Source organism: Sus scrofa, chromosome 14, assembly GCF_000003025.6.
Source record: "Sus scrofa isolate TJ Tabasco breed Duroc chromosome 14, Sscrofa11.1, whole genome shotgun sequence".
Lineage (NCBI taxonomy): Eukaryota > Metazoa > Chordata > Mammalia > Artiodactyla > Suidae > Sus > Sus scrofa.
Window position 1 is genome coordinate 110824225 of NC_010456.5, and position 111274 is coordinate 110935498.

Below are 111274 nucleotides of genomic sequence, written 5' to 3' on the forward strand. Positions count from 1 at the left end.
AGAGGCTTAGAGGAAAGAAAAGGCAAAATTCAGAGAACTATAAATATGTCAGAGTTGTGTATGAGAATCTTGTTAAGGAGCTTGGATGATGTGGGGACTAGATCATATCAGGCGTTGTGAACCACATGAATCAGGTAGGAGACCACAGCTAACAGAATCCCCTGATTCAACTACTTAAAAATAAGAACAATAATGAATTTTTAGTATCTCAAATAAGTCCATAGTAGAGCTGCTCCTATATTGGTTAACTTCACAGCTTAATGATGTTTCCAACAACCCAGGTTTTTCTATTTCTATTTGTTATTCCCAAGCTTGTCTGTCCCCTGCCCCCATGGTTGCTTGATGGCTACAGCAGCTCCAGGTATACTTAGGATTACTTCTGGAGGTAGAAAAGGGGCCTTTTCTTCTCTCTCATCATGTCACCTTTTTATTGACATTCTCCTTGTAAGATGTAGAAAATCTTTCCCAGAAATGTTTTCCCTCCTCCTCCCATGCCTCCCAACAGCTGACTTCCCTTCAGTGTCATGGGCTAGAATTGCATCATATGAATGGGCTCAATATTTAGAAAGGGAATAGGCCACCATGATTGACTTAGACCAGTCACAGTGTACTCCCTAGGGTTGAGGTGGGAGCCTAGCACTCTTTAAGCACATGGCCAAGCATAGCTGTGTGGTTATTAGAATAAAATTGGGGTTCGGTTAACAAGGTGGAAGAGAGATTGTTGGCTTTGGAGGCAGGCAGTCAGGAGAATCTGCCACACCATGCCAAGCAAATTGGCTTACACATCCCACTGGGTTGGGAAACCACAGAAGGATTTTAAAACAAGAAATAGCACGATGATGAGGAGGATGATTGTCTTTTTAGGGCCACACCCACGGTCTATGGAAATTACCAGGCAAGGGGTCCAATCAGGTGCTGTAGCTGCCAGTCTATGTTACCGTCATAGCAATGCCAGATCCGAGCCTTGTCTGCAACATACCCCAGCTCACGGCAACATTGGATCTTTAACCCCCTGAGCAAGGCCAGGGATTGAACCCGAGTCCTCATGGATACTAGTTGGATTTGTTACCACTGAGACACAACAGGAACTCCAGAAATAGCATGATTATATTTCACTATGTCAGAATGGAGAAGTACTCAAGAGGGGCATAAGTCTAGCGGCAGGGCGACCAGTTAGAAAATTTTGTCACAAGATAGGATTTTAGGCATTTGAATTAAGAATACCTAGTGATTAATTGGGTGGAATGGGAAAAGGAAGTAGAAGGAAGAGATTCAAGAATGACTTGCAGATTTCTGCTTGGGTGAATCACAGGGTATTTCGTCAAAATTGAGGACATGAATGGAGGAGGTTTGAGTGGATAAAGTGAGAATGGAGAGACAGTGAGTTTGGTCTTGGACAGTGAGGTACTTACAGGACACATGAAGAAAGATCAGTAAACTTGGAAGAGAGAGTAAAGACCACACTGAACTCCATTAGAGGTTAGAGCAGGATGGTGTGTGGAATAAAGGAGAATTGATGAGAAACAAAGAAGTGCAGACAACTGACACCTACTGCGGGACAGTTTGATTTTGCTCAGGGCTGGGTAAATTCAAGGACTTCTTGAGAAAATTGCAAGTGTAATTGTAGACAAGCCTTTAAAAAGCAGTTAAAAATCTGTTTTGAAATAATGGATTTCTGTCATTTGTTTCAACATGTTGAATTACAGCAAATGAGATGGAGAAATGATCTCAACTCATTTTTTTGGCCTTTCGACTGGAAACCACAGAAACTCAGTCCTGTAAGCTGTTAATCAGATAAACCCTCCAGGTTTTTGTAAAGAATCATGCTTTACAAATGCCTGAGGGCATACGGACTTATTGAAGGAAGTACTGTCCAAACCAGATGGACAAAGAAAGTATAATGAGAAAGTGTTGGGATTAAAATACAGGTTTCTTTTCAGTTTTATAACAATCATTATGAATTGTAAATTAGATGTTTCAATGCACTTTCATGTTCTAAGTTAATATAGTTTATAACCTGTATGAATTAAGTAGTATTTAAACTATAAATAGCAATTTTATTTCCCCTCAAAACCACTCTTTTAGTAGAACACTGAAGTTTGAAATATACATAGATTAGACTTAGAATTGCACAGTTGGCAGGTGATTTCAAGAATTAAAAAAAAAAAAATTCTAGGAAGTTCCTGTTGTAGCTCAGCGGGCTATAAACCCAATTAGTATCCATGAGGATGCCACTTCAATCCCTGGCCTCACTCAGTGGATTAAGCATCCAGTGTCGCCCTGAGCTGTGGTGTAGGTCACAGATGCGGTTTGGATCCTGCATGGCTGTGACTGTGGTATAGGCCAGCAGTTGCAGCTCCCATTTGATCTCTAGCCTGTGAACTTCCATATGCTGCAGGTGTGGGCTTAAAAGCAAAAGGCAAAAAAAAAAAAAAGAAATTTAAAGGATATGTTGAATTTTTTCCATGTTTACCTTGTCCCAGGCACTGAACTGAGCTCTAGAATAATAAAAAAATACCTGATATTTATATATTTTTGTGGTTAATCCTAAGTTTATGCAACTGTTCTACTTAATGTGGTTTCTGGGGGCCTGGATAAAATATAACGAAGTAGAGTAGGGACTGAGGGACAAAGAAGAAAATTGAGAATTGAAGGAGAAAAGCAAGTTAGGAAAACCAATCCTTAGGTTGAGTGGTAAGGGGTGGGGTCAAGTTGGCCTGGTAGAGGCAGTGAAGGATATTCAGGGCAGGTGGGGTGGAGGGATGGAGGAGGCAGAAGGAGCAAAGCCCAGGAGGGCAGAAACCATAGAGCTGCGTTTCTGGAACTAAATAAGGGAGGTGAGGAGCAGCAGAAGATGCTGGCTGCATGGGAAGGTCATGGACGGTCACGTGTGCCACGTTTGTGAGGACTTGGACTTTATCCTGCCCAAATGGCTCCTTCCTGGAGACGAGAGAGGCAGCGAGGCAGAAAAACGATTCAGCATGCATTACCTTTGTGTGTACTACAAGGTCCGGGAGGGCAGGAACACAGCCACTCATAATGTCTGGCTTACAGTAGACATTCAATGAATGTTGAATGAGAGGATTATAAGCGCTTCAGTGTAGTCGTCATTGTCCTCAGTTTATGGGTTTTTGTTTTTGGTTTTTTTTTTTTTCCTCACGGGACAAGACAAAGAATCCGGGGCATCGGTTTGAAAGACTGTAGGGGTTTGAGGTGGGAAAACTACCATTCTGGCACGTATGGTTTGTGGACACAAAACAAATTGTGTAGGCATGGATGCACTTCTGTTGCGGACACCCCGAGACCCACCCACCCGAGCCACTCTGTCCTGGAAACGGCCGCGGAGAAAGCATCCAGCAAGATAACTCGCGCCGCAGAGAAGGCAGCGACCACTGGGCACTCTGGCCACATAAAACAGCTCACCTGTGAGCCTACCGCCAGCCCCCTCTAGGCGGAGCCAGGCACGGCGCCCTTCCGGATTGGACGTGCTCGAAATCCGGGGGCGGGCATTAAGGCCGAGCGCTCTAGGGGATTGGTCACTCTGGCGGACGGACGTGCGACCGACGGAGCTGGTTCGCCCATGGCTCCGGCTGGGTGGAGGGCGGGCACCTCTCGGCGGGTCCCATGTCAGTCATTGGCTCACTGCGGTTTCCTTGGGGACGTGGCGCCGCAGGCGTCTAAGGCCTCCTTCCGGCTGAGTTAGAGGCCCGGGGAAAACCTCTGGACCCTGCAGTGCAGGGTTGAGGGAGACGGCGGGCCATTCGACCCGTGAGTGTGAGCGCGAGAAGACTGCGGGGCCGGGAGGGGAAGCGGGGACCTCCATCCCCGCCACCTGGGGTCTGTGGGTTCCTCGAGGATGCCGCTGACCCTCTAGAACGCCCTGCCCCCAGGAAACCCGGGTAGGGTCCCTTCGGCCCCAGGAACGAGAGCCGACGGATGTGGAGTGGGAGCCGGGAGAGTGCGTGGGCATCGTGGGTTTCTTGTGGTGGGGGGTGGGGTCTAGTGTCATGGGCACTGCTTGAGGTGAGCCTGAAACCCAGTCAACTCTTCACAGCCTTCAGACTTAGGAAATGCCTGGGACGAGGAGACCACCTTCTCAAGGCAAAAAGAAAAGGAGGTGACAGGCGTTGAGACCACTGAAGGGAGCCCATGGCTAGGTAAGGTTGCACACTTTATCCTCAGGTGGGAGCCATGTGGGGGGTGGCAGGCAAGTAGAGGGGTATTGGCAGATTGTTACAAGTGAGATTTGCTCTAGGGTTGTATCTGGACTTTGCAGTCTGGTGATGGATGCAGAGAAAATCTAAGTTGCATTCTTTTGAAGACAGATACTGCAGTAGTTTACAGCCCTAGCCCTAGGGTGACAGGGTGAGTGCTCGCTCCGCTCTGAAAAGTGCATGATTGTAAATTTCTTTCAAATTTCCGCTTGAGTGAGGCTAGGTGCCCCTTAGGGAGATTAAACAGACAAACAAAGTATTTCTAATGAACTTTGAAAACAGACTGAGGTCTTCTTGAATCAGTATGGAAAATGAGAGTTCCTGTGTGGTGCGGTGGAAACGTGTACGACTAGGAACCCATGAGGTTGTGGGTTTGATCCCTGGCCTCACTCAGCGGGTTAAGGATCGGTTGTTGCCATGAGCTATGGTGTAGGTCTCAGACGCCGCTCTGGCATTGTTGTGGCTGTGGTGTAGGCCAGCAGCTGTAGCTCCGATTTGAACTCTAGCCTGGGAACACCAGGTGCGACCCTAAAAAGCAAAAAAAAAAAAAAAAAAAAAAAAGGGAAAGTGAACGTTACAGTTGACTGAAGCTTCTGTGAATCAACATGTATCAAATTATCAAATGAGCAGTTGTCAAATAGAGTTAAGTGAAGAAAGATACAGAACCGTCCTATGGTGTAAAACCAGAGGAATGGAGGTAACACACACGCAGTGTTTTACCATGTATGATATGTATTTATGCTGTGTATACATAAAATATCCCTGGGTAACAGTTGCCTCTGAGAGGGAAATTGTGGCGCTAGGGCACAAGACTCACTTTCTGCTATCAATCTTTTAAACTGTTAGTTTTTTTTTTTTTTTTTTTTTTTTTTACCATGTATGTATGTCACCTATTGAAATTTTTTTTAATCAATTAAATAAATTTCCTGACTATCCAGGTTTTTTGACAGACTTGGTGGGAATGTTGCAATTTGCTCTGATTCTTCATTCTTATGAGGTTGCACAGGGAGATGGAAGATATTTTCATCAACATAAAGTTAGTTCTTTGAAATGCACTTTTAAGTGAGACTGAAAAAACAGCAGAGAAACCTTTTAAAATTTATATAGTAGAAGCACTATGAACCATATAGGTCCTTTTCTAAAATTTGAAACTAAACAAACATGAAGACTTAGGATGGCATAAATTTTTTGCCTTTATTAGGAAAGGCTTTATTTTTTAATTTATTATTTATTTATTTTGTCATGGCCACACCTGCGGCATGTGGAAGTTCCCATGCCAGAGATTGAATATGAGCCACAGCTGCGATTGGCTTGGCCCAAACCCCAGATCCTTTAACCCACTGGGCTGGAAATTGAACCTGTGTCTCTGCAGGGACCCGAGCCACTGCAGTCAGATTCTTAACCCACTGTGCCACAGTGGGAACTCCAGGAAGGGCTTTAATCTGGCTTAAGCCGTTTTTTAGTACTCAGTTGTAGAGATTTTTCTTACTAATATTTGTCTCATTTCAGGATCAGTTTTTCCTACCTCTGCCCAGCCTCCTGGTACTTCACTGTGCCCACAGTGAGCCCATTTCCTCGTCAGCGGGTGGCATTCCTAGGACTCTTCTTCATATCCTGTCTCCTTTTACTTATGTTATTCATGGACTTTCGACATTGGGGTACTTCCCTACCACGAGATAGGCAATACGAAAGGTGAGTCAGCTTTCCGTCGCCTTTATCATCCTTGGCTGATAAAGTCATCCTGAAGTCGTAAATATTTTGATAAGCTGTTTAACACTCCTACCTTTGACTCTTGGGGAATACTGCACCTTTCTTAGTAAAACTGCATGCCACTTATTATAAAGACGATCTTAAGCCCCATTTTGGCAGTGTTAAGTTTTGACTGAGGAGTGCTGTTGCTGCATTTTAACCATGAAAGGCATCTTTCTATTTTCCCATTTTAGTGGGCTGACATGCTGAGTACCTCAATATTTAGGGTTGTTATGTATTCTTGATGAATTGACCCTTTTATCATTATTTTAAAGTTATTTATTTATTTATTTATTTATTTATTGGCTGTACCTGCAACATGCAGAAGTTCCTGGGCCAGGGGTCAAACCCCAGCCACTGTATTGACAGTGTGGAATTCTTAACCGCTAGGCCACCAGAAAACTCCGCTTTAATCATTATTAAATGACTTTATTTTTTATTACATTCTTTGCTCTGAAATCTACTAGTCTGATATGAATTAGCAGCTTTTTTCTTGTGATTAGTGTTAGCATGATCGATATTTTTCTATTCTTTTGGTTTTGGTGGATTTGTGTCTTTATATTTAAAGTGAGTTTCTTATAGGCAGAGTTTAGTTGAGTCTTTCTTTTTACCCAATCTGACAATGTCTGCCTTTTACTTGACCTATTCAGGCTATTTACATTTATCAGTTATGTTTAGGTTCCAGTCTCTCTTGCTATTTGTTTTCTGTTTGTCACATCTGTTCTTTGTTTGTCTTTCCTCTTTTTTTCCTCCTTCTTTTGAACTGAGTACATTTTTTATGATTACATTTATCTTATCTGTTGGCTTTTTATATATCACTCTGTTTTTGTTTTTTCAGTGGTTGCTTTTGGGTTTAGAGTGTAAAGTATTCATCTTTACCTTACACAGTCTACCTTCAGGTAATATTATACCTCTTCACACACAGAGTGTGAGAATCCAACAATGATATACCTTCATTCCTCCCTTTCTTCTTGGCCTTGGTGCTTTTGTTGTTATAACTTTTACTTCTGTATGTTATTTTTGCTTTAAACATTGAATTTTTTTAAAAATATTTTTTAAAATAAGAGAAAAAGGCTATATATATTACCATTTCTGGGATGGCATAGTTTTCCTTTTGTCTAATGGACTCCCTTTAACGTTTCTAGTAGTGTGAGTCTGTGGTTGGTAAATTATTTCAACTTTTTTTTTTTGTCTTTTAGGGCCACACCTGCAGCATATGCAAGTTCCCAGGCTAAAGGTCGAATTGGAGCTGCAGCTGCTGGCCTACACCACAGTCATAGCAATGCCAGATCTGAGGCTCATCTATGACCTACACCACAGCTCCCAGCAGTGCTGGATCCTTAACCCATTGAACTAGGCCAGGGATTGAACCCACATCCTCATGGATACTAGTCAGGTTGTAACCCACTGAGCCACAAAGGGAGTGCCTTCTTTCAACTTTTATATTACTGGAAAAAGTCTTTATTTTACTTTCTATTTAAAAGAAATGTTCACTGAGTATAGAACTCTAGGTTGATTTTTTTTCTTTCTTCCCTTTCATTCCTTATAGACGAAACTTCACTGTCTTCTAGCTTGTCTTAGAAGTCTGCTATCATTTTTATCTTTGTTCTCTCTGTGTGTGATGTGTCTTCCTCTGGCTGCTTTTAAGATTTTCTCTTTAACACTGGTTTTAAGCAATTTGATTATGATGTGCCTAGGTATAGTTTTCTTCATGATTCTTATGTTTGTGATTTGTTGATTCTTGGATCTATGGATTTATACTTTTTAACCAAATTTGGAAAAAAATTAACCATTATTTTCTTCAAATATTTTCCTGTCCTCTCCTACTTTTCCTTTGGTGTCTCTAGTGACACATACTGAGCTATGTGACATTTTTTTCACAGTTCACTAATGCTCTATTAATTTTTTTCAGTCTTTTTCTTTTTTTTTTCTAGAGATTTTATGTGGCTGTGCCTTCCAGTTCATTAGTGTTTTCTTCTGTAGAGTCTAACCTACTGTTAGTTCAATGAGAGCTGAATGCCTTTTTTTCCACAGAAAATGCATTTGAATCATTTGATCCAGTTCTAATGCCTTACCATTAGAACTATATCAACTAATAGTTTTAATGCATAAAAGACCTATATTCCTTTATAATAGTGATTCATTTTGCTATTTTTTAAAGATTGGTTTCTGACTATGCTACAAAATGAAATGATGATGTATTGTGTTCATCATCTTCAACATGATTTTCCCTTTACTGCTACCAGAAAGTATCAGGAGGTTTTGGGCTGCAAGTAACAGTCAAACTGACTTGAATAATAAGAAAGTCCAGGGGTAGAGAGATCACATGTTCAACATCAGCTGTCAGGATAGGAGCCTCTGTCTCAGTTGTCCACATCGTCAGCTCACTAAATGCTTGCATAATAGCAGCTAGTAGCAGCCAGGGCTACATGTATCCTCATTCATGTCCTGAAGGAGAGAAGCAGGTATCCCATGCTCTCTTATAAGAAAGAAGACCTTTCCTGGAAACCTCCAGCAACCCTATTCTTGAATCTTTTTTGGTCAGAATTGGGACACATGCCTTCTCCCTTTAATATTTCCAGGTTGTTCTGTCCCCAGAATTTCTCATTTCCTATTTGCTTTGGTCATTCATTCGTTGATTCATTTGACATTTACTGAGCAGTCATTATGTGCTGGGTGATAATAGGAACCAATTCATGAAGACTTTGGTACTTTTTTTTCAAGAAGTTTATATTTTAAAGCTTTCCTCCTCCAGTAGTACAGTTCCTTTGTATTTTTCTCTCTTCTTTTCCAAAGAGGAAACACTTGTTTGGATGACTTGTTTAGATGAGCGTTATCAACAATTGGTCTTAAGAAGTCTGTTAGTGTTGGCTCAATCCATAACTTGAGTTTTTAAAATGCTAATTGAGATTTTCTTGACATACTTGAGCACAGTTTCCCAGTGGAACATAGCGTGGTCTAATTATGGAATTCTACGTAGGATAATATGGCTAGAGGATAGACACTAGGCAGTGAGCGGTGAGCTTTATGGCTAGAGAGGTAGATCGGGCTGGACCTGTTAAGCCATTTTAGGGGGTTAGGGCAGGGGGAAGGCTTTGAAAGGGCTTTGAAGAGTGATATGATCGGAACTGCTTTTTATTAAAGGAAGGTCACTTTGGTGGCATTGTGGAGAATGAATTGGAATACTCCAAGAGAAAGATGCTGGTGGCCTAAACTTGAGTGGCAGCAATGATGATGGAGAGAAGTAAGTGCATTTGAGGGATGCACTGGAGGTGGAGTGGTCTGATAGTTCTTACTACCACTAAACTCAAGTGGCCAGACCCATAAATACTTATGTTGAATTAATTGAAACAAGTTAACCACCGAGCTAAGGAACACACAGACTGTGCCTGTGTAGTGACCTTAACAAAGCCCTCACACTCTGTAATGTGCCGGCTGAGCGGCCAGCACTCATATAGCCTAGAGCTCCTTGTTCTTTAATGGAATAGGTTATGTGCATATGGCCACAAATAACTTTGTGTCATTAAAATTCACTCACTGCTTCCATGAGTCATTTAGGAAGCAAACATTTGTTGGGCATTTGCTGTGTGCATGACACCATGCTAGGCACCAGGGTACAAAGTTGAATAAAACGTGGCCCCTGAACTCACAGAGTTTGTAATCTAGGTAGGGAGGCAGACGTAAAGGAATAACTGTTTCCCTATGAGATAATAGTTTAACTATGTAGATTCAGGAACAAAGAAGCAGAAACTGTACAAGGTGGAGGATCAGGAACAAAGTGACTAATCAGAAACTGATCAGAGTAGGCTCCTACGTAACCACATTTGATGTCATTCATTCATGTACTAAAGGTTTATGTTCTGTACTGATAGGTAGGCTCTCACAAGGAGCTTGTTTGCATTTATTTTACGCACAGTTTCAATTAGCTTGGTTCTTTCTTGTCTCAGAACAGCAGATAAGAGCAAGTTCAAATGGTGGTTGTGGGAAGGGTGTGGTGGTCATTAGATGTGGGCACACTGATGACAGTAATTAATAACGTGCTGGCATCTTGACAGTGAGGCAGGAGGGAGGAAAATTATTAAAAGTGGACTCATTAGGAATTCCCTTGTGGTATAGCAGGTTAAGGATCCAACGTTGTCACTGCACCAGATTGGATTGCTGCTGTGGCACAGGCTCAATCCTGGCCTCAGGAACTTCATTATGCTCCAGGCACAACCGGAAAAGAGAAGGGGTGGGGGAGAGAAAAACACCTAGGACTGCCTTATCTCCATTTAAAATTTTTCCTCCAGTGATTCCTTTTTTTTGTGGCAGCTGTTACTGTTTAGGCACAAGTAAGCACTAGCTAATGGTAAAATGGTTAAGCACATAATTAGAATTGATGAAAACACCTGTCTCTCAAGTTCAACAGCTTATATAACTTCAGATACGTGCTTCTGGTTGTGATTTTTTATTATTTATTTATTTGCTTTTCAGGGCCACACCCATGGCATATGGAGGTTCCCAGGCTAGGGGTCTAATCAGAGCTACAGCTGCCGGCCTATGCCACAGCCACAGCAATGCAGGATCCGAGCCGTCTGCAACCTATGCCACAGCTTACGGCAACACTGGATTCTTAACTCACAGAGCGAGGCCAGGGATCAAACTACAACCTCATCGTTCCTAGTCTGATTCGGTTTCACTGTGCCATGATGGGAGCTCCTGGTTGTGATTTTTTATTGCATACGTTTAATTTAGTATTTTTTCCAACTTACATTGTTCCTAATTCACATGATGAAATTGTATCAGTATTTTGTATTGAAAAAACATTTTAATTTGAATTTTTTTTCAGCCATTGGCGAAAAAAAATTAGCGTATCACTTCTGAGGTGATATGATATGGCCCAGGATTTTAGAAGCCTTCATGAGGATGTTCTCTCATTTCAAAACTGAAGAGTTGTTGTATTTCAAACACATGCCTACATTGTTTGTGGAAGGAGAAAGCAGGAAGTTTACATCAGAACTAGAATTTAGGAAAAGGTAAATTTAGAGATTGAGGGGTATCAGTAAGGATAGAATCCAGAACTTTTCTTTTTTTTTTTTTTTTGGCCATGCCTATGGCATGCAAAAGTTCCTGGGCCAAGGACTGAACCAATGCCACAGTAGTAACCAGAGCCACAGCGGTGATAACACTGGATCCTTAACCTGCAGAGCTGCCAGGAAACTCCCAGAACTGTTTTTTTGATTTATATTTCTAAAATAAATTTTATTTTTCTTTTTTTGGCCAAGGCATACAGCAGTTTGATATGGGATCTCAGTTCGCAGACCAGGAGTTGAACCGGGGTCAAAGCAGTGAAAACACCAAATCCTAACTACTAGACCACCAGGGAACTCTCTAAAATTAACTCTTTTTTAAAGAACAGTTTTAGGTTCACAGTTAAATTGTAGGCAAAAAGCACAGAGAGGTTTCCCATATGCCCCTTGCCAACCTACCCCCACAACCTGCACAGCAAAGCTTTTTTTTTTTTTTTTTTTTTTGTCTTTTTACCATTTCTTGGGCTGCTCCCACGGCATATAGGAGGTTCCCAGGCTAGGGGTTGAATCGGAGCTGTAACCACCAGTCTATGCCAGGGCCACAGCAACACGGGATCCGAGCCGCGTCTGTGACCTACACCACAGCTCACAGCAACGCTGGATCATTAACCCACTGAGCAAGGCCAGGGATCAAACCTGCAACCTCATGGTTCCTAGTTGGATTCGTTAATCACTGCGCCACAACCGGAAGTCCCCAGCAAAGCTTTTTTTAAGAATAATGTTGTTAGGAGTTCCCGTCGTGGCGCAGTGGTTAACGAATCCGACTAGGAACCATGAGGTTGTGGGTTCGATCCCTGGCCTTGCTCAGTGGGTTAAGGATCCGGCGTTGCCGTGAGCTGTGGTGTAGGTTGCAGATGTGGCTCGGATCCCCGTTGCTGTGGCTCTGGCGTAGGCCGGTAGTTATAGCTCCGATTCGACCCCTAGCCTGGGAACCTCCATATGCCGCCGGAGCGGCCCAAGAAATAGCAAAAAGACAAAAAAAAAAAAAAAAAAAAAAAGAATAATGTTGTTAGACGTGTTTTAGTCAACTATCTAGCATGTGCCATATAAAATGTGCTTCAGGAACATTGTCAGACTTAATTCATATTTTGCATCCATTTATTCATCTATTCACTTATTCAACAAATATTGTCTACACTGTGGTATCTAATAGGGTAGCCACTACCCACAGTGGCTATTTAAATGGAAATTCATTGAAATTAAATAAACTAAAAATTCATTTCCTTATCTGCCCTAGTCCCATTTCAGGTGTTCATTGGCTGCATAGGGCCAGTAGCTATCCTATTGAACAATGCAGATAGGGAATATTTCCATATGTCAGAAAGTTCTTCTGGAAAGTGCTAGCCCTGGATGCTGGGTAAAGTGTTAAAATTTATTAATTTTTAGCATGGGGTACTTTTAGCACATATGTATTGTGTAAGACAAACAGCAAATTGTTCTTACTTAAATGTTCTGCATATTCAGTACATTTCTTTTTCACCTTAATGTTTAATAATATTCACTTTTTGGTAGTCCTGCTACTGTCTTCGTTAGTGGGGAAATTTTTGTCTGAATGACTTACCGTTCTAAAGAATGTCTTTGGTAGCTGTTAAAAAGTGGTGCCTTCACGTTCCTTTGCCATCTGGAAATAACTGTGAATGCGAGCATCTGTGTGAGCAATCACCTTGATACTGGCCTGCCTTAGGAGTTTTAATTCTGCTTAAAGCAAGGCAAAAACAGGCATTGCTTATGTATGGTTAGAATAAAAATGATAAACTAGGATATTTAGGTGAAGTTAAGGTTCTTATGTATAGTGGAACAATTCAGAGATTTTGCTGTTTAAATCGAAGGCATTTATTTGTATTTATTAATTTATTTATCTACTTGCCCTTACTGGTGTTTATAAGCAGAGCTTTAAATTATAAATGTTCCTGACTGCTCTGCTTAATCTTGTTAGGGGATAAGCAGTAACCATACAAGATGCTTTTCTGGGCATGTATAACTGTCATCAGTCATGCACAGCCACTCTGCCTATAATGTCATTATATTTGGTTTTGAGCCTTGAACGAAGTTGGAACATGATGACATTCAGCAAAGAGCTGGTAGCTCCATGTTGATGGGGGCCACTTTAATGGACTTTTGTGTATTACTGAGTTCTGCTTGAACTCTAGAAGTGATATAATTAGTGTTGATTTTGAAAGCTAGGTAATGGTTTGGTCAGTTATTGCTCTAATTCTGTTATGATTTGAGGATAATGGCAGTGAAAAGCCAATGTCCTCCACTTCTGCCTTGGGTGATGTATATGTGGGTGCCTTTCTTTTCACTGACTAAGCAGTGACCAGAAGGAAATTGTGTCTCAAATAGAGAGGGTATGTGTGTGTGAGGTGAGGGTAAGTGCGTGTGATGGTGAATCACATCTCTCATGGGATGGTGGGTGGGAGGGATTCCAAAGCTTTGGGACTTTTCTCTTGGGCTTTGGGTCCTCTTTAGGGATTGACTCAATTCAATATCTGCAAAACAGGAGTGTCCAGCCGTGCAAGTAATTGACCATGATGGCTACGGCAAATAACAGGTGAAAACATCCAGGGAAGGACCAGTGATCCAACCTAGACAAAGGAAGGCCTTCGAGTGGTTGAAAATTGTTAGAAGCCTGCTGAGATGATGAGATGTCAAAATTCCACAAAGAAGTGACACGATCACTTCCCAAAGGAAAATTTGTTCTTCAGATATTCATTTGTATGCAAGATGAGAAATAAGGAGACAGCAACTGACCTAAGATTCACATGGAAGTATAATATAAATGCCATTTGGTCCTTTCTCCTTGCATACCAGTGTCAGCTGGCTTTTTGGCCAGTGTACCACACGGAGACTTCTTTTTTTTTTTTTTTTCCCACACGGAGACTTCTAAGAGAAAGCAAAGTTGAGTTGTGTCCAGATAGAGCTATAAAGTTGCTTATCTTGACAGAAACCAAAGAGGATGACAGAATGCTTTGGAAATCCATTGAAAGTTGCTAAGAAGGAGAGCAGTTCATTTTGAGTATAGCTATGCAAAGACACACAGGAGTTATTAACAAACTGATAGCTGCATATTGTGAGCTGTAGGACCAAACCAATCAGTATTGAATTGATACATAGAGAAATGTGAGGCACCTTGTGACAATATCGAGGTGTGCAGATAAGGTACTTACTCTTGAGGACCTGATAGTCTAAATGGAGAGGTGGAGCAAATGAATAGGAAAGAAGTCTTAGGGCTCATACTGAAATATAAACAAACTGCTTAAAGAGATAATGACACTCCACGTTTTAGAACAGAAGGAGTCCTCCTCTTCAGATCATTGTGGATATTACAAAAGTCAGCACTGGTTTGTTTGTTTTGTTTTGTTTTTGCTTTTTAGGACCACACCTGTGGCATGTGGAAGCTCAGGCTTTCACCTAGGGCTGAATCTGAGCTACAGCTGCCAGCCTGAGGCACAGCCACAGCAACGCCGGATCCAAGCCACATCTTCGACCTACACCACAGCTCACGGCAACACCAGATCCTTAACCCACTGAGTGAGGCCAGGGATCGAACCCACATCCTCATGAATCCTAGTCGGGTTTGCTAACCGCTGAGCCATGAAGGGAACTCCCAAGAGTCAGTCAGCATTGTTGCGTGGAGGCTTCTTAAGAACTGGGAAGCAATGTCAAAGAAGGGAAAGGGGAAGAAATAGAGAAGCAGATGGATGTTAGACAGAAGGTCACGTTAGAGTAATGGTTCTCAATGTGTTCACTGACCCTTTCAGGGGGTCTGTGAGGCTAAAACTATTTTCATAATAATACAAAAATGTTGCTTGCCCTTTTTAAAACTTGAGTTAAAAATATATAACACAAGTTATCACCTACCTTTACCATTTTTAAGTGTATAGTTCAGTAGTGTTAAGTAAATTCACATTGTTACACAACCAATCTCCAGAACTTTTTCATTCAGCAAATCGAAAATTTGTACCCATTAGACGACCCCTAATTTTTTCCCTCCCCCAGCCCCTGACAATCACTATTCCATTTTCTTTTTCTATGAATTTGCTTACTTTACATACCTTATGTAAGTGGAATTATATAGTATGTGTCTTTTGTGACTGGCTTATCTCTTTTAGCATAATGTCTTCAAAGTTCATTCATGTTGTAAAGGCTGAATCATAGTCCATTGTATGTATATACCACATTTTGTTAATCCATTCATCTGAATTGGCCATTCAAGTCGTTTCTACCTCTAAGCCGTATTATTTGCTCTTTTCACTGAATTGGCATTTACAGTAATGCAAAACCAATGGTGGTGAAAACTGCTGGTTCCTTAGCACAAATCAAGATGGAGCATCACACTGTCCTAGCAGTTATGGTAGTCTTTATTGTCGCCCAATTCAATAGGAAGATATTCTTAGTTCCATTTAAGAATATCTTTTTAATATTCTGTGTGGCAAAATGGGAAATACGCATCAGGCATTTCTGTTGCATACTGAAGTTGTCTCAAGGAAAAGCACTTAGGCAGTGATTTGAACTGTGAGCTGAACCCAGTTGCTTTTATCATGGAATACTATTTTCACTTGAAAGAATAACTGTCAGAAAAACTACGGATTTCAGACCTGGGTATTTCTTTTTTTCTTGTCTTTTTAGGGCCACACCTGCCACATGTGGAAGTTCCCAGGCTAGGGGTCGAACTGGAGCTGTAGCTGCCAGCCTACACCACAGCCACAGCAACATGGGATCCTTAATCTACTGAGCAAGACCAATGATTAAACCCCACATCCTCATGGATCCTAGTAGGGTTTGTTACCACTGAGCCACGATGGGAGCTCCAAACCTGGGTATTTCATAGACATTTTCTTGAAAATGAATGAAGTATAAACCTGCCACTTTAAGGAAAATAGCTGTCAATACTTATTGCCAGAGATAAAATTTGAGCTTTTAGGTGAAAATTAAAAGTTCAGAAAATTTGTAACTGCCACGTGAGTTTGATAGCATCCCAGTACTTAAAAGACATCTATCTATCTATTTATTTATTTATTTTTATTGAAGTATAGTTGATTTAAAGTGTTGCATTAGTTTCTGATGTACAGCCGAGTGATTCAGATACATATGTGTATGTGCATTTTTATAGATATATAGATATGTATCAGTGATCAGATATATATATATTTTTTTCCATTATGGTTTATTACAGGATATTGAATATAGTTCCCTGTGCTATACAGCAGGACCTTGTTGTTTATTTTATATGTAGTAATTTGAATCTGCTAATCCTAGTCTCCTAATTTGTCCCTCCCTGACACACTTTCCCTTTGGTAACTGTAAGTTTGTTTTCTGTGTCTGTGAGTCTGCTTCTTTTTCGTAAATGAGTTTGCTTGTGTTATATTTTAGATTCCACACATAAGTGATGTCATATGGTATTTGTCTCTGACTTACTTCACTTAGTATGATAATCTCTATGTCTATCCATGTTATTGCAAATGGCATGATTTCATTCTTTTTTAATTGCTGATTGTAAAAGACTTCTTGATTACTAAGATTAGTAATGATGTTAATAAATGGGTGGTTTTTGGTAGAATGAAATGTGTCAAAATTGAAGATTTGCATAGCCAAATGAACCAATATTTTCCAATTTATGATGTAACAACATCATGCACGGAAAAGTAATTCAAAGTGAAAGACGGACCAGAGACTTTTTTTTCTTTTTACAGCCACAACTGTGGCTAGGGGTTGAATCAGAGCTGCACCTGCAGGCCTACACCACAGCCATGGCCAGATCTGAGCTACATCTGCCACCTACACTGCAGCTGTTGCAATGCTGGATCCTTTACCCACTGAGTGAGACCAGGCATTGAACCCATATCCTCATGGACACCAGGTCAAGTTCTTAACCTGCTGAGCCACAACAGAAACAGAGATTTAAATGTTAGACTATGAAAAGTTCCTACATAGGGTTTAGATACCACATTGCAACTAATCTTTAAGAAATGCCGCTTGTTGGTTTTTAGTGTAGGAATATCAAAGAGGAATATCTATAATGATCTAAAAATGCTATTAAAGTATTCTTCCCTTTTCCAACATGTTTAGTGAAGCTGGGTTTTCTTCACATACTTCAATCAAAACAACATATCCTAGCAGATTGAGTACAGAAGCAAATATAGGCGTTCCCGTCATGGTGCAGCGCAAATAATCTGACTGGGAACCATGAGGTTGCAGGTTTGATCTCTGGCCTTGTCTTGGGTTAAGGATCCGTCGTTGCCGTGAACTGTGGTGTAGATTGAAGACACAGCTTGGATCTCGCGTTGCTGTGGCTGTGGTGTAGGCCGGTGGCAACAGCTCCAATTAGACCCCTAGCCTGGGAACCTCCATATGCCGCAGATGCGGTCCTGAAAAGACAAAAAGACAAAAATACAAGACAAAACAAACAGAAGCAAATATAAGAATCTAGCTGTTTTCTATTAATCCAGACACCATAAAGAGATTTGCTAAACTATAAAATACCAGTCTTGGAGTTCCCGTTGTGGCTTAGCAGTAATGAACCTGACTAGTGTCCATGAGAATGCGGATTCAATCCCTGCCTCTGCTCAGTGTTAAGGATCCAGTGTTGCCATGAGCTGTGGTGTAGGTCACAGATGCAACTTGGATCCCTCGTTGCTGTTGCTGTGGTGTAGGCCGGCAGCTACAGCTCCGATTCAACCCCTAGCCATGTGTTGTGGGTACGGCCCTAAAAAGAAAAAAATTTTTAAAATAGATAAATAAAACACCAGTCTTATAACTTTTTTTGTTTTAGAAGCGTAGAGATTTTTCATAAACTATGTTAATATCTAATCAGTTTGTCATTGTATCTAAATTAATACATATTAATTTTTTTCTGTTTTATTTTCTAAAATGGTAAATATTAGATGTAACACATGTACACAAAAGCTTTTTGGGGTATAGTAAATTTTAAGATTATAAAGGGGTTGTAAGCCCCAAAAGTTTGAGAACCAGTGTAGTGGGAAAAGTTTTTCATTAAGCAGGAGAGAATGGGATCCAGAATCTTTTCGAAGAGAAGTAGAAGGGGTGGTTCTCAGTGAAGGAAACCAGATAAAGATCTGTGATTGCTGATGAGAAATGAAAAGCCACTTTGGGCTGGAGATACATTAACTTGCCTATTTCTTTTTAATCTGTTTGCACTTAGGCATCTGCTTAGCTTTCATGTGATAGAAGTGAGCTGTTATATAAGTTGATTGGTGGATTATGAGCCCATGTTTGCGAGTAATTTGATTAGAATGGGAAGAAGGTTCGTGGTGAAATGGAATCTTTAGGGCTGTAAACTTTTCAGCATGTAACAGATTTTTACCACCTGCTTCATTTCCCACAGCTCACTCTCATATCAGATCCAGAAAAAGGCTCCACCTGACCCTATCCTAGGCAATAATTTACAGCATTCTTTTGAAGCTTAGATGTAAATCCTTTCTTTTTAAAGTAATACATTTTGCATTATAGAATAGGAAAGGTACTCAGCTCCACTTTTTGGTTTCAGAACTAGTTCTACATGTTCTTCTTTTCACCAGGTTTGCTTTTCTGTCCAAAAGGAGGACCTTTGTTTGTGGTCTGTGTAGCAATATGAAATCACCAGTAAACACAGGCTAGATGGTTCTGAGGGGTATGACACATGGCTGGCTGTTCTGACCAGAGGTGGATTTACTTTGAAGTTAACATTACCTACAATTCAAGCCCCCTCACTTGCAGGCCCCTCTTTTGTATTGGAAATGCTGACTCTTTTGTTTAAAAGACTGCTTTCCCTGTTATACTAGTTTCAGGCTTCACAAAACCTAGTTCTGAAGGGTTCTAACGTCAGGGCCTTGGGGATCTGGGAGTTCGCTCTAAAGCCAATGTTGGATGAGTAGGGCAGAGATCATATAAGGAGAAGGGAGTATTATAGCCATAATACTTGAGAAGATTGAGTCATTGCTTTCAGGGCATTTATTTCAATTGTTAGCTCAACCTATAGTAATACTTATTCAAATGTAAAAGAATTTAGAAGACCAAATTTTAGCTTGTCTATCATACATTGCATATTAGCACCAAGAAAAAGCTCTCCTTTTTGTGTGTGTAATAAGCTGAAAGCTATTTTCACTGGGCTCCTCTTCAAGAGAAGCCTTTGAAGAGGAGTCATCAGAGATGTTTGTGCTTTTCGGACCCTCAGACTCTGAGGGAACTTTAATATTTATTAAAGCCTCACCACTCAGAAGCATTTTACCAACTTTTAGCTTTCTTTTTTTCCTGGACATTTCAGCCCTTTTCTCCAGAGAGTCTTCTACTAACTGCTCTGGCAGTAGTTATAGGGTAACAATAAGAGCAGAGGTAGCAGCACAGCACTGTGCTAACTGCTCAACACACACTGCCTCTGAAAGTAGAGACTCCTAACCATCCTTATTTCAGAGATGAGGAAACAGCCTGAGAGAATTAAGTAATTTTCTGAAGGTCACATAGCATAGAAAGTGCCAGGGCTAGGACTCATACCTTGGGGTTTTGATGCTAACATCTTTGATGTTCCATCTTCTTGCTGTCAGCCAGGTATCTTGGAATGAGACTCTGAGAAAATCTCAACACAAACTACTAATGTCCTAGAGCCTAGAAGCTTTTTCAAAAAGTGTAATGTTTTATTTTTTAAAATTTGTGTGGGGTAAACTGGCATTGTTTTATTGTTATTCTTTATATTCCATACCTTATTTTCTAAATATTCTCTCTCTCTCTCTCTCTCTTTTTTTTTTTTTTTTGGTCTTTTTAGGGGCACACCCGTGGTATATGGAGGTTGTCAGGTTAGGGGTCAAACTGGAGCTGCAGCTGCTGGCCTACGCCACAGCCACAGCAACGTGAGATCCCAGCTGTGTCTGCAATCTACACCACAGCTCACAGCAACGCCAGATCCTTAACCCATTAGAGGCCAGGGATCAAACCCGTGTCCTCACGGATGCCAGTCAGATTTGTTAACTGCCATGACAGGAACTCTGTAATTAAGAAAAAATTTTTACGGCTGTACCTGTGGCATGTGGAAGTTCCTAGGCCAGGGATTGAATCCAAGCTGCACCTGGGGCCTTCCCCATAGCTGCAGCAATGCTGGATCCTTTAACCCACTGTACTGGGTCAAGGGTCTAACCTGTGCTTCTGCAGCAACCCAAGCTGCTGCAGTTGATTCTTAACCCCTATGCCACAGCGGGAACTCCTAAACATTCTTTTTTTATAATTGCAAAATAAAGAATTGTTGTATTTATGGAATATATATATATATTTTTTTTTTTTTTCTGTCTTTTTGCTTTTGCTAGGGTCGCTCCCGCGGCATATGGAGGTTCCCAGGCTAGGGGTCGAATGGGAGCTGTAGCCACCTGCCTACACCAGAGCCGCAGCAACTTGGGATCCGAGCCGCGTCTGCGACCTACACCACAGCTCACGGCAACACCAGATCCTTAACCCACTGAGCAAGGCCAGGGATCGAACCTGCAACCTCATGGTTCCTAGTCGGATTCGTTAACCACTGCGCCACGACGGGAACTCCTGGAATATATTTTTTTATTAATGCAATTCTAGCCATATAAAGTGTGAAATGAAAAGACCATAAATACCACCACCCAGAAACACATTAAATGATAATCATTCCTCAGTATTCTTTGTTTATATACAGAAAGGATAGATAATAGCAAAGAAATTATTAGGATTGTTTTGGTTATCTAGTGTGCAGTAGCAAATGCCCCCTCAATTCATTTATTTACTTTTAAATTTAATTTTATTAGTGTATAGTTTTTGTTTGTTTGTTTTTGCTTTTTGGGGCTGCACCTGTGACATATGGAGGTTCCCAGGCTTGGGGTAGAAGCAGAGCTATAGCTGCCAGCCTACTCCCCTGCCACAACAATGCCAGATCCAAGCAGCGTCTGCTGCCTACACCACAGCTCACGGCAACACCAGATCCTTAACTCAATGAGCGAGGCCAGGGATCAAACCCACAACCTCATGGTTCCTAGTTGGATTCGTTTCTGCTGTGCCATGACAGGAACTCCCTTGTTGGCATGTAGTTGACTTACAATGTTGTATTAGTTTCAGGTGTACAGCAGAGTGTACATGTAAATATACCCATTCTTTTTTTTCCCATATAGGTTATTACAAACTATTGAGTAGATTTTCCTGTGTTCTACATAGGTTCTTGTAATCATCTATTTTATACAGTAGAGTGCATGTGTTATTCCCACCCTCCCATTTCTTCCCTCTCCCCAGCAGTTTCACCTATAGTAACCGAAAGATTGGCTTTGAAATCTATGAGTTTCTGTTATATAACTAAGTTCTTTTGTATCATTTTTATTAGATTCCACATATAAGTCATATCATGATATTTGTCTTTGTCTGACCACTCAGGATGATAAGCTCTAGGTCCATCCATGTTACTGCAAGTGGCATTTCATTCTTTTTTATGGCTGAGTAATATTCCATTGCATATATGTACCACATCTTCTTTATCCATTCCTCTGTCAGTGGACATTTAGGTTGCTTCCATGTCTTGCAAACAGTCCCCCAATTTAGTGGCTCATTGTTTACTCAGGCCTATAAGCCCTTTAATGCTTGATAAAAGATTTGCTACCCTAACCAGTTTGAGTACTGTCTCCAAACTCGGAGGAGTCTTTTAGTTACCTAATTTCAGTGCAAACCAGCTGTTGCCTCATATACATCCATAAATATGGTCATCATTGTTTCATTCCTTTGTGGGGATGTGTCGTCCCATGTACCTGGCACATGTAGGTACTTAATGAAAACTTATGAACAAATGGATTAAGTGGTGATGCTGTTCATGGACGAGGCTGCTTAATACTAGTTTCTCTTTTTGCCTGATGTAGATATTTGGCTCGAGTAGGGGATCTTGAAGCTACTGACACTGAAGATCCAAATCTAAATTATGGACTTGTTGTGGACTGTGGCAGCAGTGGCTCCCGGATTTTTGTTTATTTCTGGCCAAGACATAATGGGAACCCCCATGACTTGTTGGACATCAAACAGATGAGAGACCGCAACAGCCAACCAGTGGTTAAAAAAATCAAGCCAGGTACTAACTGGAACTTATTTCATGGTCCATCTCTATTATCTGCTACAGAAATGAAAGAAGAGGGAAAAAGAAAGCTACCTTTTTCTTCTTGAGATTCTTGGTAATGGGCGGGATATCTCATTTATTGGAGCCCTGCTCCTATAAAGAAATAAATGTTTAGAACCTTAAACAGAACCTTATGAGATAGCAGTCTTTGGAGTTTAGGCGATCTGCTTTTTAAAGAAAGTATTTTATCTTACTTAAGGAATCTCTGCAATGGCAGACACCCCAGAACATTCCAGCGATTACCTTCGTCCTCTTCTGAGCTTCGCTGCTGCCCATGTGCCTGTGAGGAAGCACAAGGAGACCCCACTGTACATTCTCTGCACAGCAGGCATGAGGCTCCTCCCCGAGAGGTGAGATGCAGGAGAATGGGTGACACAGGAGTTGAAAGTCCAGTTCCACGCATGCTTCTCTGTGGTTCTCTGGTCTGAAGGTGGGATGTGGGTACATCACACAGAATCAATAGGTGGCACTAAAAGACTCCTTGCTCAAAAAAGAGCAGAGAAACTCCTACACCCTGTTATTTCACAATCTCTTGTTCACACCTTCATGTCATTTGCTTAATTGGGATCACTGTCTATTTTAAATGGCCGTAAAGATCCTTAGTTTTGATTGCGGCTTGGGAGCAGTGATGATGGTGATAAATTTGGATCATGAGGCATCTAGAGGGGGAGTATGATTTCTGAAGGGTAGTAGGAGGGTCACCTGAGGGACTGGGTACCTGGGGGCTAGTAGGCTGGCTCTGGTAGGAATGGGGCTTTCTTTGTAACTTGCCTGGCCCCCTGGTGATAGTTGGTGCTATTTGCAAAGCTCCTTCTCCATTGCTTTAGACTGATTTTTTCACCTCCCACCAGTCAAGTCTTTTTAACTTGACCTTGTCAGTTTCTTTTTTCTTTTTTTCTTTTCATTTTATTTATTTATTTATTTATTTATTTATTTCCTTTTCTAGGGCTGCTTCCCTGGCATATGGAGGTTCCCAGGCTAGGGGTCTAATCGGAGCTGTTGCTGCCGGCCTACGCCACAGCCACAGCAACGCAGGATCCGAGCTGTGTCTGCAACCTATACCATAGGTCACGGCAACACCGTATCCTCAACCCTCTGAGCAAGACCAGGGATCAAACCCGCAATCTCATGGTTCCTAGTCGGATTCGTTAACCACTGTGCCACAGCGGGAGCTCTGATCTTGTCAATTTAGCCTGGCTTCTTGCCATCTCATCTTCCTTCACTGAAAGAGGAGGGGGAGGAAGAGGCAGCAGCTATGCTTAGGTCAGACCCCTCCTTGTTTGTGATTTCTTCCCTTTGACACCTCCTGGACCCCACCGGACTTATTATGGTCATGGAATGGGAATGCACTCCCTTAACTTTAGCATCCATCTTCCTGGAATGTTCACAATCTCATAGTTATTAGGTATTTTTTTATTAGCTTCAATATTTTTTCTTGGTAAATAGCAATTCCCTTTCCCACAAAGTTTCCTTTTATATACTTGGCCAACAGCAACAAAAATCTCTGTGGTATGTGTAGGACTTCATTTTGCTTGTGCCAAACATTCCAGCAATATAATGTATGTCAACATTTCTTTCAGAAGATTTCTTTCCTTCTATTCAGACATGGAGTTACTGGTTTACTCCCTGGTTTTCTGTTGAGAAGCGGATTATTTTATGTAGCTGTTTGTCAACCTGAGAGGCCTTCTAGCTCCTTATTTTTCCACATATCTTGCTCTTTAAAAATTTTTTTTGGTTTGGAGTTCCCATTGTGGCACAGTGGAAATGAATCCGACTTCAGGTTGCAGGTTCAATCCCTGGCCTGGCTCAGTGGGTTAAGTATACGGCGTTGCCATGAGCTGTGGTATATAAAGGTCGCAGATGCAGCTGGGATCCCGCGTTGCTGTGGCTCTGGCATAGGCCAGTGACTACAGCTCCGTTTAGACCCCTAGTGTGGGAACCTCCCTATGCTGTGGGTGTGATGATAAAAAGCAAAAAATATACATAAATATTTTCTTTGTTTGTTTTTACTTACTTTTAAAACTAAAATGTTATTGCTAGAACCTTACATCATTAAAGGAAATATTAAAAGTAAAGCAAACAGGGAGTTCCCGGTTGGCCTAGCAGTTAAGGATCTGACATTGTCATGCTGTGGCTCAGGCCACTTCTGTGGTACAAGTTCAGTCCCTGGCCTGGGAACTTCTGCATGCTGAGGGTGCACCTCCACCCACCTCCACCTCCCCAAAAACGTAAAGGAAAGAAAAAAGTTATAATTCTACCATCCTATCAAAACTACTTCATTTTGTCACATTCCCTTCTCTCTGTACATCTATGTGTAATTTCTCCAAAATTGTAATCATACCACACATACAATTTCAAATTTTTGTTTTTGGCATAAGTAATACATCATTCAAAATTTTAGAAACCCTGAGAAGAGTGTATGGATGACACAGGTGGTGCCACATCACAGGGTTGTGAGTGGACTGAGGCCTCAAAGACAAGGAGCAGGGGGTGGAGGACCAGAGAAAAAGCTGACTCGGAGGTCAAAAAGGGCAAAGCCAACCAGCAGGCTCTCGTGTGTCTGGAGCAAAGGAGAGGATTGCCTCATCTCCTAGCACTGCCCAGCCTTGCCTCTGTATTCAAAGAAGTTTCTATTTAACAAAACCAACTCTGCAGCTCCATCCCATTTGTCTAAGATGTTTGCTGTCAGTGTGGAAGCTCTGAATATTAGTATTTATTTCATCTTAATTTTTAAAGAACTTGGCCTTTTCTTTTAACTTATTTTCTGATCACCGCTTTTAATAAAGGCTAGATCTATCTTGGGCTTATGAAATCACTGGTACCTGTAAGGCAACTGTAATTGTTGAAATAAGTGTAACTATCACTGCAAGAACCTGTTCTGTATAATTAATGCTTTGTTCATTTATTAGCACTTATGAGCAATATTCAAAATGGGTTTGAATCACCTGGACTGAATTTTGAATTTATGAGTACTAGGTTTTATTTCTTTGCCAAAGGTGTGGACTACCAGAATTTGTTCCACTTCCTTTTTATTTTGTAGTGGAAATACCTTTAGAGAATTATACTGAGGTGTCTCCATTTTGAATCTGACTGCAGAGGCTCAGGTTGCCGTGCAGGTGCAGGTTTGATCCCAGCCCAGAACAGTGGGTTAAAGGATCTGACAATTCAGATTCGATCTCTGGCCTGGCCATTAAAAAAAAAAAAAAAAAAAGGAATTGCAAGGTGATATTTAAGAAAAGAAACTTTACTATGAGAAATTTGAAATGTATGTAAAAGTAAAAAGAATAATATAATGAACCCCATCTACTTACCACCCAGCTTCAACAGTTGTCATTGTTTTGCCGTGAAGTTTTTTTACTAAACAATAATGAATTTTTTTTTCTGTCTTTTTAGGGCCACACCTATGGCATATGGAGGTTCCCAGGCTATGGGTCGAATCAGAGCTGTAGCTGCTGATCTATGCCACAGCAACGCTGGATCCTTAACCCACTGAGCAAGGCCAGGGATTGAACCTGTGTCCTCATGGATGCTAGTCAGATTCGTTTCTGCTGAACCATGGCAGGAACTCCAACAATAATGAATTTTAAAAAGACAAAAGTTCTGTCCTATCCTGTGCAATATATGAAGTGTTTTGTTTTTTAACATAAATCGAGATCATATTATATGTACTATTTTGTAACCTATTAAAACTCAAAATATGTTGGACATCTTTTCATGTCAGTACACATAGATATTAACTGACCTCATTTAACATTTGTATGGTTTACATGGTATGAATATACCATAAATTACCTAACTGGTGTCTACTGATATACATTTAGGTAATTTCCAGATTTTCATTGTTATAAATAATGCTGTAGTATTCTTATTGCTTTTTAGCTCAGCTGATTTCCTTGCAATAAATGTTGAAAAATGTAACAGCCAGGTCAAAGGTTAAGCACACGAAAATTTTCGATACATAGTCCTGGATTGCCCATTGTTAGGTTGTACCAGTAATTTACATTCCAAACAGCAGCGTGTGCTGGTGCCCCTTCTTCCATGTCATAACCAAAGTCAGCAGGCCCCCTTCCATGGGTAGTTTAGAAGCATATCCAATAAGGAGGGCAAAACAGCAACTCTCGTTCCCCATAACAAATTCTTATCATAAGAATTTAATATGTAGGAGTTCCCATCATGGCTCAGCAGTCAGTGAACCCAGCTGGTAGCCATGAGGACGTGGGTTTGATCCCTGGCCTTGCTCAGTGGGTTAAGGATCCTGCATTGCCATGAGCTGTGGTGTAGGCTGAAGACCACCAGATCCCGAGTTGCTGTGGCTGTGGTGTAGGCTGGCAGCTACAGTTCCAATTCGACCCCTAGCCTGGGAACCTCTATATGCTGCAGGTACGGTCCTAAAAAGAAAAAAAAAAATTGAGTATTTATAACAATAAGCTTTTTCAGAAGCTATATTTGACATTATATTGAAAATTACTACTTTAAATGTAATTTTCATTTTCAGGCGCTAAGAGCATTCTTCATCAAGTCATGATGGCAACTAGTATAACCAGTAAAATATATTTGTAATCAGTAGTTTCGAGCTTTGTTTCTTTGTTTTTCTTTACCTGATAACAGCAATAACGTAAAACTTTAGAGGACAAAACAGCCCTGTGGATACTAAGCTTCAAATGTTATCCCCAAATTATGACCCAAAGGTTTTGATCTGTTCTGGGTTTTTCAAATGGTAAAATTTTTATGAAGAAAAAACAAATCAGCCCTTGAAATATAGAAATAAGGAGATTTAAAAGTTCATTGTTGGTTTATGTAAAGGATCATGTCAACACTTGTGGAATAATAATGCTTATGTGGTGATGTGAGACATTGTTTCTGAATTGCCTAAGATCTGCGCATGAGATTGTATCTTTAACAGCCTCATTTCATAGTAGTTAGGAACAACATAATTACATCTGTCTTATAGGTTATGAAACTGTGCTTTCAGTTTCCTGTATCTTATCCATATTTAGCCTCTGAGAGGCATAGAACCATAGACTCATCTTTTAATATTATTTGAATTGTAACATTATATAAAGGAGAAGTTCCTGCTGTGGTACAGTGGGTTAAGAATCTGACTGCTGTGGCTCGGGTCTCTGTGGAGGTGTGGGTTCGATCCCCAGCTGGTGCAGTGGGTTAAAGGATCTGGTGTAGGTCATAGCTGCAGCTGGGATGGATTCAGTCCCTGGCCTGGGAACTTCCCCATGCCACAGATGTAGCCATTAAAACAAACAAACAATAACATATAAAGGAAAAGGTACTTTTACCATGTTGCTTTGTATGAAGGAGGTTATGCTTTTGAGTAATTTTAAACTTTTGAAATCAAAGAGGGTACCAAACACAAACAGGGATCCAGTGGATTGGGTACGTGAACAGTGAACGCTAACAAGGCTAAGTAGAAGTCAAACTGCTCTGTTTGTGAGAAGAGAGTTTAACCAGTAACTTTTAGGTTTTTTGTTCTTTCTTACAGGAAGCAGTTGGCTATCTTGGCTGATCTAGTGAAAGATTTACCTCTGGAGTTTGACTTCCTCTTTTCTCAGTCTCAGGCAGAAGTGATCTCTGGAAAGCAGGAAGGTACTGGGCCTTGAGGTTTAAAAGCTTGTATTTTGGGTTTGTGGTGCTTGAGTGGAGTTGAATGCATGTTCTCCTATAGTCCAAATGCAGCCTGTGTAATGAATTGTTTCCAGTTCTTGAAAAAGAAAATCTTTTATGTCTTTTAGGTGCAGTTCACATAAAGGAAAAGATTCACCATTTTCTTTTTCTTTCCTTTTTTTTTTTTTTTTTTTTTTTTTGGCTTTTCTGGGGCTGCACCCACGGCATATGGAGGTTCCCAGGCTAGGGGTCTAATCAGAGCTACAGCTGCCTGCCACAGCCACAGCAACACAGGATCCAAGCTGCATCTGCAACCTACACCACAGCCCAGGGCAACACTGGACCTCTAACCCACTGAGTGAGGCCAGGGATTGAACCAGCCACCTCATGATTCCTAGTCAGATTAATTAACCGCTGAGCCATGATGGAAATTCCAGATTCACCATTTTCAATCTCAGTGTTGCATTTTTCCATCTGAAAATTTCCGTTTGGTTTTATTCTACTTTTTTGCTAAGACTTTTCTATCTTTCTAGTCATTGTAAGACTCTTCTTATTTCCTAGTTGGGTAGCTGCTTTAATATTTTTATTTGATAATAACAACACTTGAGTCATCTCAGGGTTGGCATCTTTTTTTCTCCTTATGGGTTGAGATTTGCTTAGTTCTTTGTATGCCAAGTCATTTTACTTTATTTTTTATTTATTTATTTTTTCTTTAGAGCTTCACCTGAGGCACAGAAGTTCCCAGGCTAGGGGTCAAATTGGAGGTACAGCTGTCAGCCTATGCCATAGCCACAGCACATGAGATCTGAGCCATGTCTGCAACCTACCCCACATTCATGGCAACGCTGGCTCCTTTAACCCATCGAACAAGGCCAGGGATCAAACCCACATCCCCCTGGATACTAGTCGGATTTGTTTCCACTGAGCTACAACGGAAACTCCCCAAGTCATTTTATATTGTATCCTGGATCTTTTGAATTTTACTTTTCTGAAAATCTTTGATATGTTGTTCAGAGTCAGATCTTGCATGTGAAATCATGTAACACTTCATCCTCTACCCACCACAATCTCCCTGATACTTTCTGGTTTCCTGAGGCTCACTTTCTTGGTCCTCTGGTCAGAAAGCCAGGCAGGTATTTAACTTGCCCACACTGCCATGAATTTCCCATGACTGTATCTATATCTAGAGCTAAGTGGTAGAGGACAGAGGGGAAAATTTTTCTTATTTAAGCAGTGGGCATCTGTCTCAACTCTTGAAGCTGTATCTGCTCTGGTCAGAGAGGAGCCACATCCCTCAGAGTTCTGGGCACCCACCCAGTCTCTACCTCGGCTGCTGCAGGATTGCCTGGGGTAGACGAAAGAAAAAACTTTTTTAAAAAAATTTTTTTAGGAGTTCCCATTGTGGCTCAGCAGAAACAAATCTGACTAGCATCCATTAAGACACGGGTTTGATCCTGGCCTCACTCAGTGGGTTAAGGATCTGGAGTTGCCATGAGCTGTGGTGTAGGTCACAGACACGGCTCGGATCCTGTGTTGCTGTGGCTGTGGTGTAGGCTGGCAGCTGCAGCTCCGATTCGACCCTTAGCCTGGAAACTTCCATATGTGGCAGGTGCAGCCCTAAAAAGACAAAAAAAAAAAAAAAAAAAAAAAATTTAAAGCAAGGAATTTCTCCACAATCTTTCTGAATCTTTGGAGCCCCGTTTTTCTAATCCTTGTGGTGCTTTAAATTCTGACTTTCCCAACATGCCCACTGTCATTTACTCTCAGAGCTCTCAGAAAGCGACTCCAAACATTCTATCTAGAGTTTTTTATCTTGTATTCAGTGTCCTTATTAACTCCATCTTGGCCAGAACTAGAACTACAAGATTTACATCTTTTAACATTTGTTTTTAAGGTTTGTTTTTAACTTATTATTCCTATTTATTGTAGAAAATTTAGAAAATGCGAATAATTTTAAAAGGGAAAAACATCACAAGATTAAAGATCTTAAATTCATACACTGAGAGTATAGAGTAAACAATCACTTTTTTCCAAGAAAAGGAGGAAAAGAGCAGCTCTGGGAGAGAGGTACATGCTATAATAGTAGAAAATTAAGCAAGGGCTTTTATATTTCTTACTTAGGTGTTTATGCATGGATCGGAATCAACTTCGTTTTGGGAAGATTTGACCATGAGGATGGTGAGTAATATTGTCTTCTTATGGCAGTTCTAAGGCCCAAAAGATTTATGTTATAACCTGTCAGTAGTACATAAGTGCTGATTTTAACTTGTTTTTCTTTTTTTCTTTTTTCAAAACTTAAGATGCTTCATTTTCCAGTTCTATTTTGTTTTCTTTTTAACTTTTTTTTTTTTTTTTTGTCTTTTTGCTATTTCTTGGGCCACTCCCGCGGCATATGGAGTTTCCCAGGCTAGGGGTCGAATCGGAGCTGTAGCTGCCAGCCTATGCCAGAGCCACAGCAACTCGGGATCCGAGCCGTGTCTGCTACCTACACCACAGCTTGCGGCAACGCCGGATTGTTAACCCACTGAGCAAGGCCAGGGATCGAACCCGCAACCTCATGGTTCCTAGTCGATTCGTTAACCACTGCGCCATGACGGGAACTCCTCTTTTTAACTTTTTAATATGGAAAATTTCAAACATTCATAAAAGTAGATAATTAATAAAATGAACCTCCATGAGTCCATTACCAAGTTTCAACTCTTCTTAACAGTTTCCCGGTTTTTTTTTGTTCCCACACTCCTACACAACACAGGTTTTTTTCCTTATTGGATTTGAAAGAAAACTTCAGACACATCGCATCCTCATGTACTTCAGTAAATACCTCTAATGGATAAGGAGTTTCAAAACAAACAAATAAGAATATCCACAGTTCCATTTTTATTTTTATTTATGATTTGTATTTTTTTGGCCATACCCTTGGCATGTGGAAGTTCCTGGGCTAGGAAATCAAACTTGTGCCACAGCAGTAACCAGAACCATAGCAGTGACAATGCTAGATCCTTAACCAGCTGCCAGCGGGTAACTTCCTACAGTTCCATTTTTAAACTTAACAAAGTTAACTCCTAATATCATAATATCCATCTAATACTGGAGTCCCCAGTTGTGTCAAGAAAATTTATTTATAGTTATCTTGTTCAAATCAGAATCTGAACATAGGTCACAAATTACATTTGATTGATAGGTCTTTTTTAATCTGTACCAGTTAACCTTCCCCCTCAATTCTTTTTTTTTTCCCCTTCAAATCATTCATTTAACAAAAAACAAACAAACGAAAAAACCAAAACAACCAAAACTGGGTCACTCGATAGAATGAATTTGCTGCATTCTGGATTTGGTTGACTGAATCTTTGTGGGATCTTTAACATGTTTCTCATCCCCCCCTTATGTACTATAAACTGGAGATTAGATAGATATAAAGATTGATTAGACTCAGATTCAGTTTTTTCGGTAAGAGTAAATCATAGTGGTGCTCAGTGTTTCCTGCTGTATCACATCAGGACTTTTATAATGTCTGATTGTCTTACTTTTAGTCATGTGAAAACTGATCATGTATTCAGGGTTAGATATTGCCAGCCTGATATGCTCTGTTATAAAAATGCTCTATCCATGGAGTTCCCGTCGTGGCGCAGTGGTTAACGAATCCGACTAGGAACCATGAGGTTGCGGGTTCGGTCCCTGCCCTTGCTCAGTGGGTTAATGATCTGGCGTTGCCGTGAGCTGTGGTGTAGGTTGCAGACGCGGCTCGGATCCCGCATTGCTGTGGCTCTGGTGTAGGCCAGTGGCTACAGCTCCGATTCAACCCCTAGCCTGGGAACCTCCATATGCCACGGGAGTGGCCCAAGAAATAGCAACAACAAAAGACAAAAAAAAAAAAAAAAAAAAAAAAAAAAAATGCTCTATCCAGAGTTCCTGCTGTAGCACAGAGGATTAAGGGTCTGACATTGTCTCTGCAGTGGCTTGGATTTGATCCTGGTCAGAACTTCCACATGCCATGGGTGCAACTGAAAAAAAAAAAAATCCATCTATTTTTCACCTAATGGTTATAGCAGCTAATTGCAATTGTTGCTTAGATTTGTTTTTTCATTAGAGGTTGCAAAGTGGTGGTTTTTCTGTCATTCATTCCACTTCAAGGTTAACATTTTTGGAGTTCCCATTGTAGCTCAGTGGAAACGAATCTGACTTGCATTCTTGTGGATGCAGGTTCATCCCTGGCCTTGCTCAGTGGATAAAGGATCTGGCATTGCAGTGAGCTGTGGTGTAGATCGCAGACATGGCTCAGATACCTTGTTGGCAGCTATAGCTCCGATTGGACCCCTAGCCTGAGAAACTCCGTATGCTGCAGGTGCGGCCCCCAAAAGACAAAAAACAAAAACAAAAAAACCACCACCACCACCACCACCACCACTAAACAGCAGTTCTCATTTTTATATAATGAAATTTTCTTCATTAGCCATTTGTTTATCCTGAAATATAGTTCTTATGGGACATACAGAATGAAACCCTTGATTCCTTCCTTTTATTAATAAAGTTTTTTTTCTCTCTCTCTCTTTTTTTCTTTAAAAGGCTACACCTGCGGCATATGGAAGTTCCCAGGCTAGGGGTCAAATCGGAGCTGCAGATGCCAGCCTATGCCACAGCTTGCAGCAGCGCTGGATCCAAACCCACTAAGTGAGGCCAGGGATCGAATCTGCATGCTCATGGGTACTAGTCGGCTTTGTAACCCACTGAGCCACAACAGGAATTCCCATTACTCAAATTTTTGAGTAATGAGTTAGTTGGTGTCCTAGCGATTTCCAAAAGTAATCAGTGAAGTTTTTTGGGTGTTTTTTCAGTATCATTATGGACTTGTGAATTTTAATGTATTTGAGGCATTGCAGTCCTTCACATCATTATTCCTTTTGGTGCTCAAGTTATACCATCACTGGCTGGTAGGAACACCTTTAGGTTGGCTCATGTACCCTTTGTTGTGATCCCAATAGTCTTTATTTCCCTGGCATTTTGGTACACCAAGGTATTCCATACTCATCTTGTATTTTTGGCCATTTTTCTAAGGAGCCCTCATTTTTTTTTAGTGGAAAATGATGTTTAGAGACCATGGTCTACATGCCAAGGGTGCTTAATGCTCTTGGTTATCATTGCTTGTAGCCTTTTTTTGTGGACAGAGCTAGAAAATATGTATTTTAGAAAGGGAAAGATAAATCATGATCTCATAGTGATAGTTTCAATTCGTATGTAAGATTATAAGGTTATTGTTTAATTTCTCTGATTTTATATTAAAATCAAATCCTTTTTCCCTTATGCTGAATATTTGTTCCTAAAGCTATTTACATAAACATTTATTTACTTTATTCCATAATGTATGTTTAGTAGTTTAAAAATAATAATGCCAATAATGTATTATCAGTAAGACTCCTGGAATGCAGTTTAAGATATTTGTTTCTTTTGTCATTAAGATATAGTCTACAAGGGAGATACAGTCAGAATACCATGTTTTAAGTCACTTAAAATAATTCTTCTCCGTATGATATACAGATGGTACAGGTAGCTTAATTTATTTCAGTTTGCTTTCAACTTTTGAAGGGATTTCTAGGTTGCCTTTCCCCCCCTTTTTAACTTAATTTTGGCTTTTAATTACTATATCCCTTCTGTTCCCATATTTATTTCAGAGTCAGATGCTGAGGCTCCCCAGGAATTGGCAACAGGACGCAGAAGGACAGTAGGGATACTGGATATGGGAGGAGCCTCTCTCCAAATTGCTTATGAAGTTCCTACCTCAACTTCTGTCCTTCCTCCACAACAGGTATTTTACCTTTTGGAGAAATTCAGTTGCTAGAAATGCTGATATTTGAAAAGGAAAGGAACTGTGTTTGGACTTAGACCAAGTGGCCTGGATCCAGATATTGGTTCAGATCCTCAACAGCTTGTGTTATGTTGGGTAGGTTACCTCTCAGTTGAGCCTCAGTTTCCTATGTGTTGAATGAGAATAATAGTAGTATCTACTTCATAAAATCAAGAGGGTGAAATAATATCAGGGTGTAAAGCGCTTTAGCAAGCTGCTCAGCGTGTAGTAAACATTTAATACGTTTTAGCAATTATATTACCTATCTGGAAGAGTTGCCTGAGGATTAAACATGACAATGTAATTCCTGGAGTAAAGAATTTTTTACATACTTGTTCATTAAATTATCCCCTTCCCTTTACTGATGATTTCATTGTTGTGCTTCTTCTATTCCAACCTGACTAGAATGTAAAGAATGTATTGTGAGGGAGAAGTTCCATCATACAGAGGAAAAAGAAAGAAAACATTTTTTAGCACCTATTATGTGCAAGAAATAAGATGTTACACTGCCCTCCAAAGCTTATAATCTATCAATTGAGATAGCCTGTAATAACAGGCAGACTGTAACAGTGTTGTAGTTTCATCTCAACCAGGATTTCTCATCACTGGTGCTACTGACATTTGGGGCTGAGTAAGCCTTTGTTGTGGAGGGCTGTCCTGTGCATCATATGATGTCCAGCAGCATCCTTGGTCTCTATCGGATGCCATAATGACCCACTTCCCCCAGACTTCCGGTTTTGACAATCAGAAGTGTCTTCCAAGTTTCAGAGGTTGCCAAATGCCTGTAGGGGTGCAAAATCACTTCTGTTTGAGAAGCTTGGGTCTAAACAGAAAGCTGCGGCAATGTGGGAACTGGCAGGGTCAACTGGCAGGGTCAACTCCATTCACAAAGGCTTGAATAGGATTCTTTATGCTGCCTTCATGGAAAGTAAGGTATTTACCTGGGCCTTGGATAATCACAGGGTTTTGCATAGTGGAGGTTGAAGGAGAGCCATCTGCAGGGAGGTAGCAGTATGCACAAAGGCACAGAAAAAGCAGTAGAGAGCCCAAAGTGTGCAGGGAATGATGAATGGCCTGGTGCCATGTGTGGTTTTCAAATGTGGTAATAGGAAGATTGGGAAGATGAAATGAAATTAGATCATGAGGAGTCTTGGGTGCTGTACTGGAGTGTTTGGCTTTTTTATCTGTAGATAGTGGGGAGCCAGCAAAGGTTTTTGAGTAACGCAGTCATATAAGCCTCGGTTTCATCATCTATGAAATAATTAAACTCTGAAGGTCTTCCTCAGCTCTAAATTTTGTGACTATGTCAGTTGTGTGACTGGGTGCCAGTCTGTTTTTAACAAAATAATTTTGGTGTTAGGAAAAAGAACTGTAGTTCAGGGAATCTTGGGTGAGAAGTGATAAGAAGCTCAACTAGACAGTGTGAGTAGAAATGAAAGGAGGGGACAGATTCTAAGGGATATTTTGAAGTAAAAAACCAGTGTAAGGTGGTGATGTGGGTAGGGAGAGGATGGCTAGAGGTGCTGAGGGTCCAGCCTAGATAACTGGAAGGGCGAGGAACCCAGTCACTGAGAGAGAGAGATCCCAGGGGAAGGGGCAGGGCTGTTGCTAAGCACACCAGTATGGTTTGGGGAGAGTGTCTTTCTGGTCTCTGTCTCTGAAGTCCTATAACCAACCAGTTCAGTTTTGGGTATGTGGAGTTTTTGAGGTATCTGAGGAAAGAATGTGTCTAAATATCCAGCAGAACTGTTGGAAATGTGGGTTTGGCAGTCAGCAGGGAAGTCCGTGGTGGGATTGGAGATTTGGGAACTGAGTTGAGAGACTTTGTAGTCTATATTCTAAAGTATATAACCCACCAGTAAAATGAAGGCATGATTCTGATACTAAGAAATAGTGACAGGTAGCATTAAGCCTGAAAGTCCTAAACAAATGGCTTTTTGTGTGCATTCTTAGAAAGCGACACTGGTATAGAAAGTATATTTGCAGGTAACAAATGAGAGGTACACATAGCAATAGAATGGATATTTGTGCTTAGTGAAAAAAGGAAAGAAACAATGAGACATAACACAATAGCACTTTAAAAATTTTGTATAATCCTAAATGCCTAATTATTTTGTACAGTTCACAAAGTTGTGCAATCACCACTCTCAAATTCCAGAACATTGGAGTTGCTGTCCTGGCTCAGTGATTAACGAATCTGACTAGCAGCCATGAGGATGCAGGTTTGATCCCTGGCCTCATTCAGTGGGTTAAGGATCCAGTGTTGCTGTGAGCTGTGCTGTAGGTTGCAGGCGGGGCTTGGATCTCACGTTGCTATGACTGTGGTGTAGGCCGGCAGCTACAGCTCCTATTTGACCCCTAGCTTGGGAACTCCCAAGTGCCTTGGGTGCGGCCCTCAAAAGAAAAAAAAAAAAATTCCAGAACATTTCTTCACCTCAAAAAGAAATCCCATACTCATTAGCAGTTACTCACCACTCCCCTTCCCCAGCTCTGACCACCATTAACCTACTTTCTGTCTCCTGTGGATTTGCCTCTTCTGGTATTTCATAAACATGGGACCATAAAATATGTGGCCTTTTGTGTCAGGCTTCTTTCATTTAGCACAATGTTTTCAAGGTTCATCCACGTTGTAACAAGTATCAGCACTTTATTCTCTTCATGGCTGATCACATTCCACTGTATGACCATGGAGCATTTTCTTTATTCATTCATCAGCCGATGGACATTTAAATTGTTTCCAGTTTTTAGCTATTACGCATAATGCTGCTATGAAAATTCACGTACCCTTTTTTGTGTAGTCGTTAAGTTTTCAGTTCTCTTCAGTATATACCAAGGAGTGAAATTGCTGGGCACAAGCATTTTCATAAGTTAAAAATTAATACATTTAAAACAATCCCATTTTGAAACAATACATACAAACAAGCGTTATACATTAAGTACATTAGAATGGTTGCCTGTGGCAGGGAGCTGGAATGGAAGTGGGTATGAGGATAAAAGGAAGTAAATAAATAATACAAAAGTGGGACTCTGCCGTGATAATATGCCATGAACTGGGGAATGTGATTAATTCAACCTCTGTACCTGAAGTTAAAAAAAAAAAAAATAGAGGTACAATAAGTTTGAAATTTTCAGAGTTCCTGTCATGGCGCATCAGAAATGAATCGGACTAGGAACCATGACGTTGCTGGTTTGATCCCTGGCCTCGCTCAGTGGGTTAAGGATCCAGCATTGCTATGGCTCTGGTATAGGCTGGCAGCTGTAGCTCCGATTAGACCCCTAGCCTGGGGACCTCCATATGCTGCGACTATGGCCCTAAAAAGACAAAAAAGACCAAAAAAAAATTGAAATTTTCTAATCCCCAGATCTGTATAGAGAGCATTAGAGTTTCTTGAATAGTTTTAGGAAAAGCCATAGAATAGATCTCATGATGCTCTCTCAAATTCCTTAAATTTATTTTTGGCAAAGGATTTTTTTTTCCCCATTATGAGAATAGTACAATCCCATTTTAGAAAGTTGGAAAATCAGAAAAGTACATGTGAAAAAATGATATCATCTGTAATGAGTCTACTGTCTATTTAACTACAGAAAGTGTTTTAGTGTCTAATTTGTTATTTAGTCTCTGATGTGCTCCTTTTTATATAGTCTTGTTATTTTATGTGTTTGTTTAAAACAATGCTATGAATTACTTCATTTAGTATGAGAATCTCTAGTTCCATCCATGTTGCTGCAAATGGCATTAGTTTATCTTTTTTATGGCTGGGTAGTATTCTGTTGTGTGTATGTACCACATCTTCTTAATCCATTCATCTGTCGATGGACATTTAGGTTGTTGTCATGTCTTGGCTATTGTGAATGCGCTGTGACGAACATAGGGGTGCATGTATCTTTTTCAATGACAGTTTTGTCCAGATATATGCCCTGGAGTGGGATTGCTGGGTCATATGGTAGTTCTATATTTAGTTTTCGGAGGTACCTCCATACTGTTTCCCATAGTGGTTGTACCAATTTACATTCCCACCAACAGTGAAGGAGGGTCCCCTTTTCTCCACACCGTCTCCAGCATTTGTTATTTGTAGACTTATTAATGATGGCCATTCTGACTGGGTGTGAGGTGGTACCTCACGGTAGTTTTGATTTGCATTTCTCTAATAATTAGTGATGTTGAGCATTTTTTCATGTGCCTGTTGGCCATCCGTACGTCTTCTTTGGAGGATTGTCCACTTAGGTCTTCTGCCCATTTTTCAATTAGACAAACACCATATGCTATCACTTATTTGTGGAATATAAAATATGGCACAGGTGTTCCTATCTACAAAACAGCAACAAATCACAGCCAAGGAGAGCATATTGTGGTTCCTGGGGGAGTCAAGGAGGGAGTGGGATGGACAGGCAGTTTGGGGTTTTGTTTTGGTGTTTTTTTTTTTTTTTTTTTTTTGTCTTTTCTAGGGCTGTACCCACAGCATATGGAGGTTCCCAGGCTAGGGGTCTAATTGGAGCTGTAGCCGCCAGCCTGTGCCGGAGCCACGGCAACTTGGGATCCTTGACCCACTGAGCGAGGCCTGGGATAGAACCCACAACCTCATGGTTCCTAGTTGGATTTGTTAACCACTGAGCTGTGACGGAAATTCTGAGTTTGGGGTTTTAGATTGTAAATTCTCATATTTGGAATGGATGGGCAAGGAGTCCCTATGGTACAACACAGGGAACTGTGTTGTAATTGGGTCACTTTGCTGTACAACAGAAATTGAAGAAACATTGTACATCAAGTATACTTTAATAAATTTTTAAAAGAAGGATATGATCTCGAAATATTGAAGGGCAACCAATCAGTGATTTCTGGGGTACATGTTGCTTTTATAGTAAAAAAAAAATAATAAAGTAATGCTATGAGGATGAAAGAATGCTATAAGACCTATTAATGAGTAGTTGCTGCAAATGAAACCTGCTGTATTAGCAATGTCATACCTTTCAAGAAATAACTGAAATTAAAATTCCCTTTCCATTGTATTACAGGAAGAAGCTGCAAAGATCTTGCTGGCTGAATTCAACCTGGGCTGCGATGTGCAACATACTGAACACGTGTACAGGGTTTACGTCACGACTTTTCTGGGTTTTGGGGGCAACTTTGCCCGACAGCGCTATGAAGACCTTGTGCTGAATGAGACTTTACACAAAAACAGGTGGGTTTGACGTGGGATCTGTGATTCTGAAATAGAAAGTTGTCAGGCTACAGATATTAGGAAGAAATGGATCCTAGTAGGACAGATACATCCTTGCTTCGTCCTTCCTGACCACCCCTGCCAATGGGATGGCATCTTTTAGAGACCCTCTGTTAGTAGTCCCACTTTGATCTGCGTGTGACTTCCTCCTAGTCTTTGTTATCAGGACTCAAAAAAGTACAGTGGTGGGGAGTTCCCTGGTGGTCTAGTGGTTAAGACTCAGCACTTTCACCACTGTGGCCTGGGCTCAACCCCTGGTCTAGGAACTGAGATCCCACATCAAGCCGCTGCTTGCCGCAGCCAAAAAAAAAAAAAAAAAAAAAAGTACAGTGACTTGTTGTGGTGATCTCTTGCTCTGCCACAGCATCAGAAGATCAGTGAGATGAAGTCACTAATATAAATTATGCCGTATAATGTGCTAGAAGTTCCTTCTACATGAAATCACTCAGGACAGTTTTGCTGAACTACAGAGGAGCTGCATCTTATGTGGCACTTAAGGTTCTATGGTGTACATAAAAGATTAAAAGCATGTGTAGTCAAAATTAACCTTTAAAATATTCTCATTAAGTCCAGAATAGCCATTTTTTTCCTCCAGCATTGGACAGATCGCTGATTCTTCCTTTGTGTACCAGATGAGGTATTTAGACTATAATGTACAAATAGTTGTGGGATTTTTTTTTAGTATTTTTAAATTATTTTTATCATTATGCACATTAAAGGAAAGCATAATAGGGAGTTCTCTTGTAGCGTCATGGGTTAAGGATCCAGTGTTGTCACTGCAGCGGCTCAGCTCACTGCTCTGGCACAGGTTCGATCCCTGGCTTGGGAACTTCCATATGCCACAGGCATAGCCAAATGAAATAAAATTAAATAGTAAAGTAAAATTAAAAAAAATGTTTTTTAAAAAAGGAAAGCATAATAGAGAGCAGTCCTTTTCCACCATAAAATTATTTACGCCATTTATTTAGCTGGAAACAATGGTTTGGAGAGGTACTGGTGTATCCCATTTGTAACAATTTCTCTACAGCAATCAGTTGTCTTATATTGGGAGCACGCTGAAGAAAATATTGTATTGTAAGTCGTTTTGTCTTTCTAAGTCTCAGCTTCTAAGAGTTCAAGGTACTTTGGGAGAATCCTGTTATCCTAGATGATTGAAGAATGCATTAAAATCAAGCAGTATGTTTGCGTTCTGAAAATACTCCTAAATCCATAGGAATGTTGCTTGGGTTGTGGAGGTCAGTTTGCTCCTGCTAACACTGTGGCATCTGAAGAACAGTTACTATGGAAGTTTCATACTAATTTAGTTCTGGTCCTTCTTTATTAAACACTGTGCTTCCTTTTCCATTTTCTTCCTTTGTTGGTTTGCTGCTCTTTTATCTCTGTCTGCTGTTTTCTCTTGCCTTAGAACAGGCTGCATTATCTTCTCATTCGGTGGTATTTTCTTACCATGTGTCTTAAGTTACTAGTTCAGAAGACTGATTATTCATCTTGTGTAGTTACTAACCTATAGAGAAACCTTGGCTTCCTGGGATGTTAAAACTTAATGTCTCTCTCTTTTTAATAACAATTTTCTGAGTTTTCCTTATAGACAGTAACACATCCTTAAAATAGGATTTTTTTTTCACCTGTTTGAAAGCATTTTGTTGCGTCACCACGTTCCCATGTACACTCGTGGGTGCCTCTTCATCCCAGGAAGTCCACTCTTCAACATTTGTCTTAGGAGCTGATGAATAATTAACTGTAGTTGGCAAAGTTATTTGGCCTACACTTAATTTCCATCTTGGCTAAATCTGCATGTTAATCTCCTTAGAAATGAGAATACTTGCTAAACAAGTATACACTTTAAATAACCAGAGCTGTGTGATGGCTGTGGTGGGACTCAAAACCTGCCCCTCCCCTCCTGTCTCAGAGCCCGGCATGTGTCCCTGCACCCCTGACATGATCCCGTCCTCAGGAGACTCCTCAGCCCTTCCGCTTCACCTCCCCCCAGTTTTTTTAAACATTAGAACTGCGCTCAGCCTGGTGAGAGCTCTTCACTTTTTTAAGAGGCAGGTGGAAATGAAGACCGGAGGGAGAACAGCAGAGTCATATCTCCAGTTTCCCTATACACTGGGAAATGTCCTTGTTGACTGAAGGGTTGAACAAAATCACTGCCATATTTCTCTCTCTCTCTCTCTCTCTGCTTCAAAATTGCATTTGCATAATTTAAATGTTCATGTGATGCAACTGCATGGTAATACTCCATCCTTGTTTTTAGGGTGACATGCAGGAGAATAAGATACCTGTGAAGCATCTTAAAGTAGGCTGAGTACACTAGTGATGTATTTTGTTGTTTTTGTCATTATGGCAGGTTGCTGGGGCAGAAGACAGGTCTGAGTCCTGACAATCCGTTTCTGGATCCCTGCCTGCCTGTGGGACTCACAGATGTAGTGGAAAGGAATAGCCAGGTCCTGCATGTCCGAGGAAGAGGGGACTGGGTGGCTTGCAGGGCCATGCTGAACCCCCTGCTGGCTCGATCCAACACCAGCCAGGCCTCGCTGAATGGCATCTACCAGTCACCCATTGACTTCAATAACAGTGAATTCTACGGTTTCTCTGAGTTCTTTTACTGTACAGAGGATGTGTTGCGCATCGGTGGCCGCTACCATGGACCAACATTTGCCAAGGCTGCTCAGGTAAATTCGTAATAATGGAGATGACTCATGCTGCCAGTGGCCATTTATTGGATGCCTAACTTTGTACCAGACGTTGTGCAAAGGGCTTTGCATGATCTCACTGGATTCTTGGCAGGAGCCCTGTGAGCTCTCATTTTACAGATGAGGAGGTGTACTTAGAGAAGTTAGGGAACTTGCTGGGCTATACTGCCTTCTAATTAATTAAGCTTAGGTTTCCATGGGTGTCCTATCACCCAAGTCTGAAATTGTTGGGTCTAATCATTTTTTCCTCCAACTTTCCAGTAGTCTTAATGTTTGTGGCGAAAAGTGTCATCTCCAGATATCCAGGTGTAATGTGCTTTCGGAGATGATGTCACACAAGTGGGCAAATCCACTTTCGTTTTCTTAGCTTGAGCTACTAAAAGGCCAGAATGGTATAGAGTCACTTGGATTTTTAGAAAAAAATGTTGGAAAAAGCAATGATATTGGAAGTATTATTTAAATTTAAAATGCAGAAGTAACCGGAGTTCCCGTCGTGGCGCAGTGGTTAACGAATCTGACTAGGAACCATGAGGTTGCGGGTTCAGTCCCTGCCCTTGCTCAGTGGGTTAGCAATCTGGCGTTGCCGTGAGCTGTGGTGTAGGTTGCAGACGCGGCTCGGATCCCGCGTTGCTGTGGCTCTGGCGTAGGCTGGTGGCTACAGCTCCAATTCGACCCCTAGCCTGGGAACCTCCATATGCCGCTTGAGCGGCCCAAGAAATAGCAAAAAGACCAAAAAATAAATAAATAAATAAATAAATAAATAAAATGCAGAAGTAACCATTCACTTTTAGGCCTTAAACATCATATAGGCTTAAAGCATTAGTTATTTGGACAGGTAAAAGTTTAGCTAGCTTTCTATAGCTCCTGCTTTAATTTGGATTCATCTCTCTCTCTCTCTGTCTTTTTTTTTTTTTTTTTTTGAATTTTTTAAATTAGAGTATAGTTGATTTACAATGTTGTGCCAATTTCTCTGTACAGACGAGTCACTTAGGAGTTCCTGTTGTGGCTCAGTGGTTCACAAATCTGACTAGGAACCATGAGGTTGGGGGTTTGATCCCTGGCCTTGCTCAGTGGGTTAAGGATCCGGTGTTTCTGTGAGCTGTGGTGTAGGTTGCAGACATGGCTTGGACCCCACATTGCTGTGGCTGTGGTGTAGACTGGCAGCTACAGCTCCAATTAGACCCCTAGCCTGGGGACCTTCGCATGTTGCAGGTACGACCCTAAAAAGACAAAAGACAAAAAAAAAAAAAAAAAAAGAATTTATCAGAAGAATCTGTCCTCTCATATTTTTTATTCTTTCCTTTCTTCTTTCTTATAATTCTCTAGGGCTCTCTTGGTATAAGGCTGCCACAGAAACAGCACCTGCAGTACATGTATTATCCTGTTCCCTAAAGTCAGTCCCTAAGAAATATTGAGGGAAACCTGGTTTGTATTTGCCCTTTCCTCTCCAGCCTCCAGGAATATCCTTATATTCCCTTTACTTTCCAGGGTCCTCCAACTATCCATGGTCTGAATCTCTCTCATTTTATTGATTGATTGATTGATTGATTGATTGTCTTTTTGCTATTTCTTGGACCACTCCTGCGGCATATGGAGGTTCCCAGGCTAGGGGTCGAATTGGAGCTGTAGCCACCAGCCTAAGCCAGAGCCACAGCAATGGGGGATCCAAGCCACGTCTGCAACCTACACCACAGCTCACGGCAACGCCGGATCGTTAACCCACTGAGCAAGGCCAGGGAGCGAACCCTCAACCTCATGGTTCCTAGTCGGATTCGTTAACCACTGCGCCACTACAGGAACTCCTGAATCTCCCTCATTTAAAAACTTCTTGAAATTCTTTTCCCTTAAACACAAAAGGGCTCAATTTATTACTTGCCCAAACTGTTAGTGGCTTAACAGTTGTCTTTCCCAAGTAAAAGATGATTTTGTTCCCTTTTTCTTTTCTTTTTCTTTTTACTTTGACTCAACTGTTATCTTTCCAGTGACACCTTCCCTAGCCATCCTACACAAAATTGCTGGCCTCCCCGATATTACCTGTTTCCTTTGCTTGCTTTATTTTTCCCATGAGCATTTATGTCATCTAACACACTCTATATAAGCATGTGTGTATGTATGTATATATAGTCGGTTATTATCTGTCCCCCACCACTAGAAGGGAGGACAGAACTTTTTGTCTGTTTTATTTACTGCTGGATCCCCCTGGCACCTAGAATAGCTCCTGGTACATAGTGGACATTCAAGAAATGTCAGTTTACTAAACAAACCAGAAAGAATTATAACATTCCTTTGGTGAGCGTTATAACACAGAGAGAGATTTTTGGCCACTCTGTTCCCTCTGCTTGACTGCTCATGGCAGTCCTTTGTAGGCTAGAATGATGTCCTCTTTGGCTTTTGATGTCGCTTGTCCCTCTCTGAAGCCTGAGAGGCACAGGAGTCCTGTCAGGCTGGCTTTGTACTGGGTATGGAGGTAACAGGACTAAAAAGGACTATTCCCAGGCCACTCGAGTCACCCAGTGGCCCGACTTCAGGGATTTGTCTTGCCCAGGACCAGGCACCGTGTTCAGTGAGTGAGTATGCCATTTCTCATTTCTTCTGTCATTTAGAAAGGAAATGGAACAACTTGTGACTGTGGGAGGTCGGGGTTGTAGAGTTTGCCTCCCATTTCACGTTCATCATTTCTCTGTGGTTGTTCCAGGATTACTGTGGCATGGCTTGGTCAGTACTCACTCAGAGATTCAAGAATGGCCTCTTTTCATCACATGCAGATGAGCATCGACTCAAGTAGGTAACGTGTTTTTCTCCCTTAGATGTGGCCTCAAATTGTCGGAACAATGAATGAGAGTGAGCGAGCACAGTACAGATTGGATTTTATGTTGAAGGAGAGTTTGGTTATTTCATATTTTGATTTTCTAAGTGATAGAGGCCAAAACAGTGAGCTCTCTTAGCAAAACCAAGGGAAGCTGGTGGTTAGCAAAAAGTTTTCTCCAAGTGGTTTGAAATCAAAAGCAGTGGTCTTAGAGTTCCCTGGTAACCTAGTGGTTAAGGATCCGGCACTGTCACTACTGTGGTGCAGGTTCAATCCCTGGCCCAGAATTTCCACATGCCATGGGCAAGACCAAAAAAGAAAAAAAAAAAAGCAGTGGTCTTTTTATTTTGAAGTTTTTATTAAAATATCAAACATGCAGAAAACTAGAAAACCCACAGATAACTGTCACCCAGCTTCAACAAATATCAGTATTTTGCCAGTTTGGTTCATCAGTCCTCCTATTTTGTAAATGCTTAGTTAAAAAAATTTTAAACATAGAAAATATAGAACAATATAATGAACTCATGAGTACCTGTCATCCAGCTTCTCTGCTAATAGCTATCAACTCCTGGCCTATCTTATTTCATGTTTTCCCACCCCACAATTTGGTTATTTTGAAGCAAATCCCAAACATCATATAATTACATTTATAGATGCTTCAGCATGATCTCTGAAGATAAGGACTAATTTTTTTAAAAAGGAAAAAGAAAAACACAGTCACAGTATCATTTGTTGCATTGTGTAAGTGTTCTTCACGTTTGTGATAAACGTTAAGGTAAAGTAGGCTCAGATTTGGCTCCACCTAGAGGTGAGGAAGGTGAAGTGGCAAGAGACAGGTCTTCACATCCAGTGGGAGTATGCAGAAAGCATTAGAATTTTTTTTTCTTTAAAAATTGTAATTATCCTTTATTACACAGATATCAGTGTTTTAAGTCCGCTTGGATGTACCAAGTTCTTCATGAAGGATTCCACTTTCCCTATGACTACCCAAACTTGCAGACAGCCCAACTGGTCTATGACCGGGAGGTTCAGTGGACGCTGGGAGCCATTCTGTATAAAACACGCTTCTTACCACTCAGGTAAAGTAGACCAACCACGCTGGCATCGTGAGCTCAAAGGATGTTCGTTGGTGTCTCAGGACAGGTTTTTAAAGTGACCTCTTCCTCAAACAAACAAACAAAACCAAAAACAAACCCCAGACTTCCCTTATTACTTGCACATGAACTGTTCTCACTAACCATGATGAAACTGAGAGAAGGTTGAGAATTATTAGTCTGGAGTCTATACTTATTTGCAATTTTAGGAATTCAGTTTTATTTATTTATCTACAACAAATCAGCCTTTAGAATTGAGCTCTTACCAACCACTTCCAAGATACTGTTAAGTTACTCTGGAAAACATCTGAGTAGAAAACTAGGGGTAGTTTGTCTTATAGAGCCCCTTTCCTAATGGGTAGAGTCACTCTAGAGATCATGCCATTGACTTGGAAGGCTTTTTGGTGAGTTAGAATTAGAACAAAGGACATGAGTTCCCACTGTGGTACAATGGCATCAGCGGTGTCTCTGGAGCACTGGGGTTTGATCCTCAGCCCTGCACAGTGGGTTAAGGATCTGGCATTGCAACAGCTGCAGTGTAGGTCGCAATTGCCACTTGGATCTGTTTCCTGGCTGAGGAACTCCATATGCCTCGGGGTGGTTAAAAAGAAAAAAAAAAAAGAATAAAGGACATGAGATGCATTTAGGGGGGATATTTTCATCAAGTTATGGTAGCCTGATGTCTTGCTCTTATGTGCTCTAAGATATTTGGGGTAATTTTTAGGTATTCTCTCCTCTGCACTATTTTGGATAAACTAAGATGAATTCTTAATCTTTAGTACATTTCTCTAAACTCATTATTGTCAGGATTCCGGTTATGGCTCAGCGGGTTAAGAACCCAACGTAGCCTCTGTGAGGATGTGGGTTCGATCCCTGGCCTTGCTCAGTAGGTTAAGGATCCAGCGTTGCCACCAGCTGCAGCGTAGGTCGCAGTTGCAGCTCAGATCCAGTGTTGCTGTGCTGTAAGCCGGCAGCTGCAGCTTTGACTCTACCCCTGGCCCAGGAACTTCCATATGCTGCAGGTGTGGCCGTAAAAAGAGAAAAAATAATAAAACAATAAAATAAACTCATTACTGTCAGAAGGCAGGCAGATGAGAGAAGTGGGGAACTGGAGAGGATGTGCCCCCAAACAAAGGACGGATTACTGCTGTACAGAAGTGCTGTCCCAGCATCTGCCAACTTCTATGTGTCAAGAGGAGTCGGAAATCCGTATCTTATACACAGTCTTTCAGTTTGGAGATTCACATTTTTAAACAGCACTGCACGTCAAACAAAATGAAAATGGTTCTGATTACCTGGACCACTAGAGAAGGGTGTCATTCTAGACAGGCAGCCCACTGTACTCTGGTTTACATATCTCTATTTTGACTTCAGATTACAGTACAATTGATTAGCGGGCAGCTTTCAATAGATATATCCTAAATCCTCAGGAAGCACAGCAATGTCTTTTTTAAGATTGAGAGGTACTGATTTCTTGACTGGACGCAGGGGCCACCCTGTTCTCATTAGTACCATACTTCTGGACTGTGTAGGCCAGTCTGTGAAAACTAATGTTTCAGATGACCAGTCTTGTCTTACTGTCCATTTTTTAGCTTCTAATTTTGTCCCCAGATTCTGGGGATGTAGGCCTGTGAGGCTTCCTCTGTGGACTCTGGAAAGGGAGGTACAGCAGGAACCGCACATACCAGCTCTGGGCCTGGGGCCATGCTCCAGCTTCGCTTGCTCTGGAGAGCTGGTGTTAGAGTATGTTTGCATAGATAGAATAGGATAAAACCACTCTCCCTTTGAAGTCAGCATACTTATTTCTCTCTGAAAGTTAACAATTCTTTCAACCTTCAACCTCTTCCTAGGGATCTACGACAGGAAGGCGTCCGGCAGGTCCATGGTACCTGGTTCCGTCTCTCTTTTGTCTACAACCACTATCTCTTCTTCGCCTGTATCCTGGTGGTGCTGCTGGCCATCATCCTGTACCTGCTGCGGCTACGCCGAATTCACCACCGACAAACTCGAGCCTCAGCCCCGCTGAACTTACTGTGGATCGAGGAGGTGGTGCCCATGATTGGGGCAGAGGTGGGGCCCTGAGGCCAGACAAGCTCTGGGGAAGCTCCAGTACCCCAGAGTTGCCATTGAATTCCGCCACTTTCTGGTATCAGCCTCAGGTGCCGTGTTGCCTGACTTTGTGGATATTCGGCTTTGGAATTTGAACTTTAATATCTAATTCCTTCTCAATATCCAGGTCCTCTTCTCTGAGAGAAGCTGTAATTTAGTCCATGAAGAACTAAATGAGAGATTGGTGCTAACCAAGGGGACCAAATTTAGTCCAAAGGAAGCATGCTTCTGCTCTTTTTTCTGAGAGGTCTGGGGTGCTCCTGGGGTCCAGACTTTTCTGTCCTTGCTAAAGCATGAAGATTGGCGTTGGGCACACTGGAAGCCTGGTTGAAACCAAACTTGGAGCATCTGATACAAAGTCGAAGACATTCTAGCACGTGCAGTAGCCCCTTCTTTCTCTGTAACAGAGATATCATTTATGTGGAGATCCACAGCCTTTAGTAGGGATCCAAGATCTTTGCAGATCAGTGGAACAGATATGAATTTCCAGGCAACCAAGTAATACAACCTCTCTGCTTACTCGACAAAGAAGCCATGATGAGTGTGGTCCAAGATCCCTGACATACTGTTGTTGTTAGTTTGTGATTTAAAAAGGTTAGAACCCTTTCTAAATGAATGGTCCATTGAAGATGTAACAATATGTTATCTGACGCCTGGTATAACCAGGACAGAAAAATTTTCCATGTCTATGTGCCTCACCGGCGCTTTGGGCATTAATTCTTTTTGAGCCATAAGTGTGCTTGTAGGGATGGAGAAACTGTGATGGGGACTGGGAGGCCTGAATTTGTCTGGTTTTAGGTCACTGTCCTCTAGCCCTGTTTTTATGAGTCCTTAGATGGGAAGATTCAAAAAGAGTTCCTTTATTTCACTGCTGAGATCAGTACGTATTTTGGGAAGGGATCTATCTCTGGGTTGTTTTTAAAGAAGGAAAGGACAATATCAGGAGAGTGGGCAAAGGCAATAAAATCCAAGCTCTTATTTATTAATGTTTTTTCCTGAGAAATAGAAGTTTCCTCAATTTTACTCTGGAATGTTTGAAAAGAAGCAAATCCCAAACTTTGGAATAAACAGATAAATCTGTTAATGATCACCTGGAAACTTTCAGCATATTTCTTAGATTTCCCAGTCACAAACAGCATTTCCATTAGTGGGGAGAGAGGAAAAGGCATGGTAATTACATTTTTATCTGCTACCCTTCAGGCTTTGCTTCTCCTCTGTATTTAGCCTTTAAATTGCACAAGGATTTCTTTTTCATCAACTGCCATCTTCCCTCATGGAACCTTCTTTATACTTTTATCTTTTCCTCTAGGTGGCCTTGAATGACCTTCCCAAGAATATGCTCCCAGAGAATTTTCTTTTTTTGTCAGCTTTGAGGTTTAGGGTTAAGTAGGGAAAAGTTCCTTGACTTTAAAGAGAAAGGAAAGTGGAATTCTTAAAAAATAAATTCTACACTGGGAGCAGAAAGGAATTAAATGCTTCCTAAAACAGAGAAAAATAAATCAAGATCTTCCTAGAAATAAATTGGGATGAAACTAAGTATACTGGCTTTCGTTGGTAGGTGAAAAGAGGATGAGTCTTGAATTGTTTTCAAATTAGATAAAAATGTATCTAGCAAAGTGTCTTAGTTTCCTTTGGAAGTATTTTTTACTTTTTATTAGGGCTTATGCCACAGCAATTTCCTTTAATTTTTAAGATTTCTAAATTCCCTTGATTTTGACTTCTTATCTTTGTAGTTAAACTGTGAGTGAGCTCCTGCCTTTGAATGCTGCCGATAAAGTTCTATGTTTTTGCTGGCCCTTGCCTACTCAGGTAGCTCTCTTCCCCTCACCTTGGTTTCTAAACATTGTTTTTGGTTTTCTTGTGATATCTAGTCAGTGATCTAGTTAAAAGCTACCTAGTTGGCCAACAGTGACCACATTTGTGTGCTCAGAATGAAGTTGAAGCATGGAGGTGATGGTGACTAGTCCAGTCGGAAAGCATTTATTAATAAAGTTATTCTTCATTCTGCTTATGATAATAGTAACTACCTGTAGCAAAGCACTTAGAGTGTACCAGATATTCCATTAAGAATTGGATCTGGTGTTGCTGTGGCTGTGGTGTAGGCTGGCTGCTGCAGCTCCAATTCAACCCCTAGCCTGGGAACTTCCATATGCTGCAGGTGTGGCCTTAAAAAAAAAAAAAAAATGGTATAGTAAAGAATTTTATGTATGTTATTTAATCATCATGACCACCTTTCAGATTGATATTACTTTGTTCTTTTTATAGTTGAGAAACTCAGGATACCTGTTTATCTTTTTTCCATATAAATGTATTTCTTATTTATTTTAACTAGTCTTTGAATTTTAGTGTGTTATATCCTGTTTATTATTTTAATATCATAGGATCTAGGCTTGTCTTTATTCCCATGAGTAGATGGCTCAGAGTTCATGGTATAAAAACAAGGACACATTTGCATTGTACCACTCAGAAAAACTGAGTATCTGCTCCTTGGTACTGTGCTTCTTCCATTGCTCCCAATTAAAAACTTTCAATGAAATCTCAGTAGCTAGAAACAGAAACCATTAAAACCTTGCTGAGGAGCAATTATATATATTGCCTTCTTATAATGAAATACTCCTACTTAGAGAATCAGACAGTCCATCTTACATTTAACCCCCTTTTAGCCCTCTATTTTTAAAGATGTCTTTTTCATTTCCATTTCTGCATTTTGTGTGGTTCCCCTGTGAAAATAATGATGGTTTCATAAAATTTACATTCCACTGGTTCCTTTGAATCTTATCAAGCAGTTTTCTTTATAACAGCAGCAGTGACCCTGAACTGTTCTAGTGCTTTTATTACTGGGATATGTCACAAATGTCAAAATTGAGTCAGTGGCTTATAGGAGTGAGGCTTTATTATTCTTTGCACTGGCACCATCTATCACTTTTCTCTGAATTCTTGTCATGAGAACATAATGAAAATATGTATAATACCCAATTATATGGCATTACATTCACTTAAGTTGCTGCTAGCTCTAAGCCAAACTATACCATCTTTCTCTCTGTACCTTTAGCTCTTTGATTTTCCTTGTTCTAGGGAATTTTAATCAGTTTCCACCAACCTTGTATTTATTCTCCTAATGTTACTCAAAGTACTCTGCCTCTGCCCTCCTCAGCGTAAGAAATTTATTTAACTTCAAAGGCCTTAGGCAGTGATTATTAAAATGCTGTTGATTTGAGTCTGCCATGCACTTGCTAAGCTAGTCACTAGTTAGGCATTAACATTTGTTATCACCTCCATATTTACATATTTGAGATACAATAACTGGCTTGTTGGTATTACCTAAATAGATGCTCCCACCCCACCTCTATTCTTACAGTTTTGTGTTTTGCTTTTCGTCAGTGAAAGACAAGTGGGTGGTATGATTTAGGGCAAGGAACACTGGGCTTCCGAACAGCAGACTGGATTCTAGCCCTGGCTCTGTCATTAATTAACTCTGATACCCCAGGTAAGTCACGTGCCCTCTCTGGTTCATTCGTCATCTGTAAACAAGGTGGCTAGACAAGATGATCTGAGAACAGTTGGCTTAAGGAACTAAAGGCAGGAAAGGTAGAGAAGTGACAAGTAGTTTCAGGAAGAGGATTGTGGCCCTTGGGTTTAGAAGACCAGGCTACCCAGAAGAGCCTGTGATCATCTTTACTTTATCCATAGCCCCTGGCATTAAGGTTGATGGGAATGGAGTTTCCAGTAGCAATCAGTACTCATCAGTTTCAGAAAACAAGATGTTTAAAGCTGAGATTTTAGAGATTTCTGGTTAACCCCCTTGATTTTATGGATGATGAAACTGACACTCAGAACAATAGTAATACATGCAAATGAAATGCTCATTGACAGAATCTTCCTGCAAGGCTGTTTATTTCAACAGAATACATATAAAATACAGCTGACTGCCACTAACCATGCTCAATCTTTATCACTGCTTCTGATACTCATTTGATTGCTCACATTTAAGAATAAAATATGAAAGACATACTTTGTTAGAAATAGTATCAGGTTTTCACTGCATCTATTCTAGCTTCTGGATTTCTTTCAATTCTTTAAATTTTTTTTTTTTTTTTTTGGCTTTTTAGGACCATTACCTGCAGCATACAGAAGTTACCGGGCTAGAAGTTGTATCGGAGCTGCAGGTGTCAGGCACAGTCACAGCCGCAGCAGCTTAGGATCCGAGCCGTATCTGTGACCACAGATCATGGAAACGATGGATCGTTAACCCACTGAGCGAGGCTAGGGATCAAACTTGCATCCTCATGAATATTAGCTGAGTTCGTTAATCGCTGAGCCGCAACGGGAACTCCTTAAATGTCTCTTTTTAAAATAATTTGCTCAATTTTATACAATTTTCTTAACCACAGCATCCACGCAATTCATGTTATGGTTACAATCTAAATTATTTAAGGTATAAATGTTTATTAGATCTACCTCATTAAGGAACTTGATTGTAATTACTGGGCAATTCTTAGACTCTCTTATAGAAACAGAGTGCTGTTTCTTTTTGTTGTTTTTAAACTTTTTAAAGCAATTCAGAACTAGTATCTGATTTCCCTTTTTGCTGTGGTGTGTGATGAAACTTGATTTGGAATTAAGGTAGAAGTAGTGGCGTATGTTTCAAATTCTCCCAAACTATTCTCTTAGATTATGCTAATTTCAGAGTCCTGCCATTAGGGCCAGATGCTCTGTCAAATTTCAGAAGATTTGTTGGTATTACAAAAAGTAGTTGTTAAAAAATGAGGACTTTTAAAAAAATATCCTAATAGATTTCCCTTGTATTATTACACGAGTGCTTCCTTCCCCCCCCCCCCCAGTAGTTCATTATTTCTGTTTGTCAGTACGATTATTAGAGGGATAGAGGGACACATCCTCAGACCATTTTCTCTGCAAGTCTGGGCAATAAGATCCTTTTATTTGTAAAACCGAGTCATTACTCATACTATAAGGGCTTTCTACTTTTTATATTTAACTGCTGCTTTCCATTTTTATAAAAAACAAAGTTGAAAAAAAATTCTGAATCATAGGATATGTACAGCCATGCATGCGTGACTTCAGGCAAGTTGAGCATCTCCTTTTTAAGTACTGCAGCCACTCACATGCCCTCTGGCAGCTTACCAGTCCTCCATTCCGCACTTCTGTCTGAGGTGGCCCTGCTCCTTTCCTAAGCAGCCCCTCCTACTGAGCACCTGCCAGTTTAGCCTGTTAAAACCACTGGTGGTGAAGGTTCTGCCCCTTATTAGCTTCATAAAAGTCCTTCTCTGCAAGCAAGGATCCCAGACAAACATTATGATGTCTGGGATTTGGCATTATGTTGTGTTTAAAATTCTCATTGCACAGTTTTTCATTGAAGCCGCCCTTAAGTGTATGCCTTGTCTCCTCCATGATTTCTGCCTTGAGCAATGGATCCCACAGTGCTGAAAGGCATTTTTTTATTATGATCCACAACTATAACTCCCTTCTTGCTTTTAAAAAACCAAAGGCTGCCTTCATCGCATCATTTTTGGGGGTGGCTGAGATGGTAAGTTTTTCCAGCCCTTCACATTAAGTAATAATTTTGCTGAACAGGTCTTAAAATTCTTACTAATACTGTTAAAAAAAAGGTTGAAGAAATGTGCCATGCTTATTAGAGAGGGGATGCATTCTCCCTTATACAGGGACATGGGTATATATGTCACATATGCCAGTCTGCAACCACCATTCATGCCAGGACCGGAAAGCCTGCTGCAGATGAACGGTTATCCTACTATCACAGTCATTTGTGTTGGTCTCGCAGCCAGCATCACTTTAGGCAGTAGCTAGTTATTACCCCTGACACGATGGACAGTGTCTGTCAGTGTAAGTTTAAGATAAAATATTCTGGGTTGATTAAGCAAGCTAGGTGTTTTAATTTCCTTTGACATTTTCAAAACAACTGACAGAATTGTTGAGACCTTTGAAATCTTAAGGGAAATTCATTTCATCTTCTAGGTATGATGGCTTCTTTTGAAAGCAGTGACTGGGGACATCAATCTGTAATCACTTTTTCCATTCATTCATGCAATATTTGGTATGTGTCTGGCGCTGGGAATAATGCAAACAAAAATAATTCATATAATCTCCATTCACCAGGAGCTCACATGAGCAAAACAGAGTTATATTGCTAAATGCAATCCGATCTGTTTTTCCAAACTTATTCATTTTTAATAAAAGAAAAACTAAGTATAAATAACATCTGAAACTTGAACTTATTCATTCGCTGCTACTTTTCTGGCGGGAACAATAGCAAGCATTAGCGTATGGTTCTTTGGGTTGGATCAGACTGCCCTCTGCAGACTTGGTTATTAACTAAAAACCACCTTAATTTGGGGATCAGGAGGTGATGGCATGGGAACCTGCCCCAGTGACTGCAGTTTCCTTTCTTTAGAGAATTCGATCTAGAAGAGGTGATATCCCATTAGCATGCTAACAAGATCAACACAGCAGATTAAATGAGATAGGGTGGGGTGAAATTTTGGAGGGAATGGGAATAAGCTGGTCAAAATTTTCCAAGATAACTAGCTATTAGGGCCTAAGCCAGTGGCTCCCAAGCTTGAGGGCATATCCAAGTCACCTTAAAAACATGCCTATTACTGCTTTCAGAAGTTGTGACTTAATTGGTCTTGGATGAGGCTGGGGCTAGGATTTTTAAGGATTCTAATGTGAAAGAAGTTGGGAACCACTTGTAGCAATAGCATAAGCTCCAGGGACCCAAATTTTTAAAAAATCAAAGACAAACTGTCTACTTCTGTTTTGCTAAGAGCCACTTGAGAATGATACACTGTAGGTCACACTGAAACCCAGAGAATATTGGAGTTGAAAGGGAACTGAGGTCCTTAGTCCAGAGACTGTAAATGGGCAAATCTTAGGTCATTTATGGCTAACAGATCTGTTTAGCCTGTTTAACTTGAGAGCATTCACACAAAAATCTAGATGTTTGGCTTCTTCAAAAATCCAGATCAGGAGTTCCCTGGTAGCCTAGCAGTTAAGGACTCAACAATGTCACTACTGTGGCCTGGGTTCAATCCCTGGCTTGAGAACTTCTGCATCCCAAGCACAGCCAAAAATAAGAACAACAACAACAGAAAAAAACCGATCTGCCAACTCTGGACCTGCAAAGCAGCAACGGACCAGAGCTCAGCAATGGTTTGGCCCCTTAGCTGGGTGCTTGCTCTCCAGTTTGCCAGTCTGCACCCACCTGACCCTAGTGGGCACTGATTTGGTCCAAGTGACTTGCCTTCAACAAAACTAAAATCTAATTTTTTGTAACTTTCACCCACCGCTCCCAGCTTTAGCACAAAGGAAGCTCATTCCTTCTATATGAAAAGATTTCAACTTTTCAAGGGCCAGATTCTTGCTCTCTAAATGTTCTTCTCCAGCTGAATACCCCTAGTTCCTTTAAGTATTTGCTGGGTGATATGGGTTCTGGACTCCTCACTATTCTGGTCCCTTTCTCTGGACACATATTGGTCATACTGGGTATCTCCTTAAAAAATTTGGTAACCAGAGTGAAATGGAGCATTTGCATTGAGGTGTTCTGACTATGGCTATGACACTTATATTGATAACATCTGAAACACTACTCATTTTTATGTCTCACCTCACTGTTGATTCATGTTAAGCCTGTGCCAAACTAAATCCTTAAGTCTTTTTCTTTTTCCTTTTTAAATTTTTTGGCTGCACCTGTGCCACAGCAGTGACCCAAGCCATGACAGTTACAATGTTGGGTCCTTAACCCACTAAACCACCAGAGAGCTCCAAGTCTTTTTTATATGAAATAATATGAAGCCAGTTTTCTCTACTCCAAACTTACAACCTATTTAATTTAAATGATGATGTTATACTTATGACCTGTTTAATTTCATCTTCATGGAGTCACTCTGGAACTGTTTTGAGTTGTGACTCTCAACTATTATATTAGTAATGTTGGGCTGCTCCATCCTCAAATTTGATTTTTTTTTGGTGGGGGGCACGTCCCTGGTATGTGGAAGTTCCTGGTATGTGGAAGTGACCTGAGCTGCTGTAGTGACAATGCCAGATCCTTAACCTACTGCACCACAAGGGAACTCCCCGAATTTGATCTTTTTTTTTTTTTTAATGGCTGCACCTATATGGCATATGGAAGTTCCCAGGCCAGAGACTGAATCCGAGTCGCAGCTGCAAACTAAACTGCAGCTGTGGCAATGCTATAATCTTTAACCCACTGCACTGGGCAGGGGATCAAACCTGCAACTCTGCAGCAACCCAAGCCACTGCAGTCAGAGTCTTAACCCATTATGCCACAAAGGGAACTCCAAATCTGATCTTTCTGATGCCTGCATCTAAACTGCTGATTCAAAAAATTTAATTGAGGAGTTCCCGTTGTGGCTCAGTAGTAACGAACCCAACTAAGATCCATGAGGATGCAGGTTCAATCCCTGGCCCCACTCAGTGGGTTAAGGATCCGGTATTGCCTTGAGCTGAGGTGTAGGTTGCAGAAGCAACTCGAATCCCAAGTTTCTGTGGCTGTGGTGTAAACCTGCAGCTTCAGCTCTAATTTGACCCCTAGCCTGGGAAATTCCATATGCCATGGGTGCGGCCCTAAAATATAAACATATATATACACATATATGTGTGTGTGTATATATATATACACACACACATATATGTAGTTGAATAAGAGCCCTATGGGGAAAAAAGCCCTGTGAAATATCAATAGAAGCCAAAATCACACTAATTCGTTAATCAACAATTGGTTTAAATATCTGAATAGATGTCCACGGTATGACACCATCAAGGTCATACCTATCTATGAGGTTGGTGGAGATCCTTTCAGGAACTGATTTATACTATAATCCACTCATCTGACCTAGTGGTATAACAGCATTATCATAGGAGGAACTAGGTTAGTGCCTTCCCCATTTTCGGAAATCAAGACACTAGAAGATAGCTGCTGTTTCTTGCTGAAGCTATCTTGCTACTTCAGATTGTGCCAGTTCATCCCTTTGAATCTTTACCTGATGGAAGTGAAGTAAAAATCAAAGAATTTTTACTCAGGCAGAATCCAGGACTCAGGAGGTCAAGGAGTCAGATTTTGCAGGTACAATCAACAGCTTGTCAACATTAAGAAACCCGAGACAGAGCCTGTTAAGAAGCAAATGGCAGATACTTCTTTCTCCACATTAAATCTGATTTTTAACATCAAAAGTTCCTTTAGCATAACCACACTTAATGATTTTCTTGATCCAGTGAATGTCTCCACAACAGGCAAGGAGTTTAAATAACTTCACCAACTGGGAAACCACATGGTATGCCATGGTCATCCTCGCAGAAAGGCCCCAGTTCTTGCGCTCTCTGGTGAACTCGTAAAAACAGTTTCAGCCTTAGAAAGCTGATCCTCTTGAGAATTATTTTGGGACTCTTCGGAGTTCATTCATGAGCCAAAGGGCAACACTGAGCAGAGCTAGGGAGCCCGACTGGTGAGTGGCAGCCAGAGGAGTTGGAACATACATCAGCAGAGTGCTAATTCCCAAGCCCACCTGTTACAAGGGAAAGAAAACGGTAAGCGAAGTAGGAACCACGAATTCAGAGCTGAAATGACTGGCATGACAACCAGGTAACAAATCCTCCACATTCTCCCATCAGAACATTAAAAAATATATTTTTAAGTTTCACAAGTAAATGGACTTACAAACAAAGGAAATTCAAACAAAAGATAAACCTAAAATTCACTTTATCCTTCATCTAGCCCAGTTCTCCTCCCCAAAGGTAGCCACTGCTATCAGTTTCTACACACTAGTACTTCTGTATACATGCTTATAGAGAAACACACAGCTTTGTTTTTTTTTTTTTTTTGTCTTTCCTAGGGCTGCTCCCGCGGCATATGGAGGTTCCCAGGCTAGGGGTTGAATCGGAGCTGTAGCTACCGGCCTACACCAGAGCCACAGCAACTTGGGATCTGAGCTGCATCTGCAACTTACACCACAGCTCACGGCAACGCTGGATCCTTAACCCACTGAGCAAGGGCAGGGATTGAACCCGCAACCTCATGGTTCCTAGTCAGATTCGTTAACCACTGCGCCACGACAGGAACTCGCAGCTTTGAGCTTTTAAAAAATATATTTTGAAGTTTCCTTGTGGCATAGCAGGTTAAGAATCTGGTGTTGTGACTGCAGCAACTCAGATGTGGGTTTGATCCCTGGCTCAGGAACCTCCGCGTGCCACCGATGACAGGTACAGCCTAACACATATACACACATATATGTAGTTTTGCCACTTGCTATTTTTCACTTAACAACGTTATGTCTTAAAATGTTTTAAACCACTGTACAGTATTACATAATATGGATATGCCATGGATATTTAACTATTTAGGTTATTTCCAATTTTTCACTATCACAGTAATTCCACAATGAATTTCTTTGGACATAGCTCTGTGCATTAGAATATCTCCAGGGCAGGCACTAAGAAGTCAGTTTGTTTGACCAAAGGATTATACATTTAACCCTTCAAAAGATATTGCCAAACAGCCTCTAGAAAAAGCTATACCAACTCATACTCTCACTAAGAATATACAAATGTATCCATTTTCCTATACTGATGCCAATACCTGATTATCTTTTTTTTCTCATTTTTTTCCCCAACAGGTACAAAATGGCACACATTGTTTTAATTTGCTCCTTTCTGATCATGAGTCAGGCTAAACAGCTTTTCATATTTATTGGACATTCATCATTCCTCCTGTGAGAATTGTATCTTAATATTCTTTGTTTTCTGGTTGTTAATCTTTTTATCTATTATAAATATTAAAAATACTTTCTCCTAGCCTGTCCCCCCACCCTTTTTTTTTTTGGTCTTTTTTGGGGCTGCACCCATGGCATATGGAGGGTCCCAGGCTAGGAGTCTAATCAGAGCTGTAGCCGCCGGCCTACACCACAGCCACAGCAATAGGGGATCCAAGCTGTGTCTGTGACCTATACCAGAGCTCACGGCAATGCCAGATCCTTAATCCACTGAGCAAGGCCAGGGATCGAACCCACAACCTCGAGGTTCCTAGTCTGATTCATTAACCACTGAGCCAGGACGGGAACTCCCTGTTACCTTTTTAAACTTTGTTTTGAGGACACTTTCATAACAAAAAGAAGTGGTTTATACCTGTGTGTATGCCAAAGCCAGTAGAGTTGCTGCTGCTATCTTGGTCCTTCGAGGAAGGGGGATTCTCCGGGAGAGGAAGTAGAGCGCTGTAATGGCAGTAACTGAAGTGATTCCCTGCAGGGAAGAGAGTCTCCTCAAGCTCCAGGAAGAAAGGTCCCACCCTCGTTTCTATTCACCTTACGCCTGCTCCAGATGCACTGAGTAGCCGCTAAGCACTTTCCTGTCCCAGGCACACAGAACACCTGATCCCTCTTCCTCAGCCCCTTCCATGCTCCCCTTCTACTTGCCGTCCCAAGGTCAACCAGGCATGACTCCACCTAAAGTTTCCACATATATCACTCTACGTCCCACTCACTCTCAGAAATCCTATCCACCTTCCTATGTGGGTGTCTCCCAGGTGTGGCTCTCAGTTTTTAAATCACTGTTTGCATCCTTATCCCTAATTTTATCTCTATTCTAATCCCGTATTTTTAAAACAGGCCTGACCCCAGCACATAAAGGTTACTATTTTTCTGGGCTGTGAGTAGAGGAGGTGGTGTGGCTGCCAGCTAATGCTGAGAAAGATCTAGTCTCATTTTCATTTCCATCTCTTCAGAAAGAGAGCCTGGAGCTGGAAAGAGAGTTTCCATCTCCTGTGCGTGATGTCAAGGGGAAAGTTTTCCTATCATTTTCTACACCGATTTCACTTCTTTTCCTTTTCAGAGCTGCCCACAATGACAATTTCAACCGGACTTATTTCAAAATGCTGCGTGGCAGTGGGGACTGAGCCCACACAGATAACTTGCCCAAGCCCTAGCATTCTCTCTGGATGTGAGCCCCCTGGGCTTCTCTCTCTGGTTTCACTACCACCATCTCACACTCATGGTACCTCAGTCTGATGACATCTCTGTCTCTAGTGCAACACTCGTTCCAATAGTCCGTTTCTGCCGGTGTATTTCAAGCATGTCACAGAGAAACTCTGGGGTCTCCTGTGATCTTTCTTTACCTTTATTCCTGCAGCCATTCTTCTATTCCTTACAACCTCTCTCGGATTCACTATTCTTCTCAAGTCCCACTCCCACCACGAAGCCCTGAACCCTGCCATTCTCACAGCCTTATTACAACAGCACTACTGCTTCTCCCTGGTCTCCTTGCTGGGATCCTCCCCTGCTCCAATTGAGCATGCTCAGGCCACCAAGCTGCTCTCAACATGACTCATGGTAGGCCCTTCATAAGCATTAGCTTTAATAAAACGAGGAGTACTTCTGATGCTTTTAGCTCCTTGGGGTCTTGGTTCAGCCATGACAGCTATGCGTTCAGCAACCACTGAACTTTCTTTGCACTCTCTTCTCTCCTCAGCCTCATTTCTGCTAAAATGACTCTCCTGTGCACATGCAGGACTGAGGGGTATTATCATTTGCCAGATGGTAAGAGGCATATTCAAACTTTAAGTTGGCAGTATCCTGAAAGTCAGAATTACACACACCCCTAGAGGGGGGTGTGGGTAATTAGGACAAAAACAGCACATCAGAGAACTGGTACTAAATTTCTTCTAAAAAGAAAAGTAAATCCAGGTTCCACTCTACCGTCTCACTCTTCCCACCAGTGCTTCGGATGCCCTAAAGCCTGTGAGGGGCTCCCTGTGCTTAGTAGCGAGTAACCACCAGCCCAACTTACCAAAATCCGGTGATCAAACTGCACCGTGGTGGGATTCTCAAAAACATTCTTCAGGAGAGGAGAGAAGGTAAAGAGATCCTCTGGGATCCAAGATTCTCCCATCTTGGGGAAGGAGTTATAAACAAGGCCAGCATCCAGCCCTGCCACAAAAGCCCCTTTTCCAGGGAAAGAGCATTTATTAAAATGAAAGAAAGAAGAGACCAAATACTCCAAATACTACTTCTGACATAGGAAAAATGTATTATCCCAGAGTTAGACAAAAGGAATATTCAGAGAATAGAAAGATCCATAGCAGAAGTTCTCAAACGGGGAATATACGTCACGATCGCCGCGGAAACTTAAAAAAAAAAACCTCAAAACCTGCATCCTCACCTGCTCCCACCCCAAGATTCTGGCATGCCTCCCCACTGGAGGAGTAGACTAGAAGCTCTAGAGAGAGGCATCTTAGTTTGGAGAAGTTCCCTTAGTGATTCTGATTCTGATGTCCTCCTCACCCCCCAGGTGAGAACTACTGATCTATTCTAGAACTAGTTAACTAGTTAACTTACTGCTTCGCTTCCTCAAATGTCATTGTGTCAAAAAGATCTCCCCAGTGATCCCATATGGACTGGCATTCCCTCACCCCACCTCTCTCCACTTAGCTTGATTTATTTTTCTTTGCAACACTAAACACAATCTGACATACTATGCTCTACTGTCTTCCCCAAGTGCTCAAAGAAACTTTATAAACTAAATCTTGCATAAACATACAAAGAAGGTATCCATGAATTTAGTGGATGACTGATCCATCATTTATGATCAAAGAAAATTCAGGTATCTTAAATCACATTCCTTACTTTTATAAAGGCCCATTTATAAAGTCAAAATTCATGTTCTTCCACCAAAAAAGGGCAGAGATTTGGGTGAATCACTGGTTTGATGGTTTTCTTTAGAGCTGTGCTGTCCAAGTGGCACACTGTCCTTCTACAATGATGGAAAGGTTCTCTATCGGCCATCCAGTACTACAGTTACTAGCCACGTGTGGCTACTGAGCACCTGAAGTGGGGCTAAGGTGACTGAGAAATTAAATCTTTAATCTCATTTACTTTTAATAAAGTTTAAATAGGTATATGAAGCTAGGGATTATTATATAGAGCAGCTCTAGCATGAGAGAAGAAAAATGAGAAAGATCTATGTTAGTCTCTTTGTCCCAATAAACTCCCCACCTTAAGCCATATTTGAGGGCAGGCTTTTGTCTGACCCATCTTGATATAGTGTAGTAACAATAATGTTTTTATAATACTAAGTGCTACATGTCAGGTGCTGTTCTAAGCATTTCACATGTATTACTCATACTACTATCTTCATTCCCCACTTTACAGATGAGGTCACTGAGGCCAAGAGAAGTGACATAACTTGTCCAAGGTTATAGACTTCTTAGGTGGTGAAGCCAGGATTTGTACCTAGACAGCCTGGAGCTACTAGATACTCAATATATGTACATATTTTTGGCTGTGCCCAAGACATGCAAAAGTTCCTGGGCCAGGGACTGAACCTGTGCCATAGCAGTGACCCAAACCACAACACTAACACCACCAAATCTTTAACTGTGAGGCCGCTGGGAAACTTCAGTGCTCGATATTTTTGTTCAACTGACTGGAAAGCAGAATTTTAGGAAGGGAGAAAGAAGTAGAAAACAAGAGAGTGAAGATGGTGGGTATGAGAGAGGCAGGTGTAAATCAGAAATATAAAGCTGCATGAGGAAAGCATTAGGCAAGAGATCCCACCAGAGAGTGGAGTGAAACTAGGCCACCTTCGCTGAGAAGAGTCCTACCTGAGAGAGCCGTAAGGAATACCAGGCCTGCTGTCCCATGAGCACATCGTCTCAACCACAGGAGTTGACGGGTTTCAGGCAACTAAACAAGAAAATCATGCAAATAAATTGACTGCAGGAACTATGAAAGGAAGCAAAGATCTCCAAGGCCAAAGCCAACTGATAGTCTGAGCTCCGATCTTCTCTGACCCGTGGTTAAGTACTCCCAGCAGATATTCTATTTTATTCTATCTAAATTCTATTAAATGGATACATTTACTATCTGTCTTCCCTGTCTCGAGTAAGTTTTGTGAAGGTAGGAACTATCAGACTTCCTTATTAAAGTAATCCTAGCCCAGTGCTGGGTATATAGGTATTCAATATATATCTGTTCAATAACTGAATAATTTGCATTGTTCAGGGGAAAATACTTCACCATGATTAAGATGATATGACTTCAGGTATAGAATTGGATTTTCATGTTGTGTGTGATATTTAGTATTTAGCAAATATAATCAGAATCAAAACTGGTTATGCCTAGAATAGAGATTCTTGTACTTAGTGTTTTTGGTAAAGTCAAAATATGCTTTTATTTTCACTGTAGCCAACTTGTGATAATAAACAGTGAATGAAAAAATATTTAAAAAGAACTTTATACAAAGCAAAGTCAGAGCGCTGCCCTCAAATGATACAGAATCTAGTATGTGAACAGTTAGGTATCATTGCTAAGATTTTGTAGGACAGTCTATCAGCACTATCAGAAATGTTCTGGAGTTCCCGTCGTGGCGCAGTGGTTAACGAATCTGACTAGGAACCATGAGGTTGCGGGTTCGATCCCTGCCCTTGCTCAGTGGGTTAACGATCCGGCGTTGCCGTGAGCTGTGGTGTAGGTCGCAGACGCGGCTCGGATCCTGCGTTGCTGTGGCTCTGGCATAGGCTGGCAGCTATAGCTCCGATTCGACCCCTAGCCTGGGAACCTCCATATGCCGCGGGAGCGGCCCAAGAAATAGCAAAAAGACAAAAAAAAAAAAAAAACAAAAAAAAAAAATAAAAAAAAAAAAAAAGAAATGTTCTATTATCTGTGCTGCCTATTGTGCTGCCTATGAGGCTAATGAGGACCTAACATGAGAGTAGAGCGACTGAAAATTAAGTAAAAAGTTAATTTTATTTAAAGTTTAAGTAGATAACAAGTTTGTTTAAATAAAATCAATTTGGGGAGTTCACAGTGGCTCAGCAGAAATGAATCCAACTAGTAACCATGAGGTTGCAGGTTTGATCCCTGGCCTCACTCAGTGGGTTAAAGATTTGGCGTTGCCATGAGCTGTGGTGTAGGTCGAAGACGCAGCTTGGATCTTGCATTGCTGTAGTTGTGGTGCGGGCCGGCAACTGTAGCTTCGATTCAACCCCTAGCCCTGGGAACTTCATATGCTGCAGGTGCAGCTCTAAAAAGCAAAATAAATAAATAAAATTAATTTTATTTAATTTTAATCAGAATTTCATGTGGCTAGGAGCTACCACGCTGGACAGCACAGTACTATATGGCTGTCACCTCAAATACTTTCTGTAATTAATGGAATATAAATAAACCAAAAGAGAAAAACAATAATTAAAAAGTTACTGGTAACCTTTAAGAGTACTAGAGTGTTTAGGAGAGTGTGTGAATATGTGTCAGTGTTGGGGTGAATGTATGGGTTCACACACATAGAGGTGGGTGGGGAAGCCAGATGACAGGAATTGGAAAGAATGGGTTATCAGGATGGACAGCTATAGATGTAGGCAATTTATTTTAGAAGTCTGACTTTGAAAGTAAGAACAGGAATTATTCAGATGTGGATTACCTCCTATACCAATGTTTCAACCCCATCTGGCTTCCCTCTGGGGATTACTGCCAACATCTCCTCTTCTTATTGGTTTCAGGTACCAACTGGATGATTTACTTAAAAGTTCTATTATCACTCCAAACTTCACTCATGAGCAGGTTATCCAGGCCAACCACGATTTTTTTTTTTTTTTAGGGCCACACCAGTGGTACATGGAGGTTCCCAGACTGGGGTCCAATCGGAGCTGTAGCTGCTGGCCTACATCAGAGCTACAGCAACTGGGGATCCGAGCTATGTCTTCCACCTACACCACAGCTCACGGCAATGCCGATTCTTAACCCACTGAGCGAGGCCAGGGATCGAACCTGCATCCTCATGGGTACTAGTCAGGTTCGTCAACCACTGAGCCACAACGGGAATTTCCCAACCATGATTTTAATACCTAAAATAATACTCATTTTAAAAACACCTGGTACTTTCCTTTAATCACCGTACAGAGAAAATACTTTAAGGCAAGATCACTACGGTTTATTGTTAGATTTGATGACTGGCATGGTCCCCATATAAAGAACAACAACCACATGGCCCTTGTGCACCATTAAAGGTCCCCAAGTAGCTTTTCTACTGGCCTTCCTCACCTCACCACTGATCCTCCCTCTGGGAGTCAGAAGGAAAGCGGTCAGAGTATCTCACTATTGGTACTCTTTCCTTCTGCTGAAATTCATGTTTTCATCTTTCTTGATGGGCAATGCTGACAAAGTATTTGGCTCCTATACTAATTCTCCTTTGAATAAGCTGCTCCAGCACCCCCTCCCCCCAAGTAACTGCAGCTTTTACTTTGCTATCCTGAGCTATCCAGAGTCCCAAACTTCAGTGTTTTTTCCCCCACGTTTTTTGCTAATTAAATTTTATTTTTTTATTAATGATTTTTTCCATTATAGTTGGTTTAGAGTGTTCTGTCTATTTTCTACTGTACAGCAAAAAACCCCAGTCACATATATATACCTATATTTATATGTACATTCTTTTCTCACATTATCCTCCATCACATTCCATCACAAGTGACTAGATATAGTTCCCTGTGCTATACAGCAGGATCTCACTGCTTTTTGACTCCAAATGCAATAGTTTGCCAGTGTTTCTTTAAATTTTTGGTTATATCTAGTTTCTGGTAAACTGACAGCTATTACTAAGGGAATGTGTGCATTTTGACACATAACTTCCCATTAGTACCAGAATTTCCCTTCTCTGTCTCTGTCAGCATCTGTGCAGATGTGGTAACAATACAGACTGACTTTACCTTGTGCTGAGGTAGCAGCAGTGACAGCGAGGTCCACAAGCTGGCGCAGTAAAGAACAAGGGCTGATCCCAGGTGGGCAGCGAGGCGGTACTGGCTGACCCGAGGGATGTCATGGGAATCTGGTTTTTCTTCTAATCCACTTTTCACCATATACCATCCCAACAGGCCCTACAACCAAAAAGAGAAAAGGCAAACAAAACAGGGTTGAAGTTGTCCATTCAACTCTACTCTCTGAGAAAGTGAGTACTCCTACTTGACCCCTCCCCTCCATACTCCCATACCCCAATATCCTGGACTCGTGACCAACCTCCACATACTGCATGCTTAATCACTGCTTAGAGTAGAAACCAAATATAGAAAAGTACACAAAAATGTATTTGGGCAAACCCTTGTAAAGCACTTGATAGAATTTAACATTATGTAAACCAGTGAAACATGAAAATAAAGAGAGAACTGATTCCATAAAAACTAGGTTGAATGCTTTGGAAAAGCTCAACAAAGATAACTGCTAAAAAACAATTACTGTCACATTAGGAGGGAATAGACCATTATAAAAGTTTTTTCATAAAAATCTCTGAGGCTTTTCAGGCAAATTGCTTTGCAAGTGTCTAAATTCCTACTCCTCTTTTTAAAAAATGGTAATGAAAGTACATGTTTAAGTTTAAAAGTTTAAGGATTGTTAGCCAAGACATGGAAACAACCCAAATGTCCATCGACAGATGATTGGATTCGGAAGATGTGGTATATATACACAATGGAATACTACTCAGCCATAAAAAAGAATGACATAATGCCATCTGCAGCAACATGGATGGAGCTAGAGAATCTCATACTGAGTGAAATGAGCCAGAAAGACAAAGACAAATACCATATGGTATCACTTATAACTGGAATCTAATATCCAGCACAAATGAACATCTCCTTAGAAAAGAAAATCATGGACTTGGAGAAGAGACTTGTGGCTGCCTGATGGGAGGGGGAGGGAGTGGGAGGGATCGGGAGCTTGGGCTTATCAGACACAACCTAGAATAGATTTACAAGGAGATCCTGCTGAATAGCATTGAGAACTATGGCTAGACACTCATGTTGCAACAGAAGAAAGGCTGGGGGAAAAATGTAATTGTAATGTATACATGTACGGATAACCTGACCCCCTTGCTGTACAGTGGGAAAATAAAACAAACAAACAAACAAACAAAAAGTTTAAGGATTGTATTACTATTCTATGATTCCCTGTTTTAACTGGCTTTTTCAATTAACCAAAGAACTGTCAGTTCTGGTCACAGCAGGTAAGACACAGCCCTTTCATCCCACCCCTCTCTAGCCAGTAGAATCATGTCAAAGAGGTGGGAGAAACCCACATCGTCTAAATATATACTCCTCAGGAAGTCTTTTTGGGCATTTCTCTCCCTCTTAATGATTACCCTGGGTGTTCTGATCAGCTTGATTTCATCTGCACAGAGCACCGGAAGACGAAGGTGTATGCAGTGTGATTTGCCAGCCCTCACTTTCCCCCATAACCATATATGCCACCTTTGACCTTCTGCCTCCTTGGAAGTCTGTTATAAATGTCTGCTTTTTTTTGTTTTTTGTTTTTTTTTTTAATTTCTAAAATGAAGTTCCACTTTGTTTCACCTACCCTCCCTCGTTCTATTACTTTTATTAATATCTGAGTATTATCTGTTTCTATCACCTCTACTTTGTCTCTTCTATCTCCTTCCTTAATTCCTTCTAAATGGTTCATATTCTTACCACTTCTGACTTCATCAGCTAGCTTCCTCCTGATCAAATTTTGATATTTCTTTGATGCTCTGATACTCTCCCTTAGGGCCCAAAGCCCTTGACCCAAATACTCACATATATCTTCTGTAAGCTTCCGTTTTTTGGCTCTCAAGCTCACTTAACCCCTTAACTGTGGGAGACATGCAAAGCTATTTTTCTTACGATGAGTTCAACTTATATAACTTTAATCACCATTTATACTTGAATATCTCTCAGCTAATCCATATTCTAGGATTCTTCATCCCACAAAATGTTTCTCTTTTGGAATTTCCCTATTTGCTTCTGTAGCCATTCTAGCATAGGGATCCCACTTTCCCAGGGAGCAGGCAAGTTAGAAAAAGAGAGAAGACGAGAACCTAGGAGGAGAGCCATGATGGGAAAGAAACAAATTCTTCTGCACAAAAATATATTTACTGAGTGTTTACTGATTCCAGGCACTAAACTAAGTACTTACATGCATGATCTCATTTAATACTCACACAACCTAAGCAGCAGGACTTATTATTGCCCCCATTTACCTATAGAGGTTAGACAACCTGCTCTACTAAGAGACAGAGCTGGGCTTTGAAGCCAGGCCTGTGACCTTAAAATACATGCTCTTACCCACTTTGTGACAGTGTTCCAAAGATTACTTCCTTAACAACAATGCCGAATAGGACGCTCCTGAGGACATCTCCGGTTTCCCAAACTTGCGTAAATCTCACCTGGAAGCAGACTAAACCACAGAGGGCAAGAACACGTCCTTTCAGGCCACGGTTGAGCCAGCCCTTTCTCCAAAAGTAGGCAGCAGGCAGGATGTACGCGAGCCCTACAAGGCGACCCCACATCCGATGTGAGTACTCCATATACCAGATGAACTTGAATTCTGGCAACGTCATATCATGATTCAGGCTGAGTGAAAAGGAAAATCAAAAATGAGAAAGAGAAAGCCATCTGACTTTTATTTCCTGATGGAATGCAAGAACATTCTCAGTTTTGAAGCTTGATTGATCTGTCCTATTCCACAACATCCATCTCAGAATCACTTTAGAATTAGGGGTTTAGATTAGGTGGATTGCTAAACATAACTGAGCCAAATATTAAAAAATAATAGAACCTAACCATTCTGAACTGTTTAAATAAGCAAAAGATTGAGTGGGCCTAGTGGGATGTTAACCCAATTTTCTCTATACTTACATTTTAAATTCTGGAAACTGCTGGTATTTTTGGAATTCTGCTTCCCATTCCTCCTGGCTTGTAGGTGGCTTCATCTCTTTAATTAAATGCCAGTCTACCATGGAGAGGCCAGACTCTGTCAACCTTAACACAGGAAAGAAATCTGAGTGTGTGTGTGTCAAATTTGAGTGTACGTGTGCATACCACACTGGATTACTGGTTTATAGCAGCATGTGTAACCAAACTGTTGATGAGAGAAAGTTTCTCTTTGTAGTTGAGCTAATAAAATATGTATTACAGTTTTGCAACTCTAATGAAATAATGGATTTAGGCAATGATCATCAACAGCTGTTGACATCCCTAATAGACACCAGATATTTATGAATGTTCTAATCACTTATGAATTATTTTGTCCCCCACCCTCACCCTGAATTTGATCAAGCAACGGGGGATTGACAGGAAATACAGGGGACAATGGAATATGTTAAACACCATATGTTTACAATCAGCAAAATCCAGACCGTGGGAAACTCCAAAGGACAAATGACTTGGGTTTCTTCAATAACAACAACAACAACAACAACAACAAAAAAAAAAATGCAAAGGGGGAAGGAGAAATGGAGGGAGTAGAATCCAAATCTATAAAACCTCTTTATAGATTTAAAGAGACCTAAGAGGCATGCATAGGAACCAATGTGATATATGGAACTTATGTGCACTTAATTCAGACAAACTGTACAAAAACTTTTGAGACAAATTAAAACTGATGGTAGGGGTAAATCACGCAAATAATGCACAGCTAACAGTTAAGAACTGAATCACTCTTTATGAAGGGTTCCTACTAGTAAAACCCCAAACTGTTCTATTGCTGGGCAAGCCATCAGACATGATCCCTCTGTAGGCCTTCGTTTCTGCGTATGTAAAATGTGGGACTAGACGATTTCTAAGTTCCCTCCCCCTCCCCCATCCTGCATTTCTACTGATGACACAAATAGCTGACGCACTATGAACAAATTACTCACCTAGTTACTCCACCAAGAATAACTGCTCCAGCCACTGTTCCACTGCAGACCAGGAGCCATCGGCCCACCACCCGCTCAGCAGCCTTTGAAGGAAGGGACACTGTACCCCTTCCAGACTGCAAACCTACTTCAGTGATGGTGCTATATTGCCCTGGCCTCAAGGAGTGCCTGATCCCACAGCTGCAACCACACTAAAGACCAAGACAGACAAATTAAAACTGGAGAAAGAAGGAAAGACCTCACTCTACTACTACTCACACTCAATCTCACTTTGGTGTGGAGTACCCTCAATGGCCACATCTCCATTGCTACAGCCCTGGAAAATCATCTCTTATCTGGACTTCTGCATCCACCCTCCAACTGGTTTCCCTCTTCCAATCCATCCTGGCACTACATGAACCTTTTGGTCTCTGCATACTTCCCCCGGACTTAACTCTACACCTAAATATGGACTATTTTCTCTCTCCTATGGGCCTTTAAACGATTTTTTCTCTGACTGGGGCACAACTTGTCTCCTGATTGACAATAACTACTGCAGGTCTCAGCTTAAATGTCACTTCCTTTAGGAAGTGTTTGAAGACTCCTACATGTCTCCAATGGGTCACTCCCACAGCACACTGCACCTCTCCATCACACACTGTAATGTACCACTCAGTACACAGAGATTTGTCTTTATCTCCCACCAGCTTTGAACTGTAGCACAGTGTGGTCAGTCTGGCTCTTTTCCTCCTGAAATCTTTGTTCAAACACAGTTCCGGTACATAACAAGATCTTAATAAAGATTTGACAAATGAATGAACTGTGATTTCCTCTAGGGTAGGAGACTTTTGGTATTTTATTTTTCTGCTTCCAGTTTTTAACACATAATAATCACTCAATAATTTTTAGTTTGGCGAATACACACCCTCTTCTGACCCTATCCCTAAGAGTCCAAAGACCCATGTTTGGGTTTCCTGCTTCTAATTAACTTAGACAATTTAAATTAAGTCTCAAACTCTTTCCCTGTAGAATGGGGTTATAGTCGCTAATCTGACTTTTTGAGCAAAAATTAAAAATACGGGTAAAAATTACTAAGCTTTTACTATGTGCTAAGCCTCGATATATATTATTTACTCCTCACAGCAACCCTTATGAAGTAGCTGTTCTCCTCATCTTGAAGATGACTAAACTGAGGCACGGAAAGGTTTCCCAACTTGACTAACATCACACAGCTAGTAAATGGTAGGTCCGGATCCGGACGCAGGGGCCCTGAACACAACGATGCATGTTGTTAACTCCAAGTAGCTATGGAAATGTGATCTGTGAGAATTTGCTCTCTCTCTCCAAGCCGAACCCTTTCACCCCATGCCCGCTTCCGCGACTCAAGAGTCCGCTGCGGTGCGGTACCTGCGTCCTAGGCGCCGCCCTAGGAACCAGGAGTCGGAGACACGGGTTCCCCATCAAGACCTTCAAGGGCGGAAGGAGTAATCGCTGCATACTAGCAACAGTGCACAACCTCCGCCTTCACCCCCTGACTCTCAGTAGTCTCCTTTCTCCGCCACCGACTGGAGAAGCACTTCCGGGTCACGCAGATGCGCCCTTCCTTTTCAGAGGCCCTGGCAAGCAGAGACTGCGCCTGCGCTAGCGACAGGGCTCTCGCGGGGGCTGCTGGGGCGTGGGCGTCGGTGACGCGCAGGGGTGCGCGCAGCCGTAAGGACGCGCTTCTCCAGTCGCGCGCCGGGACCCAGACTTTCGAGTGGGAACGGTAGACGCGCGAGGGAGGAACCCGTGGAGCATGAAGAGGCAGGGGGCCTCCTCGGAGCGGAAACGGGCGCGGATACCCTCCGGGAAGGCCGGTGCGAAAGGGGGCGGGGAAAGGGCTGTCCCTGAGTTCGCTTTTGGGTGTGGGCCGGGCTGGCTGGGGGTCTGGCCCGTGGATTAATTGCGACTTCTCTGGCAATAGTTTCTCGTGCTCTTGGAAATGTGTGGAAACCGGGGCGCTGGCGGGGAGAGCGGCCTGGCTCTGGAACTAGATGTGTGGGTTCGAATCCCGGAGCTACCGCGTCTCGTCATGCGACCGTGTTCAATTTTGTTAACTTCTCTCCGCCTCGCGTTTCCCATTCACACGAGGATACCGTTGCCTCCGTTACCCCGTTGCTGTGATGGTTCGATATCGAGCGCCGAGCTCAGTGCCTTACCTGTGGGGACCGCTTAATAACCTGTAGCTGCTGCAGCGGAGGCGGGGATTGTCTCTAAAGCGACACCGCTACCAAGTGGTAGAGCTTGTCTGCCGCAAGTCCCAAGTTCTTCCTGCCGCGCCAGCGTGGGATGGCTTGGCAGGTGCTAGGAAATTTGCCAGGTCCCTGCCTGCCTCCTACATGAACTCTTGGTTCCTCCAAACCAGTTGTTGTCAAACTTTTGGGTCTCAGGACTCCTTTACCCTCCTAGAAAATTGAGACCTTGTATTTATTATCGGTAATGGCCATGTTAGAACTTTTTAAATCATTTTTTATGGCCACAACCACAGCATATGGAATTTCCCGGGCCGGGAAATAGACTGGGAACTGCAGATGTGAACTACTTGGGAGCTGAGGCAACCACTGCCCCAGGGCAGGTATTGAACCCACGCCTCCACAGCCACCCCAGCCCCCTGTGTTTAGATTCTTAACCATGGCAGAAACTACAGAAATTTTTAAATTTAATTTTTAATTGAAATATAGTAGATTTACAACGTTGTGGGCCATATTAGAAATTAAAACAGGAATTTTTTTAAATGTTAACTGAAAAAACATAATAAATCCATTACATATTAGCACAAATAAAATTTTTTTTATGAAAAAAATCACAGCTTTCCTAAACAAAGACTATTGAGTGAGAAAAGTGCCAATGTTTTGTGTTTTTGCAGATCTCTTTAATATCTGGCTTAATGGAATTCTCATACCTGCTCCTGCATTCAGGTTACCTCCAGAAACTCCACTCCACTTGTGAGAGAATGAAAGTGAAAAAGGCAAATAAAATCTTAGCATTATTATGTAAATAATTTCCACTGCACACTCTGAAAGTGTCTTGGTGGCCCCTAGTCCGTAGCTAACTGGTCTACCACACTTTGTGAACTGCTGCTCCAAACAAATGTCCTCTTCTTTGATCCCTACAAAGAGCTTCCTTTTGTAGGACAGCTACGTTAACTCTGCCTTTTTTCATAGTCTTTGGTGTGCATCCCCACCCTCTTGAAGCCAAAGTCTTCAGTGTGGGGCAAATGGTGCCTCTGCAGCTTTGTCCAGTGAGACTGATCTGATAGCTGGTGTGGGTGGCTATCAGGAAACCCATGGAACTAGTGCAGTGCTGTTGGTTAAGAACAGAGTATCACTCAACTGCACATTTTGAAACTGATAGTCTTTTAAATAAATTAAGCAGTTTCAGTTTCATGTTAGCAGGTAATAGATTTTTGTTTTTTGAATTAAAAATTGATTTAAAAAACATAAAAGCCCAACATTGGATAGAAAAAAGTCAAGCACTATAGAAAAGTAAAAGTAATTTCAGGAGTTCCTATTGTGGCTCAGTGTGTTAAGAACCTGACATAGTATGTTCCTGAAGATGCGGGTTCGATCCCTGGCCTCTCTTAAGTAGGTTAAGGGTCCGGTGTAACTACAAGCTGCAGGCAAGTTTGCAGATGAAGCTTGGATCCTGCATTGCCGTGGCAGCGGTGTAGACTGGCAGCTGCAGCTCCTATTTGATCCCTAGCCCTGGAACTTCCATATGCCACAGGTGCAGCCTTAAAAAGAAAAAAAAAGTAATTTTAAATCCTACCACCTGATAGTCAACATTGTTAGTTGTAGAGAACATTCTTTTAGGTATTATTGTGTGAAGTATGATTTCAGTATTCCTAATTTTTTTTTAAGTATATGCTTAGCTTATAGAAAAAAATCAGAACTCTGTTTTCATCGCACTCTTGAGTGTAAATACATGAAGTTATATTTATGAATTTATAATTATTCAACCTTTAGTAAATCTTTTTTTTTTTTTTTTTTGGTTTTTAGGGCTGCACCTGCAGCATATGGAAGTTCCCAGGCTAAGGGTTGAATCAGAGCTACAGCTGCTGGCCTACACAGCTACAGCAATGCCAGATCCCTGACCCACTGAGTGCGGCCAGGGGTTGAACCCACATCCTCATGGATACTAGTTGGATTCATTACCGCTGAGCCACAATGGGCACTTCCAACCTTTGGTAAATCTTTATGGGACCATTGTGTGCTATGGTAGACAGTGTGCTTACTGGGAGTAATAATAAAGATTTCTCACATAAAGGCCTTACTTAGGAACTTTAGGTCAAGTAAGAATGATCAGACATCCATCTACATAAATAATAATAAGAGAAAATAAGACACAGTTAGTGTTTTAAAGAGGAACATAAAGTTTATTTTAGAGTTATATGAGCTCAGAAAAGGGAGATACAATTTCCTGCTTTGGGAGAGAGGAAATACGGGAATGTGATTTGACATGAACCTTGGAAGATTTTAGCATTTGAAGATAGAGCTGGAAGGACTGTGGATTGAGGAGATGGCATAAACAGGAACAGGGATGGAGACTGGGGGAACTGGGGGCATATAGAGGAAGAAATGTATAGTTAAATAATGATAACCAATACTTTTTCTACACTTAGTGGGTACAATCCACTTTACATGAACTATCTCATTTTATTCTCACTACTGTGAGATAGGTAGGTTTTATAGAAAACTTAGGCTAGGAGTTCCCATCGTAGCTCAGTGGTTAATGAATCTGACTAGTACCCATGAGGAGGTGGGTTCGATCCCTGGCCTTTCTCAGTGGGTGAAGGATCCGGCGTTGTCGTGAGTTGTGGTGTAGGTCGCAGATGTGGCTCAGATCCCAAGTTGCGGTGGCTTTGGTGTAGGCTGGCAACTACAGCTCCGATTGGACCCCCTAGCCTGGGAACCTCCATATGCCGCAGGTGTGGCCCTAAAAAGCAAAAAAGAAAAAAGAAAACTTAGGCTAAGTAACTTCTCTAGGATTGCACAAATAAGTCATCTAGAATCAAACAAATAAGTTGTGGGGTGAGGATTTGAAATCCACCCCTGCTCTTAAAGATATATGTGCCTTATAAATAAACATATTCAGGCATTGAGAAGTATTGAAAGGATCTTGACCTGGAATGTGATGATGAGGTCTGTGTTTTAGGAAGATTACCTTGGCATTCAGTGTATGTATTTTTTAGTATAATTTCATATACATATGTCTGTGTTTTTTACTTCACAGTCCTGAAAAATCAATTTAATGTTTTGTGGTTTTTTTGCTTTTTTTTTAGGGCCAAACCCACGGCATATGGAGGTTCCCAGGCTATGGGTTGAATTGGAGCTGTAGCCACCTGTCTACATCACAGCCATAGCAACTCAGGATCCGAGCTGCATCTGCAACCTATACCACAGCTCACAGCATTGCCGGATCCGAGCTGCATCTGTATCCTACACCACAGCTCATGGCAATGCTGGATTCTTCACCCACTGAGCAAGGCCAGGGATTGAACCCTCAACCTCATGGTTCCTAGTCAGATTCATTTCTGCTGCGCCACAATGGAACTCCAACTTAACAATTAATATGGTATTTTATTGCATATATAAGCCCTAGTGTGCTTATCTACTTCCCTATCTTGAACATTTGGATTTTGGCAGCAAAATATAAAATATTTGTGGTGGCTTAGTTTGGGTGGATAGTTACCATCGTGAAATTGCATTATTCTCTCTGTATTTTAGGGGCAGCAAATGGATTTCTCATGGAAGTGTGTGTTGATTCAGTGGAGTCAGCTGTAAATGCAGAAAGAGGAGGTAAGAGAAATTAGAGAATGAATACAGTTGGCAGTCTTTTTTAAGAGTTTGGAAATGAATCCTTGTGAACTGACCTTGGGAGCCTCTGTGATCTCTTAGGATCTCAGTAATCCTTTTGACAACAACCAACCAACTAGAAAACATAGTGGAAAACTATGCTCTTCTAGTTTACTCCTTCAGTAGGTTACATTTTAAGTCAAGTGTCCATAATAGTGCTCACTAACCAACTTTTTTTTTTTTTTTTTTTTTTGTCTTTTTTAGTGCGGAACCTATGGCATATGGAGGTTCCCAGGCTAGGGGTCGAATCAGAGCTGGAGCCGCCAGTCTACGCCAGAGCCACAGCAACTCGGGATCCAAGCCATGTCTGCGACCTATACCACAGCTCACAGCAATGTAGGATCTGAGCTTCGTCTGCAACCTACATCACAGCTCATGGCAATGCTGGATCCTTAACCCACTGAATGAGGCCAGGGATCGAACCCGCAACCTCCTGGCTCCTAGTCAGATTCGGTTCCGCTGCGCCACAACAGGATCTCCTTTGTCGTCGTTGTTGTTGTTTCGTTTGCCTTTTTTTTTTAATGGCCACACCTGAGGCATGCAGAAGTTCCCAGGCCAGGGATTTAATCCAAGCTCAGTTAGGGCAACACTGAATCCTTTAACCCACCTCACCAATCTGGAGATCCATCCCAAGCCACTGCAGTAGGGTTCTTAACCCACTGTGCCATGCAGGAATTCCAAATGCTTGCTTCTTTTTCCTTGTTTACTGATTTTGGGGATAATGGGTTTGTTCTCTATATCCTCCAGTGTATTATTGTTTTATTATTATGAACCATTCAGATATATTTGATGTGTTTTAATCCAGTGTAGTTATTCTTGTTGATGCTCAAAACATCTTATTGATGCTCATTAGCTAGTAGAAGCCTCTTCAAGCTGCCTCTTGAGGCCTTTTGATGTGACCCTATAGTCAGTCTGATGGTTCTTTTTTTTTTTTTTTTTTTTGGTCTTTTTGCTATTTCTTGGGCCGCTTCCGCGGCACATGGAGGTTTCCAGGCTAGGGGTTGAATCGGAGCTGTAGCCACCGGCCTACGCCAGAGCCACAGCAACGTGGGATCCGAGCTGCGTCTGCAACCTATACCACAGCACAGCTCACAGCAATGCCGGATTGTTAACCCACTGAGCAAGGGCAGGGACCAAACCCGCAACCTCATGGTTCCTAGTCGGATTCGTTAACCACTGTGCCACGATGGGAACTCCTGATAGTTCTTTTGCTTTCAGCATTTTCTCAATCTTAAAATTATCTTTATTTAAGCTACTTAAAAATAACTTGGGCTTCTTTTAAAGCTAAGAATAATAAAGACGTTCTTGGAAAAGATTGCTGTATTTTTTTTTTTAAATCAATAGAGTCAGCATTCCACAGTGGCGAGTCCAGAAACTTCTTTATTCTAAATCTCTAACTGGTGCATAGAGAGGCAACCTTATAATACAAAATTTCAAGAGATCTAGCTTAACTTGAATTAATTTTTATATTTATTTATTTATTTATTTTTGCTTTTTAGGGCCACACTTGTGACATATGGAGGTTCCCAGGCTAGGGGTCCAATTGGAGCTAAGGCTGCCAGCCTACACCACAGCCACAGGAACGTGGGACCTGAGCCTTCAGTCTATACCACAGCTCACGACAACGCCAGATCCTTAACCCACTGAGCAAGGCCAGGTTTCTGAAGCCGAAACCTCTTAGTTCCTAGTTGGATTCATTTCTGCTGCCCCACGATGGGAACTCCTTGAATTAATTTTTAAATTTGGCTACCAGTAGCACAATATAGGTTGCAGAATATAGTTGTGTTTAAAAATAGAGTTTTACTCTGGTTTTATAATTTGATTTCTCTCAGTTTCTAAGGCTCTTTGTTCTATATTAAGGAAAAAACGTTCAGGTTGCTGTTTAATAAGAGTTTATTTTGAACAATAACTTTTGAGCCATGCTTTTCAAAATTGTTCTTAATTTTTTAATTTAAAAAATTTATTCTGCTGAGCAATACTTTTTTATTACAGGTGCCGGTCGCATTGAATTATGTTCTGGCTTATTGGAAGGAGGAACCACACCCAGCATGGGTAAATATCCATTTTTTGCTTTTGTTTATTTGTTTGTTTGTTTTTATCACATCTGTAGTTGTATAATGATCGTCACAATCCAATTTTACAGGATTTCCATCCCACAACCCAGGCACATCCCCCCAACCCCCTAAATTGTCTCCTCCAGAGACCATGAGTTTTGCAATGTCTGTGAGTCAGCATCTGTTTTGTAAAGTTCAGTCTGTCCTTTTTTCAGATTCTACATATCAGTGAAAGCATTTGATGTTGGTGTCTCATTGTATGGATGACTTCACGTAGCATGATAATTTCTAGGTCCGTCCATGTTGCTAAAAATGCTGGTATTTCGTTCATTTTAATGGCTGAGTAATATTCCATTGTGAACAACAACAACAACAAAAAAAGACAAAAGACAAAAAAAAAAAAAACGGGAGTTCCCGTCGTAGCGCAGTGGTTAACGAATCCGACTAGGAACCATGAGGTTGCGGGTTCGGTCCCTGCCCTTGCTCAGTGGGTTAACGATCCGGCGTTGCCATGAGCTGTGGTGTAGGTTGCAGACGCGGCTCGGATCCCACGTTGCTGTGGCTCTGGCGTGGGCCAGTGGCTACAGCTCCGATTCAACCCCTAGCCTGGGAACCTCCATATGCCGCGGGAGCGGCCCAAGAAATAGCAACGACGACAACAACAACAACAACAACAAAAAAAGACAAAAGACAAAAAAAAAAAAAATATTCCATTGTGTATATGTACCCCATCTTCTTTTTTTTTTTGTCTTTTTGCCATTTCTTGGGCCACTCCTGTGGCATATGGAGGTTCCCGGGCTAGGGGTCGAATTGGAGCTGTAGCTGCCAGCCTACACCAGAGCCACAGCAACACAGGATCCGAGCCGCGTCCGCAACCTACACCACAGCTCACGGCAACGCCAGAACCTTGACCCACTGAGCAAGGGCAGGGATCGAACCCGCAACCTCATGGTTCCTAGTCGGATTCGTTAACCATTGCGCCACGACGGGAACTCCAATTTTTTTTTTTTTTTTTTTTTTAACCCCATCTTATTGATCCATTCCTCTGTTGATGGACATTTAGGTTGTTTCCATGTCTTGGCTATTGAAAAGAGTACTGCAGTGAACGTCGGAGTACATGTGTCTCTTTTTTGCGAGTCATGGTTTTCTCTGGGTAGATGCCCAGGAGTGGGGTTGCTGGATCAAATGGTAGTTCTGTTTTTAGTTTTTTGAGGAATCTCCATACTGTTGTCCACAGTGGTTGCAGCAATTTACAATCCCACCAACAGTGTAATAGGGTTCCTTTTTCTCCACATCCTTGCCAGCTCTTATTGTTTGTAGACTTTTTGATGATGGCCATTCTGGCTGGGATAAGGTAGTACCTCATAGTGGTTTTGATTTGCATTTCTCTAATAATGAGTGACGTTGAACATCTTTTCATGTGTTTCTTGGCCATCTGCATGTCTTCTTTGGAGAACTGTCTGTTTAGATCTTCTGCCCATTTTCTTTTTTTTTTTTTTTTTTTTTTTTTTTTGTCTATTTTGTCTTTGTTGTTGTTGTTGTTGTTGTTATTGTTGCTATTTCTTGGGCCGCTCCCGCGGCATATGGAGGTTCCCAGGCTAGGGGTTGAATCAGAGCTGTAGCCACCGGCCTACGCCAGAGCCACAGCAACGCGGGATCCGAGCCGCGTCTGCAACCTACACCACAGCTCACGGCAACGCCGGATCGTTAACCCACTGAGCAAGGGCAAGGATCGAACCCGCAACCTCATGGTTCCTAGTCGGATTCGTTAACCACTGTGCCACGACGGGAACTCCTGCCCATTTTCTGATAGGGTTGTTTGTTTTTTTGGTATGGAGCTGCAGAAGGTGTTTATAAATTTTGGAGATGAATCCCTTGTCAGTTGATTCATTTGCAAAGATTTTCTCCCATTCTGTGGGTTGTCTTTTTGTTTTGTTTAGGATTTCTTTTGCTGTGCAGGAACTTTTAAGTTTGATTAGGTCCCGTTTGTTTATTTTTGTTTTTATTGTCATTACTCTTAAGAGGTGGATCTGAGGAGATGTTGCTGTCGTTTATGTCAGAGACTGTTTGGAGTATCCATTTTTTGGATTTACCAAAGGAGTTTATAGAGTTTGGAGACATAATTTGTTTCATTGGGATCCTTTACTAAAGTTACTAACATGTTAACTATGCCATGGATTTGATATTAGTTAGAAATGTTTATGGTTGCAAATAAACTTGACTATCTGAGATGTGATCAAATAGATCTTTTTTTCTTATATATCAAAAAATTGAGAATAAGTTACTGTTAGTGTTGGTTCATAAGCTCTGCAGTAATGTCAAGGACATTAGTCTTTGTGTAGTCATTATACATTTTGCTTTTACCTATGTTAAAAATTTGATACTGGAGTTCCCGTCGTGGCGCAGTGGTTAACGAATCCGACTAGGAACCATGAGGTTGCGGGTTCGGTCCCTGCCCTTGCTCAGTGGGTTAACGATCCGGCGTTGCCGTGAGCTGTGGTGTAGGTTGCAGACGCGGCTCGGATCCCGAGTTGCTGTGGCTCTGGCGTAGGCCGGTGGCTACAGCTCTGATTCAACCCCTAGCCTGGGAACCTCCATATGCTGTGGGAGCGGCCCAAGAAATAGCAACAACAACAACGACAAAAGACAAAAAAAAAAGACAAAAAAAAGACAAAAAGACAAAAAAAAAAATTTGATACTGCTTTGTTGTTATTTTTCTTAAAGAGTCAATTATCTTGTAAAGAAATTTAAATAATAAGACAATTATATTTACCCACATGTAGTTACCATTTCTGGTGCTCTTCCTTTATATAGATTTATATTTTTGCCTGGTTTCCTTTTTCTTCTGCCTAAAGTCATTTTTTTAACATTTTTTTGTAGTGCAAGTGTGCCGGTGATGTAGTGCAAGTGTGTGTCAGCTTTTGTATATCTTTCCCCATTTTTTTGGAAGATATTTTTGCTGGGTATAGAATTCTAGGTTGGCAGTTTTATTCTTTCAGGACTTTAAAGATGCTTCTCCATTGTTATCTTCTTGATTATATTGTTTCTCACAGGAATCCTACTGTCGTCTAAACCTTTGTTCTTTTCTGTGTAATTTGTCTCTATTCTCTTGTTGTTTTTAAGAATTTGTTCCTTTATTTTTGGTTTTGAACAATTTGATTATGAAATACCTGAATGTAGTTTTCTTCATGTTTCTTGGACATGTTTGTGTGTACTTTCCATCACATTTGGAAAATGTTCAGCATTCACTGTCCTCCACTGGCTCAGAGACTTCTGTTAACTTATATTAGGCTGCTTGAAGTTATTCCTCAACTTACTGATGAACTACCCTTTTTTTTTTTTCTTTTCTTTTTTTTCTTTTTTGGTTGTACCCACAGTGTATGGAGGATCCAGCTGCAGCCATGCTGGATCCTTCACTCACTGTGCCACAACCAGAACTCCATACTACTTTTTAAAAAAATCTTTTTCTCTGTTTCACTTTCAGTATCCCCTATTTCTTTATTTTCAAGTTTACTAATCTTTTCTCTGTAATGTCTAATTTCTGCTAATCCTGCCCAGTGTATTTTTTCATCCCACACATTGTAGTTTTCATCCCTAGATATGAGTTTGTTGTTATATTGCTCACGTTGCTTTTTAACTTTTTTGAACAAATAAAGTTATACTAGCTATTTTAATGACTTGGCTTTTAAATCTAACATCTGTGTCAGTTCTAGGTTGGTTTTGTTTGATTTATTGTCTCATGATGCATCTTATTTTCTTGGCTGTTAATTTTCATTCTATGCAAAACTTTATGAATTTTACTTTATTGGGTAGTACTGAGGCAAGATGCTCTGTGTACTCTACCCAGTGCCCCATGACATCTTGAAATTTTCCTGTCTGGCAGGTGGGAACATGCCTTATTCTTGGCCTGGTATAAATGATAGGCACTCTTACTTCTAATTTTTTTCAGTGAATCTTTCCATGGCCTTGTGTAGTTTGCTTGCATGCAAATGCCAGTCAGTTCTCAGATGCATATTATTGGGGGCTGGGGCCGAGGAGCAGGAGGAATCTCTGCAGATCTCTAGGGTTCTCCTCTCTGCCCTGCTATTCTCTCCTGTGAGCTGAGCCATTTGGTCTCCTTGGACTCTCAGCTTTGTCTCCTCAACTCAGAGAATTCTCAGGGTTCCCCCTCCCTATTCTGTGGCCTAGAAAACTCTCAAGATAGTAATCTGGGGCATTCAGAGAGCCCACCTCATTTGTTTCCTGTCTTTCAGGCATCATTATCCTTTCTTGCAGCCCATTGTTTCATATATTTTGTCTGTTTTTTTGGTTTTATAGGTGGAAGGATTAATCCAGTTTCTGTTACTCTGTCTTGGTCAAAAGCAGAAGTTCCTATATGAATTCTTGACTTCTATACTTTACTCTAAGGTGGATGATAGCATTATTTACTATAAGAGGTTTATATGTGCAATATCTACAGTGGCCTTTTGGACTCTTCTCACTAAAATAAAGAAGGGCATTCCTTGGCCTTTCTGTGAAATACCTAGAACATATCTGTAATTTGAGTGCAATCTGTTTTTTGCAGCAGTAGTCATGCATAATTCATTGCTTGGTGTTGGGCATATTGCTGTTCCATGCAGAATCGGGGTTCTTGTAGCAAGGAAAAAGTAGTAAATTCATGTAGGGTAAATACTAATGGTGCCAGCCACAGATCTTATACCATTGAGGGTTTCTGAACTAGCCACAAGTTGTGTCAAATTGGGGTACTTTTATTCATATATCTACTCATAAAATCATGAGTAAGTACAGCTTTTTTCTTTTACCATATCTCTTACCACAAAAGGCTTTGCTAAATATGTTTGTCGGAGGTCCTATTGCCACTCAGTGGCAACGAACCCGACTAGTATCCATGAGGATGTGGGTTGGATACTTGGCCTCATTCAGTGGCTAAGGCTCTGGTGTTGCCATGAGCTGTGGTGTAGGTCATAGATGTGGCTTGGGTCCTGTGTGGCTGTGGCTGCAGCATGGGCTGGCAGCTGCAGCTCTGATTTGACTCCTGGCCTGGGAACTTGCATATGCTGCGGATGCAGTCTTAAAAAGCAAACAAAAACAAAAACAAAAACTTTGTCCATTAAGAAGTCATAAACTTTAGAACTATGTAAACATCTCTATGGTAGGTAATCATCAGGAAGAAGGAGAAACTAGGTCTCAGGGAATACACTGGCAGAACATAAAGCCCGATAGTTATTACCTTTTCAGATGTCACATTCCAGTAAAAGAATTTTTGTTGAGTTAGCTGACAAGTACTTTTAAAATGCAGTAACTTCCTTCTATTTCTAAATTGTTCTTTTTTTTTTCTTTTTGTTTGTATCTGACGCATGTGGAAGTTCCCTGCCTGGGGATCAAACAGCCCATGCCACAGCTTCAACCTAAGCCACAGCAGTGACAGTACTAGATCCTTAACTCACTGAGCTACCAGGGAATTCTTAAATTGTGCTTTTTTTAATGCTTGATTTTCTTATTACTTAACTTCTAGTATATGTATACCTTTCTTCTCAGTGTCTCCTTTCCCTTTAGATCTACTTTCTATAGTTTACTCCATCAATTCTTCATTTCTTGTAGAAATGATACACCAAAGCAAATGTAAAAGACCAGTAAAATAATGTTATTGAATTCCTTGAGCATTTAGCTCATATTTGAATTTTTATTAGTCTGCTCCCTATTATTGCAGGTGTCCTTCAAGTAGTGAAACAGTATGTCCAGATCCCAGTTTTTGTGATGATTCGGCCCCGTGGAGGTGATTTTTTATATTCAGATCGTGAAGTTGAGGTGATGAAGGCTGACATTCGTCTTGCTAAGCTTTATGGTGCTGATGGTTTGGTATTTGGGGCATTGACTGAAGATGGACACATTGACAAAGAACTGTGCATGTCCCTTGTGGGTAAGAATTTGTATCTGAAACCAAAAAACTTCTAATGATGATTGCATTGAATGCTCCCAGTACAGAAAAACACAAAACCGACTTTTTATTCATACCTGCAGGCACTTATACTAACCTATTTTATTTTAGTTTAATTTTTTCTTTTTAAGACTATACCTGCAGCACATGGAAGTTCCCAGGCTAGGGGTCAGATCGGCACTGCAGCTTCTGGCCTGCATCACAGCCATGCCAAATCCAAGCTGTAGCTTACAGAAACGCCAGATCCTTAGCTGACTGAGTGAGGCTGGGGATCGAACCCACATCCTCATGGATACTAGTTGGGTTCTTAACCTGCTGAGCCACAATGGGAATTTCTATACTAACCTATTTTAAACAGTAGTTATTTAGGTGTTTGGAGTAGAGAGCATGTGTGCCATAGCCTTCCTGTCTCTCCTCAGTTGCTATAGATCGGGTTCTGCTACTGTTCCTATAGGGGTTAAGGGAAGTTTACCTTGATTCCTTTAATCATAGCACCAAAAACTTCAATAGCTGTTTAGTTGGTAAGGATGGGGAGATGTAGAGAGGACAGAAGCAAACTACCTATATTACTAGGCCAAAGTATTTCTTGAAGATTCTCAGGTGTAAGTAATAGATGTAATGCTGACCTTATAGTTATCAGATCATACAGTTTTTATTTGGTGCCTCTAAGGAGTGGATGACTATTTCTTTTTAATATGAAAAGCAGAGATTAATAACTTGAATTTGTAAAGCTACCGTTTTTTAATTATTTTAGTTCATTGCCTTCACTTAGGGGAAGAAAGTTTAAAAAAAGTCCTAATTCTAACATGGTGAGTTCTATAAATAGTAATCAGTGATGATCTCTTCGTTCACGTTGTTATATGATTTTCTTTTTACAGCCATTTGCCGTCCTCTGCCAGTCACTTTCCACCGAGGTGAGTGAAGTTTTAGAAGTTCATTGAAATTCTGTTAAATGGTGCCAGTTTTCTCATTTCACCAAATGCTACAACCTTTTTGTGGACACAATTCTCTAGTGTTAAAGTATTACCAGTTTTTTGTTTTGTTTTATTTTTGGCCACACTTCTGGCATGTGAAAGTTCCTGTGTTTTTGGCCACACTTCTGGTACGTGAAAGTTCCTTTGCCAGGGGTCAAACTCACATCACAGTTGTGACCTGTGGCACAGCTGCCACAGCCCTGATCCTTAATCTGCTTTGCCACAAGGGAACCTCCACCAGTTGTTTTTTTTTAATAGTAATCATGGAACTAACAGTTATAAATTTAGAGATACACAATTTCTGGAAAATACAAAGCCTTAGTTATGAAAAGTTGTTAAAAGTAGAAGGTGGTGATATTGGGATATAACAGAGGGAGAGAATAAGCATTGCCTACAGGTGCATGTCCTTGTTACTGCATTCGTAGGAAGAATCCTGAGATTGATTTTTATTAGATTGCCTCAGGTCATGTGCAGTCCCAAAAAGAATAAATCACCATGGCCAGTGAAATGAAATGTGCTGCTTGGTTTAAGCCAGACAAGACCATTCCAGAACTAGGAGTGAGGTCAGCTTTCCCAGATGAATATAAAATTCATGGAGGAGTTCTCATTGTGGCTTAGCGGGTTACATACCTGATTAGTATCCACAAGGATGCGGGTTCAATACCTGGCCTCGCTCAATGGGTTAAGGATCTGGTGTTGCTGCAGATGCAGCTCAGATCTGGCATTGCCGTGGCTCTGGCGTAAGCTGGCAGCTGCAGCTGCAATTCGACCCCTAACCTGGGTTCTTTCATATGCCACAGGTGCGGCCCTAAAAAAAAAATAGAAAACAAAAACCAATAAAACAAAAAACAACAAAACAAAGATTCATGGGCAGAGACGAGATGGATATCTGGTGGAGAATAGGATACTGTTAGGAAGGAGGAAAAAAGAAATAGATGCTGGACAGTCAGTGAACAAATGTTCCCTATATTTGTATAAAATTATTTTACATTGTTGATAGCTTATCTGCATCAGAATATCTGCAAAGTATCTGATAATTTTACATAAAAACACTTTCTGGGATGTCCTCTCATGGCTCAGCAGTTAATGAACCCAGCTAGTATCCATAAGGACCCAGGTTTGATCCCTGGCCTCAGGCAGTGGGTTAAGGATCTGACGTTGCCATGAGCTGGGGTGTAGATCACAGATGTGGCTCGGATCCTGAGTTGCTGTAGCTGTGGCATAGGCGGGCAGCTCCAGCTCTGATTGTACCCCTGGCCTGGAAACCTCCGTGTACCATAGGTGCAGCCCTAAAAATGCACACAAAAAAAGCAACTTTGTATTTCTAAATCAGACAGTTGTAGTTTCCACATACTTCTACCTAGCGTTGGTAAAGTAGAGGAAAAAGTGTGAATTTTGCCTTCAGAGACACTGTTATTACACATGTAAAGAAGTATAATTTTTTTGACTTGATAAGCATAAGAAATTATTGAATGTTTTTCTGTCCTTTTGAGTAAACATCCAAAGATTAGAATGAGAGTGGACACCGGCATTTGCATCCATTTATAGAAATTAGATATAAAACATTCGTTATCCTTATTTCTCTTTTAAATTAATGATACCACCAGAAACCGTTTTCTTGACTTACTGTTTAGCAAAGCTTCTCATATACTAGCAATACTAAAAGATGTTAGATCACTTAAAAATTAGAACTTTGAGGTCAGCCAAAAAAAAGTTTTAGGAGTTCCCGTTGTGGCGAAGCAGAAACAAATCCAGCTAGGAACCATGAGGTTTCAGGTTTGATCCCTGACCTCACTCAGTGGGTTAAGGATTCAACATTGCCGTGAACTGTGGAGTAGGTTGCAGACTCAGCTTGGATCCTGTGTTGCTGTAGCTGTGGTGTAGGCCAGCTGGTACAGCTCGGATTTGACCCTTAGCCTGGGAACTTCCACATGCCGCAGGAGCAGCCCTAAAAAAAACAAACAAAAAAAAAGTTTTCATATATGAAAAAACTTAAATTAGTGTACATTTATCTGAAAAAATATAGTTTAAAATTTGATACTGTAAATAATTCAAAATAAACCCATCTTATAGAATGTATTTTTCTTTTTCTATTTTTTTTATATTTTCCATCATGGTCTATCCTAGGAGATAGGATACAGTTCTCAGTGCTTATTTTTCTGATCTAAAACCAAGAAAATAATTTCAATTTTCTGCTTTTTTCCCTTAATAAATTTAACAAAAATATTTTCATGATTTTAAATTGTTATATTGTATTTAATGAAGTACTATGAAGTGTAATCCCTGGTGAGAAGGTACTGCCACAGAAAAAGGAAAATCCTCTGAGGTAGATTTAGCTTTTTACAGACAATGAAGGGTAAGAGGAGGGTCTACCGCTAATCCATCATAGATTAGCACTTGCGTAGCATATGGCGTGCTAAGAGTTTTGTTTGAGGTTCCTAGTGCCACTTTCCTCAGTGAGGGGGAGAAAAATCTCTTAGAAAGTGGGATGGAGTTGATACTTCATATAGTCTGTCATAAACAACTCTCCTATATGAGTCTTGAGTACATGAGGGTAAAGTGATTAGTATAAAACATTAGTTAACAATGAGAATGTGAACCAAGGCCTTTTCTAGAAATGGTGAGTGTAATGTTTTCATTCTGTTGAAGCAGTTTGTCTGAAGCCTTAGAGCAGACTTTCCCAAATTTGAATCACTTGCCTAACACATTTACAGTTTTACCATATCTGAGTGTTACCTGTGCAAATATATTTAATAATTTTCTTAAAATCTTGAGTACATTTATTTTGAGGAGAAACTTTATAACTAATGAAAAATGGAAACTTTTCACTTTGAATCTGCATTTAAATAAATGTATCTATCCAAATGAGTACCATCTAAAATCATCGTGCACGCTGGTGGTATGCACACTGTGGTGTGCTGGTAAACCGGTTCTCAGAAAAAAAAAAAAAAAAAAAAAAATGGCCTGATTTGTAGCATTTGTTGATTTCTGTAGTTTAAATACTCCACCTTGACTGAGTTCAAGCTGCCAATGGAGTAACAGCCATGCTTACAAATTTCCTGAATGTTTAACCGTTGACTCTTGCAAGTCAGGATGAACGAGGTCCAGCATACACTGTGTGTATATTACATTTTGAAAAAGCACTGTATTAGAAATATCTCTTCAGAATTCAAGTCACTTTTATTTGTTCCAGCCTTTGACATGGTTCATGATCCAATGGCAGCTCTAGAGACCCTCCTAACTTTGGGATTTGAACGAGTATTGACCAGTGGATGTGACAGTTCGGCACTAGAAGGGCTACCCCTAATAAAGCGACTTATAGAACAGGTACTCACAATTTCTTGCCTTTCTTCCTAAGACTCTATTGTGGCTATTCCTGATTTTCTGTGGCTCAGCTAGGTTGCAAAACTTCAGATTACTGACTTTGTAGTAACATATTACTGCCATATAATGTCGGCAGTAACATTTATATAATTTTTTATTTCTTTCATATGGGCATTTCTTTTGGCCACACCCATAGCATAAAAGTTCCCTGGTGAGGGATCAAACCCGCACCACAGCAATGACCTGAGCTGCTGCAGTGACAATGCTGAATCCTTAACCTGCTGCACCACAAAGGAATTCCAGGAGCATTTTTAGTAACTGAGGCTCTTAAGGCCAAATTATAGATAATTCCTAAAAAGCTGATCTAATTCAGATAACCACAGCAAATTTTACCCTTTTATTGTCATTAGCATTGCATAAATTAAGCTATATCTTACTGTCAGCCTATGTATACTCTCATATAAAATTTGAGAAAATTATCTTTTTGGGTGAATTCTAAAGCTAAAACTGTATTCTTCTCTCATCTCTCCCCATCTGTCAAGGTAGGAGAAAACATATTTTTCTCTTTCATGATTTTCCCCTTGTGTATATGAGTTAGCATCATTTGTTGAACAGTCAGAAGATAGCTTTGTAATTGTAGTATGTCTGTGTTTTTCTGACACCAGTCCAGAGGTATTCTAAGTGAGTATGGGCTTTGAGATGAGAATGTTCTGAATTTGATATAGATTTGACACTTGTTATATAAGGTTGACTAGATCACTAGACTTTAAGCCTCTGTTTCCTCATATGTGAAATTGAGATTAGTTTAATCCTTTATGGGGTTGCTCAGTGTTGATAGAGATTGGTATAAGAGATGGGGCTCTTGGGAAGAGCCTTTGCAGAGTGCTTGATTTACAGTAGATTTTAGTACATGTTAGTGTCTGTAGTTATTATTACTGTTATTACTAATAATATTATTTAGTCTTTTTGTGTAGACATCTGCTTATGTTTACTTTCTATAGCCATGAAAATAATTTTCAAAAATTTCACATGAGGATCTGATGAACTTTTCTAGGCTGGAGCTTACCGGTTTTATCAATATTGGTGTATAATAGGTGCAGAGCATTTGCACTATGGTGGTGACCAAGGAGCATGTGTGGTGTGTGTGTGTGTGGTCAGTGCCTTTACAAACTAGTGCACAATAGGCACTTTTAATAGAGGAGGCAATTTTTTTTCTTTTCAAGGTCACTCTTGCAGCATATGTAAATTCCCAGGCTAGAGGTTGAATCAGAGCTACAGCTGCTGGCCTATGCCACAGCCACAGCAACGCCAGATACGACCTGGGACCTCCACCACAGTTTTCGGCAACACTGAATCTTTAACCCACTGAGCAAGGCCAGGGATTGAACTGCATCCTCAAGATACCATGTCGAGTTCTTAATTCCCTGAGCCACAACAGAAACTTCAGAGCAGGCAGTTTTAATAGAGTGTTATGAAAGTACTGTGGGAGCACATTGGAGAAAAATTTACCCCAGATTTGAGAGATCAGGATTGGCAGTAGTTAGCTTCCCAGAAGAAAAGATCTCCATGCTTCAATGTCTTACTGATTTGAAGGGCGATTAGGAGTCATCACTGTAAAAGGGAGTGCGGAGAGGGAGAATGGAGGGATGTTCTGTGTAAATGAAGTAGTATATGCAAAGGCCTAGGAGCAAAAGTGAGCAAAACTTACTCAGGCATTGAAGAATGACTATAATGTTGCATTGTGAAGAGAATAATACTGTCCAGAGCCTTGAAAACTATTTAAGACTTTGTATTTTATCCTTGGTGCACAGGGGAATCTGAAGGGTTTTAAAACAGAAGAATTGATGAATCATGTTTCCATTTTTAAATGGTTACTCAGTATGGAGTAGAGAATAATTGTCATAGTCATGTGTTACATTTTAGAATATCTGGGAGAGAGAGGGAGAGAGAGAGATTTGTAGTTTAATTGGTTGGCAGGAAGAGCTGGGTTAAGTATTCTTATACACTTTATTATTATTATTGTTATTTTGCTTTTCGGGCCACACCTGTGGCATATGGAGGTCCCCAGGCTACGGGTCTAATCGGAGCTACAGCTGCTGCCCTATGCCAGAGCCACAGCAACTCGGGATCCGAGCCACGTCTGCCACCTACACCACAGCTCATGGCAACGAAAGAGCCTTAACCCACCGAGCAAGGGCAAGGATCAAATCCACAACCTCATGGTTCCTAGTCGGATTCGCTTCCACTGCACCACAACGGGAATTCCTAACTTTACTTTTTTTAAGTAAAAATAATATGTATTTAAGGTGTACAACACGGTGTTTTGGTATATGTATACAGAATGAATTGATTACAGTCAAGCTCATATAAATCTGCTCATATAGTTAACTTGTGTGTGTATGTGCAATGTGTGTAATGAAAGCACCTGAAAGTCTACTCTTAGCAAATTGTTAGTATTGAGTGTAGTATTGACTATAGTCATCATGCTATACATTAGATCTCTAGACTTATTCATCCTATGTAACAACTTTGTACCCTTTAACCACTGTCTCCCCATTTCCTTCACCTCCTTACCCCTGGTAACCACCACTCTATTTTCTACTTCTTTGTATTTTACATTTTTCGATTCTACATACAAATGAAATCACACTCAGAGTTCCTGTCATGGCTTGGTGGAAACGAATCTGACTAGTATCCATGAGGTTGCGGGTTTGGTCCCTGGCCTCGCTCAGTGGGTTAAGGATCTGGCATTGCTGTGAGCTGTGATGTAGGTTGCAGATGCGGCTCAGATCTGGCATTGCTGTGGTGTAGGCTAGCAGCTATAGCTCCCATTCGACCCCTAGCCTGGGAACCGCCATATGCCACAGGTGCTGCCCTAAAAAGACAAAAAATAAATGAGATCATACTATATTTTTTTGAAGCAATTACATAGCCGTATACTAGTTAAAGCTTAGGATTGGGGATTAGAAATGTCTATGTTTAAATCCTGGTTTTGTCACTTATTAATAATAACCCTGGACAATTTACCTAAACTTCAGTTTCCTCACCTCTACAAAGCTAGCATAATAGCGCCTACATCCTAGAATAGTTGTGGATTACTTCAGCACAAGGTCTGACACTTAGTAAGTGCTCAATGTTGGTAAATCACTTTGATAGCCTTCGGTAAGCATATAGTTCTAAATAATTTTTTATGGAAGGCAAAAAAAAAGTGATAGAATTCATCTCTTTTAACATTTGTCCATGTTTCGCAAAGCTTTCAGTTGGAAGAAACAGTTAAATAAGACTTTTTGTTCCTAAAATCATTTCAGCTTTCTAGATAGTAAATATTTAGTTTTGTGGGTATTTTGCTTTAGTTCTTTTGAGGATACTAAACAGTCTTGTTTCACTTATTTCTCTTAACAGTTATTAAATTTTATGAAATAGACCCCTTACCCTTTTACTCTCTGTTTCATTTCATTGCTTTATTTTTTTTCTTTGTATGTACTTATTGCTTCCTGAAATTTTATAAATATACCTGTCTGTTGTCTGTTTTCCTTGAACATGTAATCTCCATGAGAGAAGGAACTTTCTCTTGCTCATCATGTCAGGGAGGGAAAACTTTTTCTTTACCCTCTTAGGTTCAGTATTTGAGGTCCTGTGAATTAAACTAACTAAAGACAGATTAGAAGAAAAGGATTGTGATCATCCGTGTGGGTGTGGGGGTGTGTGTGTGTGTGTGTGTGTGTGTGTGTGTGTGTGTGTGTGTGTGTGTGTGTGTGTGTGTTTGGGAGTTCACTAAGAGATGTGACTCAGAGATGCTTAGAATTGGGGTCTTATGTGCCATCTTAATGGGTAAAGAGGAGTGGGGGGAAGAGGGCATTTAGAGACAACAGTGGAAGGAGAAGGGGCATTTATGAGAAAACAAATGACTTGGGAAAAATTATTGGATCCTTAGAAGAATAGGTGGGAGATAGGATTTTATGATGTCTCTTTGGGTGTGGTGCTGTTGAGTTGATCCCAGGGAAGAGACTTATGACTGTTAATTTGTTTTCACTTCTTTTGGGAGGCTCTGATTTTAGTCAGGGAAGGAATTTCAGGAACCCAAGTGCCTTTAGCTCAAAATTGTGTGCCACAGTGATATATTTTGGTCCCCTTCAATCACATTATCCCCATACCTGCAACAGTGTCTGGTACATGGTAGGCACTTAATAAATATTTGTTGGATGGATGGAGGAATAATTAAAGTGACTTCTGATAAACACTTTCATGATACATCAATTTGATCAGGGTTTTATTCTGTAAATTAACGAACTTGACGGTTGGTTTTTTGTTTTTGTTTTTGTTTTTTTTTGTTTTGTTTTGTTTTTTTGCTTTTTAGGGCTGCACTCTTGGCACATGGAGGTTCCCAGGCTAGGGGTCGAATCAGAGCTACAGCTGCCGGCCTATACCACAGCCACAGCAACACCAGATCTGAGCCGAGTCTGCAACCTGCACCACAGTTCATGGCAACGCCAGATCCTTAACCCACTGAGCAAGGCCAGGGATTGAACCTGCAACCTCATGGTTCCTAGTTGGATTCGTTTTGGCTGTGCCACGACGGGAATTCCTGACATGTTATTTTTAATCTTATCATTGTTACGTGCTTACTACTAGTGGTTCCACTGAGTATACATTTGTAAAGGGGTGGTTTCCTTTTGACTTTCAGTGATACTGAGTGTACCACCAAAATTCATTTAGTAAATGGGATAAAAATTAGTATAAAAGTAGGGAAATCTCAATACCTATCCTTCTGGAATTATCAGAAATTAAATCAATTCATATAGTTCAGTTCTTTTACTTGATATCCAGTAAAAGGACCTGTGATTTTAATTTGTATAATAAGCTAGATAATTTAATTGAAGATACATAATTTGAATAGATTTTTTTCAGTAATTTACAAGTATGCTATACATAATAGCATAATCTTTTTAAATTCAGCTACTTCCATTCCATTGCATACCAAGAACTTGGAATTAGTATTAGGGATATTTTTCAGTAATGGCTTTTCTTAAGGTGGTGTGATTAGTCAGTATTTATATTTTATTCTCCTTTTCTTTGTGTTTATAACAGTGTAAGTCTTAAAAGCAATATAATAAAACATTTCTGGATAGAAAGAATTATTATGCTAACCATTTTATTTACCCAGGATCACAAAGAAAGAAAAGATCTGTTGAAAATTAGATACTAGTAGTTATTTAATGATTTTAATACAATTTTATTTCTGTTTTCACTGCCTTATTATTCCATTTAAGAGAAGGACATTAAAATTTACTTGTTTATTTTTTTTTTCTTTTTTCAGGCAAAAGGCAGGATTGTGGTAATGCCAGGTATTTATTTATCTATCCATTTACCAGTGTAACACTGAACTGTAGTGAGGAAGAGCAAAGGAGGCAGGACAGTATGGGGGAAAGTATTATTACATGGTGCTTGGAAAGAATATATAATTTGATTAAAATGTTGAATTTTGTTGATTAAGGTTGGGAGATTCGTGCTGCAATTTAAAACTGTATCTGAGGAACCTTCTAGTAGGAATTAGCTCAAAGAAGAGCAGTTTTCTCCTTGTTTGCTTCCCCATAGTATAAAATTTTGTGACGGTTGTAGATACTCATTTCTGGTGAGGCACACAAAGTTTGGTGCTGCTGCACTGGGATAGGGTCAAATGTCCTAGTTGTTGACAAGGTGTAAGCAAACATTTAGCTAATATCCCTGGATAATATAATATTCAGTTTCTGAAAATCTCTGATCACCAAATTCTTCCTTGTAGCCAGACTATTGGATTACATGTTCCTAATGACAACTGTAAGATCAATTAAGTACATAATGGCGTATTAGATATCAACAATTTTTAAAGAATTAGATAATGTGCCCTAGATCCAGAGTGAGATGAATATAAAGACAATCTTAATTTTTTCTTGTTAAATCCCTCAAACATATAAAAAAAGTGGAAAATGGCATAATGAATACTCATGTATTCGAATCCTTAACATTTTGTCACATTTGTCTCCTCTTTTTTTATCCTGTGGTATTTTAAAATTAAAGGCTTTGTGACAATTTATCTTTGTACACCTCTAAAAAATTAAGGGCATTTTACTATAACCACAATAATATTATCACATCTATTAAAATAAACACTAATTCCCTAATACCTCTTTAATACTCAGCCAATGCTCTCCTTTCTCTAATTGTACTCAGAATGTTTTTTATAGGAGTTCCCGTTGTGGCACAGTGGAAACAAATCTGACTAGGAACCATGAGGTTGCGGGTTCGATCCCTGGCCTCGCTCAGTGGGTTAAAGATCTGGCATTGCCATGAGCTGTGGTGTATGTCGCAGACTGCTCGGATCCTGAGTTGCTGCGGCTGTGGTGTAGGTGTAGCTCTGATTCGACCCCTAGCCTGGGAACTTCCATATGCAGCGGGAGCAGCCCTAAAAAGCAAAAAAAAAAAAGAAAGAATTTTTTTAATAACTGATAATGTTCAAACTAGGATCCAATCAAGGAACAAATTTTGCACTTGGTTGAAGCTGTTGAGCTGGTTGTTCTTTCAAGTCCCAGCTATAAAGGTGTATTAGTCTGTGTTTGGAAAATGTATTAGTTATGTTCTGATAACATGTGTTTCAGTGGCCAGGCGTTTTCTTATTTTTAGAGGGAAATAATGTATGTCTTTTAATTCTTCAAACAAGTTTGTGAAGTAGACAGTATTACCCTCTTTGGTGAAAAAAATGAGGCTTAGCATATTTAAGTAATTTATCTAAGATAACTATCAAGGGCTACAGTGATAAAGCTGGGATTCCAATCTAAATCTTATTTCTCAGTCTGTGTTCTTTCTGCATCTTAGGGCTCAGTGATATTACTGTACCACTAAGAAAAAAGAAAGTTACTGAGTCAAAGGGTGTTTAAGTCAAGTTACTTCAACAACTTGAATAGCTTAAAATATGAAGTACTTATTTAACAGTCATTTAAAAAATATTGAATATGGAGTTCCTGTTGTGGCTCAGCAGCAACAAACCCGACTAGTATACATGAGGATGTGGGTTCGATCCCTGGCCTCGCTAGTGGGTTAAGTATCCAATGTTGTGGTGAGCTGTGGTGTAGGTCGCAGACAAGGCTAGGAGCCAGCATTGCCGTGGCTGTGGCGTAAGCCAGCAGCTGCAGCTCTGATTCAACCCCTAGCTTGTGAGCTTCAATATGCTGTACATGTGGCCCTAAAGAGCAAAATAGGAGTTCCTGTCATGGCTCAGTGGTTAACGAATCTGACTAGGAACCATGAGGTTGCGGGTTCGATCCCTGGCCTCACTCATTGGGTTACGGATCTGGTGTTGCCCTGAGCTGTGGTGTAGGTCGCAGACGCAGCTCACATCCCGTGTTGCTGTGGCTCTGGCGTAGGCTGACAGCTACAGCTCTGATTCGACCCCTAGCCTGGGAACCTCCATATGCCATGGGAGTGGCCCAAGAAATAGCAAAAAGACAAAAAATAAAATAAAATAAAAAAATAAAATAAAAAATAAAATAAAATAAAAACATTGAATATATCCTGCATATTAGGAGAGAAGGATATAAAGACGAATAAATGATTTGTATTTATAATCTGATAATATTTCAGAATACTCTTTATATACAGACATTTAAGAGCTTGTTCATCAAAACAAATGAATCATAAACTACTGGATTGTGCATTTTTAATAAAGTAGAATCAGTTTTCTGTAAAAATGAAACAAAAAATTGATATTAAATAAATTATATAACACCGTGCATTAATCCCATTTCTAATGAAGTCTGTGTGTTCATCAAATCCTGGGCCAGAGAAAGAACCTTAGTGGTTCTCTCATTGAGATAGATTTCTGAGGTTTTGCTTTTGTGACTTCTTCCTTAAGTCTATCTTAGCTTGAGTTTCAATTTGATTTTCCTTTGAGGGGAAGCAGGGTTAGAGCACTCAATGATTTTTCCTTGCTCTAGGGTAATCTTTTTAGATTTAAATCGGTGATGTACAGCATTGTTATATAAACCAGTAGACATGTAAGGTTCTGTCATATGTAGGTTCTTTGACCTTATCTTTTGATCTCCACAGTCTGTAGTCTTGTCTTTCATCATTTTTTTCTAAATTCATTCTTGCTTAGAAAAAGAGAATAATTCTTGAATCAATGAGAAATTTCAGTATGGAGATTCCAGGTAGAGGTGGTAATCATATTATTCATTCAGTTTTATATGAAAATCTGTTCTACTTAATGTATTACTTATTCTTTCCAACAGGGGGTGGCATAACAGACAGAAATCTACAAAGGATCCTCGAGGGTTCAGGTGCTACTGAATTCCACTGTTCTGCTCGGTCGGCTAGAGATTCAGGAATGAAGTTTCGGTAAAAATGAACTCTTTGATTCATACCAAAAGGAATGAGATTAATCTTTACTTCCCCAAATAGGAAAACCATAGTGATGGCATGCTTAATGAATGGAATGTTGTGATTAGTATGTAAGTATCACAGTCATTTTTGAAGTTTTTAAACTGCGGAGTGGCTCTTATCCTGCCCTAAATAAGCTAGCTCTTCTGAACATAGGCTAACTTTTATAACCTTAAGGCATTGCTGAACTTAGACCAGTTAATAAACTCTTAATTTAGAAGCTAAAGCTTAAAAATGAGTCAGATTTGTATGTGTGCCCATTCTCCTGTGGTTTCCTTTAGCAAAGGTAAAAACTATGGTAAAAGGATGGAAGAACCATAATCATTTTTGTTTTCCTACCTTTAATATTTAATACTTAATTCTCTCCTCACCCTTACTCTCTATTTTCAGTAATTTTGAAATTATATCACTATTAAGGAATTTAAACTATTAGATGTTTTTTATTATACTTGAGAGGACTCCTATAATTTGGCAGGTAATTGTTGATTATTTCTCTTTATATGTTGAAGAAAATGAAATGTAAAAGAAGCAAGAGCCAGAGTTCCCGTCGTGGCTTAGTGGTTAACGAACCCAACTAGTATCCACAAGGACGTGGGTTCGATCCCTGGCCTCGCTTAGTGGGTTAAGGATCCATCCAGCATTGCCGTGAGCTGTGGTGTAGGTCCAGATGCAGCTTGGATCCCCAGTTGTTCTGGCTATGGTATAGGCCAGCAGCTGTCGCTCCAGTTGGACCCCTAGCCTAGGAAACTCCATATGCCTCGGGTGTGGCCCTAAAAAGACAAAAAAAAAAAAAATAGCAAGAGCCTTAGAATTTATAATTTCAGATATAAAATCAAGTATACTGCCTGGTAGATTTGGTAACTAGATGTTTCCAGTAATTAATAAAAATAATTATGAAATATGGTAGTCCAGCATCCTTGACCTAACCTTGTTCTTGAGCCATGAAGTAGCCTATAAAATGAAGTGCCCATAGGAAGGCTCATTTGACAACTTATATAATTATCTGTTCCTCTCTTATTTCTATTGCAGAAATTCCTCGGTTGCTATGGGAGCCTCTCTTTCTAGCTCAGAATATTCTCTAAAGGTAGCAGATGTGACCAAAGTAAGGACTTTGAATGCTATTGCAAAGAATATTCTGGTTTAGCCAGACCTCTGAGAGACACGGACATCACAGGACAAAGGTAGAAGAGTAGTCTACAATTCTCTGTGACCCAGCTTTAACCTTCTCTGGACAGGACAGTCACAGTCTTTAAGTTTCATACTACCATGGAGAATGTTTCCAAGAAGGAAAAGAACTTGAAACAGAGCACAGTCACTTCCTTTGCTTAATTTTGCCAGTCATCTTTGTCATCGTGATTAAAATCTGGTCTACACTTCTTGCACAGACAGAGGCATAGTCTGTTTTCAGTGGAATTAATTAATGAACTGGAAAAATTCAACTGCAAGGTATGAATTCAGATGTGACTTCATGGTCAACTCAATAGCAGTATTTTGCCTTTTTATTTAAAATAAAAATTGCCATTCTATTATGGTAGAGTCTCTTATTCATACCTAAATACAATCTATAGTCAAGCATTAAAAGGAAGATTTTTTTTTTTTCTTTTAACTTCTCTTTCTATTAAGTACACCTTGGATGTGTTGCCTTGGGCAAGATGCTGAAGATATAAATGGTACAGCATAAAAAGTCCCAGACATGGGAAGTAGGATGTTCCTAGACTTTAAAAGGCAGAAGTTGGATTCCCGTCGTGGCGCAGTGGTTAACGAATCCGACTAGGAACCATGAGGTTGCGGGTTCCATCCCTGGCATTGCTCAGTGAGTTAAGGATCTGGCATTGCCATGAGCTGTGGTGTAGGTCGCAGACACGACTCGGATCTCGAGTTGTTGTGGCTGTGTTGTAGGCCAGCAGCTACAACTCCGATTGGACCCCTAGCCTGGGAACCTCCATATGCCGCAGGAGCGGCCCTAGTAAAGGCAAAAAAAAAAAAAAAAAAAAAAAAAAAGACACACAAAAAAGGCAGAAGTGATCTCTCCCATTCGCCAGGTCACTTCTACCTCTGTCCCCAGATAGAGAAAAGGCTTAACCATAAGTTTCATCTGACAATTTACAAAGTCCAATAGTGAGATTTGGGGAAAGTTGGGGTGGTTATCAAAATAACTCTTTCAGCTGAGGCCACAGATAGGGAGAATGGATTCTAGTGACGCAAGATAATTTCCCTCTGTACAGCAGAAATTGACAGAACATTGTGAATCAACTCTACTTTTAAAAATTTTTTTAAAAAAATGCTTTTCCTATGAGCAGGCCTCAAATGGTAAAGTTCATCACTAGTTTTTTGTTTGTTTGTTTGTTTTTATTTTTATCGACTTTTTGGGGCCACACCCGTGGCATATGGAGGTTCCCAGCTAGGGGTCTAATTGGAGCTGTAGCCACTGGCCTACACCACAGCCACAGCAACACAGGATCTGAATCTCGTCTGCCACCTACACCACAACTCATGGCAATGCCAGATCCTTAACCCACTGAGCTAGGCCAGGAACTGAACCCATGTCCTCATGGATGCTAGTTGGGTTCATTAACTGCTGAGCCACAATGGGAATTCCCGTCAGTGTTCATATTTATAATCTCATTTTATGGGAGCAGCATGCTGGGAATAGAACTATTATTTCTATATTAGGAGAAAAACTGATCATAATGTCAAGAGCTTACCCATGGTCAGGAAGCTAGTTAATGGAGCTTCTGAATAGCATGCACAGATTTAGGTGCTAATAAGTGATATAACAAATGCATTGCTTTTTTTTTTTTTTTTTTTTAGTGTGTCCCATCCCTCACCTTTAAATCTTAACTTCTTTCCTCACTTTTTCAGGTATGAGTTCAACATAGAATATTTGCCAAGGAATTTTTGAGAAATAAGAGGCAAACTATTTAAAAAGCAACAATAATCTCACTGGTTTCTGTTATAGTAGTTTCTGTTAATAGTTTTAAATATTGGCTTTGAAATATAGATAAAGATATGTATCACATACACAGGTACACACAATCATGTTCAGTATTTTGGCTTAACCCTCCCCCATGCTTGTACTTCACTGTGTATCTTCCAGAGGTAAGAGTAGACCATATTATTGTGTCTATTTTATTTAAACAGATTAGCTAGGGATCCCAGAGGTGCTGTGAATTGCTCAAAGTTTAATAGCAAATTAATGTTGGAGTTCTGTGCACAGCAGGTTAAGGATCTGGTGTTGCCACTGCAGTAGGCTCACTGCTGTGGTGCAGGTTGGATCCCTTGCCCAGGAACTACCATATTCCATGGGTGTGGCCAAAAAAAAAATTAAATAAATAAAACAGACTTTTCTAAAACAAAAATTAATGTCATTTACAAGACTTGAATATTAGGCTACTAACCTCTTCTGCTTTAAGACGCTTCTGGTATGCGGATGTAGTACATAGAGCAATATTCCTGGGCAAATCAGACACACCTGGAATCATATGCTGGCTTCCAGTTTAAGTTAACTTAGTTTTTTGAACCTTAATTCTTTTATTTGTAAACAGGAATAATAACTATGGTTTCTGGTTTAAGATATATTAAAACACCAAGTTCTGGGAGTTCTCTGATGGCCTAGCGGGTTGAGGCTCCTGCATTCTCACCGCTGGCTCTGGTTGCTGCTGTGCGGCATAGGTTCAATCCCTGGCCCAGGAATTCCCACATACTGCCTGTGTGGCAAAAAAGAAAAAACAAAACAAAACAAAAACAACCCAAAAAAACCACCAAGTTCATAGTAAGTACTCATTAAATATTAGTTCTTTTCTTCCAGGTTAGCTTTCTAGTATCAGTCTTTGATAGTTTAAAATATCCTTGCCAGGAGGCTAGGATTGAGTACTGAAGTCAATATTTTGTGCTTTCCACTATGTGAATATAAAAGAAGCATAAAGGTAACCCCTTACCTTCATTTTGTTTTTCTACATGTAGTCTGGTTTTAAAATATTTACTCCTTATTTCATGTGTGTATGTCTTCTCAACAGTAAGTATTTTGAGACTAGGGAACCATGTCCTTCATATTTTTATGTATTTCTCATTACAGCAATCAAACTATATACTCAGAATATAAGTTTACTTTGCTAGTGGAAAAGAACATTGAATTGAGAGTCAGGACTTACTGACTTTGGTAACTATGCTGGTTATCTTCAATTTGCCCTCATTGAGATCCACTCTTTATTCTGTACTAAGTCCAGCAAGATAAAAGAGATTATATACTATGACCAAATAGGATTTATACCAGGAATACAAGGCTGGTTTAACATCCCAAAATCAGTCTATGTAATACAAAGAATTGATAGAACAAAGTACAAAAATTGCATGTTCATCTCAACACAAAAAGCATTTGACAAAATTTAACATCCTTTCATAATAAAGATTCTTAGCAAGCTTGGAATAGAAAGAGCTTCCTCAACCTGATAAAGAGCATTTGCCAAAAAATAGAACACATAGCTGACATCATACTTAATACTTCCTCCCTAGGGTGAGGAACAAGACAAGGTTGATTGGGGGCTGAATATCCAGATGGTGCCAAAATACCACCATATGGATTATTTGCTAGTCATAAAAGTAGAAACGATGTTAGAATGGAGCTGTCTGGTTGTTACCATCTTAACCCAGTAATCATATTTAGCATTACTAGCATGGAAGAATATACTGCTGAAAGACAGAATTTGAGGGGGCGACAGCTCAGCCACTTGTGTACAATCAGTTAGGAAATTGCTTGGAGGTTGCCCAGGTGCCTAGAGGAAGAGCTAAGAGTTAGACCACCTGACAAGTGGCTGTAACAAAGTGTTATGGTGGTTAGCTATTGATCGAACAAGAGTGAACTACAGACAGCATCAGCTCAATTCAATGACTAACCATCCCAGTTTGCTTGCAGTTTTTCCTAACCATCCCAGTTTGCTTGCAGTTTTTCCAATTTTACCATTGAAATTCCCATATCCTAGGAAATTCCTCAGTGCCAGGTAAACCAGGAAAGTTTGTTCATCCTGCCAGCTCAGTAAAATTACCTTTGTGTCTTTTCCCTGGGTCCTCAGCTCCCTGCTCCAGTCCTAGAATTCCTTGGGGAGAAATTTAATGACAAGGAAAAATAATAAAAGCAGTGACACCTCTCTGTCCAAGCAGTATCTGGTCCCTGACCCAAGAAAGGGAAGGTGCTTTAAATTGGATGTGAGTTTCTTTTGTGAGTGGTAAAAATGTTTTAAAATTTACTGTGGTGATGGTTGCACAACTCTGAATACGCTAGAAGCCACTGGATTGTACGCTTAAGTGGGTGAATTGTATGTAATTTATATCCTTAATAAAGCTGTTTTTAAAAAGTGAGTGTGACTTTCCTGTACAGCAGAAATTGACAGAACATTGTAAATAAACCATAATTTTTTTGAAAAGTGAGTGTGAGGAGTTCCCGTCATGGCTCAGTGGTTAATGAATCTGTCTAGTATCCGTGAGGATGCAGGTTCTATCCCTGACATCACTCAGTGGGTTAAGGATCAAGTGTTGCTGTGAGTTGTGGTGTAGGTTCCAATTAGACCCCTAGCCTGGAAACTTCCATATGCCACTGGTATGGCCCTAAAAAGATGAAAAAATAAGATAAAAATTCAAAGTGAGGGAGTTCCTGTTGTGGCACAGAGGAAACAAATGCGACTAGGAAACCATGAGGTTACAGGTTCGATCCTTGGCCTCGCTCAGTGGGTTAAGGATCTGGCATTGCCATGAGCTGTGGTGTAGGTCACAGATGTGGCTCGGATCTGGCCATTGCTGTGGCTGTGGCTGTGGCATAGGCCAGCAGCTGTAGCTCCAATTCGACTCCTAACCTGGGAACTTCCATATGCCATGGGTGCAGCCCTAAAAAGCAATAAATAAATAAATAAATAAATAAATAAATAAAAAGTCAATATGAGAGAGTTTTAGATTAGATTGGACCTTTTTTTCTCCCTTTTTTGGAGGGTGGAGGGAGTGGGGCACACCCGAGGCATAGGGAAGTTCCCAGGCCAGGGATCAAACCACGGTAGTAACTAGAGCCACAGCAGTGACAACGCCAGATCCTTAACCTTTTGAGCCAGGGAACCTCCTAGCTTGGACCTTTTAAACCTGAAAGACCGAAAAGCTATAGCATGAGATGTGATCAAGGGCAGTGAAGAAGTTTGGTACAGCATGGTTGAAGACAATGGTGGAAGCAAAATGTCATTTCTTACTTGTTTCTATTTAGTCAACATCTCTCAAATAAGATGACTCCATTGGTTTGAATGGGTTTCTGTTGCAACTAAAAGTTGTGACTTAAGACACCTGAAGAATATTCATTCCATCTTTTCCTCTTTAGATGCTAAATTATATCCTTGGATAAAATCATACAAAAAACCATGTTTGGTTTGCACTGAATTAAATAAAAAATCAAATCACATTGGCATTATGCCACTGATCTATACTGGAGATGTAATAGAAACAGTTGTATACAATACCTATATTGGTGTGTTATTGAGGTCGTAGAGGAGACTTTTTTCCTTAAGTGTTAGTCTGGGCGTTGTAGGGCTTCTGAACCATTGATTTGTTTATAGCTTCTGTATATGGAATTATGTTTTAAAAACATATGTCTTAAAAAATGTCTTAAAGACATTTTGTTTGCCTAACTCTTCCTTTCTGAAGGTGCCACTGAAAAATTTGGCTTTCCTGATGGGACTGTCAAATCATATTCCTCCTCTTGCTTATGGGAGAGGGCACATTGACCCAGGCTAACCAGTTATAATGCCTCATTCCTTTGTCCGTGTTGTTCAGTACAGACACAGGAACATAACACAAACAGAGCCAAACAGAATCCAAGCAAGGATTTTTTCTGGAGCTCTAAGAAAAGAGATGCTCTCTTTTCACTAGAGTAACTGGCCGTAGACCTGTGTGAGCATATCGCTTTCGAGACCATCTTTGTCAGCAAATGAAGAGGCTACTTGAGAATGAAACCAACACAGAAATAAGTTTCCTGAGAATCTTGTTTGAGTCTCTGGACCCATCTACGCCTAAAGTGAGTTGCATTCACAGACTGCTCTATTAAATGAGCCAATAAATTTCCTTTTTGTATTTATGTGTGTTTGATTTGGATCTTTCACACTTGGAACCAAAAGAGGTCTGACTGCTACTAATTCACTTTACCTGTTTCAATTGACAGAGTCTGAGAGTCAAATTTGCAACCCACAAGTGGACAGGATCATATTGAATGAATGTTAAGAAATGAGCTTATCGGTGCAGAGGAAACAAATCCGACTAGGAACCATGAGGTTGCGTGTTCGATCCCTGGCCTCGCTCAGTGGGTTAAGGATCCGTGAGCTGTGGTATAGGTTACAGACGCGGCTTGGATCTGGCATTGCTGTGGCTCTGGTGTAGGCTGGTAGCTATAGCTGCGATTAGATCCCTAGCCTGGGAACCTCCATGTGCCTCTGGTGTGGCCCTAAAAAGAGAAAAAAAAAAAAAAAAAAAAAAGGCAGAAATGAGCTTATCCCTTGGTTTATCTTTTTCTATCCTTTTTTCTCTTTATTCATTTCATCATATATGTTATATATTTCATGTATTTTTGTAAATCACTTAAAATCCTTTTTATAATAAGGTACTAAACAGTAGATGTTGTTTCCCATATTATTGTGAATCTGGATTGGAAAAAACTAAGAGTTTATTCCTAGTGGACATCATTGGTTTCCTACTAAAACTTTCTCCTTTCATCTCCCAATTCTGATTTGGTTGTAGAAATCACTCTCCATGTAGTCCATGTGATTTAGGAAAGGCTGACCTCACCCACATCTTTAGGGATGGGCCTGAGTAATCTAAGGTTAATGTTATTCTTGTACAGAGTTGATTCAGAAATTTGTGCCATGGATATGCTAGGGGAAGTTTGCTGGTGGCTTCTGTTTCTAGGAGACCTGCTAAAAATGAATCTTTCTTTTGCTATATGTTATGATGTGTGAATATGAGTCATGAAGCCTGCAGCTATCTCACTACCTGTTTGAGAATAAAACTGATGCCAAAAGAGAGCAACACCAAAAGAATGAGAGGGAAATCGAGCACAACTGTTGGAATAAATCAGTCCTGAGAACTGCATTATCTCTGGGCTTTCAGTTATCTGAACCAATAAATATTCTCATTCAAGCCACTTTAAGTTGGGTGTACCCTTTATAAGGGTCCCTTAATATAATCGGAGATTGAGATTTTGTCAGTTATTCTTTGGACTTAACCAAAAGCGAAGACAACAAAAACAAAAACAAGCAATGGAACTGCACCAAACTTAAGTCTCAGTACAGGAAAAAAAAAAAATGCATCAACAAATTGAAAAGATAACCTAGGCAGTGGGAGAAAACACTGGCAAATCATATATCTGATAAAGGTTAAAATCTAAAATATATAAAGAGCATATATAACGCAGTAGAAAAAATTAGATTTAAAAATAGGGAGAGTTCCCATTATGGCTCAGTGGAAATAAATCTGACTAGTATCCAAGAGAACACAGGTTCGATCCCTGGCCTCTCTCATTGGGTTAAGGATCCACTGTGAGTTATAGTATAGGTTGCAGACATGGCTCAGATTTGGCATTGCTGTGGCTGTGGTGTAGGCCAGCAGCTACAGCTCTGATTCAACCCCTTTCCTGAGAACCTCTGTATGCCACAGGTGTGGCCCTAAAATGACAAAAAATAAATAGATAAATGGGCAGAAGTTTTATTTTTGTATATGGTGTTAGAGAGTGTTCTAATTTTATTCTTTTACATGTAGCTGTCCAGTTTTCCCAGTACCACTTAATGAAGACACTGTCATTTCTCCAGTATATATGCTTGTTTCTTTTGTCATAGATTAATTGACCATAGGTGTGTGGTTTATTTCTAGGCTTTCTATCCTGTTCCATTGATTATATATTTCTGTTTTTGTACAAGTACCATACAGGTTTGATTAGTGTAGCTTTGTAATATAGTCTAAAGCCAGAGAGCCTGATTCTTCCAGCTCCATTTTCCTTTCTCAAGATTGCTTTGTTGGTGCTCCCATTGTGGCTTAGCAGTAACAAACCCAACTAGTATTCATGAGGACATGGGTTTGATCCCTGGCCTTGCTCAGTGGGTTAAGGATTCGGCGTTGCTGTGAGCTTCGACATAAGTCCCAGACATGGCTCAGATCTGGTGTTGCTGTGGCTGTAGCATAGGCCAGTGGCTGCAGCTCCAGTCTGACCCCTAGCCTGGGAACTTCCATATGCTGTGGATGTGACCCAAAAAGACAAAAAAAAAAAAAAAAAAAAAAAAAAAAAAAAAAGATTGCTTTGGCTATTAAGGGTCTTCTATATTTCCATACAAATTTTAAAATTTGTCTTCTTTCTCTAGTTGCTTTAGGTAAAAGGTTAAGAAATTGTTTATTTAAGATTTTTCTTGTTTTCTAAGGTAAGCTTTTATGATATAAATTTCCCTCTTAAAATTGTGTTTGCTGCATGCATCCCATAGATTTTGGATCATCATGTTTTCATTTTCATTTGTCTCTAGGTTTTTTTTTTTTGGCCATGCTTGAGGCAGAAGTTCCCAGGCCTGGGATCAAACCCATGCCACAGTGGCAGCAATGCTCATCCCTAACCTGGTGAGCAACCAGGGAACTCCTCTAGGTAATTTTTTTTTAATTTTCTCTTTCTTCAGTGAACATTAGTATTTTTAGGAGCATATTGTTTAACCTCCACATGTTTATGTTTTATGCAGTTTTTTTCTTGCCTAGTTGACTTCTAATCTCATAGCGTTGTTGTTGGAAAAGGTGCTTGCTATGATTTCAAGTTTATTAAATTTACTGAGGCTTGCTTTGTGCTCAGAATTGCTCTCTCCTGGAGAATGTTCCATGTGCACCTGAAAAGAATGTGTACTCCACTGCTTTTGGATGGTATGTTCTATAAATGTCAATTAATTCCTTCTGGTCTATTGTGTCATTTAAGGCTTGTGTTTCATCATTGATTTTCTGTCTGGATGATCTGTCCATTGATGTAAGTGGGGTGTTGAAGTCTCACTATTAATATGTTAGTGTCCATTACTCCTTTTATGTCTGTTAACATATGCCTCATATATTGAGGCTCTCCTAGGTTGGGTGCATATCTACTTATAATTTTTTTTTTTTTTTTTTTTTTGTCTTTCTGCTATTTCTTGGGCTGCTCCCGCGGCATATGGAAGTTCCCAGGCTATGGGTCCAATCGGAGCTGTAGCCACCGCCCTATGCCAGAGCCACAGCAACGCAGGATCCGAGCCGTGTCTGCAACCTACACCACAGCTCACAGCAACGCCGGATCGTTAACCCACTGAGCAAGGGCAGGGACAGAACCCGCAACCTCATGGTTCCTAGTCGGATTCGTTAACCACTGCGCCACGACGGGAACTCCCTATTTATAATTGTTATATCTTCATTTATTGATCCTTGATCATCATGTAGTGTCTTTCTTTGTGTCTTGTAACAGTCTTTATTTTAAAGTCATTTTGTCTGATATGAGTATTGCTACTCCAGCTTTGTTTTGATTTCCATTTGCATGGAATACCTTTTTCCATACACTCACTTTCAGTCTGTATGTATCTGTGGATCTGAAGTGGGTCTCAGTAGACAGCATATTTATGGGCCAGTCAGCTAGTCTATATCTTTGGCATTTAATCTATTTATATTTTAATGTAATAATCAATATGTATATTCTTACTGCATTTTGCTAATTGTTTTAGATTTGTTTGTTTGTTTGCCATGCCTGCAGCATGTGGAGGTTCCTGGACCAGGAATTAAACCCATACCACAGCAGTGCCCCAGGCCTTAACCTGCGTGTGCCACAAGGAAACTCCTGGATTTTGTTTTTTGTTTTTGTCTTTTTGCCTTTACTAGGGCCGCTCCTGTGGCATATGGAGGTTCCCAAGCTAGGGGGTTCAGTCGGAGCTGTAGCTGCCAGCCTATACCACAGCCACAGCAACATGGGATCCGAGCCGTGTCTGCGAACTACACCACAGCTCACGGCAACACCGGATCCTTAACTCACTGAGCAAAACCAGGGATCGAACCCGCAACCTCATGGTTCCTAGTCGGATTCATTAACCACTGAGCCACAAGGGGAACTCCCTGGATTTGTTTTTATAGTCTTTTTTCTTCCTTTCCTGTTTTGCTCTCTTATGATCTGATGACTTTCTTTAGTGTTGTGTTTGGATACTTTTTTCTTTTTCGTGTGTTTATCTGTTATAAACTTTTGGTTTGCGGTTACCATGAGGTTTTGATAGAGCAGTCTATATATATATATATATATATATATATATACACATGATTGTTTTGAGTTGCTGATCTCTTAATTTCAAATGCATTACAAATATCCAGTATTTGTAGTCTCCTCACAATTACAGGTTTAGATATCATATTCATGTGTGGATGATTTCTTACATTTATTATATGGTCACCTTTACCGGTGAGCTTTCCCATTTTGTAATTTTCTTGTTTCTCATTGTGACCTTTTCCACCTAGAGAAGTTCCTTTAGCATTTGTTTTACAGCTGGTTTTGTGGTGCTGAATGTTTTTAGCTTTTGCTTGTTTGTAAAGCTTTTGATTCCTCCATAAATCTGAATGAGAGCCTTGCTAGGTAGAGTTTTTATCTGAAGGAGACTAAATCACTGTCTCAAAAAGATATCCACACCCCCATGCTCACTGCAGCATTATTTACGATAGCCAATACTTGGAAACAATTTAAGTGCCCGTCAATGGATGATTGGATTAAAAAATTGTAAGACACATACACACACACATATAAACACAATGAAATATTATTTAGCCATAAAACAGATAGAAGGAGGAGATCCTGCTGTGACACAGCAGATTAAGGATCCATTGTTGCCGCAGCTGCGGTGGCCCTGGAATTCCATATGCCATGAGTTAGATGGGAAAACCAAAAAAATTGAGTAAAATAAGATGGAAGGAAATTCTGCCATTTGCAACATAGTTGGAATGGATGGATCTTGAGGGCGTTATACTAAGTGATATAAGTCAGAAAGACAAATACTATATGATCTCACTTATATTTGGAATCTGAAAACAAAGCAGAGTTGGTGGCCATCTTGCTCTCATAAAAGCAGAGCCACCTGTGGATGACACTAGTAACTAGAGCCCGGAGGTTGGGAGAACAGACTCCTGCTGACATTGAGTACCAGGTAGAGCCCCGCCTAAAGCTGTCTGCCTCTGTGCTTCTCAGTTACGAGCCTGTGTCCATGGCCACACAGAAGTCAACCCCGTGACCTGGGAAGCAGAAAAACATCCTCCAGCAGGAGGAGTATGTGGTTTTCAAGGGCGTGATCTATGTGAGAGAGCTAATGTCTCCTAGATTTATTGCAAAGAGTAAACGAGATAACATATGACTAGATAACATGTATGAAAGTATTTGACTCAACAGGAAAATTCTAGAACCTTCCTTAAGATTTGGGATTAAGTGGTTTATGGAATGAAAACAAGTCTCCTTAGCTTATGCAGATGAATACAAATGTCATCAGTCTTATCTATGGTAGAAAATAATCAAGCCCATCACAAAGGGGTCCAGAAGATGGAATAAGAGTCTCGAAATAAGTCTGTAAAGAGAAGAATCTGATGGCACTTACTCACTAGGGGAATTTCATAATGCAGTTGTGGCAAGCCAAGCAGCAGACCTGGATTTAAATACAAGCTGCATAGATTTTGACAGGATGCTTAATATCTCAGTCATAATTTGTCATCTACAAAAAAGGTGGTTATGCATACTTAACCTTATTGGGTTGTCATAAGAATTATGATTATGCTGTTAAATCATTCAGTTAAATTTCTAGCACATAGAATAGGGTGAAATATAATTTTCCTTTTCTTTCCCTCCATCAACCTTTTCTCCAGGACAATGCAAACCTGCTTTTCAGCCAAACTATAAAATAGGATATAATCAATTTGGGTATCATTAATGCCCTATCTCCCTCATCTTGGCCCATTTGCCATATTGAAAGAAAAGGTTAATTATTATTTCTTTGTGAGTATACACATTGTTTTGTTACTTTTAGCCAAGGTCTTGTCCTTAACTCTGAAGAAAACTGAAAGAAAAAAAATTATTTATCCAAAGCCATTAATAGAGGAATCCCCATCATGGCTCTGTGGAAATGATTCTGACTAGTATCCCTGAGGACACGGGTTCGATCCCTGGCCTTGCTCAGTGGGTTAAGGCTCTGGTGTTGCCGTGAGCTGTGGTGTAGGTTGCTGATGTTGCTCAGATCTGGCATTGCTGTGGCTGTGGCATAGGTCGGTGGCTATAGCTACTATTCGACCCCTAGCCTGGGAACCTCCATATGCTGCAGGTGCGGCCCTAAAAAGACCAAAGAAAAAAAGCCATTAGTAGAAAAATCAACAGAAAAGTATTTGTCCAGGTAACTTTCTGAGGGTATATCAGTTTAGAAATACTATTTAGTTGTTAGTAATAAAAAGCTGAAAAACAAACAAAATCCCAAAAATGAATTCATAGAGAACTGATTGGTGGTTGCTAGAGGTGGGGGATAGGGAAAATGGGTAAAGTTAATTAAAAACAAAAAATGGAGAATGATTTCCTTTCTAGCAATTGCTATGAACCTTTCTTTAGTATGGTTAAGAACTTTCGAAATCTCTATACAGTATGACAGTTGCAAAGGAAATCCTGTCTTTAGAAAAACAATCTTATTGGTAACTTACTGGCTTGAGTGAACATAAAGTCCTATAAACCTCCTTACAGCTTACTTAAGCCAGTCAGAGTTCAACAAACTTCAGATATCTATCTTAGCGTATGTACTTTACAGTTTGAAATTGCTCAGAAGTCAATTACAGTTTATATGTTTGAAGATAGGACACCTATAAATACGTCACCCTATTTGGAGATCTTTCATCCCATTCACAAGGGTCCATTCACAAGATGCCAAAGCGATTACCCTTCCCTTTATAGGTCGAAGAGGAAACATGTCCAAAGTAATGACTATGAGGAGTTCCTACTGTGGCACAACAGGGTCAGTGGCGTCTTGGGAATGCTGGGATGCAGATTCCATTGGCAGCCTGGCACAGTGGGTTAAGGACCTGGCATTGCCATAGCTGCATCTTAAGTCACAACTGTGGCTCAGAGCTGATCCCTGGCCCAGGAGTTCCATATACTGTGAGGTGGACAAAAAAAAAATAATAATAATAAAATAATAATAATAATGACTATGAGAAGAGCACATTTTATTTACATAGCTCATAACCATATGCTTAGCACTGTACTTGTTCTGTGGATGCAACCTCCACAGTAAAAGAATTTAAAATTTAATTTATATGATTGAAATTATAGGTTTTTTCCTTAAATAAAATATGCAGCTTTTTCAAACTGCTTTTGCAAATACCACTTGGTAATCCCTCTCAACTATGTCCCCAAATAACAAGTAAAAAAGTTAAGTGCTAGGAAAAGCACTCCCCAAATTTCTACATATACGCGTGAACAAACAAACACACAGGAAAATGCATGTTTTAAAGTCTTGGCAATAAGCTTAAAACTGTCCAGCAAATTTTCACAAACTCAGCCATTTTTATGTGCTCAATTTGCAAAGCTGTCTATAATAATAATGAGTTCAACCATAAATTATATTTGGTATTATGAATTTAAACAACTTCCTAGTAAAAAGGCCAGTATATGTTAAGATAGTGCTATCTCTTACTGTGGTAAGGATAAACTCAGCTTTGTCTTAGGTTGTTTTTGGTGCTTTTATAGCAGAAATGGTATTCTACAGAATTTAGCATGTGTATTTTCTTTTAGCTTATTTTCTTCACTCCTCCAATTCTTCTGAAAGCAGCTACGGTTAATAATTTCTTTTGTATCCCTCCAGAAATTTTTATAATTTACTTGTATTTAATTACTGGAAAAATTATGCAGTTTTCATGTGATAATTATATTTATATCCCCCCACATTATTTTTGTCAGATGTATTTATTGTTTGGTTGCTTTCGTATTAGTACCGTTGTGCCTCAGGATCTATGCTGGATTGGTTCCAAGACCCTTCAAGATACTAAAATTCACAGATGCTCAAGTACCATGTATAAACTGGTTTAGTATTTTCCTATAACCTATGCACACACTCCTGTACACTTTAAATCATCTCTAGATTACCTATAATACCTAATAACAATGTAAATACAAACAGCTATAGGAGTTCCTGTCATGGCTTAGAGAAAACTAATCTGACTTGTATCCGTGAAGACACAGGTTCGATCCCTGGCCCCCTCAATGGGCTAAGGCTCCAGTGTTGCCATCAGCTGTGGTGTAGATCTCAGAGGTGGCTCAGATCTGGCATTGCTGTGGCTGTGGCAAAGGCCAGTGTCTACAGCTAATTTGACCCCTGGCCTGGGAACCTCCATAGGCCGAAGGTGCGGCCCTAAAAAAAAGACAAAAAAAAAAAGATGTAAGTGCTATGTAAATAGCAGCCAGTGAATGGCAAATTCAA

General features: G+C 40.5%; 3 protein-coding genes and 1 pseudogene across 10 annotated transcripts; 2 read left to right on the forward strand and 2 right to left on the reverse strand.

Annotated features, from left to right (window-relative positions):
* On the forward strand, window positions 3609-53748 carry ENTPD7 (ectonucleoside triphosphate diphosphohydrolase 7). 3 transcript variants are annotated; one of them, XM_003359322.4, is made up of 13 exons: window positions 3609-3768; window positions 4055-4157; window positions 5724-5906; window positions 21883-22088; window positions 22333-22483; window positions 27628-27731; window positions 29871-29927; window positions 33416-33549; window positions 38602-38768; window positions 41158-41482; window positions 44199-44284; window positions 45227-45388; window positions 47254-53748. In XM_003359322.4, exons 2-13 carry the CDS (start codon window positions 4150-4152, stop codon window positions 47483-47485), a joined length of 1815 nt encoding a protein of 604 aa, XP_003359370.2. In that variant the 5' UTR covers window positions 3609-3768; window positions 4055-4149; the 3' UTR covers window positions 47486-53748. The 3 variants fall into 3 exon arrangements, with proteins under 3 accessions (XP_003359370.2, XP_005671438.2, XP_005671439.2); XM_005671381.3 differs by having other exon boundaries at window positions 3633-3899; window positions 47254-53744; XM_005671382.3 differs by having other exon boundaries at window positions 3634-3774.
* On the reverse strand, window positions 39325-41150 carry LOC102158194 (annotated as a pseudogene).
* On the reverse strand, window positions 51390-70820 carry LOC100156375 (cytochrome c oxidase assembly protein COX15 homolog). Of its 2 annotated transcripts, XM_001929331.5 has the most exons (9): window positions 70601-70820; window positions 69215-69405; window positions 68214-68336; window positions 67742-67928; window positions 65256-65423; window positions 62157-62238; window positions 60344-60498; window positions 58688-58801; window positions 51390-57072 (listed from the first exon to the last, which is right to left on the reverse strand). In XM_001929331.5, the coding sequence occupies exons 1-9, from the start codon at window positions 70688-70690 to the stop codon at window positions 56941-56943; spliced, it is 1242 nt and encodes a 413-aa protein (XP_001929366.1). In that variant the 5' UTR covers window positions 70691-70820; the 3' UTR covers window positions 51390-56940. The 2 variants fall into 2 exon arrangements, with proteins under 2 accessions (XP_001929366.1, XP_020927980.1); XM_021072321.1 differs by lacking the exon at window positions 69215-69405 and having other exon boundaries at window positions 52064-57072; window positions 70601-70760.
* CUTC (cutC copper transporter) lies at window positions 70839-97320 on the forward strand. 5 transcript variants are annotated; one of them, XR_002338331.1, is made up of 9 exons: window positions 70839-71049; window positions 74959-75030; window positions 77080-77139; window positions 82852-83061; window positions 83958-83993; window positions 87247-87380; window positions 92695-92722; window positions 95642-95860; window positions 96819-96956. XR_002338331.1 is itself a non-coding variant. In XM_021072322.1 (9 exons), exons 1-9 carry the CDS (start codon window positions 70989-70991, stop codon window positions 96931-96933), a joined length of 822 nt encoding a protein of 273 aa, XP_020927981.1. In that variant the 5' UTR covers window positions 70839-70988; the 3' UTR covers window positions 96934-97320. The 5 variants fall into 5 exon arrangements, 4 of the variants coding, with proteins under 4 accessions (XP_020927981.1, XP_020927984.1, XP_020927983.1 ...); XM_021072322.1 differs by having other exon boundaries at window positions 95642-95747; window positions 96819-97320; XM_021072323.1 differs by having other exon boundaries at window positions 70980-71049; window positions 82832-83061; window positions 95642-95747; window positions 96819-97318.

Coding starts and splice junctions, on each gene's coding strand:
- ENTPD7 (XM_003359322.4), top strand. Junction 29,928..33,415: donor AAGATTTGACCATGAGGATG/GTGAGTAATATT, acceptor TATTTATTTCAG/AGTCAGATGCTGAGGCTCCC. Junction 44,285..45,226: donor GCAGATGAGCATCGACTCAA/GTAGGTAACGTG, acceptor TTTATTACACAG/ATATCAGTGTTTTAAGTCCG.
- LOC100156375 (XM_001929331.5), bottom strand. CDS start 70,690: ATGCAGCGATTACTCCTTCCGCCCTTGAAGGTCTTGATGGGGAACCCG. Junction 68,337..69,214: donor ATTCTTGGTGGAGTAACTAG/GTGAGTAATTTG, acceptor TCCTGTGTTAAG/GTTGACAGAGTCTGGCCTCT. Junction 57,073..58,687: donor TGGCTTTGGCATACACACAG/GTATAAACCACT, acceptor CCCTTGTAACAG/GTGGGCTTGGGAATTAGCAC.
- CUTC (XM_021072322.1), top strand. CDS start 70,989: ATGAAGAGGCAGGGGGCCTCCTCGGAGCGGAAACGGGCGCGGATACCC. Junction 75,031..77,079: donor TGTAAATGCAGAAAGAGGAG/GTAAGAGAAATT, acceptor TTTTTATTACAG/GTGCCGGTCGCATTGAATTA. Junction 95,748..96,818: donor GATTCAGGAATGAAGTTTCG/GTAAAAATGAAC, acceptor TTTCTATTGCAG/AAATTCCTCGGTTGCTATGG.